Source organism: Syzygium oleosum, unplaced genomic scaffold (genome assembly GCF_021117445.2).
Source record: "Syzygium oleosum isolate NSW1041296 unplaced genomic scaffold, Sole_v2.1 Sole_v2.18, whole genome shotgun sequence".
Lineage (NCBI taxonomy): Eukaryota > Viridiplantae > Streptophyta > Magnoliopsida > Myrtales > Myrtaceae > Syzygium > Syzygium oleosum.
In genome coordinates, this window is record NW_026607502.1 from 5,503,516 (window position 1) to 5,618,413 (window position 114,898).

Consider the following 114,898-nt stretch of genomic DNA (forward strand, 5'->3'; position numbering starts at 1 on the left):
GGAAGTTAAATCAATAAATTCCAACTACTTGAATTAGTGGAAGAAAAAAAATCGATATTTTCTTATAGTCTAGGGACCAGATTGAATATCTACCAAAAGCCCAGGCATCACATTGAATAAATTAAAAAATCAGAGATGATGTTGCACATTGGGTTAAAGTTCAGGGACCACATTGAACAAGTTAAAATTTCAAGGATATCATTATACATTGAGCCAAAGTTAAGGAACCATTTGTGTCATTTTTCGTTTAGTATGATGTCTTATCCTTAGAGAACAAGAAAAGCTTCACGGGAAAGTCCCTTACGTGCATGCCATATAAAAGAGTTTTCATATAGGAAAAAAAGTGCTAAGTTTAGGAAATGGATGCAAATTATTACAAGATGATAAAAAAAAGTATTTCCTCGACTATATGTGTTTTCGCTACATTTAAATAATGTAGTTTAAGGATAGTACTTATATATTTGAAACCAAGTTATCATGAACAATGAGTAATATTTCCATGTAAAGATTAGGCAATTTTTTACCTTGCTTTAATAGTTTAACTATATATATAAGCTTATCTAAAAGGAATAAAAAATAGTATTGAAATCATTGTGTATTAAACTAGCCATTTCACAATTTGCGCACAGCGAGGATTTTCTCATAACATACTGTGTATATATTGAGGAAGCAAAATTAAGCCTTACCTACCCATCAGCAGCACAAAGCATGCCAAGTTTATTACCGCTGTTGTTATGGAAAAATTCTCAAGTAATATGTGTGCATGTGAGCTCAATACATTTGAACCCTTGATATTGATGAAACCGACATGGGATCTATGGGGTGGGACGCATTGGGCTGACATTTCTCAGGTTCGCCCCAAAATTTGAGAGACTCTTAAAATCCAACAGTTGTCTTTGAATGAACTCGTGGGAACTCTCATAGCTTACGGGGTAGAGCTTGAAAACAAAGAGCACAACTCAAGAGGTAAGAGGGCTATTGTTTTTATGCTAACCCTTTCGATGCAGATAATACATCATCAAATGAAGACAACGATGAAAAAGTAGCCTTACTATCAAAAGGTCCAGAAGCTACATGAGAAGAAGAAAGAAGTACAAAAGAAAGAACGGATACGAGCATGTCGAACCAAGCAAGAGTTCAAAAGGAAAAAAAGAGTTAAAAAGCAAAGAAATCACATGTTTTGAATGCAAAAAACCAAGACATATAAAGCCGAGTCGTTCTCAGTCGAAGAAAAAGAAAGGAAAGATGGGAAAGAAGAAGAAAGCGCTGAAAGCTTAGACGTGGAGTGATATAGAGTGTGAGTCCAACAATGGTGACGATACAGAGAAAAGCTAACCTATGTTCGATGGTTGATGTAGGATCAGAAGCTGATAAGGTAGAACCTTCTGAACTTATATGTGACGAAATGTATGACATGCTTAAAGAAATGTTTGATGAGTTGAGAAAAGTTTCTGAAAAGAATTCCGAGCTGAAACAGGAAATTTCTTCGTTAAAAGAGTAAGAGTTTTCGTGAAATAAAAAGGATACCAAGCTCTATAGAATGAAGTTGAGTCTACCAAAATAGAATGTGACCAACTACAGAAGGAGAATGCTTTTATAAAAAGGGAAGGCATACGAATTTTCAAAATGTTCTCTTTGAGCTCAGAAACTTTTAAATAAATCTTAGCTTGTCAAATTCCTTTCTATTATGTCAAAAAAAAAAAATCCTTTCTATCCAACTATCAATCACTATCGATCTCATTTTTTAAAATCAACAAAAAAAAATCCCATTCTGGTTAAGGCTATGAAACTTGAGAAGAACTCTTGATAACCGAAGTAATTCCTTCATTTGTCTCTAATATGAAAGGACCCAAATATATTTGGTACCAAAGAGGAAACAAATTTGTGTTTCTTAAACTCAGTCCAACGAAGATAAAAAAAGATGTCAGTGGTATCTTGATAGTGGATGTTCGAGACAAATGTCGGTAGATTCATCAAAATTCATGACATATACACTAGTTGATGGTGGATCTGTGATCTTTGGAGGAACACATAAAGGGAAGATAATCTCAAGCCCACTGGAAGACAGGAAAAATAGCCCTTATGCGAGGGAACCATCGACATCCTCTAGACTTAGATGGTAACAATCTATTAATGAATTTACAATACCGCATAAAGAAAAATCTTAGGACGCAGGCAGATTATGCGTGTCTACGAATATGTCCAAATGCTCGCAGTGGACTCCGAAAGAGAGTGCCCGTCGTTAGCATTTGTTAATTAGCATGATTGTAAGTCCAAGGAAGAAGCCAAAAACATAGGGACGTAGAAAACTATATAACCTTATCAATCATGCGAGGATTTCTCCATCACGTCCCCCTATGTTGCAGCACGTGTGAGAGGGTTGCCTACGTAAGCGGTGGCGCATGCGTTGGCGCCAAGTGTTCTGGTCTGTCTCGGACTTGCTTTGCTCATTTCCTTAGAAACTATCTCAAACTTCCAATGTCCCATTTGACCCTTCTTTTATTCCTTTTTCCTTTGTTTTTTCTTTCTCCTGGTGATGATTCATCTGCCTTAACGGTCTATTTCACACACTCACTCTCTGTGTATATAATTCAAGAGCCATTTCAACAAGAAGCAGCTCGAGAGCGTTTCAGGTTCTCCTCTCTCTCTCTCTCTCTGTGCGGGTTTGTGGAGTTATATGTTCTTTCTTGTTTCTAATTTTGTTTGGGGCGATCGCTTGGTACTATGTTTGAAAAAAATGGGAGTTCTAATTTCTTTTGGTTCATAGCTCAAAGCATTGTTTTGGTGATTGTGGACTCATTAAAAGCTCAAGTCAAGTTGAGGAAATTTAAGTGGGCTTTTAGTTTGGAACAAAGAGCAATGGACTGTGACTTTGCTTGCGTTGCACTCTTCAATCTGCATAAACCCAGTGATTTCGTGTGATTTCGCCATAGTGGGCTTTCTTGCTAAACTTATTTTAACTCCAAATTCCCTGCAGTATTCATGAGGGATGTTTCTGAACATGTTCATTGATTCGGGGAAAGTTTTTGCTTAATGAGACTTCTGAGTGAATATAGTTCAATTCTGACTGAAGCAGTTGTGATGGACTCTTGCTGTTGTAGGAAAGGATTCATTTCAATTGGAAAGCAAAGAAGAAATTACTTGTTGTACTATGAGTATAAACCTTACTTGATCATTTAAATGGGTTTCGAGCTGTTGTATTGGTATTGCCGGCCGGTGGAGAATGGGATTTGGGCAAGGATTGCGGTCAGCGCTTTCGGTGCATACACACCTTGTGCCGTTGATTCCTTGGTCATTTCCATATCCCATTTGGTTCTTCTGAGCCTCTGCTTCTACCGAATTTGGTTGATCAAGAGGACTTCGAAAGTCCAGAGATACTGTTTGAGGTCGACATGCTACAGCTATATGTTGGGGTTGCTTTCTTTATACTGCGCTGCCGAGCCTCTGCTGAGGTTGGTGATGGGCTTTTCGGTTTTCAATCTGGATGGTCAGACTAGCCTCCTTCCATATGAGGTAGGAATTTTACTGTATCGAGAACCTAGCTTCAATTCATGTAATATTCCTTTGTTTGATGAACAATCTTGATACGGTGGTTATTTTGTTTAACGTGTGATCATGCACATCGACAGAGTCTCATATTGTAAGACCTATTAACAAGCTTACATTTGGTAGCTAGTTGCTCAACCTTAACAAATAAGAAAGCATTAGACTGAAATTGTTCACTCTCACATTGACTCTCATTTCTTTTTTCTGTTTCAACCGCTTTTTTTTTTGAAGAAGCTTGGTACCAGGCATCGTGGGACTACAGCATTCCCAGTCACCGCTATATTCTGTGTAATGTTGAACTTAGTCTTTTGATAAAAGCAATGAACTAAATGGAAACATCGTTCTTTGCACATGTGAGCTTTTCAACTTCCGTTGGTTTTAAGTTCAACCCTCTGAGGAAGCAAATCGGCTACCACTTACGGTTAAATTTTAGATTCCACAATTGTGTTTATGCTGCTGCCAATGTCAGAATATTTAAATATTAAACCACACCTTATCTAACAGCTTAAGTTTTTAAAACAGTTGGTAGTGGTTCCACAAAATCTCACATGGTACCAAAGTTGGAGGTCGTGAGTTCAAATATTTCCAGGCCCCATTTGCCTCCCCAATTATATAATTCCACGCTTAGTACTAGGCAAAAAAGACCAAACTAAGTGTGAGGGGTAGCATTAGAATGTTTAAATATTAAACCACACCTTTATCTAATAGCTTAGACTTTTAGAACAGTTGGCAGCGGTCCCACCATATTTCACAGCCAATGCCGCAAATTTCAATGTTGTTTGCTGACTTATGTCCGACCATAATAGTTTGCAATCTGAGTCATACTGTAAGTCTTCAGAACACCAGTCTGTAACAATCTCAAATGATGCCGTTTAACATTGGTGGGCAAACTGAGAGTCTGATTCGCTTTGTAATAACACGTTCTTTTTTCTTTGGCAGATGGTTTCGCTAACCATAGAGTCTCTTGCGTGGTGCTGCATGTTAGTTCTGATTGGCCTGGAAATGCACGTTTACATCCGGGAGTTCAGGTGGTACATGCGGTTTGGACTCATTCATGTTCTAGTGGGGGAAGCTGTGATGCTCAATCTCATCCTCTCGATGAGAGACCACTATCAGCATCATAGGTTATTTTTTATCCATCAGCAGACATTTAGCATTACTGTTCATACTTCAGAATATCTGCAACTCATATTCTCCTATACATACACTTGAATACAAGTAGAGAACTATAGTGATGTTATTAGATGCTCTCTCTCTCTCTCTCTCTCTTCAAACTATGCAGATTGATGATAATAGTAAAAAATTAACTTTTCTATCGTTGAAATACACCAGAGTACGTAATTTTTCACCTTGGTGGCCGCACTGCTTTACTAAATATTATGTAAATTGCCAAATCATCACAGAGGGATCTGCAAGATTTTCCCATTCATGTCTTGCAATATGGTTAAATTGCTTCCTTAAACTGGTGCATGTGACTAGTAGTGCTATTTCATATTTGATAGCTTTCATACTGTATATGTAAATTCTGAAAGCATGGCTCTGTTGAGTGGCCATAGTTAAGGTGACACCCTGATCTCCCTTTGGAAATGGGAAACTAATTTTGATTGGTCAAAGATGTAGCCTATCGTAGGTTTAGTTGCCTCACTCAATCAACTACTAGAATTGAAAGTCTTCCCTGGGGACTTTAAACCTTTTGTGACCAGGTTTTTCTGTTAAATTGCATCACATTGTTTTAATGTTTAAGATCCATGTTCAGCATGCTTCAGGGAGGACCAATATCCATCTTCTTTTGCTCCTGCAGGTCTGCAGTTTATCTGTACATCAGCACGGTTTTTTGCCAGGTTACTTCTCTCAGTAAACTTTTACTCCTGCCCATCTGTTTGTAACTTTCCTAGCCTTTTGACCAAACGGCTTCTGCTGGGATTCATCAGTGAACAGATTTGATATGGACATCGGCAATAATTGAGATTTCTTTTTGTCATTGGTCACCTTGATCTAAAGAATCTTGACTAATCTTCGTAATTTTTGTGCTTCTTTTGATGTAGGTTCTATTTGGGATTCTTCTTTTAGTCTATGTTCCGAACCTGGACCCTTATCCAGGGTATACAATGATCCAAACTGAGCCTCTGGATAGTGTTGAATATGAGGCTCTTCCGGGAGAGGAGCAAGTTTGTCCTGAAAGACATGTCAACATATTTTCCAGTGAGTGATACGTCAACTTGATTTTTTTCTATCCTAACTGTGCGACTTGGTTTCCATAAGACTAGACCAGTTCAGCTAGTCTTATACATTGACCTGTCAAAGAACTTCCTGTCATTATCCAATAAGAACTGATAATGAACTAATAATTTGACATTTCAGATTCTGTCTGCTTAACAAGTCCAATTTACTTGTGTTTTGCTTGCTTTCTGATGGTGGCATTTGTTGGTTCCCTGTTTGCCTTTATCTCTTCTTCCCTCAGGCGAATTATAAAAGTGAGATGAGACCTTTCTTTGGGAGACTAGAGAAATGGAACCTTGGATTTTGTTCAGTGTTTTATTATTTAGCGGCTTATTGTTGTATTGTTAATGACAGTAACTCGCTCTCTCTCTCTCTCTCTCTCTCTCTGTGTGTGTTAAAGGGATATACTTTGGGTGGATGACTCCACTTATGCAGCTAGGCTACAAAAGACAATTACCGAAAAGGATGTTTGGAAGTTAGACTCTTGGGATCAGACTGAGACGCTGATTAAAAGGTTCACATCAATCACATTTTTTTTTAGAGGTATTCCCACTTTTTGTGTATCCAGATACAATTCTGAAGCGTTGCAATTATATCTTATTTTGCAGATTCCAGAAATGCTGGGCCAAAGAGTCTCAAAGGCCCAAACCGTGGCTTTTAAGAGCTTTGAACAACAGCCTAGGGGGAAGGTAGTGGTTGAATTGCATCTCATTTCCCATTCTTCATTCCAATTTTGATTTGACAGTGCACTGATATTTGTACAGTGTTATTCTGTAAGCTACCTCATTGTTTGAATGTTCTCCTTCTCATTTTATTTGTTTGCTTTGCTTCTTCAGGTTTTGGTTGGGGGGCTTCTTTAAGGTATCATACTTACCCTTCATGATCTAATTTAATGCCAGACTCATCCCAAAATGTTCAGATTCCTCAGATGTGTTGAATGGGTGCTCAATCAAGTGTTGTAACTCCTTTCCTAGTAGAATCATGATGGCCATATGCTATGCATGCCCCATTACATAATAACTTCTGTTGAGCAGAACAATAAAAGCTGATGAATCTGAAAGAAAAAAAACAGCATTGAAAGGACTGAAGTCTCTAAAGCTTTGTCTCATGATTGAGCTTGAACAATCGCTATAACAACGCTCCTTCAAGAGCATACTGTTTACTTCAATATGCAATGCTCATTCGAAGCTTAGTAACTCTTTCTTACATGAATAACTACAGATTGGGGGTGATCTTTCCCAGTTTGCAGGGCCCACATTGCTGAACCATCTCCTTCAAGTAAGTTGTTCCATGTGTGTGTGTCTCTCTCTGATGAATGTGTAGGCATCAATTTTTAAATCAATGCCGGACTATTTTGATGAAATCCCAGAATTGTGACTTTTTATCTTCTAGAAATATGTGCTTCATTAAGGAAAATTGTTTCCATGGAACCGTGTTCGTCAAATGATTAGAATATTGTTCGACAGACCATCTTTGGATGACAAACTTGAAGGGCTATTCATAGGGGGCAGACCCTGGCAGAAAGAGAGTTAATATGCTTTTCTTAGGGTAAAATGTCATCTTCTAGTAATTATTTCGGTGTGCTCCATGTGTTGTTGTGACAGAGAAGCTGCTCCAATATACACAGGACAACTAATGAACAGCAATGGCATAATGACTATAGGGACTATGATCGATTCCATAAGAATCTTATCTGTTCTATTCTCTGGGTACATTATCTTGAAGTCTCAATTGCCTTGCCTTCCATGGCGAAAAATATTCTGCGCATAGAATGACCTTTTATTTTTGTATTTTGTTCAGCATCACGGTGGATTTAATTAGATGCAGGTTACTTTTCCAGGAATGGATTTTTTTTTTTCTGATGTATCTTTCTTTACAACATGCAGTCAATGCAAGGAGGGGACCCCGCATGGATTGGTTACATCTATTCCTTTTTTATTTTTGTTGGTGTGGTATGATCCTTTCTTTGTTTTGTGTCAAGGTTTTGATTTATGTTAGGAGATAGTCCTTTCCTCCTGGTTTGCACACTGTTAAATTTTTATAGTGCAACATCTCAAATGAATATCGTTATCAGTCTTGTAATTGATTGCATATGCATATATTGTTTGCATTCACTCATATTCGTTGGTGCCTCTTGCTTTTGAATCTTATTCCATGATCATGTCCTTTCATCCATAAGATATGTCAAAATTGCTGTTTCTGGATATGTTATTGAGTTCTGATTGGACTTTGTCCAGTTGTTCGGTGTGCTTTGCGAAGCCCAGTACTTTCAGAATTCATTTCGGACGGGATTTAGGCTGAGGTCCACTTTGGTAAAACCTCTACCAGATGAGTGCAAATCCTCAGTATCAGATATTTTGTGTAGGTCATTCTTCGTCATTTGTCATATTAGAGCAATTAAATAGCTTATTCAACCTTATTGGTAGGTGGCGGCCATTTTCCGCAAATCCTTAAGGCTCACTCATGAGGGTCGCAAGAAGTTCCAATCTGGAAAGATAACAAACATGATAACAACAGATGCTAGCACAGTTCAGGTGAGATACTCAACTCAGACATGATTTTGACACTGTTACCATAGTTCTCTTATTGCTGCAACATGATTTAGTTAAGTCAATGGTGACATCTTCCTTAGTTCAGAAATCAAATCCAAAAGTGAATTTTATGAACTACATCTGACGTGATACCTAATATTGTTCAGCAAATATGCCAACAACTGCACAACTTATGGTCGGCGCCATTTCGTATTGTCATTGCCATGGTTCTTCTGTACCAGCAATTAGGCATTGCATCGCTGCTTGGAACTCTCATGCTTGTCCTCATGATCCCGTTGCAAGTAAGCTTGTACTCTCTTTCTGTTGAGAGTTTGTCCTCTCTATAACATCTGTAATACCCATCTCTTCCATGATTATTGTAACCATTTAGCAAGTTAAATTAAAGCATATACATGTTAGAATTTGTGCTGACTTGGAGGTCCCATTTCTCTTTAACTTCAATTTTTATGAAGGGCATTCTGATCTAGGTTCTAAGTAGAGGTTGTTTATCCTCTGAAACTCCTATGTATCAGGAGTAGTATTGCCGAAACGGCAACATCATGTAGGTGGGGCGCTCTGCGCTACAACGCATGCTCTAGGAAAGCCTAATCTGGTTGATTAAGATATGAATGCAATTATTTCTTATTGCCATTATGACCAAAGAAAAATGGTCTAACAAGTACATAGTTCCATGAGTTAAATTTGGTGGTCTCTGCCTACTCTGCATATTGTTTGTTGTTGAGGTTGTCCCACATCGGTTGTGGAAGGAGCTGGCGGTCAGTTTATAAGTGTGAGGGAAAGCCTCACCCTTTGGCTAGCTTTTGGGGTGAGAGAGGCCAAAGACCACCCAATACTAGTATGAGAGCCCAAGGTTGCCAACGAGTCTGGACCCAACAGTCACACGGGAGAGATACGGATTGTCATGGCTTTGACCCAACCCCTGATGTGTGAGGGGGAGATTGTTGAGGTTGTCCCACATCGGTTGTGGAAGGGGCTGATGGTAAATTTATAAGTGTGTGAGGGAAAGCATCACCTTTTGAGCTAGCTTTTGATGTGAGAGAGGCCCAAGACCACCCAACACTTGTTAACAAATTTCCAGACTCACAATCTCTATGTTCTTTGACATGTAATTAGCTACAAGAGGTTTCTGTGCCACATCATCACTCTCAATTAGCATTTATATCATGATTAATCCCCTTTTTGTCAATCGTCTTACATTTTCTTGTCGTTTTCATGGTGAATTAGATTGTCATAATCAGAAAAATGCGACAACTGGCCAAGGAAAGGCTGCAGCGGACTGACAAGAGAGTCAGCTTCATGAATGAAATTTTGGCAGCAATGAACACTGTGAAGTATGTTGAATAAGCAGGAAGCCCGGCCTACATTCTCTATGGCTATGTTTATTTTATAACAACTCGAATTAATTGGAGAAATTGCCGCAGATGTTATGCTTGGGAAAAGAGCTTTCAATATAGAGTTCAAGAAATACGAAGTGATGAACTTTCATGGTTCCGTAGAGCGCAACTACTATCTGCGGTATGGACTATTTTAAAATTAAGATAATCTTATGCCTTCTGATCGTGGAATTATCATCTGCATTGACAGTTGGAAAATTGTTGCTTTCCCCAATATACATGTCTATGTCAGGACGTAATGTATATGTATGCATGCACACATGCACACCCACATATGCACATCTACACCCCTACATGCGCGTGTTCGCATCAGATAGAAAGAGAGAGAGATATTAAAGAACCTCAACAGCAGGATATTGCTTGTGTCTAAAAAGAGTTGTGAAAACACTGTATTTATGGAATGACCTGTCTTGGCTTCCGGTCTGCAGTAAACTTATCATGCAGACTAAAAGGATGTTGAAATACTTTCATAGGAACTCGTGTGCAAGCAATTCAAGTTCTCTATTTCTTTTCATACATCATGAGAATAAGTTAGTGTAAAATCAAGAAAGGTGATTGATTTACTGTGTCAAATTATCCATCTGGTCTTGGACTCCGTTCACCGTTTTGTGTAAGCTGAGTTGCCAGAGACTTGTACTAGCTGTTTTTAAATCAGCAGATTCATTACCAAAAAGTGCATGGAAAATAGTCTCGATTTGTTTCTCAACTAGCATTGAACGAATAAATTTAGACCCTATTTTGTCAGGCGAGTGAAAGAGCTAGTGGACATGACATTTTCTCCTTCCATAATGCTAGATGGTTTTTATTTATCTGAGAGTTTAATTTTGGTGGCAGTTCAACAACTTTGTAATGAACAGCATGCCTGTCATGGTAATTGTTGTCTCATTTGGGACATTCACTTTGCGTGGTGGGGATTTGACACCAGCGAGGGCGTTTACATCACTTTCTCTTTTTGCGGTGCTACGGCTTCCTATAAACATGCTCCCTAGCTTAATGTCTCAGGTTCTTTCACTTCATCCTACCCTCAAATAGAACAGTCTACTAATCTACTCCATCGTCAACATCAACATGTGCGGTTATTATGTGGATAGTGGATCTATCATTTTGTTTTTGCTTTTAATTGTGTACCTTGGATATGTTTGCTCCTGATACCCTCACTTGGTTTAAATATTAACTCATCTTGCTTTGGCGAAGAAGAAAATGATTGACAATATCAAACTGCTAGAAAAATAAAAAAGAATGTCAGAGGTGAACTGCAGCAGATTATCTAACTTATGCGTTTGATTATTTGAGTTGGACAATAAAGGTGCGAAAAGTGGACAATCATTTCCCGCATGCGACACTTTTGTTTAAGCTAGACTGATTGTCGAGTCGTTGAAATAGCATAAACAATAGAAATTTAATTAGTCGAAGGTTAAACCTGTAATATCAAAGTAATGTTGTGATAACTAAATTTGCAATTTTATCCCGTCACTAAACTGCTTCTACAATATTTGGAATGTGGTAGTCGGAGTTTCTGCTTTGTGCTTATTATGGTTTTTTACCTTTGCTTTTCTCAAAACTGACACATATTTTTCATATTAGAGCCAGCAACTTTATTTTAACAGTGCATGCCAACGTTTTTTTTAGTTTCCAATCTTACTTTTGTTTCCCAGGTTGTCATTGCGAATGTTTCCCTGCATCGTTTGGAGGAACTATTTTTAACAGAAGAGAGAGTTTTAGTTCCAAATCCACTGATTGAGCCAGGAAAGCCAGCTATTTCAATCAAGGATGGGCACTTTTCATGGGACTCGAAGGTAAATTAACCATATGCCTCATTTTGTCTGGAAAAATCACTTAGCTTTTCCCTTTTCAATGTGAATAAACTGTTGACTATAGTATGTATGAATTGTCTAGGTTTTAGGGATTAACACCTTCGACAATGCATCTATTAACAATAATTATCACTGCTGTGATTTGAAGGATAAGGGCATATTAGAAATTTTTTATGAACCCGAAATTGATGCCACAATCAAAATTTAAAGCACACCTTCATCGAACAACTAAAGGATTTAGTTTAGTGAGAACTGCTCTCGCAGCTTCTAAAAAGGTGACCAATCATGCAAGGAAACCTGTGCTAATTTCTAATTGTAATATTTTGGGGTAAAATTCATCTTGCTAAATGTCTATGGAGCCAAATAACTGAACTCAAAACTCAGAAAATATTATTTCTCCGGGTGAATGCATCTCTTTTGCCTTCTTTTTGAAGGTTCAAGTTAATGTAACAATGTCATTCTAACCGGTATTCGATGATTCAGGATAACTAAATGGTCATTTGTGGTGGTTTCCAGTCTTTTTGTTGCAATGTCTTATTTCAAGCGGAGGCTAAATTTTAAGCTAACTTCAGGCAGAAAAACCCACATTGTCGAACATCAATCTGGACATACCAGTTGGCAGCTTAGTTGCTATTATTGGTGGTACTGGAGAAGGAAAGACATCTCTCATATCCGCAATACTCGGGGAACTCCCTCCTGTCTCTGATGCATGTGTTGCTATACGAGGAACCATTGCTTATGTTCCTCAAGTGTCGTGGATTTTCAATGCCACTGTAAGTTGCACAGTGCTGGTTTTGTTTTCTGGTGATGTTGCGCGCCTGATCATCATTTTATCTCTTGCCCTAATCCCTAGTGTGTGATATCAGGTGCGTGACAACATATTATTTGGGTCCGAATTTGAAGCGGAAAGGTATTGCAAGGCGGTCAGTGTTACTGCATTGGAGCATGACCTTGATTTGCTTCCAGTTAAGTGGGACTCAGTGCTTCGCAAGATTCTCTTGTTAAATGCGGGATGTGATACATTAATTATCTGTTTCATTTATTCTTCAGGGTCTTGATCTTACAGAGATTGGTGAAAGAGGGGTGAATATAAGCGGAGGGCAAAAGCAGAGGGTTTCCATGGCCAGGGCTGTATACTCGAATTCAGATGTTTACATATTTGATGACCCTTTTAGTGCTCTGGATGCTCATGTTGGTCGACAGGTATACAATTCACGACACAGATTATTAGTCACTTCAAATTACCAAAGATGTAGCAATTGATGTTGTACAGCTTCAACAATTACTTGTATACTTGAAAAGCTTTTTACGCGAAGCATGCTCAAATGCTGCAGTTAAACAAAGAAAAGAGTTTTGATCCTACACTCCTTCCCTTAAGATAAGTTGCTGCAATCAATCATGGGATACTCCAAGCAACATCCACTAATTTCAATACTCATAAGCATTTTCTGATTTTGGACTTCTTAACTTCAATTTGGGTATATCTGTTATTGTCTTTGTTTCATCATCTTCTTTTTTCTATTTTTAATAGCATGGGGTATCATAACCTTTGGCTCGACTAAACTCCATGTCTGAAGTGAGCTTTAGTTTCATATTTGAAGATCTTCCATTCAGTAGCATCTCTTTTATGAATTTTCAGAAATGAGGCCAATTCATGTATTAGCTTGTACTAACCCGTGGTCACCTACAGGTGTTCAATAGCTGTATCAAGGAAGCGCTGCGAGAAAAGACCCGGGTTCTTGTCACCAACCAACTACATTTTCTTCCTCAAGTGGATCGGATCATTTTGGTTCATGAAGGAATGGTCAAAGAGGAGGGGACTTTTGAGGAGCTCTCTAGAAGCGGGGTACTGTTCCAGAAACTTATGGAGAATGCAGGAAAAATGGAGGAACAAACAGAAGAGGATGACGAGGGGGAGAAGAAAAATGTAGGGGATAAAACATCCAAACCATCAGCTAACAGCATTGTTAACGAATTGCCAAAAGATCAAGGTCATGGGAACAAAGGTAAAGGAGGGAAGTCGGTACTCATTAAGCAAGAGGAATGGGAAACAGGCGTCGTGAGTTTGAAAGTCCTGAATAGGTACTAAAATGCATGATACGAAGCTTCATCTTCTAACACTTGTTGTATAGACAGGTTATTTACAAAAAGGCTTAAAAATGGATAACAATTCATGACCTAAAAGTTTTCTTGAATTCTACAATGGAAATAGGGTTCAAATAAACTGATTCAATGATCTCAAACATACACATGACGTCTTGAACAAAAGGTTCAAGAAGATCCACTTATCACCTAAGGCTGTATGGAGGCAATATTGATTTAGTGTAAGTTAGCACAACATTTCTTTCTCAGCTTCACTTGACATCACAAGGTCTCTATGTACCTTTTCCTGTGATGCTTAGGTTTCGTTCACGTGATAACTATTTTTCATGCTCATCACTAAATGCTTATAAACACCAATGGTCCATGCATGTGCTAATTCCTTTTTATTGAAGCCACGAACACTCTGTTTTATTTTGTAAAATGCTTTTTCCCCTCTATCTATATGAGGACTCATAAATTTGGACCACATTGAATATAATTACATGGCACTAATGCTACATATGTGTGACATGCATATGAATTGATTTTCTTTTTCGCTAAATCTATTTTTAGGTACAAAGGGGCACTGGGAGGCCTGTGGGTGGTGGCAGTACTCTTTATATGCTATATTTCAAGTGAAGTTCTTCGAATTTCAAGTAGTACATGGTTGAGTTTCTGGACAGATCAAAGCACTTCGGAGAACTACAGACCAGGATTCTTCATATTGATCTACGCACTCCTGTCCTTTGGACAGGTACGTCAAAATTCAGTTAGATCTCCAAATTAGTTTCTCCAAGCTTACAATCTTTTATGCAGATTGTGCTCCTATAATTTATTTCTTGATTATTGATGAAGTGCAAAAGCCACATTACCTCTTAGTCCTTGTGTTCTATTACAACTTTCTGTTTATAGTGCAGAAATAATGATGTAATTTTGAAGAAAATCTCAGTTACCATACCACAAAACAGACTATTTGCTAGCTTCGCTATTTTTCTGTATCTTAGAGTCTTTGGTTGATGTGGGTATATGTCAACTGAAGGGTACGTCTTTCTAGCAACTTCCATGACGACTCCCATGTTTCTGTGAATCAGGTGACCGTGTCACTGATTAATGCTTATTGGGTGATTATTTCAAGTCTTCGTGCAGCAAAAAGATTGCATGATTCTATGCTCCAGTCTATTTTAAGGGCTCCAATGCTTTTCTTTCATACCAACCCAATGGGAAGAATAATCAACAGGTTTGCCAAGGATCTAGGCGACATAGATCGCAATGTCGCCCAATTTGTAAATTTTTTTATGATGCAAGTCTGGCAGCTACTTTCGACTTTTGTGCTTATAGGGATTGTGAGCACAATCTCTCTTTGGGCCATAATGCCGCTCTTGATCTTGTTTTATGCAGCCTATCTGTATTACCAGGTGAGCACAGTTTTGCTCAGGACATAATGTTTTTTTCATACAAAGTGATATGTTCTGTGCTACTTACAGCAAAAATTGCAAGCCTCGTTCCACCAAGTGGGGTCGGCTATTTTTTGCTACACAAGCTGACTCTTTCATTTTCTATTTGCCTTTTTTGTTATGCTTGTGTCACCACACACCTTTATTTAAATGTTTCATAGAGGAAATTTTGAGACACCATTTCCATAATCGTGTCGAAGAGCACCAAGGGGTCAGGCCCAAAATTTCTTATTGGGTTACGCTCAAAGGTGAAGTCAGTTATGCTAGCCATCTTTTTGTCATTTTACTTTTTTTTGGTAGAGGAGGCGGTAATCATCAAGGCTGACAATTCATCCTTTTAATTGATCAATAGCATTACGACTCTTGTTTCAGCGCATGTTCCGTCCTCTACCCGTAGCTGATTTGTTTGGAAGTTTGGATATAATTATCTTTCTAAATGTTTGCCTTGTGGTTGTTAACAGAATACATCTCGTGAAGTGAAACGCTTGAATTCAATCACCAGATCTCCAGTTTATGCGCAATTTGGAGAAGCCTTGAACGGCTTGTCGACGATACGTGCGTATAAAGCATATGATCGGTTGGCCACCATAAACGCCAAGGCCATGGACAATAACATCAGATTCACCCTTGTAAATATCAGTTCCAACCGTTGGCTCAACGTAAGGTTGGGGACTCTTGGAGGCATAATTATCTGGTTGACTGCGACATTTGCGGTCATGCAGACTGGAACAGCAGAAAACAGAGCAGCGTTTGCTTCAACTATGGGTCTCCTCCTCACCTACACTTTGAATATAACCAACAATTTGAACGCTGTTCTGATGCAAGCAAGCAATGCTGAGAATAGTCTAAATGCCGTAGAGCGTGTGGGTGTGTACATAGAATTGCCTTCTGAGGCTCCGGCTATAATAGAGGGAAACCATCCCCCTCCTGGCTGGCCTTCACCGGGATCCATTAAATTTGAAGATGTGGTCCTTCGTTACAGACCTGAACTTCCTCCCGTCTTGCATGGATTGTCCTTTTCGGTAGCGCCCCGTGAGAAACTGGGAATAATTGGAAGAACTGGTGCCGGAAAATCTAGCATGATAAATGCTTTGTTCCGAATTGTCGAGCTGCAAAAAGGAAGAATCTTGATAGATGGGTGCAACACTTCTAAAATAGGACTGGAAGATTTGCGGAAAGTCCTCAGCATCATACCGCAATCACCGGTTCTTTTCTCAGGTAGGCACTGTGAAATGCTTTTATCACCTTAACAAGTTTGTTAAAATAGCTTCTTTCTTCCCTCCCCATTTCCGTCAACCTCTCTCATATTCCATAGGAATTTCTGCTAACAAAGTTTGTGCTTTTCAGTCTTCTCGCTAGTTGATATTGCTATGTCTTCTAACCAATTCATAGCTGAGAGTTTTCTCTCTCACTTATTATGTCCAATTTTAGAGCTTTTGAACACTTTACTCCTTTGAGCAAGCATTGGTTCACAACAGCTACTTACAATTCTTGCAATCCAATTCTTTACGCAGCTACTCTTGGACGGTTGCTTTCTTGTTGACATGAACAATCTGCTGAAAGTCCTAATCAGTTCAAATGTGCTTAATTCACTGTCCTTCTACTTTGGTTTGTAACCACGGAACAATCTGCGTAAATAATGACCAATTTTCTCTTCATGTGCTGTCCGATATTTGATGTGACAAAGGCAATAATACGAATCATAACCGCATACATTGAATTCCATCACTGTGAACTGAGAAGCTTCTACAATATACCAAAACGAACCTTCAGACTCCATTTTTTTGTGGAGAATAAGTATCATCTTAAATACTTTCTTTCTTTTCAATTTTTGTAGGAACTGTGAGATTCAATCTCGACCCTTTCAATGAACATAATGACGCTGACCTCTGGGAGGCTCTGGAGAGAGCACATTTGAAGAATGTCATGAGGAGGAACTCTTCTGGTCTGGATGCTGAGGTAAGCTTGCAATAAAGTTACTAGACATTAAATGAAGGGATCATTGCAATTCGTATTAAAATCTGGTTTATGCTAATGACATTATCAGTAATTACCTGACAATGTTAAAGGAGAAAATCTTTAAGTTACGAAAATTGTCTTGTGAAGGACAAGGATTGGTAGACGTGGTCCAAAATGCAAGTGTTGAGATGCTGACAATAACAATTCAGTAGGTTAAATCCCTTTGGCAGAGAAATGAGATAAATTGAGTTGAATTGGTACAAGGCAAGTGACTGAATGAGTATTAGCAAAAAAGTTCAACATGCATATGCAATGCATTCTGAGTGAGGCAATATCAATGGAAAAACAGATTTGTATCCGTTACTTTTAGAAACACAAATTATGTAGTTAAAATTAGCATGGATTATAAAACTAATGAAGTTAAACGAGATGTAGACAAGATTGGTCAGAAATAAATAGCAATAATCTTCTATGTATGATTATAAACATTTTTGCTCTAATGCTCTGCATGCACTATGGTTAGCTCATCTCATTGGAGAAATCTCCGATGAGAGACTAAGTTTCTAATACCTGCAGAATTAAATGTGTAATATCCCTTCTTCTGAACTAACTTATAGACCACAAGGCATAGTAAAAGAGCCGTCAATCTGGGCAGGACTTGGTGAGTGGGCAGAGTGGTATAGATGTTGGAATTGTTTTACCTGTTGATATTGATGTAGGTTGTGTCCTGTCAAGGTTTCTGAGGGCGGAGAGAACTTCAGTGTCGGACAGAGGCAACTGCTGTGTCTTGCTCGAGCATTACTAAGAAGATCAAAGATTCTTGTTCTCGATGAAGCAACTGCGGCTGTCGATGTTAGAACTGATGCTCTCATCCAGAAAACCATCCGCGAAGAGTTAAACCACTGCACCATGCTCATCATCGCTCACAGACTTAACACCATCATTGACACCGACCAAATTCTTGTGCTCAATGTAGGCCAAGTATGTTCTGACATTGCTATTTATCATGCATACATCAGTACTAGCAAGAAATGCATATTTACGGTTTGTCATCATGACTATGTAAAAGTGAAAACCACTCTTATTAGATCCAACATAAAACGACCGTGACCCCCCAACGAACTATTCGTGCATTTCTGTTTTGTTGCGTTTCTACTTTCTTATTTAAGTTTCAACTGGGATGCTTTCAACTTGCACTTCAGGTAGCAGAACACGATACTCCAGAGAATCTGCTGTTGAATGAAGTGAGCACATTCTCTAACATGGTCCAAAGCACCGGTTCTGCCAATGCGCAGTATCTACGTGGCTTAGTCCTCCAAAACAAACAGAACAGGTTACAGATGGAAATGAAACACTTAGACAGCGCGACATGACGATCGGCCTCTTCCTACTGGGCTGCCGCTGCCAATTTCGCTTTAGCGGTCAGCCTCAATTCCAACAATGCCCTCCAGGTTTTGAATATTGACGACAATGACAGCAACAGCGACAACATCCTCAAGAGAACGAAAGACGCAGTTATAACCCTTCAGGGCGTCTTGGAAGGAAAGCATAACGAAGATATAGAAGATGCTCTGTACCATTAGGAAGTACCTGCTGATAGCTGGTGGCCTGCTTTCTACAAGATAGTCGAAGGTTAGTGCCTCATTCTTGCACATACCTTATTATTCTATATTTCGATTAGGCTCTCCACTCAGCTTAAGGCTGTTGCATGAGATCGAGTACTAGGACTTTTATAACATAAGGTTGTTCCTGCTTATAGACGGGAGGAATTGTGAAGTATTGAAAAAGAAACGACAGAGATCATATTCATATGTACCTTCTGTTTGTTCTTATGTATCCTGCATGTTCATTCGTACATGTATGATCTCTGTCGTTTCTTATGTATCCTTTATGTTCATTCAGACATTACATCTAATTAATCTTCCTTCGTGCAGGTCTAGTTTTGATGAGCAGACTGGCTGACAGCAGATACGAACAACTAGAGCACGAGTTTGGAGACAACTCGGATTGGGATGCTGTGGAAATTTCAGTAGAGAGTAATCTTCTATTTATACATACGTATTTCAATCAATCAATCATGCATAATACTGAGCTAAGGTTAAATATTCTCCCAAGTTTGGTGATGGTCAATATTGGCGTACTCTTGCATTAGTGAATGTGCATGAAGCCATTAAGCGGGCGATAATTCTTCTTGATGTTTGCTTATTAGTTTTAGTACTAGTAGAAATGAAAATTCACACTATTTGACTGAACTATGGGAATACAGGATCAAGGGTTACCTAACCTCACCAAGTGGAAGTATTTTAAATTAGCTTGTCTACGTACTTTGTCCATGATGCAAAAGTATAACGCGTGAATCTTCTCGTAAGTCTTACATAACTTCCTTGTACGCCTTGAATTTCATTACAATGTGTGGATCTTGTAATGTAATAGATGACAAGTCCTCCCGATTTGAAATTATAGAAGCCCTCTTGATATTATATCAGATTCAAAGCATACTGTGTAAATCTTCTCGTAAGTCTTACCTAACTTGTTTGTACGCCTTGAATTTCCTTACAATGCTTGAATCGGATAAATGTGATAGATATTCGATTCGAAACTACAGAAGCCCTCTTTCTTTCTGATATTAGAATGCGATTCGACAAAGAACAAGAGTAAAGTAGGAGTCGAGGGTCAAAAACTTAAACTTTAGTTTGTGTGATCATTTCTAGGCCTGTGAAGTTGATAAAACGAAAGATGAGAATGTGTAACCAAAAGAAATGGAACAAAACCTTATCATTGGATATCGGAACGTTGGTTATGCGGATCAACTGAATCCAGAGTATCAACCATGTTAGGCCTAAATCGACCCCAGAGCTTGAGTACTTAAGGTTGATCAAGCTTATGTTTGAGCTTAACTTGGTTTAGACCCAAATTAACTTTTTCATATTGAGAAAAACCAAATCAAGTCGAGTCAAGCTGAACTTGTAAAATGCTTTACTTAGTTAAGCTTGAGCACGAATTGAGTATCGAAATCTCAAATATTTGAGTCGAATGGGAATAATAGATAGCATTGGATCAACTCAACCTGCATGTCTATGAACCAAGCCTTGACCCGATACTTGAGTTAGAACAGTCCCTAAAAAAGGAATAAGGACATTAGAAGTGTCAAAAGTTTCGTACGATGATTTCTTTGATGTCAAAAGTTTTTTTTTTTTTTTTTCGAATCACTTAACTGCCACTTTAAAAAAAAATGATCACTTAAGTGCCAACTCCGATTTTGATCACGGAAAATCCGATGAGGCCATATTTTAGTAATTTCTTTAACCAGGCTTGTGCCCAGTCAACATATATGTCCCGAAATGAAGTTGTCTACATGCTTTTCCCCAAATTCTAAACCCTAATTCGAATTTTCCCAAATTCGAAACTCTAATTCGATTTTGCCCGGGAACCACTCTCTTCCCCTCCAAAATGGCAAGATTCCCCAAGCAATGCATCTCAGTGGGGACTTCAGTCGATCGGATTGTCGCTGGCACACTAAAAAATCGCGACTTGATTGCTTCCCAACCAGAAGACCCTCCTCCATGTCGACTTCGGACAACAAATTAAGATGAGAGTCTGGCCAATTTCCTTAAGTCCGAGATTCTCTTCGAGGTAAAAATCCGACCCTCGTTTATTTCAACTTGCCTCAATTTTCGATTTATTTTCCTCAATTTCGATTTTTAGAGTAATTCGATCCTATCTCCATTATTTTCCCCAGGAAAGCGTCGACTCCACCGAGCCAGAAGCGAAACGGCAAGAAGCGCGGAAGGAGAGACATGGCGACGGTAGAACACGCGGCAAAAATGAGTTCTCGCCAACGACGTTGCAAGTGGTGATAATTTGATGCGAGAGATGGAGGAAATTGGAGGAGATAGGGAGGGAGGGAGTTGAACTGCTTTAGTGCCGCGTCGTTTTATGATCATATGCCACCTCATCGTCCATGTGGATTTTCTTTTTCTATTTTTATTTTATGAAAAAGCCACCTAGACATCAACATTAAATTTAAAAAAATCACGTAATATTTTTTGTAGGCGTTTGTCGTCGGATGCACTTAAGTGATCGTTTTTTCTCCGATTTGTTACTTAAACGAGTTGGCGAAAATTTTTAACACTAAAATGAGTACTGTACGAAAATTTTGATACATTTAGTGTCCTTATGTCCCTGAAAATATGATGCCTCCTCAAATTATCTACATACTTGGGTCACTGGATGCTTTGTGCTTTGCCTTCTCATTTTGTGGGTCGTGCAACCCTTTTTTCCTGACAGGACAAGGCCCGTAAAGCTGGTGCAAACCTGCAAAATTAGAAATAAAATGTAAAGCACATAAATCTGATTAAGTGAGTTTTATAATCATCTAAATTAATTTCGGGTCACCGTTCGCTGTCTTTGGGCCACCCGGTCGAGTTCCTGCTACTCCAGGTACTTCAAGTTTCTTCCAGATGGGCAATCTTCTAGACATTGGGTTCATCTCTAATAATTTTAGAAAGGATCTTGATAGCATGTTGTTGTGGCCCGGGAATTCGAAAGACAACACTTTTAAAAAATGGTAAGAGGATAGAGACAGGGGGAGAGATCTTCTGGTTGGAGGCTAAGTCACGGAATGGATGGGGTAACCCAGGCGACTTTCCGGTCACCCAACCGGTGATAGGCAGGTTGCCCGACCGTTTTTTGGCCAGTTGCTCGGCCCTATATTTCCAGCAGCACGAGGCCTCCAAAACTCGTTGAAAACTTGCAAAATCATAGCAAATACAACCAGATAATATGTTGCATGTGTGTCGTAGAGCCCTAACACTATAATTTTTGTAAATATATTTTGTATTTATTGATGCTTCAAATTAATTATTCAATATAATACTAGTCGGTTTTGTTTTGATCCCTTTGCAGAGATCATCAGATTTGCATTATTTTTATCCTTCAGCGAGTTCAAACACATATTTATTTGATGTTTCTTGGCGAAGATATAGTTTTGATGAAAATTAACAAGATAAAATCTTAATTATTCATTTTATATATCTATATAGCAATACCAAGGTACATAGTTTTTTTTTGAACATTTTTTAAATCACTAGTAACTTTTTGCTATGATGATTAACTTTTTCTTATTGATATTTTACTACAAATTAAAGAAAATATATTAACATATTATCTATTAGAGATATCTCTATTTATCATTTCACGATTAGAGGGAATAAAGACACTACAAGTGCCACAAGTTGTGTACAGTGCTCACTTTGGCGCCAAAAGTTTTTGCCGAATCACTTAAGTACCAAACTTTTTGAAAACCGATCACTTAAGTGCCAACTCCGATTTGATTAGCCGAAAATTCGACGTGGCATTTTTTTATTAATTTCTGAAGCTGATGTGGCTCACTGGAGTCTAGTCAGCATGCAGAGTCAATATGTACATTTCAAAACGACGTAGTTTAGCTTATTTCCCCCAAATAAGAACCTTAAATCCCCAAATTAAAAGAGAAGCCCAAATTGAAACCCTAACCGGCCGAATTCACCCTATTTTGGTTTGCCCCCCAAATTAAGTGCTTGCACTTGCAAATGGAGGGCAAGAGCTTCAGCAACGGCTCAACTTCCTTTCGACAAAGCGAAAGAAGGAGGTGAGTGTAATTGTTATTGTAGATTACCGAGTCCAAGAAGAACATCTTGGACTCGGTTGAATCCCAAGAGAAGATTTCATGGATGCGCCAGATATAGAAAAGGCTCAAAGTGCAAATATTTCAAATGGGTCGATGCAAAATTCTTCGGTCGAACGACAAAGGTGATCTTGAAGCTACTTAAAGGACGACATCAACATCCACCTACATTAACAGACAAGTTGGATGATGTAGACTCTATGCAAGCAGAAATCAAGGATTTAGCATCTATGGCCAACCATTTGAAAAAGGAAGTTTTAAGGATAAAAAGAGAAAGAAAGTATTATCGAGTATTGCTTGTATTATTATTGTCTTGTTTGGTCTATTTTATGCTCAAATGTAAAGTGAGTGTTGAGAAGAAGTATCTCAGTCTACCATAGTTGTGAAGATCAATGGATTATGTACTTGTATTGTGTAATTTGTAAGTATATTTGGGTTGTAGGTTTGCTGCAAAAAAAAAATTTGTATGCAATCTATGGTAAAAATAGAAGGTTGGAATTTATTGGTTGTGAGCACTTACAAGTTCCCTTGATTAGTTGTGTATTGTCAATCTTGATTTGCTTCAATGGCTTACTGGTAAAGTTTTGCTAGTCTGCTGCAATATTTGTTGCAAACATTGGTCGAAATAAGGAGTGAACAAGTTGTCGAGTGATCATTTCAATACCATAAGTTGTAACTAGTGATCGTATGAGTGCCATCTGAAAGTGATTACTTAAGTGCCAATCGTGGCTCAAAAGTGATCACTTGTGCTGCACGAGTTAAAAAAATGATTAAGTTGATTTCACTTTTTTTTTTTCACTTGTAATGCACCACAACATACTAAATGCATTATGCTCAGCTATCGATGCACTTGGCCGCTCTCGTCCACGATCCTCGAGCTTGTCCCCCGTGCATTAGCATAATACAAGCCACTAGATACACATATATGCAAACACTGGACGATGCAAGGAACTGGTGCATCTTGTGCAGCACCGGTACTTGCTCGAGTACTCTAGTACTTGCTAGTGCAAAAACACAGCACATATTGTGCTTGCACCAGCACACTCAACCACCAGAATAACTAGCACCACTAACACCACTCTCGGCAACCGCAACCAGCACCAGCACCAGCACCAGCACCCCCAGCACCACACTCGGCCACTGAAACCACTAACGCCACTCTCGACCACCAGTACCAACACCACCACCACTAGCACTACTCGGCCACCAACACCACCAAGCTGCTGATGCAGTCTTATGCTTGCTAGTGCCAAGATGCACCAGTATCCTGAACTGCACTAGCACAGTTGGTGCATCTTGTGTTTGCACTAGTACACATAATTGCTGGCACCCACAAATGCACTAGTATACACAACTTCCACCAGCAACAAAACAACATCAGTCTCATCACAACCTTACACTAGCAGCACAACATAACAACCATTCGCATTCCAGCAAAAACCAAGACAAAAAATGAGAACCGAAAAAAACATCGTTGCCATTAATATTGAACTACTTCTTTACAAAAAAAAATCTCTCGCTTTACTTCCCCAATCACTCAAGGTTTCCCTCACACCTAACATGTCAAAACAAACCTAAACAAAAACAATGGTAGCAACCTGCAAAAAAAACAATGGTAGCAACTTCCATCAGTCAATTTGCACAACGTCCTCAGTTCCTTTTCCTTTTACACTTTTTACTTGACTCATAATCCTTAGACTCTTTCTAGCTGGACGTACAAGTTCTTTAACCGGCCTTCTTGTCCCATATACCTTCTTCTTAATAGCAGCTATTTTCTTTCTACCACGTGTCATGTGATGGGAGCTATCCGTAGGGTTACTGTTGGTACCGGGTTCAGTCGGTTCATATGGAACTGTTGCTTGGTTTTTTGTTGATGGCTATTTTGGAGCTGTAGTCAATATCTTCTTTTTTGGAGCACTCTTCTTTGGCTTTGGCACAACCCTTGACTCTTCAGTTGGCCCACCTTGAGAGATAAGCAGCTCCGAACTTCTCCCAAGCTACAACAAAATAACCATATAATCACCAATATATGAAATACAAGTGCCATAATATAAATTAAATGCACAAGTCCTACAAAACTTACATTCAAAATAGTCATTCGAGTACATTCGTTTGTGTAAAGGCCATAACCATATTACCTTATCCTTTTCCCAAGAACTCATCTTGTTCGTTGTGGTACCTTAGTTTCAGCAACTTGCGGGGGAGCAACCTATGGACCTATGTTGTTCGTCGTCTTCTCACTGAGAAAGACATAAAAAAAATTAAATTTAAACCCATAAAATAACACAAAAAAGCACAATCATGTATAACTTACTGGATATTTTCTTGTTTATTCAATAGTCAACTCAGTGGTTACTGCTGCTATCCTGCCTACAGTAGTCCCTACACATGACCCACAATAGGGCTTTCTATTGACCCTTCAGCTGGCCCTACACCTGACTCTATATGAGGCCCTTCTGATGTCCTTTCTGTTGGCCCTACAGGAGGCCCTTCTATTGGCCCTATATCAGCCCCAATAGCTTGTTGTTTTTTATGTTGCTTCTTCAACGTACATCTTTTCTTATTGTGCCCTTCCTTGTGGCACTAGGAGCACCTCATCTTTGCCCCAGTCCTAGTTATCCTCCAACTTGAGATCTTCCCCTTCTATATTTTTCATCTCCTTCTTGGCCTTCCTATTTACTTCTTTAGTGGTAAGGGTATATGGGCTTCATGATTCGTTGACTTCCATAATTTGTTACTTTTGATAGGCTGCATCATGAATTGGTATGAAGTAAGGTATGTGCTTTTCTTGTACCAACCATCTAGGTAATTTTCTGGGTTTTGTCGCTTCATTTGGATGGCACAAACGGCATGGGCACAAGGAATTCCAATTAGTTGTCAGGTTCGACATGAACACTTTCTCCTCTCTAGGTGGATGACATACTTATCATTATTATTCATTATCTCATAGTCATCGTCTCCATTCCAAATTGGATAGCAGAACCTACTAGCAGCCAGGTTCTCATCCAATCTCTTCGCAATACTAGGACCACATTTTTTAGTCCTTTTTGCAGCATCATCTCTTTGTCTATGTAGCCTAGTCATGACCATAACGCGAATGTCTTCAAGCATGCTGATGATTGGTTTGCACCTCGCCTCTATTATTCTTCCATTAAAAGCTTCATTAAGGTTGTTGTCAATGAAATCGCATTTGAATTCTTCGCTAAAGAAGACCCTACACCAATGCTTAGCTTCTATTTGGAAAAGTGCTTCGAAACCTTCCTTTGTCAGCTGTAACAACCTCTGTTTGGCCAATCTAAAATTAGCCATGTTGGCACTCTTTGCTATTTGCCAAAATTGCTTTTGCAGCTTATATCCTTTATAGTTCTTTGCCCAGTTTGCATATATGTGCCTCGCACACATTCTATACTCGGCATATGGTATCAACTCAGCCAATGTAGGAACAAGTCCCTGCAAAAATTCAAGCCAACAAATACAAGTAAGCAAAAATATGAGATTAAGTAACATGAAAAAGCTAATAATTGAGAATGGCATTACCTTTTGTTGGTCGCTCATGAATGCCCAACCTCCCTTATTGTCAATCTCAAGGTCAGCCATTAAATTTTTTAAGAACCATGACTAGGTGTCCTTGTTCTCTATCTTGACAATAACCTAAGCTATTTGAAACATTTGATTATTAGTGTCTCTCCCTATAGCAACCAAGAATTCTCCCTTACATAGGAGTGAGCATGGTTCCAGGGTAGAACCTAGAACCTGAGAACCTAACCGGTGAGAACTTGTAGGTTCTAGGTTCCAAGGTACGCATGGTAGGTTCCAGGTTTAAAAAATTAGAGAACCTGTTTCGACGGGTAGGTTCTACGTTCAGGTAGGTGGAACCTGGAACTTAGAACCTGAATCCTAAAAGAGTTTTTTGTGTTTTTTCTAAGTCTATGTCTTCGTGTGATCCTGTGGTGTTTCATGGCGTTAAATGATGAGTATATAATCTGGAACCATTAATATGAGCTTTCATTTTATGACTTGTTAATGTTTCATAAGCTTCGTGTGTCCAAATATAAATTATGGTTAGTGGATCATAGCAGCAAGCAGTGGTCATTAAAGGTGATGATTCACTGTAATTGTTTAATTAATAATACTGGTAGAACCTGGGTATACTCTGGAACCAACTCTCGAACTTGTGCGGTAAGTTTTAGGTTCCAAAAAATGAGAAATCAATTATCATATATGGAACATAGAACCGCTTACCCCTAGTATTGATTTATACAATGACTTCTCGTTTTAATTGTATTTATTTGAACCATAATGTCAGGAAAACTAGTCTTTTATATTCTTTTTGGTGATTGACAAGCTTATTCAGTATTATTACGTTTATTTTAGTTTTGTTTAACTAAAACTTAAATAAATAAATAAAAAGTACATGTTAGACCCTGGAACCTGTTCCAGGTTTCAAATTTTGACGAGTAGGTTCCAGGTTCCAAAAAATGAGGAATTTGTAAAGAACCTGGAACCGCTCACTCCTACCCTTACATAATCCCTTCGGAAAATAACCATCCAATCCTACAACTCTTTTACAACCAGCCAAAAATCCCCATTTGCATGTATCAAAGTATACGTAAAATCTATCAAATTTTGGCCCATAGTCAGGCAGTGGCCTATCAACAACCTCTATATATATTCGACTAGATGGGTTTTAAAGCATGCATTCGCAAGCATAATCGCAAATCTATGCATATTCTTCCTTATACTGACCCATTAGTATTTTCATCACCCTTTGCTTCGCTCTTTCGCACTGATTTCTCGATACATTAACCCCTACCTGCTCCTTCACTAATTGCTGAAACTGAGGACTCTTAATCTCAGGAATCGCCTTAATAGTATTAAAGAATTGCCTCGATAACCATGCACTTGTTACTCTGTTATTGTCAAACATGATGGAACAACTATGTTCCTCCTAAAAATACCGAATCTGGAATGACCATTTCCTACTCAGCGCATCATAGATCTTCCATGGACAATTAGATTGGGAACACTTACCTCTTATAAATTCCTTCGTATTTCTAATGAATTCAATGCTCTTTTGTTCAGCAATGGAGTTCTTCACAATAGCTTCTTTAAATTATTTAGCATCATCAAATATCATGCCTACATACAAAACAGGTTTGGCGACAGTTGGATCATAGCAAGGAAACTTACTTTTCCTTCTACGCCCAGGTACATCATCATCCTCAAGTTCATTCTCAGAACCAGCACTTTCATTACCTCCAGCTCTTTCATCTCTTTTTTTTTTTGCTCAGATTCACACATTTCTCCAAATGCTACGAATTTATTTCTCACAAATTCCCTCTGCTTTTGTCTTGACTGTGCAAGTTCATCAGTATCTTCATCACTTGGAAAATTCACATTTGCCAAAACTTCATCATTTTTGTCACTCGATTGAGCAACTTCCCAATCTAATCCAATCAACTCTTCATCAACTAATGTAGACTCATCCCTCTCCTCCCTCACTTGCCTCTCCTGTTACCCTTCGTCTAATGTAGACTCATCCCCGACTTGATTACTTGCTTGAATGCGATCTCCTACTTCTTCTATTTCAGTGCTCTCATCGTTTTCATCATCTCAATCATCCTCATTATCACTATAATACTCAACATACACCTTAGCTTCTTCGCTGTGAAGATAATGGTAAATGATATCTTTAAAACCATTATCATCACTAAAGTATCTCAAACCATCCTTTAACTCATTCCTAGGAACACAATAATGTAATTTTTGCACTTTGCATGGTAAATAATCTACTATATCCCCATGAATTCAATGTATGATGGCTTCCTAACATCGACGAAGATAATACCTTCATTTCCACCGGCATATTCCTAGTCCTCAGTGCCAATTACAAATTCCCCGCCATAGCAAACAATGATGGCCGCAAGATTCTCCCCCATGCCGACACTGCACCCAAGGGAAAAAAACATTAGCTTTAGGAACCACATAGCAGAAAGGACAATAATTTTACCTGGAGGCCCCCACAATCGCAAAAAATTGATTAAAGAATTGACTTTGCGATTGTTGTTTTCTGGAATGAAACCAACAAAGTTGATTTAATCAATTTAGTCCCCACAATATCACTGAATTGATCAAACAAAGTGAGGTCCCCACAACAGAAGCGAATCTGTTCGCTAGTACCAAGAACCAAGTCCTTTTCCTTCTCTATTACCAAGAACCCTTTTTGTGACATCCACGATTTTGGCTATACAGAATGGCTATAGAACTGACATATAGATTTATGGGAGAAATCGGCCATAGACCAATATAAGGATAGATCATGGACCGATCAACTTGATCGGAAGGGCAACCAAGGGATCAACCATGGTCTGATCGAAAGATCGACCTTGGAATGATCAAAGGAATTGACAATGAATCAATCTAATGACCATACAAGTTACTCGAGCTATTCTGCCATGGATTGACTTCTCGACCATAAGGGTTGGTCGTGGGACGATCCTGAACCACCACGGATTGGTGGACGATTATGGATAGATTCCGCGCAGTCTTATTCTGATTGCGGGTGTTTCCACACGGTTATGTACTGATCGCGGATGACTATGGATCAATCCGTGCGACCGTGTGTGGGTCACGGAACGATCGGTCTCAAACAACTACATGACAACCAAGGGTCGTCCACGGACCAAGTATGCTTGGCCATGGACCGGCCATGGGACACTTGGACGAGTCACGGACCGGTCGTGGATTGGTCGCGGATTGGTTTGACAACCTTACCGAATGGGTCATGTGCCTAAGCTATGTGCTAGGTCAAGAGCCGGTCATGTGCCTAACTTGACCTTATCATAAGGCCAAAGGCCAGCCTAAGTGCCGACCATGTGCCTGTCCAATGGACTCTACGGATGGGCTGCGCACCAGGTCATGCACGGGCCATGCATCCAGTCTGCACGGGTCACGCGCCCAGTTTGCTCGGCCAGCGGCCCGGCCGTGCGCCCGTTCAGGCCGAGAACCAAGTGGATAGGTCCTGTGCCAGGCCATGCACGGGCCACGTGCCTGGTCAGTGCTGGCCATTGTGCCTTTGACATGGGCCACCGACTTAGTCATCTAAAACAACTTTGGCCATGACCCGCCACTTCCGATGGTGACTCGGCTACAAACCTCGATTTAGTAGGCATGGTCAATCGTGGATAAACACGAGGAACTCATACCCGACCAAGTTAGCACTTTCTTTGGCCTAGTTATTATGTTAGCCTTATTCCTTGAAAAATGGACAAAATAGAATTTTCTAGAGAGAATGGCTTGTCTTGGAGAGCAAGTTAGAGGTAACATCAAATCCTAAACTCATGATTACACTAAATCTAACCATTAATGATGGAGGGTGAGTCACCTAGCTTAGGTGTCTCCTACATTATTACACTTCATTAATGTTAGGATGATTCACACCCTAAGTGGCCCAATGAGAAGAAAACAAGTATGCACCTACTGCTTAGGCTTGCTGTCACGCCCCGCACTCCTCGGCGCGCCACATCCCTCGCAAAGGTCGATTCGTGTGCGACGTCCCAGGACGCGTCGCCGACCCAACACCCAACACAGAGATTTAAAGCACATGCGGAAGTAATTAAAACCACCCGTACATTAAAATACACCTAACCAAGGATAGCCATACAACAACCAGCACGGATAAATATACACTTGTTTTGACATTGGGAAACATATACAATATTCATATACAGCCCACCCTCAAAAGTCAAAAGCGGGTACGTGGCTCGGCGATCAAACACTATATCTAGCCGGGGCTCCTCCCAAAACATTTCAATACGCCTGGCATCCTCAAGGCTGGGGGTCTGAAAAATTGGGTTTCAACAACAGTGAGAATAAATCTCAGCGAGTAATTCCCTAAACCTAAATTAGGCTAAAGTGCACCTCCTGACGAGTACTAAATCAACACTCCAAGCAAATCATAATTGACTTAGGCCCTCGGGCCCAAATCCAACACTCACCTTGCCCCGCAGTTAGGCACTTACAATTCAAGCATAAAACATAGGATCCAGTCGCAGCACATGTACACATCATTTGGTCACAACGCATGTCATGCTTATGCTCGTGCTCATACGCGTGCTCACGCCTCATCAATGCATTTTCGCACGCTTGCACTCTAGCATACTTTCCATTTATCAATTTCTCCTCCGACCCGCGTTAAACGCATCAGGTCCGACCCGCGTAAAACGCATCAGGTCTATCACTATCCAACACTTCCTAGCCCGCGTAAACGCATCAGGCCCAGTGTCTCTAGCCCGCGTAAACGCATCAGGCGCAACACCGATCTCCATATACGGACCGAACCCGCGTAAACGCATCAGGTTGGCCGTCTTCCGGCAATCCGGGCATCGTCCCGCGTTAAACGCCTCAGGACGGGTTCACTACCCCGCGTAAAACGGATCAGGGTTTATTATGATCACACATTCACAAGCACCAATTTTCATCTGAACCCCGCGTTAAACGCATCAGGGCATTTTAGGTGATCACAATGCACATGTCACTCGAGCACACTTGTAAATGCACATGCCGTGCCAATGCTCGTGATGCAAACTCATGGCTATAACGTTCACATATGGGCATTCACTTGCACCGCACCACTTACTCAAATCACGATGCAATCATGCGCATTTGCACCACGCATATTCAATTTCATAAATCAACATGCCCAATCAGACAATCAATTCAAATCAGCCATGACATCAACTTGACACACAATCCATGCACAATCCACATAACCGGGATAACAAGAACCCTCGCATTCGAGGCCCGCCAAGCTATTCCATTCTTAGTCCCGCTAAACAAGCAACATGGCATCCTAAAATCAATCACAACAAGGCTCATTTAGCCAGTCAATTGATCAATGCGATCATTCCCGATAATCACACAATCAAGCCTCAAATTGATCGCGCCTTGTCCAATTAAATCCCGGTATGGACAGCCACCAAGCAGGTCATTCTAGGCCAACAAATACCCTCAAAATACTCTATTAGACTCCCCAAAGCATCACCCGAATCAGCCACCATGAGGACCAAACTAGGCGCGCACTATAATCCACAATTGAACCCGAACTTAACCGAACTCGGGCCAATTCAATCCAATGCTTCCAGCCATCGCATAGCACATTACGGGCCACTAATCCTCAATTAAATTGTCACACTAAGCCCGTAAAATAGCCACAAAATCAGCCATCATACGGTCCACAAATTTCATCCGCCAAGTCCACAATTTCGCCCAAATCAAGGCATCTATGCTTCGCCACATCACAAAGCACTCTATAGACCACTAAACCTCGATTAAATCATCACTCTCGGTCACCAAATGTGCCACAAAATCAGTCCCTAACAGCCACCGTTTGGATCACGAGTTTCTCCCGCCAAATCCACAAATTCGATCCGAATCGAAGCACCCAAGCTCAGCCGACTCACAGCACAATACGGGACTCTAAATCTCAATTAAATCATCACGACTCACCACCAAAACAGCCACGATACAGCCCTAACAGCCTCCACCGTTTAACCCCTAAATTAACCTAATTAACCCCTAAAACCCGTCTAGAAATGCAAATTGTCCTAATTAGGGCTTAGGGTCAAACTCACCGGATGTCCTAAGCTTCAAACCGAGCTGAACACAAAGTGGTGGCATACGTATTCTAAAATTCTGTGAAGTTTTGAAATTTTGATTTTTGATTTTTGGGCACCTAAAAAATTTAAATTTCACTAAAAGTGGGTAATATTAAGCGGTCCTTGAAAATTTTGCTTGATTTTTTTGAAAAATTCAACAAATTTCCTATTTTCCTGAAATCTAAATTTTTTTTATTTTCGACATTTTGATGATTTTTTCGGAATTTTTCAATTTTTTGGGATTTTCTAAATTTTTTAAAGATTTTTATGAATTTTTCGGATTTTTATTATTTTTATTCCATTTCTAAAAATGGATTTTGTTCACTGGAAATAGAATTTTCTATTGTTTATCAAAGCGGCGTAAATTTTGTATTGGCAAACGGTTTCTAAAAATAGAAATTGCGGTCTCAAAGCTAATCCACGGCTAAATAGAAAGAGGGAGAGAACTAAACCAGCAATGGGGCACGGTGTCCACTAAGCCCGTAAAATAGCCACAAAATCAGCCATCATACGGGAAATGGTCCACAATTTCGCCCAAATCAAGGCATCTATGCTTCGCCACATCACAGCTATAGACCACTAAACCTCAATTAAATCACTCTCGGTCACGGATTCCGCCCGGAACAAGGACGGCCCGGCACAAATTCGATCCGAATCCGAAGGCTCAAGGCCTCTCACGGCCAAATCTCCGAGAGAGAGAGAGAGAAAGGGAGGGAAGGGGGCTTCCACCGTTTAACCCCTAAATTACCTGTTTAAACCCGTCTAGAATGCAAACTAATTAGGGCGGCCGGATGTCCTAAGCTTCAAACCGAGAACACGTGAATGGCGGGCGGACAGGCGGCGCGACAGCAACGGCGGCGGCTCCGGCGAATACAAGCAGCGGGCTAATCCACGGCCTAGAGGGCGAGAAAACGGCCGAGATAGAGAAATGGAACGGCGAGCCGGCGAGGCGTGATCCGCCGGAATAGGCGGCGCGGAGTCCCGCAAGGCCTCACGGCCAAACCGAGAGAGAGAGAGAAGCGGGAGGGAGGCGGGCTTGCCGGTGCGGGGCGCGAACACGGCGGCCGAGCTTGCCGGCGGCGGCGGCGACGGCGAGCCGGTGGAGCGGCGGGCGCGAGGCCGAGGCTAGTGCGGCGCGGCGAGGGAGGAAGCGCGGCGCGTCGAGCGGCCGAGCGGGCGGCGACGGCTGGCGCGGCTCGGCTCGGGAGGCGACGGCGAGCGAGGAGGCCGGCTGCGGCGCGCGACGCCGGTGCGAGGAGGAGGGTGGCGTCGGGCGGTAGGGTGGATGGGCGGTCGAGCTGGATGGGCGGCCGGCCGGTGAGCGAGAGCAGAACGAAGCGGTAACCCGGGCGAGTTCGGGGAAGGAAGAAGGAAGAAGAAGAAGAGAAAGAAAGAAGAAAAGAAAAAGAAAGAAGGAAAAGAAACGAAGAGAGAGAGAGAGCAGGTGGGAGTGGGTGAGCTGAGGGGACGTGGGCAGGGGGAGACGTGCGCGAAGAGGACATGCGCGGCAGAGGAGAGGAGAGAGAGAGAGAGAGAGAGAGGGAGAGAGAGAGAGAATAAAAGAAAATATTTGAACATTCAAATATTAATCGCGATCCGATGGCCCAAATTAAAAACCGAAAGTGGTCTACGGGTCCAAAATAAGCCTCGCACATAAAAAGGGACAAAGGCCAAATTAATTAGACCAAATCATAACGAGGGAGGTCTACTAGTCCAAATTCGCACGTGGTCAAAAACTCCCATTTTTCCATCATTCCTGACAATCTCAACGTTGGCTACCATAATATTGACACCGTCCAATTTATTTTGTCCCGAAACTCCCGGAAATCGACTGCCAAGTTCGGGATCCAAATAACGGCCAAATTTGATCGAGTGCGATTCTAGCGAAATCTCTAATTTAAAATGATAACCGGGAGTGATCAGTTCCCGGGCGAGATTTTACTATAAGCACACTGACAAATTACGCGTTTTATAAATCCCAAAAATGGGCCGAAATTCGGGATGTCACACTTGCCACACCATCTATTTAGACTTGCCACCTTTTCTTGCTAGGCTAGCCAACTCATCAAAATAGGCTTGCCACTTCAAAGAATTTTATTGGTCCAAATAGAAGAGTAATGATGAGGTTGAGACCTATAAATAGAGGAGCCCCCACTTGCACCATTGGCTCACCATTCCACCATCACCACTCTCTCTCTCTCCCTCACATCCTTACTCTTTCTTGGCCGCCATCTCTATCTCAGCTACGCCCTTGCTGCGCCCCTTGCCAGTCGGCTCACTCCTAAGCCACACATGGCCACGACCTTGGAGAGTAATAAGTAGACTTACTAAATCTTGACTAGGGTGTCATGTTGCATTATTGGGCAAATCATGTGTTTGTGGTGCTTGCATGAATTATGTGGTTTGTGAACACTTGATATAACTTGCCATGCTTGCATTTACATTTGTAAGGTTTGCTCATGTGTTTGGCATCATGCTTGAGAGCACGTCCAAATCATGAATGAGTCTCGCTTGGTTCGGATCGGCGTCGAGGTATGTCGGAACGATGCTTGCTTGGAGGGTCGGTATTGAGGAGTACCGATCCAAGCCCTGCTTGCTGTAGGTCAGCGCCATAACCGGTCGGTTCGGGCCACGAGCTTGGTTTCGTGCCTGGCATGACTTAAGATTTTCGAGGCAACATGGCATGATACGCCCTTCATGTGAAGTACTCAAGTTGGTTTAATGCTTGTTGGTATGGTCGCATGAGAGAAAAGTATAGCCGTCGCCCTTGATTAGGGGACGTTGCCCGATTAAGTTCGGATGAATAGCCGTCGCCTTTAATTAGGGGACGTTGCCCGATTAAGTTCGGATGAATAGCCGTCACCTTTGATTAGGGGACGTTGCCAGGAGAATTTCCGGAAGAACCATATCAACGGTTGAGATAATAAATCCCTCGTGTGCATGCTTTTAGTTGAGATATTATTGCTTGAATCAGAAGGCAAGTTGAGATAATCTTATGCACAAAAACGAGTGTGTTTGAAGCATCTTTGCTATTGATCTGCTATCAATTGATGTGTCTATGACATGTGCTTTATTTGATGGCGAGGCGTCCTCTTATCCGGAGTTTAGTGAGTTTTACTTACTGAGTCCTTGACTCACTCCGTTGTTTTTTCAGATTTGTAGGCATGGAAGTCTCACATCAGTTTTGAGAGCTGTGGTCACGCTAGAGGAGATAGGAATTTCCCCCAGCCTACGCGGGTATATGTAGTGTGTTGACAAGGAAAAAAGGTCCGTAGAAAGAGGCGTATAGAATACACTCATGTAATAAATATGCCATCCTATAAATATAACATTTGCTCATGGTGCTTATCTTAACCCCGCTGCTTGTTTGATTGTCCCGAGTTTATGCTTCTGCTTGATCGTAACAATAAGATAAAAGTGAACAGGACGCCATACTCTTAATAAGAAGATAAAAGAAACGGGATGGCGACGCGCCTGATACGTCGCATTAATAACCCCGAGGTAAGGACGTTACACTTTTCCCTCCAAGCCAAGCCCTAATTTTGCCCTCCTTTCCCGAATTTTGTAGTCGGAGCCTCAAGAGAGAAGATGACTAACCTAAGTGATTGACGGTGAGACGACGACAGTGAGCGAGCGACGGCGGGCGAGCGACAGCAATCTAGTGATAGCGATCGAGAGACAGTGGCGAGAATTGACTCCGCGGTTATTGTTTTCTAGAACGAAACCCACAAAATTGATATAGTCAATTCGGTCCCCATAATAGCCCATAATAGAACCGAATTGATTAAACAAAGTGAGGTGCCCGCAACAAAAGTGAATTTGTTCGCTAGTATCAAGAACTAGGCCCTTTTTCCTTTTCTATTACCAGAAACCTTTTTCCCTCCAAGCCGAGCCCTAATTTTGCCCTTGTTACCCTATTTTTGCAGTCAGAGCCTCAAAAGAGAAGATGACTAACCTGAATGATTGACGGCGAGACGACGGCAGAAAGTGAGCGACGGCGGGCAGCCAACAGTGACCGGGCGACGACGATCGAGGCACGGTGGCGAGCGAGAGGCTTTGTTCGTATGTAGTAACAGGTGGAGGGTTGCCGACCTTCTGCGACCTCGGCCAAGCGAGCGAAGAATCTAACACATCCATATTCTGCAACGTTATTTTGGCCATAGGCTCCAAATGATGTCATTTCATTTGTTGGAGGCACATCGAACGGAAAAATGATGTCGTTTTTGACGTCCACGTGGACCGTGTTTTAAAAAATATGCCATGTCACCTTTTTCTTTTAATTGTAAATGACACGTGTTAATTTTGGTCAGAATTTCTTGCCGTTGGCACTTAACTGATCGTTTTTTCTCCGATTTGGCATTTAAGTAATCTAATGGAAACTTTTGGCACTAAAGTGAGCGTCGTACACAACTTTTGGCACTTGTAGTGTCCTTGTTCCCGATTGGAGCCATCACTAGTTTTACATTAGTCATATTAATTTATAAAGTATGGAAAAATATGTAACATATTGAAAATACATTTTCCTTTCACCATAAAGATTATGTAATGATGGCTTTACTAAAATATTTTTTTTTATATTCCTTTCAATTGTTAATCGAATGTGAGCTGTCATGTTCACTAACGAGTTAACAACATTATTTGTGAAAATATTTAGTTATATTGTGTGATTGTATATTATTCAAATCTTTCGCAATTATCTTCAATGCAAAGTGATGAGAGTTATCTCTAATCATCCATTTAATTATAAGGGTCATGAAGTTTTTATTTATAGTTGTTTATGAAATTTTCATAATCATGTAAAATAACCCTTTAACTATGTCATAACTTTTTTGTAATGATTGGTTCTTTTACTTATTTGATAGCATTTACTTTAAATGGTTCCACAATATTTCCTTATCCGTAAGAGATGAGGTATGATAGTTTTAGTTGTAAAATTTTCTATCAATCCTCTAATATCATTCATTTATCAAATAGAAGGGTAGGGCATCGTGTGATATAACGTTTTCAATCATCCTCTAGCATCATATGTTAATGACTATGGACGATCACGTTATAGAGCCTTTTTAAATTAATTCTTTCTTCAATAAATCGTTTGTGTTAATGAGCAATTTTTTTTATTAATTTGCTAATTTTCATTTGTACGTAGAATATGTACTATCATCTTATATATATCATTTTAAATCATTTGTTAAGTATGGACCATCATGTCATGTTATTTATTTAACTTACTTTGTTCTTATTCATTGTAAAGTAATACAAAGGATACGAAATGTAGGACTTCGTTCACATCAACCATACAATAATTGGAGTTCTTGTCGTGACCTACTTCACGAGGACCAAACTCGATGAAGTGGGTTTAGAGGTAAGTGTTCATAAAAAGGTCCGTATAGCACATCACAAAAGACGACTTATCGAAGCATCAATCTTTTGGTCATTCATACAGTCCATTAATCATGAACATAGATTTTCCCTAAATCCATACCTCGCGTGACATCGGATTGATTTTATCTTTTTTAAGAGTCGTCACTAGCCTAGGTCGGGAATTGACTAGAATACCCAATCGAAACGTGGGAGTTTCATTTCAGTTTCTACGAAAACCAGAGATCATGGGTTCAGGGACAAGCTTACGTTAATGTTTCCACTAACGCCCTTTTGGTACCGCTAAACTTAAACATGGTTGTTATCTAAGTTGTCATGCATTTATTTATTTTTTTACCATTTTCATGCCAAAGTCATAGTCCACTAGGTGATCATGCAACTTGTTTTTGTGTTTTCCATTTAGGTTCTAGACTAGCCCTATCTTAGTCTAGAAAAGGAAAAGAATTAAACAATTTGTATTGAAAAGACGATGCATAAAGTAAACACACAAAGTATTGAAAAGCGAGCTATTCTAAGTGCGAAGTAAAAAACACTCACAACTCGTCAGGTGTTTAATACAACACGAATAGAAAAACCCGAGACATGATCGGATAACAAAAATTGTGTACAAATTGAGACCGGATTGGACATCGGTCTTAAACCACCATCCTCGAAGTTGTTTGGTCATCTTCTCCATGGACCGCCTCACGGGTGTCGGTTTTACATTCATACCATACATTCAAGAAATGTTCAAACAAGGGAAAGCATGAACATTCAAGCATCAACTCAAGAACGAGCGTCGGGGTCGGCCTTTGCTTTACATGCATTCTGATCATCCTACCCACTTAATCAACTAGCATTGATTGATTAATGGTTAACGATAACGAGCCACCATTTGCATTCACAAAATGGCGACTCATATCGGTTTACCCCTAAAGTCGGGTCTAAGTGTTCACCATGGGCTATCCACCGAACATGCACCGGGCCTAGACATACATCTAGCAATCACATGCATAATAATAAGTAAAGTATGCACTTAGGCTCACGGGCTTTGTTTCTCAACCAATCAAGTAATAGGAAGTGGGCTTCATAAGAGGACCACTTATTTAATCATAATTGCCAAATTCGGACCAATTCTGTTTAGATATGATTAATCAACCTAATGATATACAAATGATCCAAATCATGTGTCTTTGGAGAGCTTACGTTGTGAGGATCAAAAGTCAAGAAGACCGTTTTTCTCAATTTCAGCTCAATTTTCCCGAAAATCACATTTTAGCTCGGAATGACAGGTTGAACCCGGTTCTGTTAGAGATTTCAAAATAATAGCAGGAAAAATAACAGATCTTATCTAAAATGCATGAAAAGCTTTAGACAGTTAGGATTCCCTATTACAAATAACTTTCATGTTTTGAGTTTTAGCTAATAAGCCCTTAAATTTTTATAAAATTCGGTTTTCGCCGAGGATTCGTTTGAAAATCGTTTTTGAGGCCGGGAGGACCTTATCTGAGATTTTTAGCAAATTGACCACATAAATATTACTATTAAACCCCAAAACTTGCCAGTCTACATAATAAAACCCCAATGAGAAACTTCATAGTTTTGAGTTTTTGCAAAAAAAGGACACAAGCTTATCAAATTCGGAGAAACATGTTTTGGAGTTCAAGGGAAGGAACTTCAGATCTGGACACAGAATCTTATTAAATCATGAAAATTCCTTTGAACATCTAAATGAGCTCCGATTTTCATAAAACTGGTACCATCAGAAAGCTCTGGATCTCAACGTGAAATTTCTGAAGAATATTTTTCCAATTTTGAACACACGAGTTTACAAAAATCGAAGAACACGTGAAGGTCGGTCAAAAACTCATCCATGATAGAGAGTGAACCTAAATGACGACGCTAATCGTCCTAACCTAACATACTTGGAATTTTTTGAAAATTTTACAGTGAATAGATCTAGATGTCTCTTCCGATTTTTGTGGAGGATGCTTTTTCAAATAATGAACACAAAAATTTAGAAAAATCATCAAACCGAGCAAGGTCATTCAGTAGCACATAAGAACATAACACAATATATTCATTCCAGATTCTGATCTCAACTTTTGATACAGTTTTAGCATAGCAAACAACGTCCATTCTAAACATAAAACCTATCAAAACGAAGCTCATGATGTGTTTTTCGTTTCCATAGTTCATCACTTCGCGAGATTCTAACATTTTCGAAATCAAATCATCATCGCAAGCAGACTGACCATCAAGATCCAAGAATAGCATATTTGAACTCACCTTGTGTTTTAACTCTTCGACGTACAACCGAGCAATCCGGCTTCCGCATATAGCCTTTGGATACCACGGAGAAGCCTCGGAAAGCTCGACGAATCTCTGAAAATCAAGCATACAAGCTTAAGTGAGAACCGACTCGGTTTTGCACAAATGAACGTTTAATCGAAAAATCAAAAGAACGAGATGATCCAGTGGCCGTTCAGAGGAACCATGGCCACCACAGCCTCGGGAGGACGTCAGGATGAATCGCCAAGGGGTTGGAATCGCCGGAGGGACCGCCAGCCAGCCGGTTCAACCGCTTGAGCCGGTTGGAATTGTTGCTGGCGTGGAACACGGCCCGGTGGCCGAGAGAGAAATGGAGCCGTCGGAGAGGCTCCAGCCACCAACAGCGGTTGACGGTCTTGTGACTGGCTTGAAGACTCCCGAGGGGTCACCGGAGAGGCGGCGGTGCGCCGGAAACCGGCTAGCGAGCGATCAGACTGGGTGGGGGAGTATCCAGCAGAGAGAGAGAGAGAGAGAGAGAAACCAGATCTGAAAATGAGCTCCCCTTGATTTTTGGACAGAAAATCCTTATATACCTCCCCAACTTTGAGCCCTAGCCTTTGGATCAATCCAATGACTTTAAATGTTCCCTTAATGATTAAGAATATTCCTTAGAGGCTAAGAATAAGTGGCATAGTACTATGGATGGCTATGATACATTCTAAATGAATGGCCATGATCAATTTACTTACCCCCTAAGTAATTTTGCTTAACCTTTAAACAATGGTATTTTGGTAATTTCACTTGAGGGGCATTTTTGTAATTTCATTTAAGGACATATCATTTTGGGCACAAAGGGATGTGGCCAGCCTTGGCTAGTCAAAATGGACAGTTGGCCGCCGGAATTTTGGCTGGGAAACAGCAGGTTCAATTGAGCCGCTTCAATTCCAGTCAAACCGGGTTGAACCGGTTTGACCAGGGTTTGATCGAGTTGAACCGGTCCGGTTCTTCTCTCAATTTTGTTCTAATTTCATGCAATTAAATCTCTATCATGATTGATTGACCCAATTGAATTAAATTTGATTAAATTGGAATGAACCAATTTGAAATACAAGCACAAAATTGATCCAATTTAACTTGTTTGGCCCAATTGCTCCTTAATTTGAGTTAAATTGCATGGCCAAGCTAAACTAATGAATTTAATTGAAGTCCAATTGGTCAAATTGAGCTTCAATTCATCAAATTAGATGTTAGTCTAAAATGTGTCAAGTTGAATTACACTAATTAGACCAATTACTCTTGGATTTCTTAATCATTGGATCACTAGATTGGTCAAATTCGCTCAAATTCATGTGAATCTTCTAAAATTGATTTCGGATTTGAATTGCATATAAGAAATTAAGTTCATCCGTGTCTTAATTATGCAAATCATGAAGAACCGATCGAAATCCGTAATTAGGGCTCAAATTGGAGGTTGTCATCCTTGGCTTGGAATTTTAAAATTGAATGTAATACGAACTCTAGATCAAAGGTAGTGAAGGAAACTATCATAAAAAAAAATGACTAGAAATGAAGTAATTTCATTTTTGGCCGATTGGAACCAAATTTCGCAAATTGGGGAAAAGTTGATTCTAAACTGATTTTTGTAAAATTGATGATGCCAAACTGAAATTAAGCTAAAAATGAGTTGATTTAGGGGTTTTGAATTTTTTGAAATTTTTTTTGAAAAAGTGTTAACAAAATATCAACATTTTAGTTATTTGTCACTAAAATGCCAATTAATAGGTCAAACTTTGAATTTTTTTAAAATTGATAATGCAAAAGTGAAATTGACACTATTTTGGGGTTTTTCATGCAAAAAACCAAAATTTAACTTTGGGTTGACTTTTGGTCAAAATTTGACAAAAAAGTCAACTCTTTGACTTTTTGAAATTGAAATGCAAAAAGCTAGAAAATGAATGGCTAATGCTAATTCAAATGCTAAATGACTCTTTTTGGTTGAGGATTGGGTTCCGTTGCAATCGGAAAACCTTGATCTCAAAATTCTTACTTTTCTGACGTGTCGGCTAAAAATCAAATGTCAATGGTTGCATGAGATGTAAAATATAATCAGAAGTGTCATGAGTGATTTCGCATTTAATCTTAATTATGTATGATATATACGCAAATGCATAATTTAACTCTAAAATTATATGATATTTTCATTATGTCTACTTTTTGTAATAATGGTTAAGGTTTTTTTTATTTTATAAATTTTGTAATAGTTGGTTTCTTATTTGCTAATATTCATTTGTTTGTACAGCATGCAATGTAATTTATTTTTTGTGATGATGGATAATATATTGGGAAAATTTCAAATCAGTACCCAAAGTGGAGTCATTTTCTCAAAAAAGAGTTCAAAGTGGACGTAGTGTCAAATAAGAGCCTGAAGTGCCAAATCAGTCTCAAAATAGGGGCCTGAAGTGCTCAATGAGTCTCAAGTAAGGGCCTGGGTTCGTCGGTCGGTCAAATGCTCACCAACCGGCAAGCACGTCACTGTTCTGGTGATCGGAACAAGGGCAATTTCGTCTTTTACTTTTAAAATTTTTTTTGTTTCTTTTTTTAGTTTTTTTCTTTTCCTTTTCTTCTTCTTTTTTTTTTTCCTCTTTTCCCTCAGCCAGCCATAGCCAGGGCCGATGGAGGTCGCCAACGTCGGGCAGAGGCTGCCCTCGCCCGACCCTGGGTTGCCTTCGCCGGCGTCTGGCGAGGGCGACCCTCGCCAGATCCGGCGAGAGCAACACTCGCCTTTGCTAGATCTAGCGAGGGTTGACCCTTGCCCGCCCAGCCCAGGCGAGGGCGGCCCTCACTCGATGTTGGCGAGGGCAGCCTCCGCCTGAGGCTAGCAACCTCCTCCGACCCCAGCTATGGCCGACAGAGGGAAAAGAGGAAAAAAAAAAGAAGAAGAAAAGGAAAAGGAAAGAAAAAGAAAAAAAACAAAAAAAGGAAAAAAGAAACAAAAAATATATATAATGTAAAAGACGAAATTGCCCTTATTGCGATAGCCGGAACAGTGACATGTTTGCTGGCCAGTGAGCATTTAACCAGCCGGCCAACCTAGGCCCTTACTTGAGACTCATTGGGCACTTCGGTCCCCTATTTCATATTGATTGGGCACTTTAGGCCCTTATTTAACTTTGGACTCTTTTTTGAGAAAATGACCCCATTTTAGGTACTGATTTGAATTTTTCCCTAATATATTTTATCAATTCGCTAATAAAATTTATTTGTTAAATCTAGACTGTGATGTTATTATAATAGAGATTTTTACGTCGTTCAACTTTTAACGAGCATCTTATTTAGCACAAATTTAGCACATATTTATATCATTTACTTGTTAATGGACTATTATGTTATTAAACATTTTTTGATTTGTTATCAATTACTTATCGAACATAGTCATAATGGGTATCCATACCATTTTTTAATCATGAAAGTCATCACTTATTATGCATTTTGTCATTTTTATGTTGAAATATATGCTATCATATAAAACATGCCTCTAATGATATACTTTTTTCCTCATATAATGGGTAGACTTATTACATTTATTTATTTATTTGTAAAGCCTTATATATATTTTTCTTTGATGACGGATTTTTATCTGTGAGCATCCGTGCATGGTAACTTAGATTTTCATGTTTTAGAAAAAAAAATGAAAAGATTAAAACTTAATAGAAGATTGCACGCAACTTCTATAAGAAGAAAAAAAACTTATATAAGAGAAAAATGTACCGATGACGGGCCTTAGATGAATATAGAGTATCTAAATCCTCGAGCTCAAGAATCTTTAGTTCATAGAAGTAAGATTCGCTCCGGCAGGTCCATAGCCGGTCATAATAAGTTAGTGGTGACTCCTAAAGTAAATTAAATGACATAATTAATGGGAAAACCAAGTTGCGTTCGCTAAGTTTTGGGAGAATTTGTACTAAACGCTAGCACTGCTTCGCGAAAGGATAATTCGCGCTCTTTTTGCAATCCGTTAAAACTCCTTTTGAGTTCACCTTGGGAGGGTCGCGATATACAATGATTATGTTAAAGTCAAAAGATGGAGAGAGTTCAAACGCTGATTAATATTAGGAGTAACGAGCCAATGGAGCGCATGAAGCAATGTGGTTGCTAGCCCACCAAATTAGTCTATGGCCATAGGTGATAGACATCTCACAATCAGATTCAACGACTCGAGTGTCGTGTATCGATCTTGAAACGCTAAATGTACCCTTAGGCCAATTATCTGACCTATAAAACTAGGATAATCTATAGATTGGTTAACACTATGCATTATGGATTGAGGAACTTTTCTAGAATAATGGAATTATTCTAACAACAGTTATAGACCGATGTACCATAAGCCGATTGCAGGTGTTTCCTTGCCTCGAGTTTCGATTAGAAATCAACCGTCGCAATGCGGTCCAATGACATGGAGCTATTCTGACGAGCTCTTCCATCGGCATAACTCACTCGTCAGAGACATCGCGTTGCACCATCATTACTGTCAATGATTTCACCAATCATCACAGTAGAAAGCAACTTGTTGTCGTTCTTCTCAAATATTCTTCTATTTTTTTCTTGTCCAATTCGAGTCTATCCCACCTTTACCCATGATTTTTTATCCACCATTTTATCCAAACATATCTTGATTAATCTGGTCCAGAGGACATCTCCAAATACTGAATAAGATTTTTTTTTATCCTATCCGGATTCAAATCTGGACTACCAAACATAGTCTCAAAGTATATAGAGCAATTAGTACATCTCAAGTCCAACAAGAAGAATATCCCTGATGGTAGAACTATCGACACCCTCTAAACTCAAACTATGCTATCAATCAGTGCATGTAGGATCCTCGAACCCTTACGGTACCGCAAGATACAATACAAGAAATCAATCGAGAAGAGGTTGCATCCTATTGATCCGTAAGCTCAATAACTTCATAAAGAAAAAACTAGAGATGTTGCCCGTCTATAAAGAAGAGTATACCAAATCGAGGGCCGAAAAGATCCAAATGATTATAATGGACTCCTAAAGAGAATGCCCCCTCATCGGTCTTTGTTAATCAGTATGATTGTGAGTCCAAGGAAGAAGCCAAAAGAAAGTGTGATGTAATACCATAGACAAATCAATCATGCAGAGATTTTCTCCGTCACGTCTACCTATCGTTTCAGCTAATGTGAGAGAGCTGCCTTACCGACCCAAAAAAAAAACAGAGGGCTGCCTACGTAAGCGGTGACGCCCGCGTACGTAGAGCCAAATGTTGTTGTCTGTCCCATTTGACTCTTCTTTCCATCCTTTCTCCTTTTTTTTCGTCCCTTTTCTTGGTGATGATTGCATCCGCCGCAACGGTCTATTTCACACACTCACTCTCGTTGTCCCACTCTGTTCCCTCGCTATGTGTATATAATTCACGAGCCATTTCAACATGAAGCAGCTCCAGAGTGCTGCAGGTTCTCCTCTCTCTCTCTCTCTCTCTCTCTCTCTCTCTCCCTGTCCGCGTGTGTTTATGGAGTTGTATGTTCTTTCTTGTTTCTAACTTCTTTTGGGTCATAGTTCTAAGCAGTGTTTTGGTGATTGCCGGCTTGTTAAAGCTCAAGTCAAGTTGAGGGAGTTTAGCCGGGTTTTTAGTTGGGATTAAAGACCCAAGGACTGTGAACTTTGCTTGCAGTGCATTCTTCAATCTACATAAACTCAATGACTTCCTGTGATATCGCCATAGTGGGTTTTCCCGCTTAACTTCTTTCAGTTCCAAACTCCCTGCTGCATTCATGATGGATGTTTCTGAACGTGTGCATTGATTCGGGGGAAATTTTTGCTATGAGGCTTCTGGGTGAATATATCTGCATTTTCTAACTGAAGCAGTTGTGATGGACTCTTGCTCTTGTAGGAAAGGCTTCACTTTGATTGGGATGCAAAAAAGAAATTACTTCATGAACTAAGAGCTAATACCTCGATCATTTAAAATATGGGTTTCGAGCTGTTGGATTGGTATTGCCGGCCGGTGGCAAATGGGATTTGGGCAAGGACTGCAGACAGCGCTTTCGGTGCGTACACACCTTGCGCTGTTGATTCCTTGGTCATTTCCATATCCCATTTGGTTCTTCTGGGCCTCTGCTGCTACCGAATTTGGTTGATCAAGAGGACTTCGAAAGTCCAGAAATACCGCTTGAGGTCGAAATGCTACAACTATATGTTGGGATTGGTTTCTTTTTACTGTGCTGCCGAGCCTCTGCTGAGGTTGCTGATGGGCTTTTCGGTTTTCAATCTGGATGGTCAGACTAGCCTCCTTCCATTTGAGGTAGGAATGTTACTATATTGAGTTCCTAGCTTCAACTCTCCAATGTTCACATAATACTTCTTTGTCTGATGAACAATCTTGATTAGCTGGTTATTTTGTTTATGTGACCATGCACATCGACGGACTCCCATATTATAAGTCCTATTAACAAACTTACATAGCTAGTTGCTCAACCCCAACATAAATGAAAGCATTAGACTGAAATTGTCCACTAGCACATTGACTGTCCTTTCTATTTTCTGTTTCAACTACTTTCTTTTGGAAGAAGCTTGGCACCAGTAAATGCTTGTCAGATTATAGCATTCCTCATTACTGCTACATTTTGTGTAATGTGGAACTAGTCTTTTGATAAAAAGCCACAAACTTAATGGAAAACATTGCACATGTGAGTTTTTCAACTTCTGTAGGTTCCAAGTTTAACCCTCTGAGTAAGCAATCGGCTACCATTTATAGTTAAAACTTTTAAATTGCACAACTCTGTTTCTACTGCTGCCATATTGCGAATTTCAATGCCATTTGCTGACTAATGTCTGACCTTGATAGTTTGCAATCTGTGTTATACTGTAAGTCTTCAGAACACCAGTCCGTAACAATCTTAAATGATGCTGTTTTACATTGGATGGCATACTGAGAGAGAGTCTAATTCGCTTTGTAATCATTCCTCCTTTTTTCTTTGGCAGATGGTTTCGTTAACCATAGAGTCTCTTGCTTGGTGCTCCATGCTAGTTATGATTAGCCTAGAAATGCACGTTTACATTCGGGAGTTCAGATGGTACGTGCGCTTTGGACTCATTTATGTTCTTGTGGGGGAAGCTGTGATGCTCAATCTTATCCTCTCGATGAGAGACCACTATCAGCATCATAGGTTAGTTTTTATCCATCAGCAGACATTTAACATAATTGCTCATACTTCAGAATATGTACATCCCATATTCTCCTCATATACACTTGGATACTAGTGGAGTAGTATAGTGATGTTATTAGATGCTCTCTCTCTCTCTCTCTCTCTCTCTCTCTCTCTTTAAGCTATGCAGATTGATGAAAACAGTCGAAAAAATTAACTTTTCTATTGTTAAAATACTCTAGAGTGTGCATTTCTTCTCCTTGGTGGCCGCACTGCTTTACTGAAAATTATGTCATCGCTAAATCATTGCGAAGGACATATTTGCTAGATTTTCCCGTCCATGTCTTGCAATATGGTTAAATTGCTTCCTTAAACTGGTGCATGTGGCTAGTAATACCATTTCATGTTAAACATCTTTCATACTGTATATGTAAGTTTTGAAAGCATGTCTCTGTTGCGTTGCCAAAATTAAGGTGACACCGTGATCTCCCTTTGGGAATGTGAAACTAATTTTAATGGTCGAAGATGATAGCCAGTTGTAGGTTGAGTTGCCTTATTCAATCAAGTACTAGAATTGGAAATCTTTCTTGGAGACTCAAAAACCTTTTCGAAGCAGTTTGTTCTGTTACAATGTGTGACATCACATTGTTTTAGAGTTTAAGATTCATATTCAGTATGTTCCAGGGAGGACCTAATATTTTATCTTTTTTACTCCTCCAGGTCTGCACTTTATCTGTATATCAGCACGGTTTTTTGCCAGGTTACTTCTCTTTCAATAAACTGTTACTCCTCGACTCATCTTTATAACTTCCTAGCCTTTTGAACAAACAGCTCGTGCCGGGCTTTGTTAATAGATTTGATATGAACATCAGCAATTATTGAGATTTCTTTCTGTCATTGGTTACCTTGATCAAAAGAATTCCGATTAAATCTTCTTCTTCTTTTTTGTGCTTCTTTTGATGAAGGTTCTATTTGGGATTCTTCTTTTTGTCTATGTTCCAAATCTGGACCCTTGTCCAGGGTATACGATGATCCACACCGAGCCTCTTGATAGTGTTGAATACGAGGCTCTTCCGGGAGAGGAGCAAGTTTGTCCTGAAAGGCATGTCAACATATTTTCCAGTGAGTAATACCTGAACTTCATTTTTTCTATCCAACAGTTCTGCTTGTTTTTAATAAGATCTGAGGAGTTCAGCTAGTCTCTATGCATTGACATTTCAAAGAACTGCCTGATATTCTCCAATAAGCAGTGATAATAAACTGATAATTTGACATTTCAGATTCTGTCTGCTTAACGAGTCCAATTTGCTTGTGTTTTGTTAGCTTTCTGGTGTTGGCAATCATCAGTTCCCTGTTTGCGCATATCTCTTCCTCCCTGAAGCATAATTTAATTCCTTTGCTAGAAAATAAAAGTGAGATGAAACTTTGGGGGTCTAGTGAAATGGCACGTTGGATTTTGTTTAGTGTTTTATTAATTAGCTGCTTATTGTTGTATTGTTAATGACACTAACTCTCTCTCTCTCTCTCTCTCTCTCATAGGGATATACTTTGGGTGGATGACTCCACTTATGCAGCAAGGCTACAAAACACCGATTACAGAAAAGGATGTTTGGAAGTTAGACTCTTGGGATCAGACTGAGACACTGATTAAAAGGTTTGCGTCCACTTTTCTTTAGGTGTATTTTACACTTTTTGTGTTTTAAGATATATTTCATAAGCATCACAATTGTATCTAATTTTGCAGATTCCAGAAATGCTGGGCCAAAGAGTCTCAAAGGCCGAAACCGTGGCTTTTAAGAGCTTTGAACAGCAGCCTTGGAAGAAGGTATGTATTGGTTGAATTACATCTCATGTCCCATTCTTCATTCCCATTTCGATTTGACAGTGCACTGATATCTGTTTATTCTGTAAGCTTCCTCATTGTTTGAATGTTCCCCATCTCATTTCACTAGCTTGCTTCTTCAGGTTTTGGTTGGGAGGCTTCTTTAAGGTATCATACTTACCTTCATGATCTAAAGTATGCCAGACTCATTCCAAAATGTTCAGATTCCTTAGATGTGGTGAATGGGTGCTTAATCAGATGTTGTTACTTCCTAGTAGGATGATGATGGCCATATACTATGCATGCGCCTTTACATGTTTACTTTGGTTGAGCAGAACATTTAAAATTGATGAATCTGAAAGAAAAAAAGAGGTATCTAAAGGACTGAAGTCTCTGAGGCTTCATCTCGTGATTAAGCTTGAATGATCGCCAGAACAACAATCCTGCAAGAGCATACTGTTCACTTGAATATGCAATGCTCATTGGAAGCATAGTAACTCTTTCTTGCATGGATAACCACAGATCGGGAGTGATCTTTCCCAGTTTGCAGGGCCCACATTGCTGAACCACCTCCTTCAAGTAAGATGTTCCGACTCTTTCTTTCTCTCCCAGATGAATTTGTAGGCATCAATTTTTAGATCAATGCTGGACTCTGCTTTTAAGATTTTGATGCAATCCAAGAATTGTGACATTTTACCTTCTCGTATGCGCCTCAATATGAAAAATTGTTCCCATGGAACCTTCCTCTCAAATGATTAGAATATATATATATATATATATATATATATATATTTTATCGAAGATTAGAATATTGTCTGATAGACCATCCTTGGGTGGACTTGAAGGATTGTTGAGAGAGGGCAGAACCCTGCAGAAACAGAGTTAGCATGCTTTACTTAGGGTAAATGTCATTTTCTAATAATTATTTTGGGTGTGCTCCATGTGTTGTCGTTACAGAAAGCTCCACCAACGTAAACAGGACAACAAATGAACAGCAATGGCATAATGACTGTAGGGACCATGATTGATTCAATAGGAGTGTCATCTGTTCTGTTCTATGGGTAGATTGATCTTGAGGACTCAATCACCTTGCCTTTCATAGCAAAAAATATTCTGCACATAGGCTGACCTTTTACTTTTGTATTCCATTCAACATCGCGGTGGAGTATGTTATATGGAGGTAAATTTTCCAAGAACGGATTTGCTTTTCTGATGTGTCTTTCTTTGCAACTTGCAGTCAATGCAAAGAGGGAACCCTGCATGGATTGGTTACTTCTATGCCTTTTCGATTCTTATCGGTGTGGTATGATCCTATCTTTGTTTTGTGTCAAGATTTTGATTTAAAATGGGAGTCAAAGTCCTTTCCTCCTAAGTTTGCACACGTTAAATTCTTATAGTGCAGCATGTGAAGTAAGGCTCCGTTTGTTTTACAAAGAATGAATGATTTGGAAAACATTTTCCAGAAAATGATTGCTTGTGTCGCTTGAAATAATTAGTCAATGAAAATGTTTTCATTACAAACAACAATTTATGTCTAAACATTTTTGTGGACGATGAAAATTTTTTCCTTCTTTTCACTTTTACAAGTTCTACAAGCGATCATTTTTAGGAGAATATTTTTTAAATCATTCATTTTCCGTGAAACAGACGGAACCTAAATATCATTATCACCTGTGAAAATGGTAATCAAGTTTATTGCAATTATCTCCTAAATAATTTGTTACCATATGCCAAAAATCTCTGCTTTACTTATGATTGTTGTTGCCTCTTGCTTTTGGTTCTTATTCAATGATGATGTCCTTCCATCAATAAAATATGTATTAACTGCCGTTTTTTATATGTTAATGGCTTCTGATTGGATTCTGTTCAGTCGCTCGGTGTGCTTTGCGAAGCCCAGTACTTTCAGAATTCATTTCGAACGGGATTCAGGCTGAGGTCAACTTTGGTAAAACCTTTTCCATATGTGTACAAATCCTCAGTATCAGATATTTAGCCTAGGTCGTTCTTCGTCGTTTGTCATGGTAGAGCAATTAAATAGCTTATTCAACCATATTGGTAGGTGGCAGCCATTTTCCGCAAATCCTTAAGACTCACTCACGAGGGTCGCAAGAAGTTCCAATCTGGAAAGATAACAAACATGATAACAACAGATGCTAATTCACTTCAGGTCAGATTCTCACTTCAGACATGACTATGACATTGCTACGCTAGTTCTCTTATTGCTGCAACGTTATTTCGTTAAGTCAATGGTTATATCTTCCTTAGTTTGGAAATCATATGCCCAGCTCTTCTGATTTTGCAAAAGCGAAATTTTATGAACTACATCTGACATGATACCCGATATTGTTCAGCAAATATGCCAACAGCTTCACAACTTATGGTCGGCTCCGTTTCGTATTGTCATTGCCATGGTCCTTCTGTACCAGCAATTAGGTGTTGCTTCGCTGCTTGGATCTTTCATGCTTGTCCTCATGATCCCACTGCAAGTAAGCATGTGCTCTTTCTTTTCATTGAAAGTTATCCTTCCTATAACATCATTAATACCTATTTCTTCCATGATAATTGTAATCACTTACCAGTTTAAGTTAAAGCATATATATTTTAATTTTTGTGCTTATTTGGAGGTCCCTCTTCCCTTTAACTTTGATTTGTTTGAAGGGCATTCTATCTAGGTACTAAGTAGAGGATGTTCTTTCTCTGAAGCTTCTATGTAGTAACAGTTGTATCAGGAGTAGTGTTGATTAGCTAAAAGAGGTTTTCTGCACCCCATTGTCACTCTCAACTCATGGATTAGCATTTATATCATGATGATTAATACTTCATCTGTCAATCAATCGTCTTACATTTAATAACTTTTCATGGTGAATTAGACAGTCATAATCAGCAAAATGCGAAAACTGACCAAGGAAGGGCTGCAGTGGACTGACAAGAGAGTCAGCCTCATGAACGAAATTTTGGCAGCAATGGACACTGTGAAGTATGTTGAATAAGCGGGAAGCCCTGGCCTACATTCTCTATGGCTATGTTCATTTCACAATGACTGAAATTCATTGGTAAAATTCTTGCAGGTGTTATGCTTGGGAAAAGAGCTTTCAATCTAGAGTTCAAGAAATACGAAGTGATGAGCTTTCATGGTTCCGTAGAGCGCAACTCCTAGCTGCAGTATGGACTATTTCAAAATTAATATAATATTATGCATTCTGATGATGCAATTATCAATTGTATTGACAGTTTGAAATTCTTGCTTTCCCTGATATGCATTATATGTATGCACACACATGCACACCGACACAAGCACATCCGCACACCGACACACACCGACACACACCAACACATGCACATCCACACACTGACACAAGCATCGAGAGAGAGAGAGAGAGAGAGAGAGAGAGAGAGAGAGAGAGAGAGAGAGAGAGAGTGAGTGATTGAGTGAGTAAGCCATACAGATTAAAGAACCTCAGTGGCAGGATATTGCTTATGTAACAAAAAAAAAAATTTGTGAAATACTCTACTTATGGAACAGCCTGTCTTGGCTTTCTGTCTACGGTAAACTTACCAAGCAGACTGACAACAGTCGAGAATACTTTTATAGGTACTTGTGTGCAAGCAATTCAGATTCTCCATTTCTTTTCATGCATCATGAGCATAAGTTTGTGTAAAATCAAGGAAGGTGATTGATTTACTGTGTCAAATTATCCATCTGGTCTTGGGCTCCATCACCGTTTTTTGTAATCTGAGTAGTCATAGACTCATACTAGCTCTTCTTAAATCAGCATATTTATTACCAAAAAGTGCATGAAAAATAGTCTCCATTGGTTTCTTAAATAGCAGTAGACGAATGAATTTGGACCCTTTTTGACAGAAGGGCGAGAGATCTAATGGACATGACATTTTCTCCTTCCATGATGCCACATGGTTCAATTTGTCTGAGAATTTAATTTTGGTGGCAGTTCAACAGCTTCGTACTGAACAGCATCCCCGTCATCGTAACCGTTGTCTCATTTGGGACATTCACTTTGCTTGGTGGGGAATTGACACCAGCGAGGGCGTTTACATCACTTTCTCTTTTTGCAGTGCTACGGTTTCCTTTAAACATGCTTCCTAACTTGATGTCTCAGGTTCTTACACTTCATCCTAATTTCATCTCTGTATCTCTGTCACTTAAATAGAATAGTCTACTGATCTACCCCATGGTCAACATTAACATGTGTGGCTATTTTGTGGTCAGTGGATATATCATTTATTTTTTGCTCCTAATTGTGTACCTTGGATATGTTGTTCATGATAGCCTCACTCAGTCACTCAGTTTAAGTTTAATTCATCTTGCTTTGGCGATGAAGGAAATGATTGACAATATCAAACTGCCAGAAAAATCAAATAGGTAGACTGCAGTATATTATCTTAATGATGGATCTGATTCTTTGAGTTGGACAATATGGCATGCGGAAAGGGGACAATCAGTTCTCACATACTACATTTTTGTTTAAACTAAACTGATTATCTAGTTGGAATAGCACAAACAATAGAAATTTAATTAGTTGAAGGTTAAACCTTTAATATCAATTTGATAATTGAAATGGAAGGCTTAAATATATTGTGATCACTAGATCTGCAACAGATTATCTCTTCATTAAGCTGCTTTTACAACATTTGGAAAGTGGGAATCAGAATTTCTCGTGCGCTTATTACGGCCTTTTGCCTTTGCTTTCTCAAAGATGATGCATATTCTCCATCTTAGATCCAGCAATTTTATTTTGACAGTTCTTGCAAACATTTGTTTGTCATCGTTTGGTTTCCAATCTTATTTTTGTGTCCCAGGTTGTTACTGCGAATGTTTCCCTGCAACGTATGGAGGAACTATTTTTAACAGAAGAGAGAATTTTAGTTCCTAATCCACCAATTGAGCCAGGACAGCCAGCTATTTCAATCAAGGATGGGCACTTTTCATGGGACTCAAAGGTCAAATAAACATATGCCTCATTCTGTCTGGAAAAATATCTTACCTTTTTCCCTTTTCAATGTGAATAAACTGTTGACTATAGTATAAATTGTCTAGAATTTAGGGGTTGTAACACCAAAGACAATGCATTTATACACAATAGCAATCATTGCTGTGATTTGAAGGACAAGGGAATATTAGAAATTTTTATTGAACCCCAAAGAAAGTAGATGCCATAATCAAAATTTAAATCACACTTTCATTGGACACTTAAGCACTTACATAAGGGAGTAGTGCTCTCACAACTTCTACAAAGGTGACTGATCGTGCAAGGAAACTTGCACTAATTTCTAAGTGTAATCATTTTCAAGTTAATGTAACTATGTTTCTAACTGATATTCAATGATTCAACATAACTGAATGGTCATTTATGGTGATTTTCAAGTCTTCTTGTTTCACTATCTTATTTCAAGTGGAGGCTAAATTTTCAACTAACTTCAGGCAGAAAAACCCACATTGTTGAACATCAATCTAGAAATACCAGTTGGTAGCTTAGTTGCTATTGTTGGTGGTACTGGAGAAGGAAAGACATCTCTCATATCTGCAATGCTTGGGGAACTCACTCCTGTCTCCAATGCATGTGTTACTACACGGGGAACCATTGCTTATGTTCCTCAAGTGTCCTGGATTTTCAATGCTACTGTAAGTTGCATAGTGCTGTTTTTGTTTTTCTGTTGATGTTGAGCGCCTTATCATCATCTTTTCTCGTTTCCTAATCCGTAGTGTGTGATTTCAGGTGCGCGACAACATATTATTTGGGTCCGAATTTGAACGGGAAAGATATTGGAAGGCAGTCAGCGTTACTGAATTGGAGCACGATCTAGATTTCCTTCCAGTTAAGTGGGACTCAGTGCTTTGCAAGATTCTCTTATTCACATGGGATGTCATCTGTTAATTATCTGTATCAATTATTCTTCAGGGTCGCGATCTTACAGAGATTGGTGAAAGAGGGGTGAATATAAGCGGAGGGCAAAAGCAGAGGGTTTCTATGGCCAGGGCTGTTTACTCGAATTCAGATGTTTACATATTTGATGACCCTTTAAGTGCTCTGGATGCTCATGTTGGTCGACAGGTATGGAATTCATGACACAGAATATTAGTCACTTTTTCCCCCAGGTGTAGCATAAATGTTGTGGGGCTTCAACATTACCTTTATACTTGAAAAGTTTTCTATGCGAAGCATGTCCAAAAGCTTCACCTAAACAAGGACAAGAGTTTTGATCCTACAGTCCTGCCCTTAAGATAACTTGCTGCAATCAATCTTGGGATGATTGAAGCAACATATGTTAATTTCAAACTCATAGGCATTTTCTGATTTGGGAGTTAACTTAAATTTGGGTATTTCGATTATTGTCTTTGTTTGACCAGTTTCTTTTATTATTCAATTCTAATAACATAGGGTATCTGAACGTCTGGCTCCGCACTATTGTACTCATCTCAAGTGACCTTTAGTTTCATATTTATAGATCTTACATTCAGTAGGATCTCTTTTCTGAATTTTCAGAAATGAGGCCAGTTCCTGTATTAGCTTGTACTAACCCACAGTCACATACAGGTGTTTAATAGCTGTATCAAGGAAGAACTGCGAGGGAAGACCCGGGTTCTTGTCACAAACCAGCTTCATTTTCTTCCTCAAGTCGATCGAATCATTTTGGTTCATGAAGGAATGGTCAAAGAGGAGGGGACTTTTGAGGATCTCTCTAAAAATGGGGTACTGTTCCAGAAACTTATGGAGAATGCAGGAAAAATGGAGGAGCAAACAGAAGAGGACGAGGAGGGGGAGAAGAAAAATGTAGAGGAGAAAACATCCAAACGAGCAACTAACGGCATTGTTAACGAATTGCCAAAAGATCAAGGCCATGGGAAGAAAAGTAAAGGAGGGAAGTCGGTACTTGTTAAGCAAGAGGAACGGGAAACAGGCGTCGTGAGTTGGAAAGTCCTGATGAGGTACTAAACTGCATGATATAAAACTTCATCTTCTAACACTTGTTGTGTAGACAGGTTATTTACGAAGAATAAAAGGCTTATTTATGGATAAGAAATACATGACCTAAAATTGTTCTTGAACTCTACAGTGGAACTAAGGTTCAAACAAGCCAATTAAATAACCTCAAACATACATGTGATATCTTGAACAATCAGTTCAAGTAAGTCCATGTAATACCTAAAACTGTATGGAGGCAATATTCATGCAGTGTAAGTGTGTGCAACATTTCTTTCTCAGCTTCACTTGACGTCACTCAAAACGTGGTCTCGAAGTTCCTTTTTCTGCGATGCTTATGTTTTCTCACATGATAAATATGTTTCATGTGTATCGTTAAATGCTTATAAACACCTAAGGTCCATGCATTTGCCTATTCTTTTTTTATTGAAAACCTCAACATTGTTTTCTTTGTTTGGTAAAATGCTGTTATCCCTCATTTTTTGTTAAGACTCAATTAATCTGCACCACATAGAATTACATAGCAATAATGCTACTTATCTTTGACATTCATATTGTTAGAGTAATTAAATATTAAACCATGCTTTCATCTAACAGCTTAAGCTTTTAGAACAGTTGGCAGTAGTACCACAAAACCACACATGGTATCAGAGCCAGGAGGTCCCGAGTTTAAATCTTTACGGGCCCCATTTGGCTTCCAATTAAATATATCCACACTTAGTACTGGTCAAAAAAACCAGACTAAGCGTGAGGGGAAGTGTTAGAGTAATTAAATATTAAACCATGCCTTCATCTAATAGTTTAAGCTTTTAAAACAGTTGGCAGTGGTCCCATAAAATCTCACACATATGAACCGATTTTCTTTTTAGGTACAAAGGGGCACTGGGAGGCCTGTGGGTGGTGGCAGTACTCTTTATATGCTATATTTCAACTGAAGTTCTTCGAGTTTCAAGTAGCACGTGGTTGAGTTTTTGGACAGATCAAAGCACTTCGGAGAACTACAGACCAGGATTCTACATATTGATCTATGCACTCCTGTCATTTGGTCAGGTCCGTCAAAATTCAGTAGATGGATCTCCTCTCCAAATTTACTATCTTTTATGCAGTAGCTTGCGCTTCTATAATTTTTTTTCTCTATTAATGATGAAATGGGAAAGCCACATTACCTCTTAGTCCTTGAGTTTGGATTACTGCTTCTTGTTTATAATGCAGAAACATAAATGTAATTTTAGAGACTGAGTTATCAAACCACATAACGGCCTATTTACTAGCATTGCTATTTTTCTAGATTTCTGCATTTTAGTGTGGTGGATGAGGGTATATGTCAACTGAAGGGTAGGTCTTTCTAGCGACTTCCGTGATGACTCCTGTGTTTCTATGAATCAGGTGACTGTGACGCTGACTAATGCTTATTGGTTGATTATTTCGAGTCTTCGTGCGGCAAAAAGAATGCATGATTCTATGCTCCAGTCTATATTAAGGGCTCCAATGGTTTTCTTTCACACCAACCCAATGGGAAGAATAATCAACAGGTTTGCAAAGGATCTGGGTGACATAGATCGCAATGTCGCCCAATTTGTAAATATGTTCATGGGCCAAGTCTGGCAGCTACTTTCAACTTTTGTGCTTATAGGAATTGTGAGCACAATCTCTCTTTGGGCCATAATGCCGCTCTTGATCTTGTTTTATGCAGCCTATCTGTATTACCAGGTGAGCGCAGATTTGTTCGGGCCATAATGCTTTTTCATACAAAATGACATGTTCTCTGCTATTTACGGCCACAATTGCCGATCCTTGTCCCACTAAGTGAGCAAGGTTATTTTCATCTGCTACATAAGCTGACAATTTAATGTTGTATTTGCATTTTTTGCGATGCTTGTGACACTATGCACCGCCATTTAGATGTTTCATAGTGGAAATCATATCATAATCCTTCTACAGTAGTAAGCAACACTTTTTTTTCCTTTATATGAAACAGTGATTGAGTAATAAGCACCGATGGCTCAGAATGAAATTTTTTTAGCCATCTTTTTTTCATTTTTTTGGCAGAGGGAGCGTTAATCATCAAGGCTAACAGTAGATCCTTTTAGTTGCTTGATAGTGTTACACTTCTTGTTCTATTGCATGTTTTGTCCACTACCCATAGCCGAGTCCTTTAGAAGTTTGGACGTAATTGGCTTTCTAATTGTTTTCCTTGTGGTTGTTAACAGACTACTTCTCGTGAAGTGAAACGCTTGGATTCAATTACCAGATCTCCAGTTTATGCGCAATTCGGAGAAGCGTTGAATGGCTTGTCAACAATACGTGCATATAAAGCATATGATAGGTTGGCCACCATTAACGCCAAGGCCATGGACAATAATATCAGATTCACCCTTGCCAATGTCAGTTCCAATCGTTGGCTCACCATAAGGTTGGAGACTTTAGGAGGCATAATGATCTGGTTGACAGCAACATTTGCAGTCATGCAGACTGGAAAAGCGGAAAACAGAGCAGCGTTTGCTTCAACTATGGGTCTCCTCCTCAGCTACACTTTGAATATAACGAGCCTTTTGAGCGGTGTTCTGAGACAAGCAAGCAGAGCTGAGAATAGTCTAAATGCTGTAGAGCGTGTGGGTGTGTACATAGAATTGCCTTCTGAGGCTCCGGCTATAAAAGAGAGCAACCGGCCCCCTCCTGGCTGGCCTTCATCGGGATCAATTAAATTCGAAGATGTGGTCCTTCGTTACAGACCTGAACTTCCTCCCGTCTTGCATGGATTGTCCTTTTCAGTAGCACCCCGAGAGAAAGTGGGAATAGTCGGAAGAACCGGTGCCGGAAAATCTAGTATGATAAACGCTTTGTTCCGAATTGTCGAGCTCGAGAAAGGAAGAATCTTGATAGATGGGTGCAACACTTCTAAGATAGGACTCGAAGATTTGCGGAAAGTCCTTAGCATCATACCTCAATCACCAGTTCTTTTCTCTGGTAAGAACTGTGAAATTCTTTGAACACCTTAATTTGATTGTTAAAATAGCTTCATTCTTCCCTCCCTCGTTCCACTCAACCTCTGATATTCCATAGGAAAGTCTGCTGATATGTTCATATTAGTCTCCTTGCTGGTTATATTGCTATCTCCTCAAACGAATTCATAGCTGAGAGTTTTCTTTCTCACTAATTATGTACAATAAAGGAGCTCCAGAACTCTTTTCTCCTTGGAGCAAGCATCAGTTCACAAGAGCTACTTACAGTTCTTGCAATCCAATTCTTTAGCCAACTACTCTTGGATGGGCGCTTTCTTTTTGAGATAAATAAACTGCTGATAAGTCCTAATCAGTTCAAATGTCTTAATTTACTGTCCTACTTTGATTTGATTTGATTTGATTTGATTCCGAGGAACATTTTGATAACAAATGATCAATTTTCTGTTCATTTGCTGTCCGATATTTCACGTGAAAAAGGCTACAATACGAATCACAACTGTGTACACTGAACTCCTTTACTGTAAACTGTGAAGCTTCTACAGTATATACCAAATAACCTTTAGACTCCAATGTTTGTGAAAACTCAATATTATCTCAAATAGTTTCTTTCTTTCCAATTTTGTGTAGGAACTGTGAGATTTAATCTCGACCCTTTCAATGAACATAATGACGCTGACCTCTGGGAGGCTTTAGAAAGAGCACATTTGAAGGATGTTGTCAGGAGGAACTCTTACGGCCTAGATGCTGAGGTAAGCTTGTGTAAAGTTGCTAGATGTAAACTGTTAATGAAGGGATCATTGCAATTCCTATTAAATTTTTTTTTGACGTTGATGAAATTATCGGTAGTTACCCAACAATGTTAAAGGGGAAATTATTTAAGCTTTAAATTTGTCTTGTGAAGGACAAGGATTGTTAGACGTTGTCTAAAGCGTGCAAGATTTGAGATGGTGACACCAACAAATTGACTAGGTTAATGCCCCTTGGCAGAGAAAGGAGAAAAAGTGAGTCAAATTGAAAGAAGGCAAGCGACATGAATTAGAGTTCAGCAAAAAAATTTTACATGCATATGCAGTGCATTCTCAGCGAGCCACCATTCAGGGAAAACAAACATATGTATCTTATACTTTTAGAAACATGAATTATGTAGTTAAAATTAGCATGGATTTTAAAACTTATTTAAATTAAAGGTCTGTTCACAAGATTGGTAAAAAATAAATAGCAATAATCTTCTATGTACGGTCATAAAGATTTTTGTTTGAATGCTCTGCTTGCACTACGGTTAGCTCATCTCACTGGAGAAATCTCTGAATTGAAACTAATTTCATGATACCTGCAGAATTTCCATGAAATGCATAATATCCCTCCTTTTGACTAAATTATAAACCACAAGCAAGAGTAAAAGAGCCTTCAATCTGGGCAGGACTTAATGGTATAGCGAGCAGCATGTATAATCATTTGAATTGTTTTACCTGCGAAAAATACTGTTGGATCCCTTGTATAGCGTTTTCTCAATACATAAAATATTACAGTGTCTAGTCTTAACTGAAGTTGAGATGTCGATTCATATGTGTGTGTGCTGGACTTATCTATATGCAAGTGGCCGATGTTCACGCACGCAGGTGTGGACTTGTCTATATGCAAGTGGCCGATGTAATGCTTTGCATTATTCTATTGGCTTTAAAATGTATTCGTGGGTTCTTTCTTACAAGTTAAGAAAGACGAGGTTAAAGATCTCCATTGATATTGATGTTGGCTGTGTCCTGTCAAGGTTTCTGAGGGCGGCGAGAACTTCAGTGTCGGACAGAGACAACTGCTGTGTCTTGCTCGAGCATTACTAAGAAGATCAAAGATTCTTGTTCTCGATGAAGCAACTGCAGCTGTCGATGTTAGAACAGATGCCCTCGTTCAGAAAACCATCCGTGAAGAATTTAACTACTGCACCATGCTCATCATCGCTCACAGACTTAACACTATCATTGACACTGACCGAATTCTTGTGCTCGATGCCGGCCAAGTATGTTCTAACATTGCTATTCATCATGCACACATCAGTACTAGCAAGAAATGCATATTTACGGTTTGTCATCATAAATATGTAAAAGTGAAAACCACTCTTATCTGTGAAGTTTGATTGTTATGGCGCTCGACACTCTTGAAAAATAAGAAGTGAAATTAGTCATCTCATTCGATTCAACATAAAAGGACCGTGACTCCCCAATGAACTATTCATGCATTTCAATGTCGCTGCGTTTCTACTTCTTATTGTTGTATCGACTGCGATGCTTTCAACTTTCACCTCAGGTAGCAGAACACGATACTCCAGAGAATCTGCTGTCAAATGAAGCGAGCGCATTCTCTAAGATGGTTCAAAGCACGGGTTCTGCCAATGCACAGTATCTACATGGCTTAGTCCTCCAAAGGAAAGAGAGTAGGTTACAGATGGAAACAAAACATCTAGACAGCGAGAGACGAAGATCAGCCTCTTCCTACTGGGCTGCCGCTGCCAATGTCGCTCTAGCGGTCAGCCTCAATTCCAACAATGCCCTCCAGATTTTGAATATCGAGGACGATGACAACAGCAGCGACAACATCCTTAAGAGAACAAAAGATGCAGTTATAACCCTTCAGGGCGTCTTGGAAGGAAAGCACAGTGAAGATATAGAAAATGCTTTGTGCAATTATCAAGTTTCTGCTGATAGCTGGTGGTCTGCTCTCTACAAGATAGTTGAAGGTTAGTGCTTCGTTCCTGCACATACCTTATTCTATATTTCAATTAGGCTGTTTGCTCACTAAAGGCCGTTGCGTGAGATCGAGTACTTGGACCTTCAAAATATAAGGTTGTTCCCGCTTCAGATGGGTGGAATTGTGAAAGTCTATAAAAAAAAAAGAAACGACCAAGATCATATGGTATCTACTTTTTGTTCTTATTTATCCTTTTCTGCATTTTCATTCGTACATTGCATCTAATTAATCTTCCTTCATGCAGGTCTAGGTTTGATGAGCAGACTGGCTGACCGTAGATACGAACGACTAGAGCATGAGTTTGGAGACAACTCGGATTGGGATGCTGTGGAAATGTTATAAAAGAAGTGGAAAACAATCTTCAATTTGTACATGTGTACTTCTGTCAATGTATCCCGTGTATTTCCCGAAACTGAGTTATGGTTAAATCTTCCCCCAAGTTTGGTGATGCTCTGTATTGGCGTGCTCTTACACCAGTGAATGTGCATGAAGCCGTTAAGCGGGCGATAATTCTTCTTGATGTTTGCTTATTAGTTTTAGTACTTGTAATTGAAAATTCAAACTATTCAATTGGAGTGTGAGAATCCAGGATCAAGGCTTAGCTAACTTCACCAAAATGGAAGTATTCTATGTATTTTTTATACGTGATTTAAAGTATAATGCTTGAATTTTCTCGTAAGTCTTAGGTAACTTCTTTGTACGTCTTGAATTTCATTACAATTTGTGAATCTCGTAAGTGTGGTAGATGATGATTCCTCCTCTATTTGAAATTATAGGGTCCCTCTTTCCGTTGTAAGAGATTCGAAAGGAAAAGTACTAAAAAAGTCATAAATATATTATATTGGTACAGATTTAATTTTAAACCTTTTAATTAAACCAATCTAGTCATGAACTTTTTCGCATTAGTACCAATTCAGTCCATCTGGCCAATTTAGGCCGGAAATCGCTGACGTAGACATCGGCCGTCAATGGAAAATGTTATCCTAGTCAACGGAAAACCGATGCTTAAATTCAGGAAAATAAATTTTTCTTTGAAAAATTGGAAAATATTGTCCAAAATATAATTAGGTATCGGCGCTTGGGCACGGAAACTATACGAGAAGACTTGTGAAAGCATAAAAAACAGACGATGAAATTTTACCAGATAGGTATCGTCGTGCAGGTCTCGGAATGTTGAGAAGATTGGCAAGCAACTTGAAAGAAAATTGGCAATTTCCAAAAAAAAAAGAAAAAGAAAACCAAAACAATGACATGCAATCTGAAGTAGGTTGGAAAGTTGAAAATGCAAATCGTCATTGATGTGAATACAGGCGGGAAATGCACGGTTTCCGAAATTTTCCCTATGTTTTTTTTTATTATTTTCTTCGCGATTTATAGCCACTTGTTTACATGTTAGCGTACATGATTTAAAAGTACCAAAACAACAAATGTCATGCTTCACGACTAATTTAAATTTGGGACAAGTATATTAGAAGTCCTAAAACTTGTCACGAAAGTGCAATTGAGTCCTAAAACTTTCAAAAGTTTAATTAAGTCCTAAAACTTGTCGCAAAAGTGTAATTAAGTCCTAAAACTTGCAAAAAGTGCAATCGATAACTAAAACTTATTAAATTGATCCAATCAAGTTATTTCGTTGATTGCATTTTTTGAAATTTTTAAGATTTGATTGTACTTTCATGACAAGTTTTAGGACATGATTGTAATTTTTGAAAGTTTTAGGACTTAATTACACTTTTGGGACAAGTTTTAAAATTTGATTGAACTTTTTCAAAATTTTAGGACTCAATTGCGATCAATGGCTCATATGTTTTCCTTAGGGGTTAAGACAAGCTCTCATTGGCAAAAATTTTGTCACATGAATAGATGACTTGGCGATCTTGATGGCCTAGATTCACCGGGTCGGGTCAATCAGGTTGACCTAGCCCAACCCTATTGATCTAGATTCATCATTTCAGCCAAGTTACCATGAAATTGATATTGAAATTGAGTTAATTTGGCTTAATCAGATTCAAATTTTAGGCTAATTAGCGTTATTTATGAAAGATCGATAGGGGCCTTAAATTGGCGCCCAAAAATTGGCCAACCGGTCTCAAGTTTGAACTCTCAAAATTGGCTTGAGATCATGATGCCCTACGATCCCTGGATCAAATGTCGAGAAGGAATTATTCTGAAAAAAATGATTACAAATCAATGAATTTTGAAATTTGCCGGTTGAGGGTCAAAATTCTCGGTTTGGCCGAAAAGTTAACTCTCGAACGTTTTTTCGCAAAAATTAAGAATTGGAAGTCTAATTAAGCTTGCAAAGAATTGAATTGATAATTTTTCAAATTTTTCGAAAAAATGTTGATCGAGATTGATCAAAAAGTCAACTTAAAAGTCAACCTTGAATTATTGAAGAAACCAATGCCTAAGTTTAGACAAAATGTAATGGAACTTGAAAGACTTTGAAAGTCATTGAAATGACTCTTTTTCGCGGAGAAACGGGCTCTGTCGTGATCTTTAGTCTTTCGCTAAATTACATCTAACATCTTAAACACACTATCTCTTGGACTAACTGAGATAAGGTTCTTCCAAGTATCATGCACGTGTATGATGCCCAAGGTTCCAATTTGCTTCACTGCCTTAGCACGAGCGAAAATGAGAAATCTCTCTTCCACTGAACTATGGGAATCAATGCTCGGCAAAGCTGACAAGATGAAATTATTTTTGAGGAAACAGTTTCAAAGCTATGGTCCTTCTCACACAGTGAATAATGTGCATCCCCATTTTTTTAGAATCTGCAATTCGTATCTTTGGGCAAAGCACTTAAAAAAAAGACTCATTTACCTTCACGTCAAGCTTGGCCGGAGCCGCCCAGCTCAAAGCGTCGGAGGGGTCAACCTGAGGGGGTGGAGAAGGGAGAGATAGAGAGAGAAGAGCCTAGATGGGAGTCACGAGGAGAGGAGGCAGCGGGGGCCGGGGGAGGCAACGAGGTGACCGTCCGCCGCACCGGAGATGAGCGGAGCAACTTGAAAGAAAATCGGCTATTTCCATAAATAAATAAATAAAACCGGCAAACAATGACGTGCAATCTGAAGTGTCTTCACAAAGGTAAGATTGTAAATTGTAGGTTCGAAAGTTGAAGATGCAAATCGTCTTTGATGTGAACACAGGTGCGAAGTGCACGGTTTCCGAAATTTTCTCTATGTTTTTTCCTTTTTTTCTTCGCGATTTATAGCGACCTATTTACATGTTATCGTACATGATTTAAAAGTACCAAAACAACAAATATCATGCTCCACGACTAATTGAAACTTGGAATAAGTACATTTGAAGTCCTAAAACTTGTCAAGAAAGTGTAATTGAGTTCTAAAACTTTCAAAAAGTATAATTAAGTCCTAAAACTTTCAAAAAAATGCAACAAGTCCTAAAACTTGCAAATAGTGAAATTAAGTCCTAAAACTTGTCAAATTAGTCCAATCAAGTCCTTTCATTGATTGCATTTTTTGAAAGTTCTAAGACTTGATTGTATTTTCACGATAAATTTTAGGACTTGATTGCACTTTTTTTAAAGTATTATGACTCGATTATATTTTTGGGACAAGTTTTAGGTCTTGATTAAATTTTTTGAAAATTTTAGGATTCAATTGCACTTTCATAATAAGTTTCAAGATTTTCAATTCGCTTATCCCTTGAAACTCGATTATATTTTCAGGTCTGCATAGCAACGTTTCTGTTCCCAGAAACAATTTTTGATCATAAATAGTTTTTCTATTTCTATTTCTTGGAACAGTTTCTGAGCAAAAAATAGCGTTTAGTAAATGTACAAAATTTCTATTCCTGGAATAGAAAAAGAATAGAAACGCGTTTAGGGCGCGAATGATCCATTTCTATTCCATGGACGAGTTTCTCCCTTCTAGGCTACCGGCGGAGGACAGCGGGTGGCGGTGGGGGGTGGAGGACGGTGGTCGGCGGCGGCAAAGGATGGCGGCCGGCGGTGGGAGGCAGTGGAGCATGGCGGTCAGCGGCGGAGCACGGTGGCGTCGGGCGGCGGTGACGGCAGCGGGAGGTGGCTGGCGGCGGAGGGTGGCCATCGTCGGTCGATGGAGCACGGCGGCCGATGGCGAAGGATGGCGGCCGATGGTGGGTGACCGCCCGGCGTCGGGTGGCCGAGGCGGGAGGTGGCCGGCGGCCGAGGCGGCCGGCCGGGTGGTGGCCGCGTCGGGCGGTGAAACACAATGGCCGGCGGCGGAGGATGGCGGCCGGTGGTGGGTGGTCGGCGGCGGAGGCAGCGATCGGTGGTGGGCGATCGCCGGCGTCGGGTGGTTGGCGGGGGGAGGCGGCCAGCGCCGGGTGGCGGCCACTGTCGGGCGATGGAGCACGGCGGCCGGCGGTGGAGGATGGCGGCCGGTGGTGGGTGGCGATAAGCGTCGAGCGGTGGAGAACGGTGGTCGACGACAAGAGCGGCCGGCGGGCGGGAGGCGGCCGCGAGTGTTGGCCGGCGGCGCAGCGGCGGCGGAAGGCGGGCGGTAGGTGGCGGCGAAGGACGGCGAGAGGCGGCGGTGGGCGAGGTTGCGGCCGATGGATTGTTTCTTATTTTTGTAGAATTCTAGAAAAAAAAATCGTTTCTTTTTTCTTGTTCCAGAAACAAGAAGCAGATTTTTTTTGCTTCTTATTTCTGTTCCAAGTCTATTTTTGGAACACTTTTTTGTTCCAAAAACAAAAAAATATTTTTTTTTTACTAAACGGATTTCTGTTCTTTTTCTGTTCCGGGGAACAAAAGAACAGAAAAACAAAGAAACAGAAACGTTACTAAACAGACCCTGTCCTCTCCTTAAACTATAAATTAAAAAGAGGTCCTCTTTCTAATAGGGTAAATACAAGATAAAAGCACAACGGGCCTTTAGTCACTGTGGCAATTTTGTCAAGAACTTTCAAACGCGCCAATTAATTGCACGACGTTCCTTTTAATTGTACTTTCCTCCTTTAGAGTTTCCAATATTCACAAATTTGCAATTAAAGCAATAGTTTTTTTTTTTTCTGGTCGAAGCTATAGTTTGTTGAAAAAGCATTTTTTTTTCATTCTTTTCTTGTGTAAAATAATGTCGACATCAACAAGGTGTTGATCTTAATGGCAAGAGAGTTTGCTCCCTTTCTTATGGTACAGAAGCATCCTAGGAATAAAATTCCAAACACATCAAACTTATATAGGTTAATGCGCTCTTACGATCGCCCAAGAAGGTGAATTAGTCGAGATGTGTGAAAACTGGCCCGGATGCTATTTGACCCGCTATTAAGAAAAGGTCAATGGAAAGTCAGATATATCTTCTCCCTTGTGCAATACATTTGTCATTGGTTACAAAGTGAAGTAAACAATCTTTCAGAAAAAATTGCTCGAAAAAATTGGGGAAAACACCATAAAAAACGCCAAACTATGCCACTTGTGACAAATTTACCCTGAATTTTTTTTTGTGACACGAAAAACTCCAAACTATGCCACTTGTAATACATTTACCCCACAATACTTTTGTCCAAGGGCATTTTCATCTTTTTTCTTTTTTCTGTTTTTTTTTCCTTTTTTTTCTTTTTTCTCTCTTCCCTCTGCCGCCACGGCGGAGGGAAGCCAGCGAGGGCAGCCCTTGCCGGCATTGGGGTTGGGCGAGGACGTCCCTCGCCGGATTCGGTGAGGCGAGGGTCGCCCTCACCTGGGCGGGCAAGGGTCGCCCTCGCCAGAGCGGGTGAGGCCGACCCTCGTCGGCGTCGGGCGAGGACTCAGGCGAGGGTTGCCAATTACTCATATTTATCTGTGCCTCTGTCTTTTGATTCTGATCCCATGATCATGTCCTTTCATCAATAAGATCAGTGAAATTTGCTGTTTAAGGATATGTTATTGACTTCTGATTGAACTCTGTTCAGTCGTTCGGCGTGCTTTGTGAAGCCCAGTATTTTCAGAATGCATTTCGGACAGGATTTAGGCTGAGGTCAACTTTGGTAAAACTTCTACCAGATAGTACTAATTCCCAGTGTCAGATGTTTAGTCTAGCTTGTTCTTCGTCCTTTATAGTAGGAGGGCAATTACCATAGCTTATTCAACCTAATTGGTAGGTGGCAGCCATTTTCCGCAAATCCTTAAGACTCTCTCACGAGGGTCGCAAGAAGTTCCAATCTGGAAAGATAACAAACATGATAACAACAGATGCTAATGCACTTCAGGTGAGATTCTTACCTCAGACATGACTATGACATCGCTACTATAGTTCTCTTATTGCTGCAACGTGATTTAGCTAAGTCAATGTTGACATCTTCCTTAGTTCAGAAATCATATGTCCTGCTCTTCTGATTTTGCAAAAGCGAATTTTCTGAAATACATCTTATGTGATACCTGACATTCTTCAGCAAATATGCCAACAACTTCACAACTTATGGTCGGCTCCATTTCGCATTGTCATTGCCATGGTTCTTCTGTACTAGCAATTAGGTGTTGCTTCGCTGCTTGGATCTCTTGTGCTTGTCCTCGTGATCCCATTGCAAGTAAGCTTGTGCTCTCTTATTCCCTCAAAAGTTTGTCCTCTCGATTACATCAGTAATACCGATTTCTTCCATGATCAGTAACCATTTACCAATTTAAGTTAATAGCATATATATGCTAATATTTGTGCTGACTTGGAGGTCCCACTTCTCTTTAACTTTAATTGTTATGAAGGGCATTCTGATCTAGGTACTCATTAGAGGTTGTTTATCCTCTGAACTTCTATATAGTAATGGTTGTATCGGAGTAGTATTGCTGATAGGCAATATCACATTGGTGTGGTACTATGTGCTACAACACATGCTTTAGGTAAGCCTAATCTGGTTGCTCAAGAAATGAATGCAATTACATCTTCTTGCCATTATGACCAAAGGATAATGATCTAACAAGTAAAGAGTTCCAGGAGTCAAAATTAGTGATGTCTGCCTACACGGCTTATCACTCGTTAAGATATTCCCAGACTCACAATCTCTACATTTACGCCATGTGGTTAGCTAAAAGAGGTTTTCTGCGCCAAATTGTCACTCTCAGCTCATGGATTAACATTTATACCTTGATGATTAATTGTCTATCTGTCAATTAATTGGCTTACATGTTCTAATCTTGTCCATGGTGAACTAGACGGTCATAAACAGCAAAATGCGAAAATTCACCAAGGAAAGGCTGCAGTGGACTGACAAGAGAGTCAGCCTCATGAACGAAATTTTGGCCGCAATAGACGCGGCGAAGTATGGGAAGCTCTGGCCTACATTCTCTATGGCTGTGTTCTTTTTATAACGACTGAGATTCATTGGAAAATTTCTGCAGATGTTGTGTTTGGGAAAAGATCTTTCAATCTAGAGTTCAAGAAGTACGAAATGATGAGCTTTCATGGTTCTGTAGAGCACAACTACTATCTGCGGTATGGACGTTATAAAAATTAAGATGATCTTATGCCTGCTGATTGTGGAATTATCTTCTGTATCGACAGTTGGAAAATTCTTGCTTTCCCCGATATGCATATCTATGTCAGTCTATAATACACACGTACGCGCACACACACGTACACGCACATGCACACATCCACGGAGAGAGAGAGAGAGAGAGAGAGAGAGAGAGAGAGAGAGAGAGAGAGAGAGAGAGAGAGATAAAAAAATCCTCTGTGGCAGGATATTGCTCATGTAAAAAAAGAATTGTGAAAACACTATTTATAGAACGACATGTCTTGGCTCTTTCTGTCTAATATAAATTTACCAAGTAGACCGACAGCAGTTAAAAAACTTTCATAAGTACTCATGTGCTAGCAATTCAAATTCTCTATTTATTTTCATATTGAGAGTGAGTGTAAAATTGAGAAAGGTGATTGATCTACCGTGTCAAATCATCCATCTGGTCTTGGACTCCGTTTTGTGTAAGCTGAGTAGTCATAGACTTATACTAGCTGTTTGAATCAGCAGATTTATTAGCAAAAAGTGCAACAAAAAATAGTCTCCATTTGTTTCTCAACTAGCAGTAGACAAATGAATATGGACCCTTTTTGTCAGGTGGGCGAGAGAGCTAATGGACATGGCATTTTCTCTTCCATAATGCTTGATGGTTTTCCATTTGTCTGAGAGTTTAACTCTGGTGGCAGTTCAACAGCTTCGTACTGAACAGCATCCCCGTCATCGTAACCGTTGTCTCATTTAGGACATTCACTTTACTTGGTGGGCATTTGACACCAGCCAGAGCGTTTACATCACTTTCTCTTTTTGCGGTGCTACAGTCTCCTCCGAACAGGCTACCTAACTTGATGTCTCAGGTTCTTTCACTTCATCCTACCCTCATTTCTGTATCTCTGTACTCAATAGAAGTCTACTGATCTAACCCATTGTCAACAACATGTGTGGTTATTATGTGGTTAGTAAAAAATATCATTTTGTTTTTCCTCCTAATTTTGTACCTTGGATATGTTGTTTGTGATATCCCTCACTCAGTTTAAGTATTAATTCATCTTGCTTTAGCGATGAAGAAAATGGTTGGCAGTATTAAACTGCTAGAAAAATGAGATAGAATATTAAAGGTGAACTGCAGTAGATCATCTTACTGAGGAGTTTGATTCTTTGAGTTGGACAAAACGACATGCAAAAAACGGGACGATCATTGCTCATATACTACATTTTTGTCTAAACTAAACTGATTGTCTAGTTGTTGAAATAGCACAACAATAGAAATATATTGAGTCAAAGGTTAAACCTGTAACATCAATGTGAAAATTGAAATGGAAGGCTAAAACCATGTTGTGATAACTAAATCTGTAACAGATTATCTCTTCATTAAACTGCTTTTACAATATTTGGAAAGTGGGAGTCAGAATTTCTTGTGCTTATTACGGTTTTTTACCTTTGCTTTCTCAAAGATTACGCGTATTCTACAACTTAGATCCAGCAACCTTAATTTAACAGTGCTTGCGAACATTTGTATGTGTAGTTCCAAATCCACCAATTGAGCCAGGACAGCCTTCAATTTTAATCAAGGATGGGGACTTCTCATGGGACAGAAAGGTCAAATAAACATATGCCTCATTTTCTGGCAAAATCACTTACCTTTTCCCAATTCAATGTGAATAAACTGTTGACTTCAGTATGTATGAATTGTCTAGGTTTTAGGGGCTGTACCACCATCGGCCATGCATTTAGAAACAAAAATAACCACTGCCGTGATCTGAAGGATAAGGGCATATTAGAAGTCTTTCATGAACATCAAAGTTAGTTGATGTTGTAATCAAAATTTAAAGCACATCTTCATTGAACAACTTAAGCTTTTAGTTAAGTGATTAAAGCACTTACAACTTCTACATGACCAATCATGCAAGGGAACTTGTGCTAATTTCTAGAGTGTAATGTTTTGGGGTTAATTCACTCTTGTTAAATGTCTGAGGAGGCAAATAACTGAACTCAAAACTCAGAGGAGTGCATCTCTTTTTCCATCGTTTTGAAATTTCAATATATTGTAAGATGTCATTCTCTCTGATAAAAGATATGGTCATTTACGGTGGTTTCCAGTCTTTTTGTTCCCATATCTTATTTCAACTGGAGGCTAAATTTTCAGCTAACTTCAGGCAGAAAAACCCACATTGTCAAACATCAGTCTGGACATACCAGTTGGTAGCTTAGTTGCTATTATTGGTGGTACTGGAGAGGGAAAGACATCTCTCATATCCGCAATGCTTGGGGAACTCCCTCCTATCTCCGACGCATGCATTATTACTGTATGGGGAACCGTTGCTTATGTTCCTGAAGTGTCATGGATTTTCAATGCCACTGTAAGTTGCACAGTGCTGGTTTTGTTTTTCCGTCGATGTTGGGAACAATATCATCATTTCATCTCGTGTCCTAATCCCTACTGTGTGATATCAGGTGCGTGACAACATATTATTTGGGTCCGAATTTGAACCAGAAAGTTATTGGAAGGCGGTCAGCATTACTGAACTGGAGCATGATCTTGATTTGCTTCCAGTTAAGTTGGACTCAGTGCTTTGCAAGATTCTCTTATTAACACGGGATGTGATCCGATAATTATCTGTTTCAATCTTCAGGGTCGCGATCTTACAGAGATTGGCGAAAGAGGGGTGAATATAAGCGGAGGGCAAAAGCAGAGGGTTTCTATGGCCAGGGCTGTATACTCAAATTCAGATGTTTACGTATTTGATGACCCTTTAAGTGCTCTGGATGCTCATGTTGGTCGACAGGTATGAAATTCAGGACGCAGGATATTTGTCACTTCAGATTACCACTGGTGTAGCAATTGATGTTATAGGGCTTCAACAATTACCTGTATACTTGAAAAGCTTTTTACGCGAAGTATGCTCAAATACTTCAGATAAACAAGGTTAAGAATTCTGATCCTACAGTCCTGCCCTTAAGATAACTTGCTGCAATCAATCTTGGGATAATTGAAGCAACGTCTGCTAATTTCAAAACTCATATGTTTTTCTGATTTGGGACTTCTTAATTTAAATTTAGGTATATCTATTATTGTCTTTGTTTCACCAGCTTTTTTTTAATAGTTATTAACAAGGGGTATCCGAACTTTTTGCTCGACTGATCTCCACATCTGAAGTAAACTTTAGTTTCACATTTATAGATCTTCCATTCAGTAGGATCTCTTCTTTGAATTTTCAGAAATGAGGCCAATTCCCGTATTAGCTTATACTAACCCACAGTCACCTACAGGTGTTTAATAGCTGTATCAAGGAAGATCTGAAAGGGAAAACGCGGGTTCTTGTCACGAACCAGCTACATTTTCTTCCTCAAGTGGATCGAATCATTTTGGTTCATGAAGGAATGGTCAAAGAGGAAGGGACTTTTGAGGAGCTCTCTAGAAGCGGGGAACTGTTCCAGAAACTTATGGAGAATGCAGGAAAAATGAAGTTACAAACAGAAGAGGAGGAGAAAACAACAAAACCAGCAGTTAACATTGTTAACGAATTGCCAAAAGATCAAGGCTATGGCAAGAAACGTAAAGGAGAGAAGTTGGTACATATTAAGCAAGAGGAACGGGAAACGTGTGTCGTGAGTTGGAAAGTCCTGACGAGGTAGTGAAATCCATGATAGGAAGCTTTAATTGTAAAGGCTTACTTTTGGATAAGAAATTTATAACCTAAAAACTTTCTTGAACTCTACAATGGAACTAGGATTCAAATTAGCCAATTAAATGACCTCAAACATTTGTTTGATATCTCAAATGAAAAATTCAAGAAAGTCCATGCAACACTTGATACTGTATGGAGGCAACATTGATGTAGTGTAAAGTTTGTGCAGCATTTGTTTCTCAGCTTCACTTGACATCACTCAAAACGTGGTCTCTAGGTACCTTTTCCTGCGATGCTTAGGTTTTCTCCACATGACTATGGTCACGCGTATCATTAAATGCTTATAAACACCTATGGTTGATGCATTTGCTAATTCCTTTTTAGTGAAAACCAACACTGTGTTTTGTTTGGTAAAATGCTTTCTTCCCTTTATTTTTATTAGGACTCACAAATCTGGACCCCATTGTATAGAATTACATAGGAATAATACTGCTTATATGTGACATGTGTATGAACTGATTTTCTTTTTCGCTTAATCTATTTTTAGGTACAAAGGGGCACTGGGAGGCCTATGGGTGGTGGCAGTATTCTTCATATGCTATATTTCCACTGAAGTTCTTCGAATTTCAAGTAGCATGTGGTTGAGTTTCTGGACAGATCAAAGCACTTTGGAGAACTACAGACCAGGATTCTACATATTGATCTATGCACTCCTGTCCTTTAGTCAGGTACGTCAAAATTCAGTAGATAGTTCTCCTAAGTTTACTATCTTTTATGCAGTAGCTTGTGCTTCTATAATTTCTTTCTTGATCATTGATGAAGTGGGAAAGCCACGTTACCTCTTAGTCCTTGAGTTTGGATAACAATACCTTGCTGGTAGTGCAGAAAAGTCAATGTAATTTTAAATGAGAATCTTACCATGGAACAGACTATTTGCTAGCTTTGTTATATTTTTAGATTTCTGTATTTTAAAGTCTTTGGTGGATGTGGGTATATGTCACCTGAAGTGTAGGTCTGTCTAGCAACTTCCGTGATGACTCCCATGTTTCCATGAATCAGGTGACCGTGACACTGACTAATGCTTATTGGTTGATCATTTCGAGTCTTCATGCAGCAAAAAGATTGCATGATTCTATGCTCCAGTCTATATTAAGGGTACCGATGCTTTTCTTTCACACCAACCCAATGGGAAGAATAATCAACAGGTTTGCCAAGGATCTAGGTGACATAGATTGCAATGTCGCCCAACTTGTGAATATGTTTATAGGCCAAGTCTGGTGGCTACTTTCGACTTTTGTGCTTATAGGAATTGTGAGCACAATCTCTCTTTGGGCCATAATGCCACTCTTGATCTTGTTTTATGCAGCCCATCTGTATTACCAGGTGAGAGCACTCTTTTTTGGGCCCTAATGCTTTTTCATACAAGGTTATATGTGCTGTGCTACTGACAACAAGAATTGTGAAGCCTTGTCCCACTAAGTGGGGTTGGCTTTTTTCTTTTGCTACATAAGCTGATAACGTCATGTTGTATTTCCATTTTTTTAGAAGTTATGACACTCAGGCGATTGAAAAAAAAAGTTGTGGTACTCAAGTGAGCACCCTACGAAAGTTATAGAGCTAGTGGTGTCTTAGGACGTGTTTGGCAACCGGCCAAACAGTAACTATCTTTATTCTTTTGTTCTCAGAATCAGTTTTGGAACAGAAATCCGTTTGGTAAAGTTTTTATTCCTGAGCACAAATTTGCAAAAATTTGTTCCCAAAATCAATTTTGGAACAGAATCAAGAAGAAAAAAAAAACAAGAATTAGAAATGGAAAAGAAATTTTTTTTTTCTTCTTCTTCTTGGCATGTGGCCGGTCGCCGGCGACCGGCCACAGGCCAGGGCCGGTGAAGGCCGCCCTCATCGGATCTAGCATGGGCAACCCTCACCGCCGCCCTCGCCAGCCAGCCCTTGCCAAATCTGACGAGTGTGACCCTCTCCCAAGCCCCTAGCCACCCTCGCTGGTGGCCGGCGAGGGCCGCGACGCCCTCGCGGGCCCTAGCCTATGGCCGGTTGCTGGCGCCGGCAACCGGCCATGGCCAAGGAAGGGGAAGAAGGAAAAAAAAAAGAAATAAGAAATAAAAAGAAAGAAATATTAAAAAATTCAATATATTATTAAAATATTATTAGTAAAAAGGAATTTTGTGCGGTTACCAAACACATTTCTATTCTTTTTCTATTCCAATAATAGAAATTTTGGATAGTTATCAAACACCTTCAAATACTTAGAAATTGTTTCCAGGCAAGAAAACAAAAAAGAATCATTTCTGGACAGAAATTATTTCCGGGAATAGAATGGCTGCCAAACGCACCCTTAGTCCCCCTCTTGTTCTAAAGCATGCTTCGTCCTCTACCCATAGCTGAGTCCTTTGGAAGTTTGGATATAATTGTCCTTTAATTGTTTGCCTTGTGTTGTTAACAGGCTACATCTCGTGAAGTGAAACGCCTGGATTCAATCACCAGATCTCCAGTTTATGCGCAATTTGGAGAAGCATTGAACGGCTTGTGACAATACGTGCATATAAAGCATATGATAGATTGGCCGCCATTAATGCCAAGGCCATGGACAATAATATCAGATTCACCCTTGTCAATATCAGTTCTAACTGTTGGCGCTCCATTAGGTTGGAGACTCTAGGAGGCATAATGATCTCGTTAGCCGCGACATTTGCAGTCATGCAGACCGGAAAAGCAGAAAACAGAGCAGCGTTTGCTTCCACAATGGGCCTCCTCCTCAGCTACACTTTGAATATAACGAACCTTATGAGCGGTGTTCTGAAACAAGCAAGCAGTGCTGAGAATAGTCTAAATGCCGTGGAGCGTGTGGGTGTATACATAGAGTTGCCTTCCGAGGCTCCGGCTATAATAGAGAACAGCCGGCCCCCTCCCGGTTGGCCTTCATTGGGATCAATGGACTTCGATGATGTGGTCCTTCGTTACAGACCTGAACTTCCTCCCATCTTGCATGGATTGTCTTTTAAGGTAGCGCCCCGTGAGAAGCTGGGAATAGTCGGAAGAACCGGGTGCTGGAAAATCTAGCATGATAAATGCTTTGTTACGAATTGTCGAGCTGGAAAAAGGAAGAATCTTGATCGATGGACGCGACACTTCTAAAATAGGACTGGAAGATTTGCGGAAAGTGCTGAGCATCATACCGCAATCGCCAGTTCTTTTCTCAGGTAGGTACTGTGAAATTCTTTTATCACCCAAACTTGTTTGTTAAAATCGCTTCATTCTTCCCTCCCCCATTTCCCTTAACCTCTCTGACATTCCATAGGAAATTCTGCTAACAAGTTCATGCTTTTCAGTCTTCTCACTGGTTCATATTGCTATGTCCTCAAACCAATACATAGCTGAGAGTTTTCTCTCACTTATTATGTCCAATATTGGAGCTCCAGAACTTTTTCACTCCTTGGAGCAAGCATCAGTTCACAAGAGCTAGTTGCAGTTCTTGCTTTCCGATTCTTTACCCAACTACTCTGGGATGGTTGCTTTCTTTTTGACATGAACAATCCAACTGACCAGTCCTGATCAGTTCAAATGTCTTAATTCGCTGTCCTTCTACTTTGGTTTAATTCCAAAGAATATCCTCGACAAAAATGACCAATATTCTTTTAATGTCTGTCCGATATTTCATGTGAAAAACACTACAGTGCGAACCATAGCTGCATACACTGAACTACATTACTGTGGACTGAGAAGCTTCTACGATATACCAAAAAGAAACTTTAGATTCCATTATTTGTGGAGAGTAAATATTATCTCCAATAGTTTATTTCTTTTCAATTTTGTGTAGGAACTGTGAGATTCAATCTCGACCCTTTCAATGAACATAATGACGCTGACCTCTGGGAGGCTCTGGAGAGAGCACATTTGAAGGATGTCATCAGGAGGAACTCTTATGGTCTGGAAGCTGAGGTAAGCTTGCAATAAAGTTACTAGATGTAAAATGTTGATGAAGGGATCATTGCAGTTCCTACTGAATTCGGGTTTATGTTGATGAAACTATCGGAAGCTACCTAACAATGTTTGAGAGTAATATATTTGAGTAATGAAAATTGTCTTGTGAAGGACAAAGATTATTATACGTTGTCTAAAGCATGCAAGTTTTGAGATAGTGATGATAACGATTGACTAGGTTAATAATTGGCACAGAGAGGAGAGAAATTGAGTTGAATTGATACAAGGCAAGTGACATGAATTAGTGTTCAGCGAAAAAGTTTGACATGCGTATGCAATAGATTCTCAGCGAAGCACTATCCATGAAAAACAATGATATGTATCCTATACTTTTAGAAACACAAATTATGTATCTAAAATTAGCATGGATGTTAAAACTTTTTGAAGTTAAAGGAGATGAGACGAGATTGGTGATAAATAAGTAGCTATAGTCTTCCATATATGATTATAACTTGTTTGAATGCTCTGCTTGCACTGTGGTTAGCTCATCTCACTGGAGAAATCTCCAAAGAGAGACTAATTTCATAATGTCTGCAGAATTTCCATTAAATGCATAATGTCCCTCCTTCTTAACTAAATTGTAGACCACAAGGCAGAGTAAAAGAGCTGTCATATCTGGCAAGGACTTGGTGGTATAGTTGGCAGAGTGGTATAGGCGTTGGAAAAGGATACTGTATAAAATTTTCTAGATATGTAAGATGTTACAGCATCTGAAGTCTTAATTGAAATTTTTTACCCCAAAAAAAAGTCATAACAGAAATTGATATGTCGATTTTTACATATGTTTCAACTTGTCTATACCGATGCAACTGTACTGTTCTATTGGTTTTAAAATGTATCTGCAGGTTCTTTCTTGTTAGTTAAGAAAGGAAAAATCAAAGATCTCCATCAATATTGATGTTAAGTTGTGTGCTGTCAAGGTTTTTGAGGGCGGAGAGAACTTCAGTGTTGGACAGAGGCAACTGCTGTGTCTTGCTCGAGCATTACTAAGAAGATCAAAGATTCTTGTTCTCAATGAAGCAACTGCTGCCGTCGATGTTGGAACTGGTGGTCTCATCCAGAAAACCATCTGTGAAGAATTTAACTACTGTACCATGCTCGTCATCGCTCATAGACTTAATACCATCATTGACACTGACCGAATTCTTGTGCTCGATGCCGGCCAAGTATGTTCGAACACCACTATTCATCATGCATACATCAGTAATAGCATGAAATGCATATTCACGATTTGTCTTCATGTATATGTAAAAGTGAAAACCGCTCTACTCTTATGGTTGTTATGGCGCTTGAAACTTTTGAAAAATGAAAAGCAAAATTATCCATCTTATTCGATTCAACATAAAAGGACCATGCACCCCCAATGAAATAATCATGCATTTCAATGTCTTTGCGATTCTACTTCTTATTAAAGTATCAATTGCGATGCTTTCAACTTTCACTTCAGGTAGCTGAACACGATACTCTAGAGAATCTGCTGTCAAATGAAGATAGTGCATTCTCTAAGATGGTTCAAAGCACCGGTTCTGCCAACGCACAGTATCTATGCAGCTTAGTCCTCCAAAGGAAAGAGATAAGGTTACGGATGGAAACGAAACATTTAGACAACGAGAGAGTGATTGGCCTTTTCCTACTGGGCTGCCGCTGCCAATTTCACTCTAATGGTGAGCTCCAATACCAATAATGCCTTTCAGATTTTGAATATTGATGACGATGGCAACAGTGGCGAAAACATCCTTAAGAGAACGAAAGATGCCGTTATAACCCTTCAGGAAATCTTGATTGGGATGCACAAGGAAGATTAATGCTTTGTACCATTATCAAGTACCTGCTGATAGCTGTTGGTCTGCTCTGTACAAGATTGTTGAAGGTTAGTGCTCCATTCCTGCACATACCTTATTATTCTGTATTTTAATTGGGCTCTCCGCTGCTTATAGTTGTTGCGTGAGATCGAGTACTACGACCTTCAAAACATAAGGTTGTTCCTGCTTATAGACGGGTGGAATTGTGAAAGTACTAAAAAAGAGACGACAAAGGTCATAGAGATATGTATCTTCTGTGTTTTTCTTATGGATCCTTTTCTGCATTTTCATTCGTACATTGCATCTTATCAATCTTCCTTCGTGCAGGTCTAGGTTTGATGAGCAGACCGGCTGACAGTAGACACGAACGACTAGAGCACGAGTTTGAAGACAACTCGGATTGTGATGCCGTGGAATGTCATAAAAGAAGCGAAGACATCAACGCAATTCTATAAATTCAAATAGTTCTACGCAAATCAAACCCTAATATTTGCACAAGACATAATTCCCGAAATCTTAGAACAAGGTGACTTTCACAACATCATAAGAGACGAGAGACATACCTTGATCCATGACGATTCTTTGTGAAGAAATCAATTGTAGATGAGAAATCTTTGAAGAAATCGGTTTCTCTCTCTTGACCCCTTTTTGCTTTCTGACGTTCTTGATAGAAAAGAAACCGTCGTTCTATTCTAGGGTTGAGAGAGGATCAGTTTCTAATTGGGTCTTTTATAGTCACACCATCCATCAGGATATACGGTAATTAGAATACACCTCTCTATTGATCAATAGGAATTTAGCACATAATAATTGTTAAACTTAAACAACATATGGGCCAGGCCATTAATCACGTGGGCCATAATAAAATCCAACATTCTCTCACTTGGCCCATGTGATATTATTCAACTTTAAGGTTTAACAATAAAACATAATGCGCAAAGTATAAGCTAAATCCTTTCTCAAATTGGCCAAATCATAAATCATCATTAAGTAAGAACTTATAAGGATTATGGCGGTTGTATGTCATTAGTTCGACACAGTCCCTTCCATGTATCACAGTATCAGTCATATACTTAACATGATCAATAATGAGAGATAACGTAATGGTCCAACAAAAATGTTTCTTTTCAGAAACAAATCCTCTTAACATTAACATAATTCATTCATGTATATACCAACACAAGAAGATAGGATGCGTAAGTGTATCAGAAACAATAGATAAGTGATATCGGAGTGTCAAGTACATAAAGAGCATAAAACTTTAACATAATGTTAATGATGGTTTTCAATAATGCCCATTCTTTCGACATGTTCACTAAATGTCTTTGGTGGCAACCCTTTAGTTAACGGATCCGCAACCATAAAATTGGTGCTAATGTGCTCAATTGACACTCTTCGTTTCTGAACTTCTTTAACACAAAGGATTTCAATTCTATGTGTTTAGCACCCTTCGAATACTTGTCGTTTTTAGAGAAGAAGACTGCTGCTGCATTATCACAATAAATTTTCAACGGCTTGGCAATATTGTCGACAATTCCAAGTCGTGAAATAAAGTTCCGCAGCCATAATCCATGAACAGTGGCCTCAAAGCATGCCATGAACTTAGCTTCCATAGTGGATGTAGCAATGATAGACTGCTTCGCACTTTTCCATGAAATTGCTCCTTCGGCTAAAAGGAACAAATATCCATACATGGATTTTCTGGTATCCACACACCTTGCCCAGTCCAAATCTGAATAACCTATCACCTCAAGATGATCGGACCTTCTAAACGTGAGCATATGATCTTTTGTCCCTTGCAAGTATCTCAATACTTTCTTTGCAACTTTCTAATAATCCAATCCTGGATTACTTTAATACTAGCCCAGCATTCCGACAGCAAAACTGATGTCTGGCCTGATACAAGTCTAAGCATACATCAAGCTCCCAACAATAGATGCATAAGGAATTTGTTCCATTTGTTTGCGTTCCAATTCATTCTTTGGGCATTGCATAAGACCCAATTTGTCTCCTTTTTGAATTGGAACAACACTTGCAGAGCACTTTTCCATCTTGAATCTCTCTAGAACTTTATTAATATATGATTTCTGAGACAACCCTAACAATCCTTGTGATCTATCACGGAATATTTCAATTCCAATCACATAGGATGCCTCACCCATATCTTTCATTTCAAAGTTCTTAGAAAGGAATTTCTTGGTCTCATGTAACAAACCAAGATCATTAGTAGCAAGTAGGGGTGTAAACGGTTCGGTTCGGTTCGGTTTTGTTGAAAAACCGAACCGAACCGAACCATTAGTGGTGAACCATTGAATCGAACCGAATCTCGCTTGAACCGAATATGAACCGAACCGAAAAATCAATTTGGTTCGGTTTGGTTCGGATCAATTTTCGGTTTTCGGTGTTTGATTTTAGTCATTTCCCTTTTACTTTATTCTACTGCTTCCCCCTCTCTCTCCTCCAAAGAAGACGTCTCTTGGATCGAAGCCAGAACTCTCTCTCTCTCTCTCTCTCTCTCTCTCTCTCTCTCTCTCTCTCTCTCTCTCTCTACACCCTTCAAACTCTCTCGCTCATTGTGCCATCTCTCTTCTTCAATTTCTTGTTTTGTTTCGGTTTCAACTTTCAAGAAGAGGAAGGAAAGCTGATAAATTTAGCAGCTCCGGACCATGGGTTGCATCTCCTCCAACCTGTGGAGTCACGACGACGATTTCTCTCCCCTCGAGACCACCTCCGCCCTCGGCCACCACATCATCTCCCTCACCTCCACCACCTACGGCCTCCTCACCCTCGACCCACCCCTGCCCTCCGCCGTCGCCCCCACGACGCCGCCGACTCCTCCGCCGCGGTTCACCTCGGATCCATCTTCCCCTTCCCTCTCTCCGACCCCAAGTCCTTCCGGTCCGAATCCTGGCCTCTATGGTCTGACCCAACCCGCCCCGAGATCATCAACTCTTGGGAGCTCATGGCCGGCCTAGATGCCGAAACCTCTCTTTGCTTTTTTCTGTTTCCGGTCTTTCCTCGGAATCGAGCGGCTTCTTTCTTCCTTCTTCTTCCCCTGCTTCTTGACGAGAAAGTAAATGGAACTAGGGTTCCGGCGAAATCGGCCGAGACGCGACTGGCAAGAGGGACCAAGGAGCCGCCGGAGAAGAGAGCGAGGGTTCTCGGTTCAAAGCCAGTTAGGATTTGAGAAGGGTGAGAAAGAAGAGAGATTTTAATTTAAGTTGGCTTTCAGTTCGGTTTACCAAACCGAACCGAACTGAAATAACCCAAACCGCAAAAAAGATACGACTAATTTTCCATGATCCGAACCGAAACCGAAACTGAACCGAAATGCATCAAATTTTGGGTTCGGTTCGGTTCGGTTCGTATCTCGGTTCGGTTCTGACACCCCTAGTAGCAAGCAAGATATCGTCAACATACAAAATTAGAAATATGAACTTGCTCCCACTGACCTTCAAATATATACACCGATCAACAGTGTTTTCCTTAAATCCAAAGGAAGTGATAGTATCATTGAACTTAAGATACAATTGTCGGGAAGCTTGTTTAAATTCGTATATTGACTTCTTAAGTTTACACACCATATGTTCCTTTCCTTTAACTGAAAACCCCTTTGGTTGGTTTGGTTGGTCCATATAAACTTCTTCATCTAAATTCCCATTCAAAAAGGTAGTTTTCACATCCATTTGGTGTAACTCTAAGTCGTAATGAGCCACCATAGCCATAATAATTCTTAGAGAGTCCTTCTTAGATACAGGAGAGAAGGTCTCTTTATAATCAACACCAACTTTTTGAGTAAAACATTTGGCAACGAGTCTAGCCTTGTATCTTTCGATATCGCCACTTGAGTCGCGTTTAGTCTTAAAGACCCATTTACAGACGACTCTTTTACAACCTTTAGGCAAATCAACAAGGTCCCAGATTTCATTGTGATCCATTGATTTTAACTCTTCCTTCATGGCATCAAACCACTTAGCAGAATTAACACTTTCCATGGCTTGTGAAAACGAAACTGGATCTTCATCAATTCCTAAGTCAAATTCAGATTCATGTAAATAAACCATATAATCATCAGAAACGGCAAATCTTCTTTGCCTTTGAGACCTTCTTAATGCCACTTCATGTGGTTCATCTTCTGTAGGTTCATTAGTAGCAACTTCATCATGGAGTGTTTGGTCATTTATTTGTTGTTCTTGTATGTTGTCAAGCCGTTCGACAACTGTGGGAATAACAACCTGAGAATGAGTTATAGGTAAAGGTACTTGTACCCTAACTTTTTGAATTTCCACTTTTTGTGGTTCTACACTCCCACTAGTTTCACCATTTTCAATGAACCTAACATTTCCAGTTTCAACAATTCTTGTACTATGGTTAGGACAGTAAAATCTATACCCTTTGGATTTTTCTGGATAACCAATGAAGAAACCACTAGTTGTTCATGAGTCCAGTTTCTTTTCATGAGGATTATAAATCCTTACTTCCGCTGGGCAACCCCAAACATGCAGGTGCCTCAAACTGGGTTTCCTTCCTATCCATAGTTCAAAAGAAGTCTTTGGAACTGCCTTACTAGGAACCTTGTTTAATAAATACATGGCGGTTTTCAAAGCATGCATCCACAATGATAAGGGTACGGAAGAATTACTTAACATACGCTTAACCATATCCATTTATATACGGTTACGCCTTTCTGCAATACCATTTTGTTGCGGTGTTCCTGGCATAATGTATTGAGCACAAATGCCACACCTTTCAAGGAATTTAGCAAATGGACCAGGGCATTGTCCAGTTTCTTCATACCTTCCATAATACTCACCACCTCTGTCAGATTTGACAATTTTCACCTTTCTGTCTAGCTATCTTTCAACCTCATTGATAAATAGCTCTAATGTGTCTACCGATTGAGATTTTTCATGCAATAGATATATATAACCATAACTTGAAAAATCATCAATAAATGTGATAAAGTACTTTTCTGCACCAAACAATGGAACATCAAAAGATCCACATATATCAGTGTGTATTACTTCAAGGAGTTGTGTGCTTCTTGTGGCTGCTTTCTTAATTGTGTGTTTTGTGTGTTTTCCTTTAATGCAATCCATACAAATACCAAGATCAGTAAAATCCAAATCATGAAGGATTTCATTCTTTACTAATCTCTGTATTCTTTATTTGGATATATGACCCAAACGTTTATGCCACAAGTAAGCTGAACTTTCATCCACTAAGCCACGTTTCGAACCAACATTATGGTGCGGGGTCAATAGAGTCTCAACAAATAAATTATCAAGTTTTAATTTGTACAAACCATCGCAAAGCACACCAGAACTAATAAAATGATTATGTTTAAATAAATGGAAACATCCATTTCCAAACTTAAAAGAATATCCAGCTGTATCAAGTTGCGATAATGAAACTAAATTTCGAGAAACAGAAGGAACATAAAATGTTTGGAAAAGATCTAAATGATGTCCAGTATCCAAAATCAAACGGTACGTTCCAATGGCTTCAACTGGAGCTTTGACTCTATTCCCCATGAAAATAAACTTTTCATTTGGATTTATGGTTTGGCTCATAAGGAATCCCTGCATCGTATTCAAAACATAAGTGGTACAACTAGAATCAATCCACCAAGTATTATAAGGAACTTCTGCCGAGTATGATTCGAAACATACAAAAGCACTAGGCTTACTCTTCTTTTCGAACCATGCCTTACGTTTCAGGCAGTCTTTCTGATAGTGTCCAGGTTTTTTGCATAAATGACACTTATCATTCTTTTGTTCCTTCTTATGGATTTGGGCAAATGACTCATTAATCTTTAGTGGTCCTTGATTGCCTTTTTCCATTCTTCCTTCCTAGTTTTCTTTTAGCTCCTGGATGACCCATGAGATTGACAGAGTGGATTCCTTGCTTCTTACTTCCTAGTTTTCTTTTAGCTCCTGGATGACCCATGAGATTGACAGAGTGGATTCCTTGCTTCCTCTTGAATTAGCCTACTTTGGAGTTCAGTCACATTCCACTTATCTATTATAGTATTATAATTTATTTGGAATGGACCATACTCAAGAGGCAAGGAATTTATGATAAACTGCACAAGGAAACTTTCATCCACTTTCATTCCCGTGGAACTCAATCTTGCTACTATATTTACCATTTCAGTGACATGCTCATGCATGGTACAAGAACCATTGAACTTCATGGTAGTTAATGTACCCATTAATGTCCCAGCAACTGACTTATCAGCAGAGTCAGACTGAGAACGACTTTCCACGAACTTCATAAATTCCTTAGCATTGTCAGTTTCAGGAATGGTTGACTTAATGTTGTTTACTATTGTCATCTGCATAAACATTAAGCTCAGTCTGTTTGATCTTTCCCAAATCTTATGGAAAGACCTTTCTTCAGTGCTGCTAGCAGCACTAAGAACAGCGGGCTTGTCATTCATGAGTGCTAAATCAAGATCAAGAACACTTAGGTGAAACTTGACTTGTTCACTCCATTCAAAAAAGTTAAGCCCATTGAACTTCATAATAGACGAAGCTTGCGAATGAAGAGAAACGGAAACAGATGTTGCAAAATACATAGATTGCTCACAAATTAATACTTTGAGTTGTAACTTAAACACATAACATTAACTGTACATCAAAGTTCTCCTTTGGGTGATACAACAATGTACAACCATAAAACATAATTGATGCTTAAGTTTAAGTTCACATAATTGGTAATTATATATATTCCAATTAGACACGTTTGCTATCTTTGGATATGCTAAACATATCTAACCAAGTATACTAATTAACCACTATTATGTTCATGATTGTAAAATTAACCAATCAACCTTTGGGTGATCCTTAAATATTTTATAATCAATGAACTTCAAATTACCCATGACAAACAATACATATATAACATCATGTCATCTCATTAGTAGCATCACATAACATGGGTAATTGAATTTTATTTAATTTGACGTCTATGAGAAACTTTCTAATTCGGCCACTTTGGTGACTAAAGAATTATACATAATATAGATATTAAATTAAATAATCATAACAATAATTATTTCAATTGAATGAAATACAATTAATGTCCGTTTACTATATGTGATCCAAAACTTCTTAATGTATATAATATAAGATAATTAGAGTTGTTGTGGTTAATCTCTAATCAAGCAAAATTATATACGGATCACTAGACATTTAATTTTACGGATAAAACATTCATATAATTGCCTACAAGGGCAAAACAGTACAATTTATGGCGCAAGGACAAAACAGGAAAATCACGTGGCAAGGGCAAAACATAAATTTTCAATGCGGAGAGGGCCAACATCGGAAAATCATACGGGAAGGGCAGAACAGTAATTAACGGCAGGAATCCGTACGGGCGCGTGTCACACACGCAACTGCACAAACACAATTATCCAAACCCTGCACACGCGCACGAACAGACGCGTTGCTGGGTGCATCGAAGCGTGAAGATCTCTTGTTCTGTTGCTATGAACAGTTTCTGCTCATCTTGGGTTCAACTTCAGCAAGCCCATTAAAGGGGTTACGAGATCCAGAAAGTGATGGTGGACAAAGATAGTTTCTTGATCCATATGCACATATAAGACGAGAGAAGGGAACAGAACTGAGGCACAAGCAGTACAAAATCTCCATAACAGGCACTTGAGTTGAGACGGTTAATCCTTACTCTAGCAGCATCCTACTTCGCATTGTAAATCAAACAATCAATGGAAAATCACCGGTTCTCAAACCATGCTCTGATACCGCATGTAAATTCAAACAGTTCTATGCAAATCAAATCCTAATATTTGCACAAGACATAATTTCCAAAATTTTAGAATAACAAGTTGATTTTCACAACATCATAAGAGACGAGAGACATACCTTGATCCATGATGATTCTTTGTGAAGAAATCAATTGTAGATGAGAAATCTTTGAAGAAATCGGTTTCTCTCTCTTGACCCCTTTTCGCTTTCTGACGTTCTTGATGGAAAAGAAACCGTCGTTCTATTCTAGGGTTGAGAGATGACCAATTTCTAATTGGGTCTTTTATAGTCACACCATTCATCAGGGTGTACGGACCTCTCTATTGACCAATAAGAATTTAGTACATAATAATTGTTAAACTTAAACCGCATATGGGCCAGGCCATTAATCACATGGGCCATAATAAAATCCAACAAATTCTTCATTTTTAATCGAAGGAATTTACACTTGAAGGCGAAAACAGAGATATTGCCCTCAAGTAGAGACTAATCTTCAATTTGCAGATATGTACTTCAATCAATGTATCAATTATATTTCCCGAAACTGAGATAAGGTTAAATTGTCTCCCAGGTTTGATGATGGTCAGTATTTGCGTACTCTTACACCAGTGAATGTGCATGAAGCCATTAAGCGGGCGAAAATTCTTCTCGCTGTTTGCTCATTAGTTTTACTACTAGCAAATGAAAATATAAACTATTCAATTGAACTATGAGAATTCAGAGAGGATCAATGTGTTAGCTTTAGACTCACCAAATGGAAGTATTCTAAACTAGCATTCTGTAGTAACTTGTCTGTGTATTTTTTTCTACACGATTCAAAGTATGACGAGTGAATTAGGGAGTCAAGGGTCAAAATCTTTAACTTCAGTTCGTGAAATCATATAGATCTAGGTTTGTGGGGTTTCTCCCTTTCTAAAAGACACAAAATTAATAAAACAAAAAAGGAGAATGTGCAACCAAAAGTATGGAATAAAACCTTAAGGTTGTTCCCAGGTTCAAGCTTATGTTCGAGCTTAACTTGGTTTAGATCCAAATTAACTTTTGCACAACGAGTCAAACTGAATCGAGTCGAGTCAAGCTCAAGCTTGTAAAATACTTTGTTTAGTTGAGCTTGAGCATAAACTGAGTATCGAAATCTCGAACATTCGAGTGGAATTCGAATAGTGCAAATTGCGATGGCTCAACTCAACTTGCATGCCAATGCACCAGGCCGATATAACTTGCGTTGGCCCTGTATTCCTGACTGCACAAGGTCTGAAAAGCTTGTGCAGAACCTGCAATATCTATATAGTATGTATAACACATAAACATAAACATAAACCTTTTAGTTCTAACCTTTCGAAGATTTTCCAATTTAATCCTAAACTTAATATTGAATTTTTGGATAGAAGGACTACATTGGCAAATCGTTAAAAGGATAAGGACTAAATTAAAAAATCTTCAAAAGGTTAAGGATTAAATTGGCACAATTGAAAGGTTTAAGACTGAATTGACTTCCGTATATTAAGTTTAGAATTTTTTGAGAATTTTCCCTAAATCTAATTAGGGAGTTTTCTAATTATCAGAATTAATTTAGGGTCAACGTCCGCTGGTTTTAGGCGACCAGCCTAGTCCCAGCTGCTCTCGGTGCTTGAGTTTCTTCCAGATGAGCCTATCTTCCAGGCATTGGGCACATCTCTAGGCAATTTTAGAAAGGATCTTGATATCACGTTGTTGCGGCCCGGGAATTTGAAAGACAACACTTGAAGAAATTAGCGGAATCCATCCTTACTTTGTATTTCTTTTTTCGACATGGTTGTTGTTCGATGCAGGTTACATCGAATTCCATAGCAGAAGGAGAATGAGAAGTATTTATGCCAACAAAAAAACCAACTTTTTATAATCGACAAGGCGTGGAACTCAATCGGTTAATCCGGTTTGGTTAACGGGACCGGCACGGTATTTAGGCCCCGTTTGGTTCAGCTTTCCGAGTCCGGAAAGCCGAAAGCCGGCATTTGGAATGCCGTTGTAATGCCGAAAGCCCAAAGCTGGTCCGGACCAGCTTTGGGCTTTCAGCATTCCACAAATGCCGAAGCCTATTTTTCCTTCCCAAATTGCCCTTACTCAAATTTCTTTATTCCGGTTCTGCCCCTGTTACTGTTCATCTTCTTCATCGCGAGGGTCGCCGGCGAAGGGCCGGCGAGGTCGCCCGACCAAGGCGACGGCCGCCTGGTGTCGGGCGACCGCCAGGCGCCGTCGCCTGTCAGTGCCGTCCTCGGGTCGCGCTACCCAGGCGACCGTCGCCCGGGTCACGCGACCTCAGCGACCGGCGACGGTCGCTTGGGTCGCACGACCTCAGGCGACGGCCGCCTAGGTTGCGACCCAGGCCGACGTCGCCTGAGGTCGCGCGACCCAGGCGACGGCGCCTGGGTGGTCGCCCGACCCCAGGCGGCCGTCGCCTGGGTCGGGCGACCTCGCCGGCCAGATCCGCCCTCGCCGGCCCTTCGCTGGCCACCCTCACCGGTCACCCTTGCCGGTGAAGAAGATGAACAGTAGTAGGGGCAAAACCGGAGAATTAAAAATAAAAATTGCCAAAGCCCTTTGCAAAAAAAAAATTACCAAACACCACTTAGGCAAAAGTAGCTTTTTACCAAACACCATTTACATTTTTCCAAGTGGCTTTCACCTAAAGGTATTTGCATTCCCCCAAGTTGCATTTGAAAAGCCGAATCAAACGGGCCCTTAATAGCTATGTAGCATGGTTATCGACGACTTCATGACGCGGTTATCAGCAATTACATGACAAGGTTATCAATGACTATAATTAAATGGTCTTTGACAACTATATAGTACAGCTGTTGGCGAAAGATGAAAGACGATCGACAAATATTATTATTCAGTGACAAAGCCAATAGATAGCCAATTACCATAAAATTGACCAAGTGTTGGACATAGAGAAGGGAAAGATGCGGACCAAAGATGTCGATCGAGGGTACTAGTGAGAAAGTGACGGTTACTATCTCGATGACTTGAGACATTGCAACTGCTTAGGGATAAGGTTGACACGAAAAGTTATAGTTACAAAGATTTTGCTAGTATAACAGTATTTAAACTACTGTTATAAAACCACTGGGGCACCCTTTTTGCTTGGGAAGAGGGAGGTGAGGAGTTCGATTCTCCACCTTCTCAGGGGGGTTAGGGACGTAGATGTTTAGTTTCAGATATGGGTTTCGACTCCCACGCTCTATAAGGAGGCATGACAAAAATCTGAGAGTGAGTTAAGAGCTAGAGTAGGATAAACCAAAAAAAAAATTAGAATAACATATTGTGAGCCACAAATTCTTAAAGGTATGGACCTCGCAATAATTTCTAATTATTTGTTATTTTTCGTGGCTCAAAACAGGTTGTTATTCTCATAATAGATTAAAGATAGTCACATAAGTATTTTTTTAATTACAACCATACTCAAGGCAATAAGTGCTCATAAGCGGTTATACTTAGTGGCCTATAAAATTGGCGGCATGAAGTTATGGAGGAGGATCACGATCATCAACACACGCAAACTGCAACAACACAACTTGCAAGATGTTTTCCAAGTTATGTAGTTGCAATTTCTCCTTTTATCTTCGATTGTACTCATAATTTCTGGTCATTTATTAATAAATTTCCAAGAACATTTACTTTCATTGTTGCATTCTCATATTATCCAAAAAAGCCATGCGACTCTCATGTCTGGAATCAACGCGGACCCATACTATTCAAAAAGCCAAAGCTCAACTTCTAGTCTTCTAGTGAGAGATTTTTCTCTATTTGTGTGAGACCCCTTTCCAGTGAAACATCTTTTTGGCATGTCTGATGAGACTTTTGTTCTTTGATTTGAGGAAAGAATCATGGCAAGAACTAGAACTCAACTGAAAACCGACAATGTCGTTGGTGACAACCTAGTGTTGCAACGGTTCGTTCTGAGTCTTGCGCTGCTCAAGCAGCGGCAGAGGAAATCAATGGGGGAAATGCTAATATCCTTGGGCGGATGGCACCAAACCTTTGATGGGCTGGGTCCACCTCATGAGGCCTACTTCACCATAAAAGAAAGAAAGAAAGAAAAAGAGGGCTGAACGTACGGACAAGAACGAAGAAGAAAAAGAACAGAGAGGGCAGAGAGACCGACGCAGAGAGGAGGAGAAGAAGAAGAAGAAATTTCGACGCAAATTCGATAGCGAAACCTTGTTGGAATTGGCTGAAATTTTAGTATGTTGTTTGTGTGATCAAAATCTACAAGTTGATCGACCCTGCTGGTTAAAATTCTTCTACAAATTATCTCTCCACTTGTCCGGCGGTGATAAGAGTTTTCTTACCCTTTTATGTTTATCCACATTTGTGGTGAGGAGATATTGTTCTATTGTTGATGTGTTCAGCCTCTAGTTGCGTGCTAGAGATGAATTATTGGTGTATCTTGTTGATTCTTGGTGATTTGTGGAAGTTTTTGAGCGGCCCCGTGGTTAATCTCGCATTGGGTTTTCCACATAAATTTTGTGTCATTTTTCTATTTTGTTTTTAATTTTCGGCACTGGTTTTGTGATATTGTTAAAATATTATGGCTAGTTGCTTCCGAGAGTGCTTCGATATTAGTTGGTTAAATTTTGGGGAAGATATTGACCCTAGATAGATTTGTTGTTGTTTCTTTCCAACAAAGTAGTATTAGAGCTAGCGTGAGGAAACCGGCAGAACCATGTTTAAATTAAATGCCTCAAATTATCTACTTGGAAGTCTCAAATGGAAGAGATGGGAAGATATTGTATTGCAAAGATTTGTATGATCATATTAAATGCCTCAAATTATCTATTTGGAAGCCTCAAATGAAAGAGATAGGAAGACATATTGTATTACAAAGATTTGTATGATCATATCGATTGTGATGAGGTCAAAAGAGACAAGGAAGGTAAAGAATGAAGGCAAATAAATCGGAAAACGGTTGGTTTTATTCCACAGTAGTAGTGTTTTTCATCATGTTACTCAAGAGACAAATGCTGAAAAATTGTAAAGGAAATTATAAAACCTCAATGAGAGGTGAACCCCACAAAATAAAGTTTTTTTAGTTAAGAGACTTGTTAATTTGAGATACAAGGAAGGAAATAGCATGTCTGAGCATATGAGTGAATTTCAAGATGTTGTTAATCAATTGATAAATCTAGAAATTGATATTTGTGATGAGTTGCAAGCTTGTTATAGCACAGTACTCGTCCCAACTGTTGGGATACATTGGTTGTGGCATTAAACAATTGGATTAATACCACGAAAAACCCTAAACTAATACATCTGTAACAAATTTACCCAAATTAATTTTTTGACCACTAAAAATCCCAAACTAGTATACCTGTGATAAATTTACCCCAAACTAATATTTTGACAACCAAAAACCCCAATTGGTACATTTGTGACAAATTTACCCTCCATTAAATTGAATTAATACAAAAAAAATGACAAACTAGTACACCCGGGACAAACGGAGGGTAAATCCCCAAACTTGTATATTTGTCAACTACCATGTGTCATTTAACTAAGCAATTTGATAGTAAAATTTAACAAAAACTAACGGAGTTTGTCACAAGTGTACCGATTTGGGGTTTTTGTGGTAAAAAAATTTGTTTGGGATAAATTTATCATAAATGCACAAGTTTGGGATTTTTCGTAGTAATAACCCTATTTTTTCCCCATCCATCATTTGCTTATTGTTTTTTTTTTTTGGTCGAACATTTGCTTATTGTTTGAGCACCTGTTATTTGCTTTATTATTAGGAAAAAAAGATCAAGAAAAAAAAAGGAGAAAGGTCGCATGCAAAACGTTTTCATTGTTAAAAAAAAATTGTACCACGTTGGGCGTTAGACATATCTGGCGAAATTAGATCTAAAACGGGCTCCCACATCTCATTTGGTTTCTAATTGCCTCATAATAAATTAGTAACGACTCTTAATAATTAAAGAGGAAACCAAGTTGGATTCGGTATGTTTGGGAGAGTATATGTGCTAAGTTGAAGCGTCACCTCGCGAGAGAGACTGTTCACGCCCACTTGGCAATCCGTCAAACTTCCACCTCGGAAGGTTGCGACAGAACCATAGATGAGAAGTTGATCCGAACCTAAGAGTTGGACTATGGTAGAGCCCATTTGAGTATATCAAGCAATAAGTCCATCTCAAGTCCCCCGGAAGACAAGATTAATAACCCTTATGTTAGGGGAACCGTCCACATCATCCAGACTCAAAAAATTGCAATCTATCGAGAAGAGGTTACTTCACATACGTAAGATCAAGAATTTCGTCGGGAAAAATCTTATAATGCAAGCAAAGGGAAAATTCCAATTAAGGACCCAAAGTAGGGTCTTTTTCTCAAAAAAGGACCTCAAGTAGATATAGTGTCAAATAAGAGTTTGAAGTGTCTAGTGAGTCTCAAATAAGGACCTAAAATGCTCAATTAATCTCAAGTAAGGGCCTGGGTTCGCCAGCTTGTCAAATGTTCACCGGCCGGCGAGCACGTTACTGTTCCGGCGACCGGAACAAGGATAGTTTCGTTTTTTTTTAATTTTTTTCTTTTTTTTTTTCTGTTTTTTTCTTTTCCTCTTCCTTTTCTGTTTTTTTTTTTCCTCTCTTTCCTCCGCTGACCAAAGCCGGGGTTGGCAAAGGCTACCCTCGCTGGCTTCGGGCGAGGGTGAGGGTTGCCCTCACCGGACCTGGCGAGGGTTGACCCTTGCCTGCCCAGCCTAGGCGAGGGCCGCCCTCGCCGACGTCGGGCAAGGGCGAGGGTTGCCCTCACGGGATCTGGCGAGGGTCGCCCTCGCCCACCCAGCCCAAGCGAGGGCGGCCCTCGCCAGCCCAGGCGAGGGCGGCCCCCGACGCCGGCGAAGGCAGCCTCCACCTGAGCCCGACAACCTCCGCCGGCCCCGGCTATGGCCGGCAGAGGAAAGAGACGAAAGGAAAAGGAAAAGGAAAAGGAAAGAAAAAAATAGAAAAAGGAAAATAAAAGAAAAAATAAAAAAGAAAAAGACGAAATTACCCTTGTTCCGGTTGTTGGAACAGTAACATGCTCGCCGGCCGGTGAGCATTTGACCGGCCGACGAACCCAGACCCTTATTTGAGATTAATTGAGCACTTTAGATCCTTATTTGAGACTCGCCGGATACTTCAAGCCCTTATTTGACACTATATCTACTTGGAGTCTTTTTTTGAGAAAAAGACTCTATTTGGAGTCCTTAATTGGAATTTTCCCGCAGGCAAATTAATCTGCCTATCTCTAGAGAAGAGTATACCGAATCAAGAGACAAAATAGTCCAGATGGTTATAATGGACTCTGAATCATTTGTCTTTGTTAATTAGTATGATGGTATGGAAGTCCACGGAAGAAGCCAAAAACGTAGGGACGAAGAAAACTATAAACTAATCAATCATGCAAAGATTTCTCCATCACGTCCTCCGCTCGTTTCAGCTCAGGTGAGAGGGCTGCCTACGTAAGCGATGACGCATGCATCGCGCCAAATGTTCACGTCTGTCTCGGTCCTCCTTTCGTTATTTCCTCGGAAACTGTCACAAACTTCAAATGTCCCATTTGACCATTCTTTCATTCCTTTTTTCGTTTGTTTTTTCTTCCCTTTTTCTTGGTGATGATTCATCTGCCTTAACGGTCTATTTCACACACTGACTCTTGTTGTCACACTCTAAGCACTCCCTATAATTTTAATTCACGAGCCATTTCAACGAGAAGCAGCTCTAGAGTGTTGCAGGTTCTCTCTCCCTCTCCCTCTCCCTATGTGTTTGTGGAGTCATATGTTCTTTCTAGTTTCTAATTTTGTCTAGGGCGATTGCTTGACAGTTTGTAATGAATAGGAGTTCTAATTTCTTTTGGGTCATGCTCAAAGCACTGTTTTGGTGATTGTGGACTTGTTAAAGCTCAAGTCGAGCAAATTTTACTGGTGTTTTAGTTTGGAACAAAGAGCAATGGACTGTCACTTTGCTTGCATTCCACTTTTCAATCTACATAAATTCAGTGACTCCTTGTGATTTCGCCATAATAGGTTTTCTTGCTTGACTTCGTCACTTACAAATTCCCTGCAGCATTCATGATGGATGTTTCTGAACATGTGCATTGATTCAGGGGAAATTTTTGCTTATGGAGACTTCTGAGTGTAAAAAGTTTCAGAACTGAAGAAATCGTGACGGACCCTTGATGAACTAAGAGCGGATTCCTCATTTAATTACTTAAAAGATGGGTTTCAAGTTGTTGGATTGGTATTGCGGGCCAGTGGCGAGTGGGATTTGGGCAAGGACCACGGACGGAGCTTTTGGTGCATACACACCTTGCACCGTTGATTCCTTGGTCATTTCCATATCCCATTTGGTTCTTCTGGGTCTCTCCTGCTACCGAATTTGGTTGATCAAGAGGACTTTGAAAGTCCAGAGATACCGTCTGAGGTCGAAATGCTACAATTATATGTTGGGATTGCTTTCTTTTTACTGTGCTGCCGAGCCCCTGCTGAGGTTGGTGATGGGCTTCTCGGTTTTCAATCTGGATGGTCAGACTATTGTCCTTCCATATGAGGTACGAATTTTATGGTTTCGAGGACCTATTCGACTCTCCAACAATCACGTAATATTTCTTTGGTTGATGAACAATCTTGATAAGCTGGTTATTTTTGTATAATGTGTGATCATGCACATTGACAGAGTCCCATATGTAGTTAATAAACTTGCATTTGATAGAAAAAAGCATAAGACTGAAATTGTTCACTAGCACATTGACTCTCCTTTTGTTTATTCTTTTTCCACTGCTTTCTCTTGGAAGAACCTTGGCACCGGTAAATCCTCGGGGGACTACAGCATTCCTCGTTGCTGCAACATTCTGTGTAATGTTGAACTTCATCTTTTGATAAAAGCAATGAACTTTACGGAAAACATCCTTCTTTGCACATGTGAGTTTTTCAACTTCCGTAGGTTCCAAGTTTAACCCTCAGAGTAAGCAAATCAGCTAAGTTTTATAGTTAACTTTTAAATTCCACAATTCTGTTTCTACTGCTGCCATACCGCGAATTTCAATGCCGTTTGCCGACTAATGTCTGGCCACTATGGTTTGCAATCTATGTCATGTTGTAAGTCTTCAGAACACCAGTCTGTAACATTCTCAAATGATGCTGTTTTACATTGGCTGGAAAACTGAGTCTAATTTGCTTTTTAACAACACCTTCTTTTTTGTTTGGCAGATGGTTTCGTTAACCATAGAGTCTCTTGCTTGGTGCTCCATGCTAGTTATGATTGGCCTAGAAATGCACGCTTACATCCGGGAGTTCAAGTGGTACGTGAAGTTTGGACTCATTTATGTTCTGGTGGGGCAAGCTGTGATGCTCAATCTCATCCTCTCAATGAGAGACCACTATCAGCATCATAGGTTAGTTTTTATTGTTCAGCAGACATTTAACATAACTGTTAATACTTCAGAATTTGTACATCTCATATTCTCCTAATGATACACTTGAATGCAAGTAGAGAAATATAGTGATGTTATTAGATGCTCTCTCTCTCTTGAACTATGCAGATTGATGGAAAATAATTGACAGAATTAACTTTTCTATTGTCAAAATACTTTAGAGTGTGCATTTTTCCTCCTTGGTAGCCGCACTGCTTTACTGAAAATTATGTCATCGCTAAATCATCACAGAGGATATATTTGAAACGTGTCAGGTTAAATAGGCTGTTGGTTTAGTTGCCTTACACAATCAGATACTAGAATTGGAAATCTCCCTTGGGGACTTAAAAACCTATTGGAAGCAGGTTATTCTGTTTTAATGCATCACATTGTTGAAGAGTTTAAGATCCATATTCAGTGTGTTCCAGGAAGGACCCAATATCCATCTTCTTTTACTTGTGCAGGTCTGCACTATATCTCTACATCAGCATGGTTTTTTTGCCAGGTTATGTCTCTTTCAATAAACCGTTACTCCTGACTCATCTGTTTATAGCTTTGCTAGCCTTTGAACAGACAGCTCCTGATGGGATTCATCAATTAATCACTTATTTTGTCAATTAGTGAGATTTATTTATGTCATTGGTTACTTTGATCTAAAGAATCCTGAATAAATCTTCTTCTTTTTGTGCTTTCTTTGATGTAGGTTATATTTGGGATTCTTCTTTTTGTCTATGTTCCGAATCTGGACCCTTATCCAGGGTATACTACGATCCACACCGAGCCTCTTGGTAGTGTTGAATACGAGGCTCTTCCGGGAGAGGAGCAAGCTTGTCCTGAAAGGCATGTCAACCTATTTTCCAGTGAGTAATACTCGAACTTCATTTTTCTTATCAACGGTTCTGCTTGTTTTTTCATATGACCAGACTAATTCAGCTAGTCTTCATGCATTGACATGTCAAAGAACTGCTTGCCGTTCTCTAATAAGCACTGATAATTAGCTTATAAATTGAAATTGTCAGATTCTGTCTGCTTAATGAGTCCAATTTGCTTTTTTTTTTTTTGCTTGGTTTCTGATGGTGGCATTCGTTGGTTCCCTGTTTTCACATATCTCTTCCTCCCTGAAGCAAGCCTGAAAATAAAAGTGAGATGAGACATTTCTTTGAGGGTCTAGTGAAATGGGACGTTGGATTTTGGTTAGCATTCTATTAATTAACTGCTTATTGCTTCATCGTTAATTAACTAGCTCTCTCTCTCTCTCTCTCTCTCTATAAGGGATATACTTTGGGTGGGTGTCTCCACTTATGCAGCAAGGCTACAAAAGACCAATTACTGAAAAGGATGTTTGGAAATTAGACTCTTGGGATCAGACTGAGACGCTGATTAAAAGGTTCGCGTCAGTCAATTTCTTTAGTAGTATTCCCAACATTTTTGTGTATTCAGATACATTCCTAAAGCATTGCAATTGTATATTATTTTCCAGATTCAAGAAATGCTGGGCCAAAGAGTCCCAAAGGCCCAAACCATGGCTTTTAAGAGCTTTGAACAGCAGCCTTGGGGGAAGGTATGTATCAGCTGAATTGAATCTTATGTCCCATTGTATTCCAATTTTGATTTGACAGTGCACTGACATCTGTATGGTGTTCTTCGTAAGCGTCCTCATTGTTTGAATGTTCCCCATCTCATTTTACTTGAATGCTTTGCTTCAGGTTTTGGTTGGGAGGCTTCTTTAAGGTATCATAATTACCCTTCAAGGTCTCATTGATCGCCAGACTCATTCCAAAATGTTCAGATACCTTAGATGTGGTGAATGGATGCTCAATCACATGTCATCTCCTTTCCTAGTAGGATAATGATGGCCATATACTATGCATGCCCCGTTACATTAAGTTTGGTTGAGCAGAACCTTAGAAGCTCATGAATCTGAAAGAAGAAAAGCAGTATCTAAAGGACAGTCTCTGAGGCTTTGTCTCGTGATCAAGCTTGAGCGATCACTATAATAATGATCCTTCAAGAGCATACTGTTCGCTTCGATATGCAATGCTCATTGGAAGCTTTAGTAACTCTTTCTAACATGAATAACTACAGATTGGGAGCGATCTTTCCGAGTTTGCAGGGCCCACATTGCTGAACTACCTCCTTCAAGTAAGTTGTTCCTACTCTTTCTCTGTCTCTGTCTCTCTCTCTCAGATAAATGTGTAGGCATCAATTTTACAATCAATGCTGGACTCTGTTCTTAAGATTTTTATGAAATCCAAGAATTGTGAATTTTTGTCTTCTAGAAACATGTGCTTCATAGTGGAAAATTGTTTCCATGGAACCTTCCTCTTGAAATGATTAGAATATTGTTCGAAAGACCAACTTTGGATGGAAAACTTGAAGAATTGTTGACAGGGAAGGGAGACCCAGGCAGAAACAGAGTTAACATGTTTATCTTAGGGTAAAATGTGATTTTCTAGTAATTATTTCAGTGTGCTCCTTGTATTGTCGTGACAGAGAATCTGCTCCACTATACGCAGGACAACAAATGAACAGAAATGGTTTAGTGACTATAGGAACGAACTATGATCGGTTCAATAAGAATCGTATCTGTTCTGTTCTATGGGTACATTATCTTGAATTCTCAATTGCCCTGTCTTCCATGGAGAAGAATATTCTGCTCATAGACTGACCTTTTACTTTTGTATTTCATTCAACATCACAGTGGATTATGTTAGATGCAGGTTACTTTTCCAGGAACGGACTTTTTTTTTCCTAATGCGTCTTTCTTTTCAACATGCAGTCAATGCAAAGAGGGGACCCTGCATGGATTGGTTACATCTGTGCCTCGTTTATTCTTGTCAGTGTGGTATGATCCTTTCTTTGTTTTGTGTCAAGTTTGTGATTTATGTTAGGAGACACTGTTAAATTTTTATAGTGCAATGTGAAGTAAATATCATTATCACCTTTGTAAATGGTAACTCAAGTTTATTGCATATACCAACATTCTCTGCATTACTTATAATTGTTGGTGCCTCTGGCATGGGGTTCTTATTCCATGATTATGTCCTTTCATCAATTAGATATGTGAAAATTACTGTTTTTGGATATGTTATTGACTTCTGATTGAACTCTGTACAGTCGTTCGGTGTGCTTTGCGAAGCCCAGTACTTGCAAAATTCATTTCGGACAGGATTTAGGCTGAGGTCAACTTTGGTAAAAACTCTACCAGATGTTTACAAATCCTCAGTATCAGATGCTCAGTCTTGGTCGTTCTTCATCATTTGTCATAGTAGAGCAATTAACATAGCTTATTCAACCTATTGGTAGGTGGCAGCCATTTTCCACAAATCCTTGAGACTTACTCACGAGGGTCGCAAGAAGTTTCAATCTGGAAAGATAACAAACATGATAACCACAGATGCTAACACACTTGAGGTGAGATGTCTCACCTCAGACATGTCTATGACATTGCTACCATAGTTCTCTTATTGCTGCAAAGTGATTTAGTTAAGTCTATGGTTACATCTTCCCCAGTACATATGTTCCGCTCTTCTGACTTTGCATTCTATGAACTACATCTGACATGACACCTGGTATTGTTCAGCAAATATGCCGACAACTTCACAACTTATGGTCGGCCCCGTTTCGTATTGTTGTTGCCATGGTTCTTTTGTACCAGCAATTAGGCGTTGCTTCGCTGCTTGGATCTCTCATGCTTGTCCTCATGATCCCCTTGCAAGTAACCTTATGCTCTCTCTTTCCCTCGAAAGTTACCCTCTCTATAGCATCAGTAATACCTATTTGTCCATGATTATTTTAATTATTTACCAATTATAGTTAAATCATATATAGGTTAGGTTAATATTTGTGCTGATTTGGGGGTCCAACTTCTCTTTAACTTTAATTTTTATAAGGGGCATTCTGATCTAGGTAGGTATAGGTTGTTTATCCTTCGAAACTTCTACATAGCATGGTTGTATCAGTAGTATTGTTAATACAACAATATCATGTTGGTGTGGCACTTTGTGCTACAGCAGATGCTCTAGGAAAGCCGAATTTGGTTGCTTAACATATGAAAGCAATTATTTCTTATGGTCATTGTGACCAAAGAAATGGTCTAACAAGTAAAGAGTTCCATGAGTTAAAATTAGTGATCTCTGCCTACTCTGCTTATTGCTCATTAACAAATTCCCAGATTCACAATCTCTATATTATGCGATATGTGGTTAGCTAAATGAGGTTTTCCATGCCACATCGTCACTCTCAGCTCATGGATTATAGTTTATATCATGATCACTGATTTGCTTTCTGTCAATCAATTGTCTTATATGTTCTAATATTTTCATGGTGAATTAGACGATCATAATCAGCAAAATGCAAAAACTGACCAAGGAAGGGCTGCAGTGGACTGACAAGAGAGTCAGCCTTATGAACGAAATTTTGGCGGCAATGGACACTGTGAAGTATGTTGACTAAGCGACAAGCCCTGGCCTACATTTTCTATGGCTTGGTTCGCTTTATAGTGACTCAAATTCATCAAAAGAATTCTTGCAGATGTTATGCTTGGGAAAAGAGCTTCCAATGTAGAGTTCAAGAAGTACGAAGTGATGAGCTTTCATGGTTCCGTAGGGCGCAACTAATATCTGCGGTATGGATTATATCAAAATTGAGATAATCTTATGCTTTCTGATCGTGGAAGTATCATCTGTACTGACAGTTGGACAATTCTTGCTTCCCCCAGTATACATTTCTATATCAGTATAAAATATATATGTACGCATGTACAACATGCACATCCACATACCCACATGCGCACGTGCACAGAGAGAGAGAGAGAGAGAGAGAGAGAGAGAGAGAGAGAGATTAAAAAACCTCAGTGGCATGATATTGCTTGTGCTAAAAAAGAATTGTGAAAACACTCTATCTATGGAGCAAACTGCCTTGAATTTCTGTCTGTGGTAAACTTGCCAAGCAGACAGCAGTTGTAATTCTTTCATAGGTACTCCTGTTGAAGCAATTCAAATTCTCTATTTCTTTTCATACATCATGAGAATAAGTTAGTGTAAAGTCGAGAAAGATGGTTGGTTTACTGTTTAAAATTATCCATCTGGTCTGAACTCTGTTCCCCATTGCATGTAAGCTGAGTAGTCATAGACTTATACTGGCTGTTTTCGCATCAGCAGACTTATTACAGTGCAATGAAAATAGTCTCCATTTGTTTCTCAAGTAGCAGTAGACGAATGGATTTAGACCCCTTTTGTCAGGCGCGCATGAGAGCTAATGGACATGACATTTTCTCCTTCCATAATGCTAGATGGTTTTCTTTTTGTCTGAGAGTTCAATTTTGGTGGCAGTTCAACAGCTTTGTTCTGAACAGCATCCCTGTCATCGTAACCGTTGTCTCATTTGGGACATTCACTTTGCTTGGTGGGGATTTGACACCAGCGAGGGCGTTTACGTCACTTTCTCTTTTTGCAGTGCTATGGTTTCCTTTGGACATGCTCCCTAGCTTGATGTCTCAGGTTCTTTCTATCTTCGGAACTTCACTAACTACGGTTATGTTCATTTATAATGGTGATCATGCACATTGACAATATAAAACTGCAAGATAAACAAAATAGAATATCAAAGGTGAACTGTAGTAAATTATCATATTGGTGGAAATTTGACGAGCATTTCTCATATACTACATTTTCGTTTAACCTGAAGTGATTGTCTAGTTGTTGAAATAGAATAAACAACAGAAATTTAATAAGTTGAAGGTTAAACCCGTTACATCAATGTGATAATTGAATTGAAGGCTAAACAATGTTGTGATAACTAAATCTGTAACAGATTATCTCTTCATTACACAGCTTTTACAATATTTAGAAAGTAGGAGTCAGAGTTTCTGTTTTGTGCTTCGTACGGTTTTTACCTTTGCTTTCTCACGCAATTTTATCATAACTGTGCTTGCAAACATTTGTTCGTCATCTTTTAGTTTCCAATCTTACTTTTGTGTCCCAGGTTGTTTCTGCGAATATTTCCCTGCAACGTTTGGAGGAACTATTTTTAACAGAAGAGAGAGTATTAGTTCCAAATCCACCGATTGAGCCAGGAGAGCCGGCGATTTTAATCAAGGATGGGCACTTTTCATGGGACTCAAAGGTCATATAAACATATGCGTCATTTTTTCTGGCAAAATCACTTACCTAACTTCTCTCGATGTGTATAAACTATTGACTTTAGTATGTCTAAATTGCCTAGGTTTTAAGGGTTGTAGCAACATCGAAATGCATTTATAAACAGTAACAATCACTGATGCGTTTGAAGGATAGGGGCATATGAAATTTTTTATATGATCCCCGAAGTTGGTTAATGCCATAATCAAAATTTAAACCTCACATTCATTAAACAACTTAAGCATTTAGTTAAGTGAGGAGTGCTCTCACAACTTCTATAAAGGTGACCATCTTGTAAGGAAACTTGTGCTAATTTCTAAGTGTAATTTTTTAGGGTAAATTTACTCTTGCTAAATGTCTGAGGAAAACAACTGAACTCAAAATTCAGAGGAGAACATAATTTCTCCAGGCGAATGCGTCTCTTCTACCACCATTTTGAAGGTTCGAGTTTACATAGCTGTGACTTCTAACTGATATTCGATGATTCAGCCTAACTAAATGGTCATTTATGGTGGTTTCCAGTCTTTTGTTGCAACATCTTATTTCAAGTGGAGGCTAAATTTTCAGCTAACTTCAGGCAGAAAAACCCACCCTGTCGAACATCAATCTGGAAGTACCACTGGGTAGCTTAGTTGCTATTGTTGGTGGTACTGGACAAGGAAAGACATCTCTCATATCGGCAATGCTCGGGGAACTCTCTCCTGTCTCCAACTCATGCGTTACTATACGGGGAACCGTTGCTTATGTCCCTCAAGTGCCGTGGATTTTCAATGCCACTGTAAGTTGCACAGTGCTGTTTTTATTTTTCTGTCGATGTTGGGCACCTTATCGTCAATTTATCTCGTGTCCTAATCCCTAGTGTGTGATATCAGGTCCGTGACAACATATTATTTGGGTCCAACTTTGAAGCGGAAAGATATTGGAAGGCAGTCAGTGTTACTCAATTGGAGCATGATCTTGATTTGCTTCCAGTTAAGTGGAACTCAGCGCTTTGCAAGAATCTCTTTTAACACGGGATGTGATCCATTAATTATCTGTTTCATTTATTCCTCAGGGTCACGATCTTACAGAGATTGGTGAAAGAGGGGTTAATATAAGCGGAGGCCAAAAGCAGAGGGTTTCCATGGCCAGGGCTGTTTACTCAAATTCAGATGTTTACATATTTGATGACCCTTTAAGTGCTCTAGATGCTCATGTTGGTCGACAGGTATGAAACTCATGAGACAGAATTTGTCACTTTTTATCACCACAGTTGTAGTTATTGATGTTATATGGTTTCAACAATTACCTGTATACTTGGAAAGCTTTATGTGCGAAGCATGCTCAAATGCTTCAGTTAAACGAGGATATGAATTTTGATCCTACTGTCCTGCCCTTTGCTGCAATCAATCTTTGGATAATCGAAGTAACATCTTGTACTTTCAATACTCTTAAGCATTTCTGATTTGGGACTTCTTAACTTAAAATTTGGGTATTTCTATTATTGTCTTTGTTTCACTAGCTTCTTTTATTTTTTTAGTAACATGGGGTATCGGAGCCTAGGCTTGAGTGCTCTCCATGTCTAAAGTAGGGGTGAGCATGGTTCCAGGGTAGAACCTGGAACCTGAAAACCGAACCGGTGAGAACCTGTCTGTTCCAGGATATGCAGGGTAGGTTCCTGGTTCCAAAAATTGGAGAACCTGTTTTGACGGGTGAGTTCCAGGTTCTAGGTAGGTGGAACCTCGAACCTGAAACAAGTTTTTGTATTTTTTTAAGTCTATTGCTTCGTGCGATCCTGTGGTATTCCATGGGATTCGATAATTAGTTTATAATCTAGAACCACTAGTCTGAGCTTCCATTTTATGACTGAGACTTTTACTTTGTTGATGATTCATTTTCTTCATGTGTCTAAATATAAGTCGTGGTCAGTGGATTGTAACAGCAAATTGTGATCATTAAAGGTGATGATTTATTGCAATCGTTCAATTAATCATACAAGTGGAACCTGGGTAAACCTTGTAACTGATCCTAGAACCTCTGACAGGTAGGTTCCAAGGTATGCAGGGTAGATTCTAGGTTCCAAAAAATGAGGAACCTGTTTCAACGGGCAGGTTCCATGGAACCTGGAACTGCTCACTTCAAACTCTGAAGTGAGCTTTAGTTTCATACTTATAGATCTTCCATTCAGTAGGATCTCTTTTCTGAATTTTCAAAAATGAGGCCAATTCCTGTATTAGCTTATACTAATCCACAGTCAACTACAGGTGTTCAATAGCTGTATCAAGGAAGAGCTGCGAGAAAAGACCCGGGTTCTTGTCACCAACCAACTACATTTTCTTCCTCAAGTGGATCGGATCATTTTGATTCATGAAGGAATGGTCAAAGAGGAGGGAACTTTTGAGGAGCTCTCTAGAAGCGGGGAACTGTTCCAGAAACTTATGGCGAATGCAGGAAAAATGGAGGAACAAACAGAAGAGGATGAGGAGGGGGAGAAGAAAAATGTAGAGGAGAAAACATCCAAACCATCAGCTAACAGCATTGTTAACGAATTGCCAAAAGATCAAGGTCATGGGAACAAAGGTAAAGGAGGGAAGACGGTACTTATTAAGCAAGAGGAACGGGAAACAGGCATCGTGAGTTGGAAAGTCTTGATGAGGTACCAAAATGCATGATATAGCTTCATCTTCTAACACCTGTTGTATGGACAGATTATTTACGAAATAGGCTTATTTATCGATGAGAAATTAATGAACTAAAGACATTCTTGAACTCTACAATGGAATTAGGGTTCAAATAAGCCAATTAAATGACATCAAACATAATGTGATATATTGAACAGAAAGTTCAAGACAGTATGGAGGCAATATTGATGTAGTGTAATTTTGTGCAACATTTCTTGCTCAGCATCACGTGACATCACTCGAAAGGTCTCTAGGTAGCTTTTTCTGCAATGCTTAGGTTTCTCCCACGTGATAACTGTGAGATTTTGTGGGACCACTGCCTACTGTTCTAAAAGCTTAAGCTGTTAGATGAAGGCATGTGAGATTTTGTGGGACCATTACCAATTGTTCTAAAAGCTTAAGCTGTTAGATGAAGGCGTGGTTTAATATTTAATTATTCTAACACTCCCCCTTACACTTAGTTTGGTCTTTTTGCCCAGTACTAAGCGTGGACATATTTAATTGGGGAGGCAAATGGGGCCTGGTAAGATTTGAACTCAAGACTTCCTGCTTTGATACCATGTGAGATTTTATGGGACCACTGCCAACTGTTCTAAAAGCATAAGCTGTTAGATGAAGGCGTAGTTTAATATTTAATTATTCTAACAATAACTATGTTTCACGCATATGACTAAATGCTTATAAACACCTAAGGTCCATGCATTCGCCAATTCCTTTATATTGAAAACCCGAACACTCTGTTTTGTTTTGTAAAATGCTATTTTCCGTCCATTTCTGTTAGGACTCATAAATCTGGACCATATTGAATTACATAGCAATAATGCTACTTGTCTGTGACATGCATATGATCTGATTTCCTTTTTCGTATTTTTAGGTACAAAGGGGCACTGGGAGGCCTATGGGTGGTGGCAATACTCTTTATATGCTATATTTTAACTGAAGTTCTTCGAATTTCAAGTAGCACGTGGTTGAGTTTCTGGACACATCAAAGCACTTCGGAGAACTACAGACCAGGATTCTACATATTAATCTACACACTCCTGTCCTTTGGTCAGGTATGTCAAGTCAGCAGATAGATCTCCTATTCAGTTTCTCGAATGTTGCTATCTTTTAGGCAGTAGCTTGCGCTTCTATAATTTCTTTTTGATTCTTGATGAAGTGGGAAAGCCACATTACCACATTAGCTCTTAGTGCTTGAGTTTGGCTCACAACTTCTTGTTTATAGTGCAGAAACAGTGTTGTATTTTCAGAGAGAATCTGAGTTATCATACCATGAAACAGACTATTTGCTAGCTTTGCTATATTTCTACATTTCTGTATTTTAGAGTCTTTGGTGGATGTGGGTATATGTCAACTGAAGGGTGACGACTCCCGTGTTTCTGTGAATCAGGTGACCGTGACATTGACTAATGCTTATTGGTTAATTGTTTCGAGTCTTCATGCGGCAAAAGGATTGCATGATTCTATGCTTCAGTCTATATTAGGAGCTCCAATGCTTTTCTTTCACACCAACCCAATGGGAAGAATAATCAACAGGTTTGCCAAGGATCTAGGCGACATTGATCGCAATATCGCCCGATTTGTAAATATGTTTATGGGCCAAGTCTGCCAGCTACTTTCGACCTTTGTGCTTATAGGAATTGTGAGCACAATCTCTCTTTGGGCCATAATGCCGCTCTTGATCTTGTTTTATGCAGCCTATCTGTATTACCAGGTCAGTGCAGTTTTGTTCGGGCCATAATACTTTTTCATGCAAAATAATATGTTCTCTGCTACTTACAGCAACAATTGCTAAGCCTTGTCCCACTAGGTGGCGTCAGCATTTCTTCTGCTACATTAACTGACAATTTCATGTTGTATTTGCATTTTTTGTTATGCTTGTGACACTATGCGCCACCATTTAATTGTTTCATAGTGGAAACTCTGAAATGCAATTTCCATGATCCTTCTATAGTAGAAAGCAACGCATTTTTCCCTTCATATGAAACAGTGAATAAGTAAATAGCACCAACGGTTCAATAATGAAATTTCTTTTTTCCATCTTTTTGTCATTTTTTTGTGGTAGAGGGGGACATTAATCATCAAGGCTAACAGTAGATCCTTTTAATTGCTCAATAGAACTGCACCTTTTTTTCTAACACACGTTTCATCCTCTACCCATAGCCAAGTCCTTTGGAAGTCTGGATATAATTGTCTTTCTAATTGTTTGCCTTGTGGTTGTTAACAGACTATATCTCGTGAAGTGAAACGCTTAGATTCAATCACTAGATCTCCAGTTTATGCGCAATTCGGAGAAGCCTTGAACGGCTTGTCAACGATACGTGCATATAAAGCATATGATAGGTTGGCCACCAGTAACGCCAAGGCCATGGACAATAACATCAGATTCACCCTTGTCAATCTCAGTTCCAACATTTGGCTCATCATAAGGTTGGAGACACTAGGAGGCATAATGATCTGGTTGACCGCGACATTTGCAGTCATGCAAACCGGAAAAGCAGAAAACAGAGCAGTGTTTGCTTCAACAATGGGTCTCCTCCTCAGCTACATTTTGAATATAACGAACCTTTTGAGCAGTGTTCTGAGACAAGCAAGCAATGCTGAGAATAGTCTAAATGCCGTAGAGCGTGTGGGTGTGTACATAGAATTGCCTTCTGAGGCTCCAGCTATAATAGAGAGCAACCGGCCCCCTCCCAGCTGGCCTTCATCAGGATTAATTAAATTTGAAGATGTGGTCCTTCGTTACAGACCTGAACTTCCTCCCGTCTTGCATGGATTGTCCTTTTCGGCAGCACCCTGTGAGAAACTGGGAGTAGTCGGAAGAACCGGTGCTGGAAAATCTAGCATGATAAATGCTTTGTTCCGAATCGTCGAGCTGGAAAAAGGAAGAATCTTGATCGATGGGTGCAACACTTATAAAATAGGACTGGAAGATTTGCGGAAAGTCCTTAGCATCATACCGCAATCACCGGTTCTTTTCTCGGGTAGGCACTGTGAAATACTCTGTAACTTGTTTGTGAAAATTGCGGCGTTCTTCCCTCCCCCATTTCCTTCAACTTCTCTGATATTCTGTAGGAGATTCTGCTAACAAGTTCATGCTTTTCAGTCTGCTCGTTGGTTGATATTGCTATGTCCTCTAACCAATTCATAGCTGAGAGTTTTCTCTCACTTATTACGTCTGATATTAAAGGTCCAGAACTCTTTTCTCCTTGGACCAAGCATCATTCACAAGAGCTACCAACTATTCTTGCATTCCAATTCTTTGCCCAACTACCCTTGGACTGTCGCTTTCTCTTGACGTTAACTATCTGCTGACCAGTCCTAATCTGTTCAAATGTCTTAAATTACTATCCTTCTACTTTGGTATAATTCCAAGGAACATTCTGGATAAAAATTGACCAACTTTCTGTTCATGAGTTGTCCGATATTTCATGTGAAAAAGGCTACAATATAAGTCATAACTGCGTGCACTGAGCTCCATTAAAGTGACCTGAGGAGCTTCCACAATATACCAAAACTAACCTTTAGACTCCATTTTTTTTTTGGAGTTATATTTTTTCTGTTCTCAATTCTGTGCAGGAAGTGTGAGATTCAATCTCGACCCTTTCAATGAACATAATGATGCTGACCTCTGGGAGGCTTTGGAGAGAGCACATTTGAAGGATGTCATCAGGAGGAACTCTTATGGTCTGGATGCTGAGGTAAGCTTGCAAAAAGTTACTAGATATAAAAAGTTAATCCAAGGGATCATTGCAATTCCTATTGAAATCAGGTTTATGTTGCTAAAATTATCGGTAGTTACCTACAATTTTAAAGGGGAACATATTTAAGTTACGAAATTTGTACCGTGAAGGACGAGGATTGTTAGAGGTAAGCATGCAAGTGTTGAGACGGTGATAATAACAATCGACTACGTTAATGCCCTTTGGCAGAGAGGAGAGAAATTGAGTCGAATCAATCCAAGGCAAGCGACATGAATGTGTATTCAGGAAAAAAGTCTGACATGCATATGCGGCGCATTTTCAGCAAAGCACTATCCAAGGGCAAAAAAAGATGTATCCTATACTGTTAAAAACACAAATTATGTAGTTAAAATTTAAATGGTTTTTAAAACTTTTTGAAGTTAAAGTAGATGTAGACAATATTGGTGAGAAACAAAAAGCAATAATCTTCTAAGTATGATTACAAATATTTTAGCTCATCTCAGTAGAGAAGTCTCCGAAGTGAGACAAATTTAATTATACCTCCAGAATTTCCATTAAATATATAATTTCCTCCACCTGAACTAAATTATAGACCACAAGGCAGAGAAAAAGAGTAGTCAATACGGACCGAACTTGGTGGTATACTGGACAAAGTGGTATAGATGTTGGATTTGTTTTACCTGCAAGAAATGCTGAAGGATCCGTTCTATAACATTGTCCAGATATGTTAGATGTTATAGTGTCTGAACTCTTAATTGAAGTTGATATGTCGATTTTTATATATGTTTGGTCTGGTCTATATGCAAGAGGTGGATGTCATGCTCCACATTATTCTGTCAACTCTAGAATGCATCCGTCGGTTCTTTCTTGTTTGTTAAGAAAAGTGAAGTTAAAGTTCTCCATTGATATTTGATGTTGGTTGTGCTCTGTCAAGGTTTCTGAGGGCGGAGAGAACTTCAGCGTCGGACAGAGGCAACTGCTGTGTCTTGCTCGAGCTTTACTAAGAAGATCAAAAATTCTTGTTCTCGATGAAGCAACTGCGGCCGTGGATGTCAGAACCGATGCTCTCATCCAGAAAACCATCCGTGAAGAATTTACCTACTGCACCATGCTCATCATCGCTCACAGACTTAACACCATCATTGACTCCGATCGAGTTCTTGTGCTCGATGCCGGCCAAGTATGTTCCACCACCAGAAGTCATCATGCATACATCAGTACTAGCAAGAAATGCATCTGTAGTATGATTCTTTGGGCACTTGATGCATTTCAGTGTTGTTGCATTTCTATTTTCTTATGCAAGTATCAATTGGGATGCTTTCAACTTTCACTTCAGGTGGCAGAACACGACACTCCAGAGAATCTGCTGTTAAATGAATCGAGCGCATTCTCTAAGATGGTTCAAAGCACTGGTTCTGCCAATGCACAGTATCTACGCGGCTTAGTCCTCCAAAGAAAAGAGAACAAGTTATGGCTGGAAAAGAAACATTAAGATAGCGCTCTTCCTAATGGGCTGCTGCTGCCAATTTTGCTCTAGCAGTCAGCCTCAATTCCAACTTCGCCCTTCAGATTTTGAATAATACGACGAAGACAACAATGGCGACAACATCCTTAAGAGAACGAAAGATGCAGTTATTATCCTTCATGGCGTCTTGGATTCGTTGAACGAATGATGCAGTTATAACGCCTTTCTGGATGTTTGCTCATCAGTTTAGTGCTAGTAAAATTGAGAATTCACGCTATTCATTGAACTGCGAGAATCCAGGCTCAAGGCTTAGCCAACCTCACGAAATGGATGTAATTTAAATTAGCATTCTATCGCAACTTGTCTATGTATTTTTCTACATAATTCGAAGTATAATGCGTGAATCTTCTCGTAAGTCTTAAATAATTTCTTTGTGTTGGAGCTAGCAAAAATATCACCTATAGGTGATTTTAACAAATTTTGACAAATTAAAGCGGAAGTAAAGTAGTCAAGATAAACATTGTTAAAATTTGAAAGAAATCTGAGTCTAAATAGCGTCAATAATATGATAATATTCGTTGAGTACTAAGGCCAGAGTCTAAATGTTAACAGAGTTGCGATATGATTTACTAGAGTGTAAAAGTCTTATCAAAATTAATCAGCAAGAGTTTTGAGATAGAGGAAATTGCACACAGAATTTATAGTGGTTCGGCTAGATCAAGTTTATGTCCACTTTTTCACGCAGACAGTTTACTAACTGGATGTCACTGTTAAATCAATAGAGGCTATCTTACTCAATCACTCTTTCAAAGCCTCTCAAATATTACAATTTGTAGCTCAGAAAGACAAGTATGTAAGATTGAAGTACTCTTGCACTTTGTAATTTTTTATTCTGGACCTCTCTTTTCTCTTCAACACCAGGTCTCCTTTTATATTCCTCAACCTCCAATCAACCTGTTGGACAGTCTTCAGAGGATCACTTTTCAATCAACCCGTTGTACGAGATTACGTTATGAAGATTGAGTAATCATTGAAAGATAAAATCTGAATCCCCGTTGATTTGTATGCCCAACCAAGCAAATCTTCAGTTTCCATAAGTAGAGTTCTTCGATTAAAGAAAGTAGCTTGTCTAAGAAGTGATTGCCAATCAATCGAAGATGTCTTGCGTGAATGATTTTGTTGCAAAACAATCTCTAAGATTGAGGATCAACACTTTCTAAAAAGGAAATCCGAGCAAGATCACTAGTTGTGATGATTGAAGTTTGTGTCTGAATATATTGCGTTTCAATATGTTTCCCAAATGAACATATCCAGCTTTAGCTCAAAGTCTAAAGTAATAAGATGCATCCACATATAAAATTAGCCGATATCCATATTGTTGCTCCGATGTTATCCAAGCAATGATTATCATGATGTTTGAACAACAGGAAGTAAAGTCTAAATAAAATCTAGATTATAAACTTTTCTTCATGATTGAAACATTCAAGCTTCGATAGATTGAATTTGAATAAACTTCTCTTTATGAGTAGTTCTTGTAAGAAAGACACTACTACGCAATTATCCAATTCAAGACAATTTACAGTTTTGTCAACTTCAAAATAAATTAGGAGATTTTCTCAACACTTTGTACGCCTTACATTTCACTACAATGTTGTGTGATAGGTGATGAATCCTCTTGATTCAAAATTTTGTGGCTGAATGGAAGTAAGAGTATCACCAAGTTAGATTTGATCATCCATGCACCCTGAATCGACCCTAGAATTTGATTACTTAAGGTACACGTTTCCTTGGAACTTCCATGTGTTTTAGCTAATTTGTTTTAGTAAGCTTCATCCATATAGGTAACCAAAAAGAAAAAAAAATAAAGAAATCTTGTTATGAAAAGATATAGACAATAAATCTTGAAAGAAAGGGAGAAAAGAAGGTAAATAAAACCTCTATTTGCTTTGCAAAAAATGAATGATTTGAAAAACTTTTTTCTAAAAACGATCGTTTATAACGCTCACAAAAATGACTAAACTAAAATATTTTCATTGTTCATAAAAATATAATTATTAAAAAAGAGTTCATTGACTAATTATTTCAAGCGATATAAGCGATCTTTTTTAGAAATTTTTTTTCCAAATCGTTCATTTTCCGCGAAACAAACGGAGCTTAATAGATAGAAAGAAACCGAAACCGAGGAATTATTTTGCAGTAAGAAACAAGGGATTTATTAAAAGATTGCTGAAAAGGGGCAGGGTGAGGCCGTATGGTGATTTTTCAATGGAGCAATCACATGAAGCACTGAATTTAATTTTATTTCCAATTGATACACTCTAATCATTTTCGAACTATTTGTGTTCGAAATGTCTTACAAATCTATGAAAATATATGAAATACAAGGAGGTTGTACGTGCATCTAAATTTAAATAACAATGAATATCTTCTGAATAACCAAAGGAAAAAAGAAAAATACATTACATTAGCTTTTGGGAGATTTACCAAAAAAGTCATAAACTAATTGCAATAGTGTCAATTCAGTTTTAAACCTATTTTTTTGGCCAATTGAGTCCTAAAATTTTTGCATATGTGTCAATTCAATCCATTTGGCCAATTTTGGCCGACCAGCGCTGACGTGAACAATTTTTAATATTTTTTCTTTTTCCTTTTTTTCTTTTCTTTAATTTTTTTTCTTCCTTCTTCCTCTGGGTGGTTGCCTCCGGTGACCGGCCACTGGCGAGGACAAGCCTCACTCGCGTTGACTAGCCGGAGGCAGTAGGAAGAAGGAAAGAAAAAAAAGAAAGAGAAAGAAAAGAAAAAAAGAAAAAGAAAAAATTCAAAAAAATATTAAGATATTCTTAAAAATTATCAACGTGAGTGCCAGTCGCTCCACGTCAACGCCGATCGTGCCACGTCAACTCTGGCCAACCAAAATTGGCTAGATAGACTGAAGTGGTACAAATATAAAAGGTTTAGGACTAAATTAGCAAAAAAAAAAGTTTAGAACTAAATTGATACAATTACAACAAATTTATGACTTTTTTGATAATTTTTCCTCAGCTTTTGATTATAAGTTTTTTCTTAAGTTTTCATTAAAACTTAGTTCACACAAGCTCTTGAACTGATGTGACAACATCTCTACCACTAAGCTAACCATTTCATATATGAAAAAAAGGAAAATCAAAACTAACAAGATGACCCAATTATCCATGAACATCACTGACCTAACCATTTGGATTCTTCAATCCCTTAACATTTGTTTTGTCCGCCCACCTTGGTAAAAGCATGTCCATGTTGTTTTCAAAGCATGTAAGCAAACGCATCATTATTTTCTAACTTAAGTTTCTTATTTCGGTGATGCTGTGCATGAAGCTTCCCGGTATCTTATCTGATTCAATTTTTGTTCGCATCTGCTGAGGAAAAGGGATTTCAGCTGTTACTTACTAGACCACAAGGGGAGATTAACTAATAGTTGCCAATGGCCAACATTGTTTAATTAAACAGCGTCGGTTTAATCTACATTTTTTATGCATAATCTTACTAATCACTTGAATAAGTTGCTAACCTCAGGTAAATTCAGAAAAAAAGTATAAAAAAATTCATAAACCTATTACATTAGTACCAATGCTGTCCCAAATCTTTCAATTGAACCAATTTAATCCTAAATCCTTTACATTAATTCAGTTCATTTGGCCATTTTCAATTGGAAAAGTCTGATGTGGATTCCAAGTCGGCGCTTTCAGCGCTTACATGGACACCGGAGAGCAAAAAGACTCCATTTCCCTCTCCCAAAACAGCGTTTCCCTTTAATGCAAAGGAATTTTTTGGTAAAAAAAAAAATACCAAAACAGCATCGTTTGAGATCTTCCCCAAATACCAAATTGATCTCAAGAACCCTCTTCGCCTAGATTCGTCCGACGCTTGCCCAACGCTTCGCCCATAAATATGCTTCTGCTGCAATATGAATTTGGCTAAGGATAACGGGCATGAGCTGATATTTTGGTTTATTTCGTTGCTCTTTGTTTAGAAATTGTTGTTCTTTGGTGGTTTTATGAACATTTCTGCTATTATGGGCAATATGAGCTACCTATTTTGCGGAAATGTGGTTATTGTAAGGATAAACTCATTGTTTTTGCTCATCATGGTGTATGCCAAACAGCATTGCCTGTTTCGTTTCCTAGAATTTGTCGGCGGGAAGTGTAGCAGCAATGGTGATTGAAGGGATAGCATTAGCCATGAGTGTAGTGGCACTTATGATGATTGGCCTTATTGCTTTTTGGCTGATCCTTTATCGTTTTTTCCTACTCTTTTGCTTGCAGGAACCTGAATCATTGACTGGGAATGTTATAGAAAAGGAATTGGGTCTCGCTTGGTGGATATGTACAAAGGAGCTTATGACAATGAGTTGCCCTGACTCCTCCTAAACTGATCAACGAACTTATTCTCTCGAATGCGAAACATTTTTGTAGGACAGACACACGAAAAGAGGTGCTCAGCTCACTATTTTGGTTTGATTTTCTGATCATTTGCCTGTACTTTAAGGTATTCACTTGTGTTGAACACAATATGTTTCGGGTAGAATATGGATTTGGTTACATCTATCTGCTTCAGGAATGCCGGGCATGAGCTGATGTTCTTGTTTATTTCGCTGCTCTTTGTTTGGGCTATGAGAAGACATTTTGCCACTTATTAAGCATTATTTATATCATCGTCATTGCCTGGTATGCTTCAGTCTCTTCCTTAACAGAGCATATCAAAGTGAGCTTAAGGGCAATGGTACTTTTGAATTCAATTGTGCAATTCCTGAATCTAATGTATGGCTAACCATTTATAAGCTAGTTGCATCCAACTAGGAATAGCTAGATTGAGACTTGACTACTTTTAGATAAACGGCAGGAGTAAAAGTCTAGAAGGAGAGATCATCCGTTTGTGGATTGTGTAGCGGCTTTGATTTCTTTAAATTTATATGCCCTTTTAATGAGTTCTAATTGGGACCTGGTTTTCATATGTGGTGCATTATGGAATTGTAGGTCAAGCCATGTAGATATATTCTGAGCTGCTATTGTTGAACTTTTTTACAAGTTAGGAATGCTTCGACTGGTATTGATTTTGAAAGCATAATAAGAGTTTCACTACAATCATCACAATTGATGAAGACATCAGCAAATTCATCACAACCAATGACATCGGTCCCTCTAATCAACAATGATACATATATATTTTGCTATTGTGGCCTGAAATGTTGTCTACAAAGAGCAAAGACAAAGGAGAATCGCGAAA

The 114,898-nt window shown here is 39.3% G+C and overlaps 1 protein-coding gene, 1 long non-coding RNA gene and 3 pseudogenes across 6 annotated transcripts; 4 read left to right on the forward strand and 1 right to left on the reverse strand.

Moving 5' to 3' along the window:
- Positions 1-3,165: 3,165 nt before the first annotated feature.
- LOC115687235 (ABC transporter C family member 12-like) lies at positions 3,166-62,225 on the forward strand. 5 transcript variants are annotated; one of them, XM_030612725.2, is made up of 28 exons: positions 45,321-45,448; positions 45,886-46,296; positions 46,977-47,161; positions 47,861-47,900; positions 48,106-48,262; positions 48,680-48,794; positions 48,885-48,965; positions 49,106-49,130; positions 49,485-49,541; positions 50,200-50,265; positions 50,833-50,907; positions 51,022-51,129; positions 51,314-51,448; positions 51,833-51,939; positions 52,031-52,124; positions 52,913-53,080; positions 53,781-53,921; positions 54,403-54,603; positions 54,698-54,796; positions 54,881-55,033; positions 55,517-55,908; positions 56,773-56,953; positions 57,290-57,613; positions 58,114-58,870; positions 59,494-59,615; positions 60,635-60,880; positions 61,168-61,597; positions 61,853-62,225. In XM_030612725.2, the coding sequence occupies exons 2-28, from the start codon at positions 45,964-45,966 to the stop codon at positions 61,948-61,950; spliced, it is 4,890 nt and encodes a 1,629-aa protein (XP_030468585.1). In that variant the 5' UTR covers positions 45,321-45,448; positions 45,886-45,963; the 3' UTR covers positions 61,951-62,225. The 5 variants fall into 5 exon arrangements, with proteins under 5 accessions (XP_056175582.1, XP_056175581.1, XP_030468585.1 ...); XM_056319607.1 differs by lacking the exons at positions 45,321-45,448; positions 45,886-46,296; positions 46,977-47,161 and adding exons at positions 3,166-3,513; positions 4,486-4,670; XM_056319606.1 differs by lacking the exons at positions 45,321-45,448; positions 45,886-46,296 and adding an exon at positions 3,166-3,513.
- On the forward strand, positions 6,690-19,206 carry LOC115687237 (ABC transporter C family member 2-like; annotated as a pseudogene).
- Positions 62,226-66,718: 4,493 nt separating the features above from the next.
- LOC115687241 (ABC transporter C family member 2-like) lies at positions 66,719-78,542 on the forward strand (annotated as a pseudogene).
- A 15,469-nt stretch (positions 78,543-94,011) lies between these two features.
- On the forward strand, positions 94,012-110,051 carry LOC115687236 (ABC transporter C family member 12-like; annotated as a pseudogene).
- Positions 100,508-101,712, reverse strand: LOC130140389 (uncharacterized). The gene is made up of 2 exons (XR_008818399.1): positions 101,564-101,712; positions 100,508-101,247 (listed from the first exon to the last, which is right to left on the reverse strand). It is a non-coding gene; the product is annotated as an uncharacterized LOC130140389 (long non-coding RNA).
- Positions 110,052-114,898: the final 4,847 nt, after the last annotated feature.

Excerpts from the sequence above, each read along its gene's own strand:
- LOC115687235 (XM_056319607.1), top strand. The coding sequence starts at position 3,181 with ATGGGTTTCGAGCTGTTGTATTGGTATTGCCGGCCGGTGGAGAATGGG. Across the intron at positions 53,081-53,780 it reads TTCCTAACTTGATGTCTCAG|GTTGTTACTGCGAATGTTTC; the intron begins GTTCTTACACTT and ends TTTGTGTCCCAG. Across the intron at positions 59,616-60,634 it reads CTTACGGCCTAGATGCTGAG|GTTTCTGAGGGCGGCGAGAA; the intron begins GTAAGCTTGTGT and ends TGTCCTGTCAAG.